This window comes from Phragmites australis, chromosome 4 (genome assembly GCF_958298935.1).
Source record: "Phragmites australis chromosome 4, lpPhrAust1.1, whole genome shotgun sequence".
Lineage (NCBI taxonomy): Eukaryota > Viridiplantae > Streptophyta > Magnoliopsida > Poales > Poaceae > Phragmites > Phragmites australis.
The window spans coordinates 17925245-18069423 of NC_084924.1; the positions used below are offsets into that span (position 1 = coordinate 17925245).

At 44.9% G+C, this 144179-nt stretch overlaps 2 protein-coding genes, 2 long non-coding RNA genes and 3 pseudogenes across 7 annotated transcripts; 5 read left to right on the plus strand and 2 right to left on the minus strand.

Moving 5' to 3' along the window:
* Positions 1 to 23055: 23055 nt before the first annotated feature.
* On the minus strand, positions 23056 to 26910 carry LOC133914252 (uncharacterized). Of its 2 annotated transcripts, none has more exons than XR_009909210.1 (5): positions 26730 to 26910; positions 26584 to 26643; positions 26435 to 26501; positions 26272 to 26353; positions 23056 to 23430 (listed from the first exon to the last, which is right to left on the minus strand). It is a non-coding gene; the product is annotated as an uncharacterized LOC133914252 (long non-coding RNA). The 2 variants fall into 2 exon arrangements; XR_009909209.1 differs by having other exon boundaries at positions 26584 to 26648.
* Positions 26911 to 28023: 1113 nt separating this feature from the next.
* On the plus strand, positions 28024 to 40586 carry LOC133914649 (metal transporter Nramp6-like; annotated as a pseudogene).
* Positions 37930 to 38731, minus strand: LOC133914931 (short-chain dehydrogenase reductase 4-like; annotated as a pseudogene).
* Positions 40587 to 53593: 13007 nt separating the features above from the next.
* Positions 53594 to 55379, plus strand: LOC133914253 (uncharacterized). The gene is made up of 3 exons (XR_009909211.1): positions 53594 to 53891; positions 54867 to 54952; positions 55126 to 55379. It is a non-coding gene; the product is annotated as an uncharacterized LOC133914253 (long non-coding RNA).
* A 955-nt stretch (positions 55380 to 56334) lies between these two features.
* LOC133914254 (peamaclein-like) lies at positions 56335 to 56934 on the plus strand. Its single transcript, XM_062357380.1, has 2 exons — positions 56335 to 56517; positions 56611 to 56934. Exons 1-2 carry the CDS (start codon positions 56415 to 56417, stop codon positions 56790 to 56792), a joined length of 285 nt encoding a protein of 94 aa, XP_062213364.1. The 5' UTR covers positions 56335 to 56414; the 3' UTR covers positions 56793 to 56934.
* An 18684-nt stretch (positions 56935 to 75618) lies between these two features.
* On the plus strand, positions 75619 to 92800 carry LOC133914650 (uncharacterized; annotated as a pseudogene).
* Positions 92801 to 99902: 7102 nt separating this feature from the next.
* Positions 99903 to 101868, plus strand: LOC133914255 (uncharacterized). 3 transcript variants are annotated; one of them, XM_062357381.1, is made up of 5 exons: positions 99903 to 100146; positions 100717 to 100778; positions 100869 to 100903; positions 101362 to 101500; positions 101578 to 101868. In XM_062357381.1, exons 1-5 carry the CDS (start codon positions 100090 to 100092, stop codon positions 101585 to 101587), a joined length of 303 nt encoding a protein of 100 aa, XP_062213365.1. In that variant the 5' UTR covers positions 99903 to 100089; the 3' UTR covers positions 101588 to 101868. The 3 variants fall into 3 exon arrangements, 2 of the variants coding, with proteins under 2 accessions (XP_062213365.1, XP_062213366.1); XM_062357382.1 differs by having other exon boundaries at positions 100728 to 100778; XR_009909214.1 differs by lacking the exons at positions 100717 to 100778; positions 100869 to 100903.
* The last annotated feature ends 42311 nt before the right edge of the window (positions 101869 to 144179 follow it).

Consider the following 144179-nt stretch of genomic DNA (forward strand, 5'->3'; position numbering starts at 1 on the left):
TTATTCCTGGTGGTGCTGCTATTTTTTATGATAAGGAAGACCCTCATGCAACTATGGAAGAATTCAGCTTGACGGTGAGGCAACAAGCTATAAAGGGACTGTTTGAGCAGGGAACAAAGAAATCTGAGTCAAATAGGTTCAGATGTAATTGCAACACTAAGGGTTGTCCATGAGCTATTGTGTAAAGGTTGATGCATGATGGAAAGTCTGTCGGGGTACTAACTGCTAACTTTGCATAATGATGTAATTTATCATCTTTATGTTCCTAACTAATGTCTCTTATTTTTTGAAACGAGCAGGAAGATGATATGTCTATTATATTAAAAAGGAGTTAAGTCCAGATGGATATTACATGGCTCCTGAAGGGGATAAGGACCACACACAACACCACCATAAGAAACACCTCTGAGGGCAAACATTGGACAACAACTAGACTACCAAAAGGACCAAAAACACAAAACTATGACACGCTACAACCACCAGACAATACAAACCACCTGAAAGAATCAGCGGCCTAAGAAATTGTCAAAGATAATAACCCAGCAACATGATCCCAAAAGATGCGACCATCCAAATGCACGAGGGACTCAAGGAGATTTTGCGGAAGTATCTACTTAAGGTTATCCGCGTAGCCCACTAATGTATCTTATTGTTGTAGGTTACATTGAATAAAATTAGACTACTTATGTGCATCAACTGGGAGAGTAAATACCAAGATGGAAACATTCCATTATATTGCAGAGAAGGCGATCGTATTATTAAAGAAGGATCCAAATATGGGTTCAAAGAAACTGAAAAAATACTGTCACACTACGATACTCAACAGTGTGGGCTAATAAGCAAAAGGGGTTTGATAAGATATTTGGGTCATGGGAAGAAAGTTTTGGATCCTTGTTCATGTTCAAGGCATATATTGACTTCAAAATGCCTTGAAGTATTGTAGAAATTGATGTAAAGGAGTTTGATGATTAGACTATGCATTCTCTAGTTTATCACTTCATGCATAGTGGTGGGCCCATATTGGGCTTTGGGTGTATATCTGTACACCCATTTTTTTTTCCAAAAAGTTGACTATATATCATATGTAATAGCTGTAGATATCAGTAATTATTAAAATTTTAGAATTACATGCTGTATTCTAACTCAACAAACTATCCATACTCTCATGTTTTGTAGTTCCTTGGTATTACTTGAGATGTTGTCATTGTTATGAATAATTTGTACTTTAAATCTTGTCATTGTGAAATATTTATGGTTATTAAAAAAAATTAGTCATGTACATCCATTGTTAAAATGTTGGGCCCACGCACTGTCATGTAGTGTGCTTTTCATGGGTACATGCTACCAATTTTTGTTTCTGAAACCATGGAAACAAAAGGAATGACATATATGAGGATGGTTCGTTAAAACAAACAAATGATACAACACTTCATTTTTCATTGTATAACTTGGCAAATGTAAGCCACATTCCATCTCAGCTTGCGTCGAGTAGCACAATGACACAAGAACCTTAGCTTACATCCAAGCATCCTACTACAACCACTTATATCATTCCACTTGACTAGAATCACAAGGATTGACAACAACACAAGAACAACATTCATGCAAGCCAAAAACAATATAGCTTTACCCCAACCATGCATTGGACCAACCATTGCTTCAACACCACTCACAACATGTGCTTTGTACATTATCGATAGGAACTCCTTCACTTCTTCCATTTCCATCTTTGGGCCAGTGATTGCTTCAAGGAGGTTAGGGACGACATCTCCAACGGAGGTTGAGTTCATGCCCAACATTCCAATCTTGCCAAGATACTCATACTCCGGTTGGAACATGTAAAACTTATAGCAATTTGGCAAGGTTGAAACATGTAAAACTTATAGAAATTTGGCAACTACATATGAAATTGACAAAAAATTTCATAAATTGAACAACCCTACACATGAATAGCACACAAACACACTCACTGCTGGTTGGTTATAGGGCACTTTAAGAACTTCTCAAAATTCGCCAAGGTTTTAGCGGTCAACTCCACCACCTTCTCTACCAAGTAATCTAGGCACTAGATCAATGGCAACCCAGTTAATGGCTCCAAGTGCGACCGCAATGATGAGCTAGGTCTCGACCCCCTCCTGCACGCGACAAACGATCGCAACATCTTGGGAGAGGGTAGGGTGACTTGAGGCATGTGGCATAGAGTGAGAGCGGGCAGTGGTGGCAAGCTTGGGGCGGGGTGCCTTGAGGCTTATAGCGGAGAGCAAGAGCGTGAGGTCGTGGCAGAGATCTTGGGCGACGCCAATGAGCAAAATAGAGTAGAATGGGGAGAGGATTAGCATATAAGTACTACAGATATCACTCAGAAACAGAATCCATATGGGAAAGAGAAGAAGATCTAAAGACAAAGTTTCCCTGTCTATTCTTCAATCTTTCCGAATCTCGAGAATGAGATTCATCCTAGGGGGTAGGTTTGTGATGCTCGTTCCTTGCTGCCAGCCCGGCCCATCTCCCTACGCTCGAAGCCTAGCCCACTCCCCAACTCACTCTCTCACCGGCAAGTCGGGCCCACCTATCAGCCTCAACCTCTCACTCCCTTCGCGCTCATTCTTGCTCCCACGCGCCGCGCCCGTAACCACCAACCGAAACCACCGTGCCCATGATCTGCCTTCGTGCCCCATGACAACGCAACGGCTCCGCTCTCTCTCCGCGCTATAAAATGGCCTCCGTGGCACCCCACCGCCCTCCCATTCCCCTAGCCCCACAACCTCGCCACCACCATTGTTGACACATAGAGCACCACTGCGTGTCGTCTGCCATGTCCAAGCTCTCCCCAGCGACTCCAAGCCCGCCATCAGCTTTGCAGGAGTACGGGGGATCTTCTCCGCCGCTCCTTGGCGACGTTCCATCATCGAAAGCCACCCTCCACCAAGCTCCGGTGAGTTTCGTCGCCACGCACCATCGCTTGCCTTCTTCGTTGCACCCCGAGGCCCACTGACTGGTTCTTCGGCACCACAGGACCCCGAGGAAGCTTCCCCGACCCTCATTTTCACTTCTTCGTCATCGCAGTTGAGCCCCCACCAAGATCTGACCTCATCATCGCCATCTCACTGTCGCTGGCCACCATCGAGCCACCTCTGATCACCTCGAAGCTCTTAGTGCCCACTGTCCCTCCTCTCTATTTTGCACTATTTCCTGTTGTGTTTGGTAGCTCGTAGCACTGAATCAAGCTTCTCTGGGGATGCTCCGGCCATGCCAGCAGCGGCGCCACCGTTTTTTTGTCATCATCGGCCACCAAACCCTCCCCAATCGCCATGGGCCGTCAGATCCCTCGTGTGTGGTCAAGATTAGAGGTTTAGATACCCCTTCGCCACTTTGAATTGTAGCCATCAGTTTTGATATCAACGGATTAAATTGAAACAGAGGTAGCCCAGTCGGTCATGCCACGTCAGCGCCACGTGTCGTAGCCACATCATTAGCCTTGTCCGACGTGGCAAGCCACATCAACACACCCTAGCCTGGTCAGAAGGCCTAGTTAGTGATGACATCATGCTTATGCATTAAATAGTTTTTTCAATACAAAAGTAAACCCTTTTATTCTTTGAAATTAGGTAATCTTACATTTAGATCCCTAAACTTTTCTATTTTCACAAAAATGCCCCTATTTGTACTGTTATTTTACTTTTAACCCCCTGTAGTTTTATTTATTTACATATAGGTCACTAAATTTTACAAATAAGTCTCTGAAACTTTTTGTTTTTACTAAATAGCTCTATTCTTTTACAGAAAGTCCCCTAAAGCTTCAAACCTTCATAACTTTTTTTTGTTATAGCTCCATTTTAGGCAATTCTTACGCTCACACGATCATGGCAGCGAGTACTCTCCGTTAGTATGCTTTTGATAGTTCTTTGCTACTATTTGGTGTATTGTTCTTAGATGTTTATGCTTGCTTATTTTTGGTGTATGCGATTGCAATAGGAGATGAGCAGTTTATGAACCTGTAGCACCAGACTTTTGAAGAGTTTGAGCAACCCGCTGTTGAAGGTAAGTGTCCTTGATCACATTGATCCTATTGTAGGAAAGTGTATGCTTGTCAATATGAATCCCATGTTTAGGGTTTATTAGTACTTTCCGTGATTATCCTTGTCACTTGTGTTGCAGTCTATGTGTCAGGGGTAGCAATGCTTAGTCATGCTGTTGAGTCAGGTGGGTTAAGTGTTAATTTGATTAATGGTCTATGCAACATGAATCAGGTTGGGTAATCTTTTGTGGCAACATAGATCATAGAGATCTAAGCATGTTGATTTGGCCGGTATGGCTGCTGTGTGCGCATTGGGAATGTGTGAGTATCTGCTTTAGATCCAAAGGACCGATTCTTGAAGCCTGTAACCCGATTGAACAAAGCAACCATGAGGCTTATATGGGTATAGCCTGGCTAATTAATTAGATATCCTCCTTATTCTGTATGTACCAGTGGACGGTTGAGTGACACAAGAAGGAGCCTCTGCAGTGGATGGAATCTTTGTTAGTGATGAAACCTTAGTGGGTGCATATGGATTTGGAAGCACTTTGTAAAGGCCTTGTAGTAAGACCCTGACTCTACACCTCGAAAGTGTGAAGCAAATAAAAATCACGACTCGTGGGTAAAGTGTGCAACCTCTGCAAAGTGTAAAACTGATATATCAGTCGTGCTCATGGTTAAGAGCGAACTTAGAGTTCTTTATGATTAGTGGGGATCTTGGATGGTTGGTTTTAGGTAGTCGGATGGTGGTACCCCGATGAGTTGGTAGCCGGGTATGGAATATCTGGTGAGTCTGGTAATCGGATGAAATCTGATGAGCTATTCTTTTAATGTTGGTGTCATCACACATGATAAATATGATTGCTATGTCTGTTTTGAGTCCTAGCAGTAAACCTGAGTTAAGCCTTTCTTACCTTAAACTTTCATGTCATATTTTTTCACAATTGCTGAATACTCCATGCATGCATCTGACAATTTTCTTTGTATTTGCAAACATGTGACATGTATGTATCCAATAGAGTCGCTATCGTTCGCTACAGTGATGCAGATGCCGATCAGATCGAGGAGCGGAATGGCAAATTTGTGGGAGGAGGGATGGCTGCATCACTATTTACAGGGGATGCTAATGGGTTCGAAGAGAGGATGAGTAGAATAATAGAAGATAGAAAATATGGTAGTTATTGAGATGAAAAAATAAGAGATTTATAATAGTGTTAGGATGTTGTAATAGTTTTAATTTTTCTAACAGCACATTTCAACGGTTTCTCGATCTTCCTTTAATAAGTGTATTGACAATCCTTAAAATATAAATATTTTAGTTAAAAAAATTAAAATAAGATAAAGCTCATTCATATCGCCACTCCTTTTACAAAGAAAAGAAAACAGTGCGTGGTGCCGATGCAAATGGGGGTGCCACCACAGATACTCCTAACCAGCGGTTGTGAACTTGTGATGATGAGAACTTGCTGTGATCGGTGAGGAGCTGTTGGTTTTTTACTGAGGTCGCCTGGGCTACGCAGGACAAATCTGTTCCAGCACCGAGCTTTAGTATAAAAGGCCACCATTTCTTAAATATAGCCTAGTATGTCGGTGTCATTCTCTGGTTGGAAATGAATAAGCAGTCAGTTTTCAGCAGCAGGAATGGTACGGTATGAAGGTGGTGTGTAGAACCCATAGAATGATAGAACCCTAGGGTCCACCGAGCCTGCATTTTTAGGCTTTTTCGGCCGGGTTTCGGGCTAAGACTAGGTCGGTTGTTACAGTAACTGGCATGCTCTATTACCTATATTTTATTAGTTGTACAGCTGGAATTTAAAAAAGACAAGCTCAAATTCGAGTAACTCGTGAGACTAGAGCTTTTTTCATGATAAAGTAGTTAGGAATTTAAAAAAGACAAGCTCGAATTCGAGTTACTTGTGAGACTAGAGCTTTTTTCATGATGAAGAAGTTAGGAATTTTTTCTAATATTTATTTTCCTCATTTATAATAATAATATAATAGTATCATTATATAATGATAAAATTCATTAAAAAATACTTGTAGGTCTTAAAAAATACTAAGATAACTTTCAGTGGTAGCGGATACTGTATCCATCCATCTGAAAGATTAGTCACCCACACACAATGAGACGCGTGATCCCATTTCTCTCTGTCGCTAAGTTTTAGGTGAAGAAGATTTTGACCTAAAACATCCTGTGATGGATGGAGGATCTGCTATCGCTAGAAGTTATTTTAGTGTTTTCTTTAAGACATATGAGTCATTTTGTAATGAATCTTATCGTTATATAATAACACTGTTATGTTATCACGTATGAAGTCACCGCATGTATAAAACTTGATCCTGACATGCATGTAGAATGTATCTGATTTGTTCTTTTGAAATCGGATGTGACATATGCTATGCTTGACATAAAAAACATTCACCTCTTTAAGAAAATCTTCACATCCACTATTGTCGGTGTATCAAGAACCGGGGATCCCTGAGTCCCGAGACCCGGCCAGCCATCCGCCACATGGCGCCATCCCACGAGGTCTCTCCTGAAGGATAAGAAAAGCTTGAGTCCCGGGAGAAGGTGCTCAGGGCCACAGTCAGTGGTCCCCAGGCACCCCAGTTCCCCGATGATCCACAGAGTCAAGTACCGGGAAGAAAGTGCTCGGGGAGGTGCCCGGTCACCCCCGAGCACCCTAGTCCCCCGATGATCAGAAGAGCTGAGTTCCGGGAGAGAGTGCTCTGGGCTGCGAGCGGCGGCCCCCGAGCACTCGGTTCCCCGAGGGTCTGTGCAAGAGTGCTCGGGAGAGAGTGCTCGGGGCTGCACGTGGCAGCCCCCGAGCACTCGGTTCCCCGAAAGTCCATGCAAGAGTGCTTGGGGAGGTGAACAGTACCCCCGAGCACCCGGTACCCCGAAGACAGAGATAGGCATTCTCGGGAGAGAGTGCTCTGGGAGGCGAGCGGTACCCCCGAGCACTCGGTTCCCCGACGACCCAGAAAGGCCCCCGAGGGGCCCACCGATGAGGTGTCCACCAGTCAGAGGTCCGAGGCCGTATTTAATGAGCGTGCGTGGCCTGACACATCCAACTGCTCCCGCCGCAGCGTCAGTTCCTGCCATGCTTTGGCAGAGAGGCGTGGGGCTATTAATTGCACGGGTCCCGTCCCGTATCACCCGTATCATCGCAAGAATCAAGGCGTTCCGTCTGCCGCCCTGCTGTGGCAGAGGAACAAGACAGGGCGGGCACGCTGGGTTGCTCTACGGCTGCCCGGAGGGCGCTCTCCATGGCGCCCGTGCCAGGGCGTTTATGGTGACAGGTGATCGGGCGTGCGGCGTTTTTCCACCCCCCGGTCACTTCACCCAGAAGAAAAGATGACACCTTTCCCAGTGATGGTGTCTTGGAACTTGTGCCCCCCTCCTTCCCGTTCGGGGCATGTCGCAGCCGGTGAGTGCATAAAAGAGCCGGTGGCACAGAGGAATCGAGAGCGGGATCGATAGATGAATCAAACAAAAGAGGAGACGAACAAGATATAAGCCAACAAGAGACCGCAAAGCACCCAAGCGTCAAGAACCGTACCACAGACGAACACAAAACACAAGACCAGAGCATAGTTCCAGCCGAAGAACAAGGAGCCTCAAGCTCTTAGTCAGACCACAATCCTTGTAACCAGCAACATCCTTCAGGGACTTCCTCAGGATAGTTATTGCATCTATACATGAGTAGGGTATTACGCCCCCGTGCGGCCCAAACCTGTCTAAATTCTGGTGCATTTACTTCTTTCTGCACTAGGTCATCTCCCCCACCACCGGCCGTTGCATTCATTCACATTTATTTCTCTGATGAACTTATTCAGGATCATCCTCCCGGCCGAATCTATAAAAAGGGGTCTCTCAGGATCCCTGCGACAGGAGTTAATCCTCCGACAGCTGGCGCGCCAGGTAGGGGGAACATCCCTGAATCTATTTGTTTGTTTTCTTCCACAGAAAAAATGGCCGGTGGACACCGCCTCCAGTGTTCTGGCCCCAGTTCCAGCGAGGAAATGCAGCCCATCGTGCAGGAGGCCCCAGTCGCTGCTGCGTCCCAGCAGCAGCCGCTATCTGCACGCTCGTCGTTCTCCTCCTAAGGGGACCAGGGTGCAGGGCCCAGCCAGGCCGCCGCCGCCGGTGCACCTTCCGACCCCCAGCTGGTGGTCAAAACTCCGGCCGCCAGGTTCGCCTCTGGACAGCGTCGGGTGCCCCTCTGGCGGAGGCTCGCCTTCAGCGAGGCCGGCCCCGGGAGCGCGCTGCTTGCGGCGCACGCTCTCCTCAGGCATCCGCCTGTCCAGGCGACGCCGGAAACCCCGGAGGGTCGCTGGATCCAAGAAGTCACCGCCCTGGTCGGCAAGGCTCGCCGCCAGGTGCTGGCCGAGAGTTCTCGCGCCACCACCCAGCGTGGCGCCGCCAGAATCGGCCCATCAACGGGCAACGTTCGCACAGGCTGGGGGGCCTCCAGGCGGAGCACCACCCCCCGGGCCGCGTCCGAAGCCCAGGACCTCCGCTTGCGTGTCAACGAGCGGAGGGGCCACGAAGATGCGCGTATCACTCTCGAGCGCCAGCGGGAGACCCGGCAGGAGGCCGAGGCTGAGGACCAGGCTTCCTCTTTTCCGACCCACGATCGCCAGGATTCCCCGGCTCGCCGGCGTTCACCGCCAAGGAATGCCACCCGCGCCATGGGGTACAGCACAGGCTGTCGTGCCTTCTCTAGTGAGCTTCGATGGATCAAATGGCCCTCCAAGTTCCGCCCTGAGCTGCCGGAGAAGTACGACGGGTCCATCGACCCCGTTGAGTTCCTCCAAATATACACTACGGCCGGTGGCAGTGAAAAGGTGATGGCAAATTATTTTCATGTTGCCTTGAGGGGCTCTGCCCGTTCTTGGCTCATGAACTTACCCCCAGGATCTATTAGCTCCTGGGATGACCTTTGCCACCAGTTTGTGGCTAATTTTCAGGGTACGTTCACGCGCCCCGGTTTGGAGTGCGACCTCCACGCCGTCAAGCAACAGGAGGGGGAGACGCTGCGGCGCTTTATTCAGCATTTCAGCCAGGTCCGCAACACCATCCCGCGGATTGCCCCCCACGCTATCATCGTCGCCTTCTGGCAGGGCGTCCGCGATGAGCGGATGCTTGAGAAGCTAGGTACGCACGAAATTGAAACCACTGCGGAGCTCTTCGCACTGGCCGACAAGTGCGCCAAGGTGGCGGAGGCACGGGCTTGGCATGCCCCACGCCCCGAGCGCCCCGCCGCCGACCAACCAAGTTTTTCCCGCTTCGACAGGCGGGAAAAGAAAAAGAGAAGAAAGCGCGAAGCCGCTCCTGTCGAACCGGCCCAGGGCCCCGCCCATAGGCCGGTCCAAGAGCCCGACCACCGGCAAGAACGCCGGGATGCCGCCGACAGACGACCCGCGCCCGCGAGAGCCCCGGCCAGGGCCCCTCCTAGGGCTCTGGCTCCCGCGAGGGCTCCGGCCCCCGCCCGGGCTCCCGCTCCAGCGAGGGCTCCCGCTCCTGCGGGGCCCGAGCCAGGCAAATGGTGTCCAATCCACCAGACCAGATGGCACGACCTTACGGAGTGTCGTACGGTCAAAGGCCTCGTTGAGCAGCGACAGAGGGAGCGCGACGAGTCCCACGAGGGAGGCGATGCTGAGGCCGCCCCCGGCAATGCAGAGCTCGGCTTTCAGGAGCCCGAGCACACCGTCACCTTCATCGACGGAGGCGCCTACACGCCTTCCTCACGGCATGGCATCAAGACCATACGGCTCGAGGTGTGCTCGGCAACCCCAAGCGAAGAGGCCACGAGGCCTCTGAGATGGTCGGACGCTCCGATCACGTTCAGTATGGCCGATCACCCCACTAGTACAACAGGCGTGGGGCGACTACCCTTGGTAGTGTCACCCACCATCTGCAACGTCAAGGTCGGCAGAGTGCTGATCGATGGGGGCGCAGGCCTCAACCTCCTCTCCAAGGAGGCCTTCGAGAAGCTGCAGGTTCCCTCCAGGATCCTAAAGCCGTCACTTCCATTATGTGGAGTGACACCCGGGCACTCCCTGCCCCTCGGGCAGGTCGAGCTACCCGTGACCTTCGGGAGCCGGGACAACTTCCGCACGGAGAACATTCTCTTCGACGTCGTGGAGCTCCCCCTGCCCTACAACGCCATCCTCGGGCGTCCGGCGCTTGCCAAATTCATGATGGCCGTGCATTATGCGTATCTCACGGTCAAGATGCCGGGCCCCGCAGGCCCCATCTCCGTGACTGCCGACTCCGGCGGCGCTGTTTCTTGCTGCGAGCAGTCATACATGGCCTTGGTCTCAGCTCAGGCTGAGGTCGAAGGCTGCCCAGGGGGCCCAGGACCCTCTTCATCCAAACCCTGACTCGCTGCCGACGCCTCTGTTCCTATGAAGGAGGTCGTGGTGGGCGAAGACGCTTCCCAGGTCGTCCGAATAGGCGGTGACCTGGGCAGCAAATAGGAAAGCGCGCTCGTCACCTTCCTCCGGGCTAATGCAGACGTGTTTGCATGGTAACCGTCCGACATGCCCGGGATCCCTAGGGAGGTGATCGAGCATCACTTAGCGGTGCGTCCGGACGCCCGCCCGGTGAAGCAGAAGGTCCGACGGCAGGCACCAGAGCGCTAGGAATTCATCCGGGAGCAGGTCAGCAAACTCCTTGACGCCGGATTCATCCGAGAGGTCCTCCACCCCGACTGGCTGGCAAATCCAGTTATCGTCCCGAAGGCCAACGGCAAGCTCCGCATGTGTGTGGATTACACCGAACTAAATAAGGCTTGCCCTAAAGATCCTTTTTCCTTGCCCCGCATAGATCAAATTGTAGATGCAACCGCGGGATGTGATCTTTTGTGTTTTTTAGATGCAAACTCTGGGTATCACCAGATCCGCATGGCCGTAGAGGATGAAGAAAAAACTGCTTTTACCACCTCGGTGGGGACTTATTGTTATATGTCAATGCCTTTTGGTTTGCGCAATGCTGGGTCTTCTTTCCAGCACGCCATTCGCATCACCCTTGACTCGCAGGTTGGCCGCAACGTCGAGGCCTACATCGACGATCTCGTGGTCAAGTCCCGAGACCGGCCACCTTGCTCGAAGACCTTGCCGAGACTTTCAATAGTCTCCGCACTACCCGCCTGAAGCTCAACCCCGAGAAGTGTGTCTTCTGGGTGCCCCCCGGCTTGACTCAAGGAGGTCCAGCGTCTCGCCGGGCGCTTCATCTCCAAGCTCGGGGAGCGGGGGCTCCCCCTCTTCAAGCTTCTGAAGAAGACCGGTCGTTTCGACTGGACGCCAGAGGCCGAGCAGGCCTTCTGCGATCTGAAGAAGTACCTCACCTCACCACCCGTGCTGGTGGATCCATCCGAAGGTGAGCCGCTACTACTCTACGTATCGGCCACCCCTCAGGTCGTAAGCATGGTGCTGGTGGTGGAACGCGATGAGTGCACGGGGCCAGGTGCTGGGTCCCAGCTCCCGGCCGCCCCCGAGCACTCCCCCGTCCTCGTGGCTCCCCCCGAGCAGGGGGTCGAGCCCGAGCACTTGGCTCCCCCCGAGCAGGGGGTCGAGCCCGAGCACTCGGCTCCTCCCGACCAGGGGGTCGAGCCCGAGCACTCGGTCAGCCCCGCCTGCGTCGCCAAGCCTGGGGGCTGTAACAGCCCCTCGGGTGAGGTCGGGCTCCGGGCCCGCCGGATGTAGCGACCGGTGTACTTCGTCAGTGAAGTCCTCCGGGAGGCCAAAATAAGGTACCCCCAGTCTCAGAAGCTGCTCTACGCCGTGCTCATCGCTTCCCGGAAGCTGCGCCACTACTTCCAAGTGCACAAGGTCTCGGTGGTTACCACGTATCCACTGGGACCTATCCTCCGGAACCGAGAAGGCACCGGGCGTGTTGTCAAGTGGGCGGTGGAGCTGGCGGAATTCGATCTGCACTTTGTCAGTCGCCAGGCGATCAAAAGCCAGGCGCTCTCTGACTTCGTGGCAGAATGGACACCCGACCCCGAGGTCATCCCAGAAGAGATTTCTGCGTATCCCGGGCACGATGCGCCCGGGTACTGGATCATGCATTTCGACGGTTCCCTCTCGCTGAAAGGCGCGGGGGCCAGAGTGGTTCTCACCTCCCCAATGGGTGAAGAACTCCGGTACGTTGTGCAGCTGCAGTTCCGCGCATCCAACAACATAGCGGAATATGAAGGTCTCATCGCTGGCCTCCGAGCCGCGGTGGGGCTCAGGATTCGTCGCCTCCTGGTCAAGGGAGACTCCCAGCTGGTGGTCAACCAGGTATCCAAAGAGTACCAGTGCACGGATCCTCAAATGGCGGCGTACGTGGCAGCAGTCAGGAAGCTGGAGAGGCGCTTCGACAGCCTTGAGCTGCGGTACATCCCTCGCCGCAACAACACTCTGGCCGACGAGCTCTCCCACCTGGCCTCCTCCCGTGCGCGCGTCCCTGCCGGAGTCTTTGAAGAAAGACTCAAAAGGCCCTTCCGTCCTGCCTGCCGAACAGGACGAAGGGGAAACCTCGAACTCAATTCAGGGGACCCCAGTGGCGCCCTCAGTGGGAAGCCCCGTCAGGGTGCCGCCGCCCGGCGAGTGCGCTGCGCTTGCTGAATGTTCTCAAGATGCCTCGTGGATGGATGACATCTGAGGGTACTTGAAGGAAACGTTCCTTCCCGGGGATGAGGCGTCTGCCGAAAGAGTTTCTCGGCAGTCCAAACACTATGCCATAGTAGATGGAGATCTCTACCGGCGTAGCACAGGAGGCATCCTCCTGAAATGCATCTCCCGGGCAGAAGGCGACGAGCTTCTCGCTGAGATCCACGAGGGCGAGTGCGGTGGCCATGCATTGTTCCGCACGCTGGTCGGGAAGGCCTTCCGGCAAGGTTTCTACTGGCCTACAGCCCTCCAGGATGCTTCCGAGCTGGTTCGGCACTGCAGAGCATGCCAATTCCATGCAAAGCAGATTCACCAGCCAGCTCAGGCTCTTCACACCATCCCCCTGTCATGGCCTTTTGCGGTCTGGGGGCTGGACATTCTGGGTCCATTCCCCCGAGCAATCGGGGGCTATGAGTACCTCTACGTCGCCATCGATAAGTTCACCAAGTGGCCGGAGGCGGTCCCAGTCATCAAGGTGACCAAGAACACGGCGCTCCAGTTTATCCGCGGCATCACCAATCGCTTTGGCGTTCCGAGCCGGATCATCACCGACAATGGCACCCAGTTCACGAGTGCCCTGTTCGGGGAGTACTACGAAGACCTCGGCATCAAGCTCTGCTTCGCCTCCGTCGCTCATCCTCGGAGCAATGGGCAGGTCGAGCGCGCCAACACGGAGATACTGAAAGGGCTCAAAACTCGGACCTATGACGTGCTCGCAAAGCACGGGAAGGGATGGGTTGACGAGTTGCCTGCCGTGCTATGGGCAAACCGGACCACGCCAAGCCGCGTTACTGGGGAGACTCCTTTCTTCCTCGTCTACGGTGCTGAGGCGGTCCTCCCCTCCGAGCTCACTCTAGGCTCCCCTCGGGTGCATGCCTATTCTAAAGGCGAACAGGAGCAGCAGAGGCGCGACGACGTCGACTATTTGGAAGAGCGCCGGCGCCGTGCCGCCGTCTGGGCAGCCCGCTACCAGCATAGTTTGCGGCGCTACCATCAGCGCCACGTCTGGGCCCGGTGTCTCGAGGTGGGGGACCTAGTTCTCCGACGCGTCCAGTCACGCGAAGGAAAGAATAAGCTATCCCCTATGTGGGAAGGTCCCTTCACCGTGATCGGGGTCCCGCGAGAATGTTCTTTCAGGCTGGCAGTAGAAGATGGGCAGCCGCTTCCCAACCTGTGGAACATCGAGCACCTGCGTAGGTTCTACCCGTAGATGGCCATGCTCGCGGCTCAGGTCAACCAGGCCAGGGGCTTCCCCCCCCCCCCCCCCCCGCCCAAGTTGACCGGGGGCTACCACTAACTGGGTAAGTCACCCAACCTTGTAAAAAATTGTCAATTCAGTATGAATGTTGAAATACAATCGTGTGTCAATTTCATTTTTCTGGATTCCATATGTTTAATCTGTCTGGTGAGATGCTCGACTGTGCGAGAAAAGTTCGCTCTCTCAATTTCCCCGCTGATAAAAGAATCCCGATCGGTATACGCGTGGGCAGTTGCCGCTGACTTACATCCGATGTGGTAGGCTGTGGTGTTCGGTGTCGTGGCAGACTCCCGGGCACTACCGAGTCCCTACCGCTTAAAATATGAGTGGTCGAGATCATCCGACCCCGGGCTCCTCGCACGCCCCTTGATGCTTGGGCGCCCCGGCTGAAGGAACCAAGTCCCCGGGCACCCCGAGCTCGGAGCGCACGCCCCTCCTGGATCGGTTGGCCAAAAGGCCGACAGCTGTCCAGTGAGTGGTTAAATTCAGACGAATTTACGTTCAATAATATTTTGTACCCGAGTCATCCTCGGGGGCCCTCGTATTCTAATCTGCCCAGTGAGACGGTCTCCTCGCGCACAAAACCCTACCGCGTGTCCACTTTTTCGTAGAACGACAGAACGGTTCATAGAAATGTGTACCGTACGTGCGGTAATGTCCGATCGAAGTCTTTCGTGGTGGTCGTGGTGTTCGGTCCGCTTTTAAGGGCCCCGAGCACTACCGAGTCCCTGAGCGCCCTGGGTAATCCTATCGCTTGAGCTGCTCGAGTAGTCTGGAGCCTAAGCCTCAGGGGCGGGCTGTCGGTGCTCGGTCCGGTCCGTCTTCAGCCCGAGCACCACCGAACCATGGGGACTCTTGGTCGCATTTCCGCTCGTGCGTGTCTCCGGTCTGCTGACTGAGTGGTCGCAAGATGGAAAAGTGTTCACCGGTCTTGGTGTGCTCCGTGCTGGATCGACCTATCTCCCGAGCAAGGAAGTTCATGTCTTTGTCTTTTTACTTAGCCGATGCGGACTCACGAGGGCTCGGGGGCTGAATGCACCGAGAAGGACGATCAGGACGACTTCGTTCTCGGGGAAGGAAAGGTCGGATCGGTCCGACTGAGTACTCCTCGGGCCATCAAGGCAAAACATCAGAAGAAGCATCAAGTACTCGAGAATACCGGAGTTGCGAGCCCAAAGAAAAGCTTCCTTTATATTTACAAAGGGAATACAAGCGTTTCTAAGGGATCACTCCCGTATTTACATCAAGTCAAAGAAAATTGAAAGAAGAAGAAACTACAAAAAGCCTAATCGGAGTCGGCGTCGGAGTCGGAATCGTCACGGCCACCCCCGGGGCTGGCGGCGGCGGCACTTCCCGCTTGAAGCCGGCCGCCACTTCGGCAGCGGTGCTCCGAACCGCTTCCCGGGCTTCGACTACTCCTTCCCGAGCTTCGACTACTCCTTCCCGAGCTGGCTCCAGCGGGAAGTTTGAGTCTCTGCTCTGGTAGCAGGCCAGGATGTGCTCGGCCACCGCTTGGGCCAAGCCGCGCCCTTCCCGGGCGGCAAGCTCCTGGATGGCCCAGGGCAACGCCTCGAGGCGCTCGCAGACCTGCTGGAATCCCAGGACGAATCGGCCGGGACCGTCGCCCTTCGTCTCCACGACGAGTCGTCCAAGGCCGGCCCTCGCCACGGACCGCCGCATCTGCCGGAGTGTGTCCTCCAACATCTGCTGCAGGCTGGTCTGCGCGACAAAGGTGGCCTCGAGCTTCTCCTTTGCGATCCGCAGCTGCTCCTCAAGTCCCTGGCCCCCGGTCGCGCCAGAAGAGCCGGTGTCGGGCGCATGGCCGGCGGCCTTCTTCGTCTGCGCCGCCAGCTCGGACAGAGCCCACTCGCGGGCGGTTAGCTCTGCCTCGTGCTTAGCGATCTGCTCCTCCCAGGCAGCGGCGGCCGTCGCCGCCTCGGCAGCCTCACCCTCCCGGCGGGTCAGCAAGTCCTCTTGGGCGCCCAGGTCCGCCGACATGATCTCGGCGTTGAACTCCCGGATGGCGACGTCCTCCTCCCAGCATCGGAGGTCCCCTTCGATGTCCTGGAGCTCCCCTGCCCAACGTTGGAAATTGGCACGCGTCCGGTCGACCTCGCCTTCTCAACGGGTTAGCTCAGCCTGGAGGTCCTCCGCCGCCCCCTCGCGGCTCGCGACCGCCTCCTCCCGCTCCTGCACCTGCCTCTCCCTGGCAAGGGCCTCGGCAGCCTGCTGCTGTGATGCCTCGGCCAGGCGGGCAGCGTCCTCCCACTCCCGCGCGGCTTCCGCGCGGGCGTTCTCCAAAACCTCCCGCTCCCGCGTGACTTCCGCGTGGGTATCCTCCAAAAACTTCCGCTCCCTCGCGGCCTCCGCGCGGGCCTCCTCCAAGGCGCTTAGTTCCTCCTCGTTGGTGGCGCGCACCACGACGAGGCGGGATTCGAAGGCGCGCCAAGAAGTCGTAAGCTGCGCCCTCTCCGTGGCTAGCGTGGCGCGCTCCGCCTCAAGCTGCACCACCTCCCCGTCCACCGATCGACCGCCACCCAGACGCCCTCGATCGCAAACGGGAGTGGGTTGGCAGGCTGGCCGGGCGTCGGTTGGGCGCTGGGTTCCCCGCGAGCCTCCTCCGAGGGGTTCGGGGTCTCCGAAGGTTGCAATGCCATCATCCACCCCGGGCTCGGCACAGCCGGGGTAGGTTCAACCGGCGCCGGGCGCTCGGGGGATGGTTGCGTCTCCGCCTCGGTCGCCACGTCTGCCGGCAGACTCTCGGCCGCCCCATCCGCCGGTCCCAACAAGGACGTCGCGCCCGCCGTTTCCGGCTCTGCCGCCGCGTCCGCCAGTTCCGGCACCGCCGCTGCCTCCGTCTGCCCCGTCTCCGCCGCCAGGTCCGCTGGCCTTGGCCCGGCCGCTGCGCTTGGCAGCCCTGGCTCCGCCGGCACGCTCGGCTCAGGGGCTGGCGCCAGCCTCGGCGCCTCCGGCCGCCCCTGACCCTCAGCGATGCCCGCTGGCGGCCTACAGGGGAAAGACAAAGATCAAAACCGAAGCTTAGTTTGGGCGGAGCACGCCCAAGAAGGAATAAAGAACAAAACTTACGCGGTCTCGGTCCCTCGGTATTGCCACTTGGCCACCGGGATCCTGAACTCCAGGCCCGATAGCGCCGGCCCAGAGTCCTCCCTCATCCTCTTCCGCCGGGGGCTCGGTGGGGCCGCCGCGCGGTCTCCGGGCGCTGGATCGGGCCCCATCCGAACGAGGTGCGGCTCCAGAACTGGGAACGCCGCCGCTGCCGATGGCGACGGCAGGGACTCCGGCGCGGGAATGTAAAGTCGGGGGCGCTTCCCCCGGTCCTCCGGCGCCGCCGCCGCTCCACTGCTGGCGGTGCCTCCTTCTCCGGTGCGATGGCTGCCGCTTGCAGCGGCCCCACCGCTGGCCTGCGGCTCGCCGCTCGCCGCGCCCGGGCCACCGGTCCGCACCGGACTGCTCGCGGCTCCCTCCCTGGCCGCCTCATCCAACCCAGGGAGCTCGGGGGCCTCGGGACTCCGGCTCCTCGGCCGGTCGACGAGCCCCTGGGCGTCGAATTCCGGCAGCTTCGCCTAGATCGCCACACGCTCGGGGTTGGCGCAGAGCGCCATTTCCTTCCATGGGAGCTCTGCCCAGCTCATGTCCTCCACGCCGGTCACCACCCGGACCATGCCCCTCAGCTCCGCTGGGCCTAAGTCCCAGCTTGCGCTGATTTGGGTCCGGGTGATGTCTTCGGGCTCGGTGTAGAGCCAGCAGGGCTGGGCCCGCTCCCGCAAAGGCGCCAGGCGGTGGCGCAAGAAGTCCGCCACCACCATCACCGAGGTCAGCCCGGAGTCGCGCAGGAGCCTGATGCGCTCGAAGACCGGCTCCAACCTCGCGTCCTCCGGCGGCGGTACCTCCCATGTCGATTTCTGGGGCTCCGCCGCCACCTCCGGCAGGGCAAGACGGTCGTGGGGGTCAACGTCGACATAGAACCAGTCCCGCCGCCACTCCTCCCATTTGCTTCGCAGCACCTGGGGGATGTACCGCTCCCCCATACCGTCCCGCAGCCGAAGGTTGCAGCAGCCCGCGACGTCCGCCGTGGAGTACCCTCTCTTCTTCCCGGCCGATCGCACGGCGAAGAAGTGCCGAAGAAGCATCACCGACGGTTCCACTCCCACGAATATCTCGCAGAAATGCGCGAACACCGCCAAGACGACGACTGAGTTGGGGCTCAGGTGCACCAACTGGACGCCGTAGGTGTCGAGGACTTGAAGAAAGAATGTGGAAAATGGCGGCACCAGCCCCGCCGCCATGAAGGACGTAAACAAGACGATACGCCCGGGGTGGGTCGTCGCCAGCGGGAAGCTCGCCAGCGTCACCTTCAGGGCCCCCTGCTGGCCCTCAGGGACCAGCAGCTTCCTGACCCTCTCCGCCGCCTCCTCGTTCCTCAAGCGAGACTCCGGCAGTACGCTGTCCGGAGTCCTATCACGGCGGCTTCCCCCAGCTCTCAGCATCTTGTCGGAGGGGGAGGTTGTCTGGGTGGTGGAGAGAATGAAAGAAGTGCTCCGATCTCCTAAGGGATTCTGAGGGCTCAGGAGCGCGAAGGAAGCAAGAGCAGGTTCGCGAGAAGGCGTAAAGAGGGGGGCGGATCGCTCCCCTCCCCCTTTTATATCTCAGAGAATTCAAACGTCTCCTGCCCCGGCACGCTCGGCGGGACGGTTTCCCCTACCGACGCAAATTGCCAGGCGAATCTCACACAGGTCGTGCGGTATCAGCGGTTGCCAGGCGCATTTTCCTCGATCTGCGCGGTAGCCGCGCGTGCCGCCCGTCCCGTTGTCATGCCCTTCGGGAGTTGTGTGGACGCGCGTCCATTCGTCTCCCCGTTGGGCCGTACCAGGGGCCCGGATCGGAGGGGCCACCTTCTGAAAGCTTGCCACATGGCGCCCGCGCCGGCCCCGGCCTCGTTCACGACGAAGGGCCTATCCGCAGTCTCCGTGCCATTGCCTGCCAATGGGCTCAGGGGACACTGTCGGTGTATCAAGAACCGGGGGTCCCTGAGTCCCGAGGCCCGGCCAGCCATCCGCCACATGGCGCCATCCCACGAGGTCTCTCCTGAAGGATAAGAAAAGCTTGAGTCCCAGGAGAAGGTGCTCAGGGCCACAGTCAGTGGTCCCCGGGCACCCCAGTTCCCCGATGATCCACAGAGTCAAGTACCAGGAAGAAAGTGCTCAGGGAGGTGCCCGGTCACCCCCGAGCACCCTAGTCCCCCGATGATCAGAAGAGCTGAGTTCCGGGAGAGAGTGCTCGGGGCTGCGAGCGGCGGCCCCCGAGCACTCGGTTCCCCGAGGGTCCGTGCAAGAGTGCTCGGGGCTGCACGTGGCAGCCCCCGAGCACTCGGTTCCCCGAAAGTCCATGCAAGAGTGCTCGGGAGAGAGTGCTCGGGGAGGTGAACAGTACCCCCGAGCACCCGGTACCCCGAAGACAGAGATAGGCATTCTCGGGAGAGAGTGCTCTGGGAGGCGAGCGGTACCCCCGAGCACTCGGTTCCCCGACGACCCAGAAAGGCCCCCGAGGGGCCCACCGATGAGGTGTCCACCAGTTAGAGGTCCGAGGCCGCATTTAATGAGCGTGCGTGGCCTGACACATCCAACTGCTCCCGCCGTAGCGTTAGTTCCTGCCATGCTTTGGCAGAGAGGCGTGGGGCTATTAATTGCACGGGTCTCGTCCCGTATCATCCGTATCATCGCAAGGATCAAGGCGTTCCGTCTGCTGCCCTGCTATGGCAGAGGAACAAGACAGGGCGGGCACACCAGGTTGCTCTGCGGCTGCCCGGTGGGCCCTCTCCACGGCGCCCGTGCCAGGGCGTTTATGGTGACAGGTGACCGGGCGTGCGGCGTTTTTCCACCCCCCGGTCACTTCACCCAGAAGAAAAGATGACGCCTTTCCCAGTGATGGCGTCTTGGAACTTGTGCCCCCCTCCTTCCCGTTCGGGGCATGTCGCAGCCGGCGAGTGCTTAAAAGAGCCGGTGGCACAGAGGAATCGAGAGCGGGATCGATAGATGAATCAAACAAAAGAGGAGACGAACAAGAGATAAGCCAACAAGAGACCGCAAGCACCCAAGCGTCAAGAACCGTACCACAGACGAACACAAAACACAAGACCAGAGCATAGTTCCAGCCGAAGAACAAGGAGCCTCAAGCTCTTAGTCAGACCACAATCCTTGTAACCAGCAACATCCTTCAGGGACTTCCTCAGGATAGTTATTGCATCCATACATGAGTAGGGTATTACGCCCCCGTGCGGCCCAAACCTGTCTAAATTCTGGTGCATTTACTTCTTTCTGCACTAGGTCATCTCCCCCACCACCGGCCGTTGCATTCATTCACATTTATTTCTCCGATGAACTTATTCAGGATCATCCTCCCGGCCGAATCTCTAAAAAGAGGTCTATCGGGATCCCTGCGACAGGAGTTAATCCTCCGACAACTATTTTCTCATAATACTTGCAATTGAGTCTTTGTCAAGTAAATGAAATCTGCTCCATTAACAATATATTGATCACTCTTTTGCAAAGCATGATTTAAATCATCTATATAGCCAAATATTGTTAGTAGCAAGTGTGTCATGAAAACGATCTCAAATAACTCAAATGTTATCAACATTGTTTGAGCTCCCTTGTTGGCCGCTCGCCGTAGGCTGTTCTTGTGCATATGCTCTATTGCTCCTGCCTGCTAGGGTTTTGTCAATTTAGGGGATTAGGAAGAGAGCCAGAGAATTAGACAGAGAAAGGTGAGAGATCGAGCAAGAGAGGTGTTGACTACTGAACTGGGCAATCACGATATAGAGATCATGTGCTCGTGATGCTTGTTGCTATGTTACGATAAGGTGGGCTTTTTCTGGTTAATCGGCCGAGTGGTGAATGGATGATAGCTTAGGCTCACGTTTTGCTGGATGATCTGATGGATTAAAGCAACAAACAAACAAGTTAGCTATATATATATATATATATATATATATATATATATATATATATATATATATATTACTATAGCTGTTATATACTTATTTTTGGAAAAAAAATGAATATTCAACTGAATACCCTGTATTCAGCTGAATACCCTTCATCATGGTGCTCCGCCCGTGAAGTGCATGAACCTGTACACGTGCATACTCGTCCACCAGCGACTCATCAACCATCAATGTTCCGACAGTGAACATGGACAAACCTTACCAATTTTAGCTGCGATTTTGTGTTGCAATTTGTTCCGATTTCTAGTGTGACATGTGTCCATATTTTATCCAATTTGCGTAGTATTTTGTGAGTTCCGTGATGCAGCAATGGATGGAGGTGCATTCGATGCTGCTACAATCATGCCTTCTCCCACTCGTGCGCTCTCTGCAAGTCTGCAGTGGATGAAGAGGCCATGTCTTGGTGAGGGCCCAGCCACGCGTCCCCACCACTGAATGTTGCTGCTGCTTGTAAGCATGGAGGATAGCATCGGCCATTCAAGTTTGGACGAAATCGGCGGCGGCCGGAGCAATAGATTCACGGCCGAGCTCCTTACGCATCAGGCAGAAGGAGAGGAAGAAGAGGAGGGTAAAAGAGACATTTCCCGCTGCTGCCACATCAGAAGTAAATAGAAATTTTATGGTGGTCTAAATTTAATATGAGCCATCTATTTTTAGAGTTCAACGGTTCAGATTAGTCAAGATAATCATTTTTCACTGGTAGTATATGTGAGTAGTATGGTAGTATTAGGGTTATTTGAGGAGAAAAATACGTGGTATGAAAGTAATTAACTGCAGTTATATATCACTAAATAGAATAATATTTCAATGTCATTTTAACATTCTAATCTGCATTCGGCATGAGAGTTTATTTGCTACCTATCGGCTAGGGTTAGCGATCCGACGTTTGCGGTGTCGATCAAAGACGGCACGGTGCCAATCGACACCGCGGTCGGCCCTCTGCTGACGGGGTACATCTCCGCCAAGAGCTGGAGCATCGTGTTCACAACGTTGATGGCGTCGGCGCTCGTCGCGGGGCTCCTGCTATCAAGGTTTGGTCGTTGCGGAGGTTGTCGCCAATGGAGCCCCGGAGGCCTGCTCCCTCTAGCGATCTGCCAGTGTCCTCCATGGATGAACCTTGGGCTGTGGAGATGGCAGAGCTTGGTGTGTTTTCGTAGTGAAGTGGAAGTGGCGGGAGAGCAAGCAGACCACCTCTGATTTTAGGCCTGAGGAGTAGGTGCCCTTCTATCCCAGAATTGTAGGATCTTGCTCTTGGTGTGTTGTGCTTGTTGCGCTTGTGTGCACCATGATATATGTATATGGAATGTCTGGTTGTGGTTGCCAACGAGGATGAATACGATCTGGCTACATTTCTGCTATTTGTTGGAGATACACATCACCGTTCAGTAGTTCCACAATATTTCTATAAGCAAAAATATGGTAGGTAATTTTAACAAAATTACCATAATTACCAAAATATCTAAATACGTGGATCGTCGAATTAGATTTATACTATCTCCTACCTCTAGGTAGTATGAACCACCGTAAAGAAAATGGAAAAAATACTACGTGGCAGGAAAAAAGAACTCATAGTGATAAACAGTATTCCATCCGTCTCATAATACATGATATTTTAGGCTCTTTAATTTTATTCAAAATATATGATGTTCTACAATTTTGAGGTAACTTTATCCCATGTTTTTCAGTTTTACTCCTCCATTAAGTCCATCCTTATCAATGCAAATCTCATTTTTTAGTCATGTTATATCATTATTACTCATAGATCAATATTCAATAAAGAAGGGTAAGATTGTTATTTTACCTTTTACTTTAATACTTATGTCTAAGTCTAAAACATCATGTACTGTGTAATTTTCAGTGGGAACTAGGTGTCATTTGAGAAAACCAGCCCGGTAGAATAGCACTAGAAAATGGCGCGCCTTTGGCACGCTCTGTTGACCCGTCACTGAAGAATTTGCAAAGTTAAAAGCTGTTTATGAAATATGAAAGCAGTTGATCAAAGTAAATGTTGCGAGGACAAATGAGCCTCAGGTAACCATAAAGAAGATGCTACAAACAAAGGCATCTACAAATAAATTGATAAAACTATATATAGATGAAAAGATGTGGATGAGTGCACTATATACAGCAAAATAAGAGCAGTTTTTGTTTGACAGTACATCAAGCAGGTGAAGCATGTTGCGCACCCAAAAGTTTGGGTGAGGAAACTGTATACATGAAAATGTTAAAAGTTCTTGTTTGCTACTTCATTGTGCAGTACTTGGTCATCCACGTTCAGGATGGTGTGTACCAAAAGGTGGGGATGAGTTAACTATATACAACAAAATATGAAGAGATATTGTTTGCCAGAACTGCATAAGTATTCATCATGTTGAGCACCAAAAAGTTTGGATGTGGTAACTGTACACTTCAAAATGCCAACTGGTTTTTGTGTTCCACTATGTTCTCATGCAGGTCCAACATGATCTGTAAGAAAACATAATAAAAAAATATGAAAATGATTAGCAGCTGTTTATTAATCATGTTCTGTATAAGTAGCGATGAACTGATATTACGAGGTAATTGAACATCAGTTGGTATATATTTGTGAACTGACTTTGTTTCCTGAACGAAGTAATGTCAGTTCAGTAAAAATAAGCAGAGCTCTCTGCATTTGGACACACCCAATAGATGGGAAGAAAAATTTTGAACTATTGGGAGTGGGCTAAATCACCTTAGATGTGCTGAAGCAAAAAGTGTTCAAAGTCATATAAATAGAGAAGCACAACATAGACCAGGCATAGCAAAATGTTAACAGCACTAATGAATTGAATGGTACATTTACAATTTATTCAAAAGCAGTGACCAGAGTGTAATGAATTGAATGGTAGAAATAAGTGCACATTACAGGATCAAATTCGTAAATATATAAATTTTAATGGAAAAGAATATTTAATGGAATAATCTGCTTGTAGATACACAATAATTGTATCCATGCAGCAGTGCACTGCATACGTTACTTTGAGTCGAACATTTGCAATTTAGCAAAGTTCATTAATTGAACAAGGAAAAGAATAGCTTACATGTTTTTGTTTTGCAATTAATATTGAAATAATACCTTTTGAGATGGTACGTTAAACAAACGCTTCGCAGAAAGGAACAACAATCGAAAGTCAACCAACGATCGGAGAATCTGTAGAGCAGTGCCTCTTCAAATCCTCTCGTAGCTCCATTGGGTACTAGCCGCCGCCGAGGTAACTCACCGCCAAAATCCTTTTCACGGGTAGGCTCCCCACCGTTCTCTTCTTCCTGCTAGCCGGCACCAGTTCCTTCTAATTTTGCTTCGCTCGATAGGATCTGAGCGGTATATTTCTTTTTATTTTCTGCCTGGAGTGATTTTGGTTCCTAAATTACCCCATCTATAGCAGCATGGGGGCCTGAGATACATCCAGTGTGATTGCTTTCATTTTCTGTTGATAAGGAACCGTAGCCTGGTTTTATTTCCTTCTATTTTTTGCTTCACTCGATTGGATCTGAGCGGGTATATTTCGTTTCATTTATTTGCCTGGTATGATGGTTGCTTTCCTTCTATTTTGTGATAAGGAAAACATTATGAAATATTGTTATTGGGGAAATTGCCCCAGCCCTTGAGTGTTTAAATGATGTATGGTAAAATGTTTAGATGGTCCTAATCCCTAGATTAATGTCGCTCAGGTAGAAGGGGAAAGGACTAAACTACCCTATATGATTGTATTGTGTCAAGATCCCGGGGGTAGGGAAAGAATTTCACCTGCCTCCTCTCTCTATTAAACAAGCCGTCAAGGGGCACAGTGAGGGGACGCCTCTGTTTTCCACAGACTCTCTCAATCTCTTCCCTTGTAGCTCATCCGCCATCTCTAAGCTTGAGCCATCTCCACACTGGGGGAGGCTCTCGTCGCGCTCTATCCGTGGCACGTTTTCATGTCCTAACAGTTGGCGTTGTTCGTGAGGATGAAGGACAAAAAGTGACTACAAGAAGACTGATGGGCTGAGGGAGTAACAGCGAGAATTCTCACCACCCGAAGGACACTTGACATGCGCGCAGGCTAGCGGCAGTCTTCGGCAGATTGGCCGTCCTATCGTGTGATGGGGACTCACTACCCGGTGGCTGCGAGCGTGCAGACTCGTAATCTTCTTCGGCGACCTCAACATTGCCATTGTGGATTGGCCGCACTGCTATGTGCGCACAGGCTTGTCCGCAGGCTTGACATAGCTATCACCGGCCTGAGGCAAGAGGGAAGGCCATCAACACGTTGCTCGACACACGTGGGCTCTATTGACAAACTTAGGAATCTTGTGCACAATAACATGATCTGTTAGTTTGTTAAATTTCTGTTTGATTCGATCGTGCACGGTTGTGCGTTGTGGCCATGTGCAGAGTCCATTTTCTTAGCTAGTTTAGAGTTTAGATAAGGATCAGTGCAACACGATCGCTAGTCGTTGGATGGCGCGGCAAAATGGGATCGTGGTGTGCTTAGTTTCCGGCTTCAATCAATCATGTAATCGTGTGTTTAGTTGCTTCTCTATTTATGTAATGAAAAGTCTCAGAAAATGCTACAACTTGCAGCACAAATACTCTACGTATCCTCTGTCCGGTCTATATTTTTTTGGCTTCAACGGAGCCTCCAGAGTTCGCCTGACGGAAACACAACTGCAGCATAGGTTGTGCTTGTCGTTAGGCTGATTTGCGTTTGACAAGCCACGAATAGAATTCCAGCGCGGCTAAAATTTGGCATCAAAGCTCCGGCGACGATTCGGGTAGTGTCATGTTGTCGTCACCACCACCGCACCGCTCGCACCACCGTGATGACGGTAGGCGCGACATCGTTCTGCAACGGATGGTGTGGGAGGTCGGCGGTTCTGTTTCGTACCCGGCATTGACGCGTACAAACTACGATGAATGGGCGCTGGTCATGAAGGTGATGCTCCAGGCGCGCGGGTTGTGGGACACGGTTGAGTACGGCAACGACGAGCTCCAGGAGGATCACATGGCGTAAAATATGTTGAACCTCAGGTGAAATGATTTGTTGTTTGAAAGACGAGGGTGACTTTTAAGATTGTAGGTAAACTACATGCAAGGCCACATCGTTATAAAGTGTGCACAAGTCAGCAGAATATAGATAATGTTGAGTATAAAAAGTATCTATTTTTTAATGAGCTGAATAGATAAGTGTAAAAAGCATGATCCAATTGCCAGACTTTTTCAAAGTACAAGATTATTTTGTATCAAAAAAATCTCTCTAAAGAAATATTGAGATAGAAAGGGTAAGAGATGGGTTTTTGTGATACCTTATTGTAGTCTTGGCTTTTTGGTGTGGCTCGAGCTTTTTTTGTTGAATTTATCTGCTGTAGTATCCTGAGGTTGGTCACTCTAGTACATAGTGATGCAATATGTGAGTAGTATGTTTTTGATAGGAAAATGTAAAATCATCTAGTAAAGAGACCAAATTACCTCTATGTCAGTTGTTGTAGATGTAAAAGATCTTTTACCTTTCTGTTCGTCTGGTAAAGATGGATCCCTTGTGCAATATGAGATAAGTGTTCAGTGATCATGCAAATTAAATTTGAAATAATGTTGCATATTGTAGAGAAAATTCTTACTGTGTTTGTTCCACTTCCATCCTGTCATCGTCAATATCGAAAGGAGTGGAGCTATGGGAACTTTCCTGTTTATAGTTACAGATGCGTGAGTGATATTTCTATTTTGTAAGGAAAATAGCAATATGCAACATGGAAGATAAACAAACCTGTATATCAGCATGTTTTGGTTTCATTGGTATTGTAGGAAGTTGACTTTTTTGAATAGATGAAGATGATGCTGATGGTAGTGATAAAGACCGTACATTTTCAATTTGTCGAACTGTTGGTATTGTTGATTGTTTTCCGAACTGTTGTTTGATATGTATGACTGACTTCAAAGGATAGCATTTAAGAGGGCCCACTATCGGTGGCACATGCAAGGCTATGAGCTATTTGGAAGGGTGTGTGCAGGAAGCTCGCTTCCATGGCTGCCATGGAGAGCAGTGAGGACTGAGGAAAGGTTATGAGGAGAGAGAGAGACAAGCAGAGAGGGAGGTCCGCCGGCAGGTTGCAGGAGCCGAGCACCGAGCACAGCAGGAGCGCCGAGTATAAGAGGGAGAAGACACAGCATTGGAAGAAAGGTAGAGAAAAAATTATGTCAATTTTTTTAAAAAAAAAGAGAAAGAACAGGAACATCAATGCACAAGGTAGAAAATTGATAACAAACAACACAAAGATGTATGAGCTCTCTGCCACCGGAGTTTGCGGTGTCTCCAGCTCCTACAAGATCGAACAGAGGAGGAACAAATCGATTTTCTAGATTGCAGGGGAGAAGACACAGCATTAGAAGAAAGGTAGAGAAAAAATTATGTCAATTTTTTTTTAGAAAAAGAGAAAGAACAGGAACATCAATGCACAAGGTAGAAAATTGATAACAAACAACAAAAAGATGTATGAGCTCTCTGCCACCGGAGTTCGCGGTGTCTCCAGCTCCTACAAGATCGAACAGAGGAGGAACAAATCGATTTTCTAGCTTCTGCAATCTCTTCATACTGGTTCAGATTCGGTATTTCTACTAAATAAAGTCACTCGAGGCAGCGAATTTTTTTTAAAAAAAAAAACCAAATCGGTGCTTAGAAAGAGACGCCGCTCGTGAGCATGAAGCAAATAAGGGCGGCGAGCCTACCTGTGAAATGGGTAGAAGACGTGTGGAGAGATTTGGGGTGACTGTAGGGAGATTTGGGATGGTCCTAAGTTACGGTTCCTTTAGTTGTTTCTGAGGAGATTTTTATTGCTCTAGGAAGAAACTGGCAAGGAGAGGTATGCAGAAGACTCTACCTTGTGGTATTTGTGAGGAGATTTTCGTCTGCTAGAGATTGCATGGTTTGCTATGTGAGAAGATAGTGAGAGAAGTCTCTAGGATATGTCTGTTCTATGTTTTTTATTTATTTATTTTATTACCCGGTGCAGTAGCACGATTTGCAATCTGGTAAGATAGTGAACCCGCGACGAGTACCCGACTGGACGCGCCGCGCGCTTTGGCTCATGGCCGAGGTCTCCATGGTCAGCGCCGACATTCAGAAGGTCATCGCCTCATCGGGAGCGTCATTGCCATCAAGATCGTTAGCCGTGGCTTCTTGCCGGTCTGGGCCGGCGTTGTCATCACCGCATTGGATTGGTAAGCTTCTTTGCTAGCCTTTTCTTGGGTTACGGGAATGTTATCAAATCTCGGTAGGCATTTCGCATAAATTTAAGTATTTTTGGGTGATTTTGGTGCTAGATCTCAAGCTGCTTCCAAAACTGGGGTAATTTTCTTTTTAGAATTGACAGTCATCAGCCAGATGATTTAAGCCGAAAAATCACCCTTCACGATTTCCAGCAGTTTTTTGGCCGGATCCACCCCTGCATCGCTCAGAATTTAAGTTAGTGCGCATTGAACTTTCTTACGGAGGGTAGCAGAGAGAATTTGCAACATTTCTCCCGTTCATACTAGAGTTGGCGCCGCAGATGTACCTTCAAACAATATAGGTGATTAGAACTCAGTATTTTCTCGTTGAAAATGTCAAAAATGTGATAAATACTTCTGTCATTTTCTTGTCTAATCGGCTGGTGGAGTGTTAGTGATTTGTTGCATGCTCATACTCCAACAAAGCATTTGGACACAAGTACATGAGATTGTATGCCTAACTTTTTATGCAAATACAGTAGTGAATTCTGTTTAGAATTTCTTTTACATGTCACCATTTGAACAAGAGTCCTAATCTAAGTATGGACTTATGGACCAATGGTGCACATGTCCAATGTGTCTCCAGCTATATGAGGGCTATACAGTAGCATATGAGTAGCATCGAAAATGAAGTTGATGTTATTTTATTTTATTGGAACTTGCAAATTTCTTGTCAATAGCATGATTCATGAGCTCTGATTTTTGTTCTCTATATTTTTTTAATAGCGGGAAGGTTGTACCCCACTTACTGCAATATTGTTTTCCATCAGCTTTATTTTTCGTTACCTCAAGAAATTTTGAAACGAACATAGCGAGCTAGAGCTCAAGCCGAGCATATATTAAAAAGAAGAAGAGAGTTGACTCAGTTTATAAGAAAAATTGGATCTGAAAACCTTAACAGGTGCATGGTTTTAAAGAGAAAAAAACCGGCACAAACCCTAAGACGATAATATGACATCAGCTCAACAGACGACGCTCACACCAAAAGACACAACCAGATAATAGACAAGACCAACCTAACTCAACTTGCACGTAACCAACTGGACAACTGACACCCCCACAAACTCGATCTGTGGAGTCCTGCTCCTACACCACACCTCTCTGTTCTCTCACAAACTCAATCAGCGGAGCCTTGCTGCCACGCCACACATCTTTGTCACGCAAGTTGATAGCACGACACTTCGAAGGAGCGTGCATTGGACCAAATCACTATCGCGAAGCGCCAGATTGGAAAGAAGAGTCGCCGTGAATGAGGATGCATGGTTCAACCTACAAAGAAACAGGTAGACACCGAAGAGCGTGGTGGATAACCGAGGCGACGCCTTAAGGAAGGGAGCAATGATGATGCTACAGTTGCTCGACTGGAGAGCTGGTCAGGGTTTTCGCCCGGAGGAGTCGCAAGGGAGGAGGAATCACCCCAATGACACCTTAAGAAAGGAGATGACGCCCAAGGACGCCAACGTCATCGGCATCGGCATGCAACCGAGCAAGGCTTTCGCCCGCGACTCCTAAGCCCCAAGAACTATGAAAGATGGCAGAAGCCAAGCAAGACCACGCGAGGGCCCAACAAATAGCAAACCTCATAGCCGCACCATTCTCAACACCTCCCCTGAGCCGAAGACCCCACAGCCCCACCAGGCGGCCTACGAAGGAGGGGAGAAGCCGAAAGCAGCCTAGGCCGAGGGGATGGGTAGGGGAGGTTGGAGTAGTGCAAATGCTAGGACGTCGGCGATGTTGGCCCACGACGTCGGCGATGTTGGCCTAGAGACGGCCGTGCACATGGCGAAGACCGACAGCAGCGGTGCAGCATAGGCAGTGGCGACACTACATTGTAGTTTGGTGGTGCACATGCACCAGGATGAATCTAAATTTTACTACTAACGAACACATATTTACCATATAACGCTTTGAAATTACATGTGTTGCTCAATGCATGATGAATTAGTGCACCACCATCGTTTTGTCACTAGCTTCGCCACTGAGCATAGGTATAGAGGAGAGCGGTGAACACCTGGAGCACGCAGCTCAAGGGTGTTGCCACGCCGCTCGAGGCATGCAGATGATGTTGGTGATATGCCCTAGAGGTGATCGAGTTTGCAGATTGGATCTGTTAATGGGCTTTAATGTTGATTAAAGGTCCATTAGGGTTTAGAGTCACAATGGGCTTTAATATTGATTAAAGACCCATTAGCGTGCTCTATATAAGAATAGGCAGGGGCCAAGGCGCATAGAGAGTTTTTTTTCTTTTTGAAAAACAGATCTTGCCACCAAAAACCCTGGCCGCCTCCTATTCCCGAACTCCCTTCGAAACCCTAGCCGGGCGCGCGGTGCTAGCACACCGGCGCACGGCGATTCCATCCTTGGACGTGTGGATACCGTAGAGGCGCTGCTACTATTGCGGTGCTGATCTACTCGGGGAGTACTCGGGACGTCCTCGGGGGTGCTCGGGACGTGCTCGGGGGTGCTCGGGACGTCTTCAGGGGTGCTCGGGACGTGCTCGGGGGTACTCGGGTCCTGCTCGGAGGTACTCGGGTTGTGCTCGGGAGCACTCGGGACGTACTCGGAAGGTGCTCGGGACGTGCTCGGGACCAGGTTGACGATCGACTGCTTGACGCGCACGACGTTGGATTGGTCTGCTCCAACTCTTCTTCCGCTGCACAGCTCGTCAAGTGGTAACGATTCATGATCCCCTACTCGCATGACTTCCTGGTTGAACGCGGTAGAGAAAATTTATTTTGTGCTAGCGTAGCCTACCCGTTCCCCTACAGTGGTATCAGAGCCATCCTGCGTAGTTTTCGATCTGGATCAGTCACATATAGAAGATATGTGATAGAAATAGATTAGATCTATTGTTTTTCTGATCAGTTCATATGATGGATTGATCAATGCACGGTTGGTTTGGTGAATTAGAAATCGGATGAGATGCCAGTCGATGGAACCACATAGCCAAAAAGATTAGCTCGATCTCCCACCTGGTTTTATGTGCGACTTGCCCCTACCGGCTGGAATCACCATCGGGGCTAACTGCGTGCATCGTGACATGGTCGGGAGAACAGCAGATCGAGGTTGTGTGTGCTGTCATCATTTCTGGAAAAACCTCACGCGATGATCAATGGGATTGATCTAATGGAAATTGAGGCATTATGAATGACTCAGAATTGGCTCGATACGATCGATCCGATGAGATTTTCATAGCGATTTCATAGATGCGATCTATGTATTTCCTAGATTGTTGTAATAACATGATCCCATCGGGACATTAGAATTCGATTCTACGCTTAACTCGTTTTTGCAGAGAATGTTGTGACTGGTATGGCCTTGTGATATGTGATGCATGCGTGTAATTTTCATGGCCTGCGTGTCATGGTTAATTGCAGCCCAAGGCTATCACGTTATTGTATAATGGCCTGCGTGTCGACTTGTGATGCTTCTTCTCATGTAATTTATCTAGTGCTATTAGGTGTAATAGACTAGAACAAGATCATGGAGATTTGAATCATGATGACCCGGAGGACAGGAACCGTGGCGATGGAGATCACCATGAGAATGGGGCCATACTATGTCACAGTTAATATGAATACTTGTGATGTTTTTGTGTTCCTGTCATACTATTCTTTCATATTTTATATGTGGTGGATATGATTTTCATGATAGAGTAGTTTCCCTCAGAAAAATCAAGAGTAATTGATGCCCTTCCAATAGCTGCACCTACAAAGGTTTTGATCATTGTGTGGTAGGTCTGCCAAAGTAGGGCCATCATTTATCTTAACCAGTTAGAGTGGATGTCGGACATCCACACACATAGTATTGGTTTACTTGATAAAGCTATCAAAACGGTTTTGGGCTTTAGGGCATGGTGTTGGGCGCCGGGGCATTCGATGCCACCCAACAAACAAGAGTCACATAGGGATGTGATTAGCAAGGCGTTGCTTACCTATGTCACTAAGTTTCTAGCAGTGATGCCAAAGCTCACTAGAACTTAGTTGAATATAGATCTTGATCCTCTATATGTTGTTAGAGGGAAAACACATATAGTGGAGTATCTTTTGTTAAATTGTTTAATAGAAGATTCACATAGGCATAGTGCTGAACCTGCATTTTCTGTTGTAGATTATGGCACCGGCCGCTAGTAACACTTCCAATTTTAATTTGCGATCGATTCTTGAAAAAGAGAAGCTTTCTGGAACAAACTTTATTGATTGGTATAGAAATCTGAGAATTGTTCTCAAACAAGAGAAAAAGGAATATGTTCTAGAGGTCCCCTATCCTGATGAACCAGCTGATAATGCACCTGCCGCGGATCGGAGGGCTTATGAGAAGCACACCAACGATTCACTGGATGTTAGCTGCCTCATGCTTGCCTGTATGTCCTCTGAGCTTCAGAAGCAATATGAGAACTGGGATGCCCATGATATGATTGTGGGACTCCGAGGCATGTTTGAGAACCAAGCTCAAGCTCGGGCTGAGAGGTACAACACCTCAAAGTCCTTGTTTGCGTGCAGGTTAATAGAAGGCAGTCCAGTCAGTCCTCATGTGATCAAAATGATTGGTTACATTGAGAGCTTGGAAAAACTTGGTTTTCCACTTAGCCCTGAGTTGGCTACGGATGTAATTCTCCAGTCACTCCCTGCGAGCTTCGAGCCGTTCATTTTGAACTTTCATATGAACAGCATGGAGAAAAGCATGGCTGAATTGCATGGGATGCTAAAAACTGCTGAGGAAAGCATTAAGAAGAGCCCTAGTCATGTGATGATGGTTCAAAAGGATAGCAAGAAGAGAAAGCGCAAGGGCAAGGCTAAAACTTCAGATGAGATCTCGAGTTCTAAGCCTAAACCTATTGGAAAGCCCAAGGCTAGCCCTGCCGCTTCTGACACTTGCCACCACTGCCATAAGACTGTTCATTGGCGAAGGAACTGCAAATTGTACTTGGAAGAACTCAAAAGGAAGAAGGGAAGTAAGACTTCCTCTTCAGGTATAAATGTTATTGAAATTAATCTTGCTACTCGTCCTAATGATTCATGGGTATTTGATACCAGATCAATGATTCATAGTTGCAAATCGTTGCAGGGACTGAAAAGGACTAGGAAGTGTGCAAGAGGCGAATTGGATGCTCGCGTCGGCAATGGTGCAAAAGTTGCTGCGTTGGCCGTTGGTGTTTACTCCTTATCGCTACCCTCAGGATTAATTTTGGAATTAAATAATTGTTATTATATTCCTGCCTTGGGCAAAAACATTATCTCTTCTTCATGTTTGGAAGAAGATGGTTATGAATTCATAATAAAGAACAAGTGTTGTTCGATATTTTTGAATGGTATGCTCTATGGTAATTGTCCATTAGTAAATGGATTATATATATTGGATCTTGAGGATATAACTATTTATAACATTGATACAAAGAAGCCTCGGCTTGATGATTTGAATCCCACTTTTGTTTGGCATTGTCGATTAGGTCATATAAACGAGAAGCGTATGCAGAAGCTCCATAAAGATGGTCTTCTACATTCATTTGATTTCGAATCATTTGATACATGCGAGTCTTGTTTACTTGGCAAGATGACTAAGACGCCTTTCACTGGTCAAAGTGAGAGGACAAATGAATTATTGGCCCTAGTACATATAGATGTATGTGGACCGATGAGTTCTACAGCTAGAGGTGGTTTTCAGTACTTCATTACTTTCACCGATGACTTTAGTAGATATGGTTACATCTACCTAACGAGGCACAAGTCTGAATCCTTTGAAAAGTTCAAGCAGTTCCAGAATGAAGTACAAAATCATATAGGCAATACAATTAAATTTCTGCGATCAGATCGTGGAGGTGAATATTTGAGCCATGAATTTGGTGATCATCTAAGGCAATGTGGAATCGTTCCACAATTGACTCCACCGGGTACGCCACAATGGAATGGGGTGTCCGAGCGGAGGAACCGAACTTTGTTAGACATGGTCCGGTCGATGATGAGCCAATCTGATCTTCCGTTGTCCTTCTGGGGATATGCTATAGAAACTGCTGCTTTCACGTTAAACAGGGTTCCATCTAAGGCTGTAGAGAGGACACCATATGAGATATGGACCGGGAAGCGTCCCAGATTGTCTTTCCTTAAGATATGGGGTTGTGAGGCTTATGTAAAACGTTTGTCGTCCGATAAGCTCACTCCCAAATCTGATAAATGCTTCTTTGTGGGGTATCCTAGGGAAACCAAAGGATATTATTTCTATAACCGGGAGGAAGGCAAAGTATTTGTCGCCCGGAATGGTGTCTTTCTTGAGAAAGAATTTCTCGCGAAGAGAGTTAGTGGGAGCACGGTGCAACTCGAAGAAATTCGGGAACCACGTGAAAGTGTTTCAACTAGTATTGAACCACAACTCGGTATGCAAGATGTTGCAGAACCTGTTGTCGAGACACCAGCTCCACGTCGGTCGGAAAGGTTCAGTCGTGCACCCGAGCGGTTTATGTTCCTAACCACGGAGCAGCGGGACATATCATTATTGGACAATGATGAACCTAAGACTTACTCGGAAGCAATGGTGGGACCAGACTCTGAAAAATGGCTTGGAGCCATGAGATCCGAGTTAGAATCCATGCGAGAAAACCAAGTTTGGAACTTGGTCGATCCACCTGATGGTGTGAAAACTATCGAGTGTAAATGGGTTTTTAAGAAAAAGATAGACATTGATGGAAATGTTCACATCTATAAGGCACGATTGGTGGCGAAAGGTTTCAGGCAAATTCAAGGTGTTGATTATGATGAAACGTTTTCGCCCGTCGCAATGCTAAAATCTATTCGGATTCTCCTAGCAATTGCTGCATATTTCGACTATGAGATATGGCAAATGGATATCAAAACGGCTTTCCTTAATGGAAACCTAAGTGAGGATGTGTACATGACACAGCTTGAAGGTTTTGTTGATTCGAAAAATGCTGGGAAGATTTGCAAGCTGCAAAAGTCCATCTATGGACTAAAGCAAGCTTCTCGGAGTTGGAATCTTCGTTTTGATGAAGTGATCAAAGGATTTGGTTTCATCAAGAATGAAGAAGAGCCTTGTGTTTACAAAAGGACTAGTGGGAGCGCACTTGTGTTTCTGGTCTTATATGTGGATGACATATTATTGATCGGAAATAATATTCCAATGCTCGATGCTGTCAAATCTTCATTGCAAAAGAGTTTTTCAATGAAAGATTTAGGAGAGGCAGCATATATATTGGGCATAAAGATCTATAGAGATAGGTCAAGAAGGCTAATCGAATTAAGCCAGAGCACATACATTGACAAGGTATTGAATCGGTTCAATATGCAGGATTCCAAGAAAGATTTCTTGCCAATGTCACATAGCATCACTCTCAGCAAGAATCAATGTTCTATGACATCTGATGAGCTCGAGAGGATGAGTGCGATCCCGTATGCTTCTGCTATCGGGTCCATCATGTATGCTATATTTTGTACACGTCCAGATGTCTCCTATGCTCTAAGTGTTACGAGCAGATATCAATCAAACCTAGGTGAATGTCACTGGGCTATAGTAAAGAGTATCCTCAAGTACATGAGAAGAACTAAGGATATGTTCCTAGTCTATGGAGGTGAGGAGGAGCTCGTTGTAAATGGTTACACCGATGCTAGCTTCCAAACCGACAAGGACGATTCGAGATCGCAGTCTGGTTTTGTGTTTTGCCTTAATGGAGGTGCGGTGAGTTGGAAGAGTTCCAAGCAAGGAACGGTTGCCGATTCCACAGCGGAGGCCGAGTATATCGCACCTTCGGAAGCTGCAAAAGAGGCTGTTTGGATCAAAAAATTTGTTTCTGAGTTGGGTGTGGTCCCTAGTGCGTCCAGTCCAATGGACCTCTATTGTGATAATAGTGGTGCCATTGCACAAGCCAAGGAGCCTAGGTCGCACCAGAAGTCCAAGCACATACTTCGGCGCTATCACCTCATTCGAGAGATTATTGATAGAGGTGATGTAAAGATATGCAAGGTGCACACGAATTCGAATATTGCTGATCCGTTGACGAAGCCTCTCCCACAGCCCAAGCATGAGGCACACTTGAGCTCTATGGGTATTAGATACTTGCGGGATAGACTCTAGTGCATGTGAGAGAATGTGTTCTGTCTATGCTAATGTACTTTTGGATAATTGTTATCTGGTTCCATGAATAATTATCATTTACATTGATCAGCAAGTATGTGACTTGTTTGTGAAACTCTTTGTTTTTATGATGTTGTTCTAAATAGTCCCTAATCTCATATCATTGTGTGGGACAATAATGATTTATAGATTAGCACATTTGACTGAATGATGATCATGTTTCACGGATCATAGATATGGAGATATCAAATCAGTAATGTGGACACATGTTAGAGAACATGATGTTGGATAGACCCACCCTGAGATACTGCTGGGATTGTTATTTTTAATGTGCCATCAGTTGTTATCTCAAATGGTGTACCTACAGAATCCTTTGACCTGAGATCATCATTGATTCCAGAATGTGTAGTAACACACTTAGGGGCTTCCAAACGCTATTCCGTAACTGGGTAGTTATAAATGTTGCTTTTGGGTGTGTTATGAAACATGTCGTGGGATGTGAGTGATGAAGATAGAATTTACCCCTCCTAAATAACGGGAGAGATATCTCTGGGCCCCTCGAGGTAGTTGGATTGGAAAGTGCATGGCCATGACAATGTGATTAAAGAGTTAATCATGGTGAATCCACTACTTGATCGAGTGAATGGTCGAGCTATCACAAGGGTGGCACGAATCTCGCCTTGAGCTTGACTGGTATCGTGTGGTAAAGGGATTGGTGCATGAATATATCAAGGTTCAGCTGATATGATCTTTGTGTGCATTCGGGAGTCAATATGTCCTGCTAGGTACCGCTATTGACTTGCAATTCGGAAAAGGGTTTCCGGATAGCGGCCGTTTACACATGAACCTAATGGGTCACACACTTAAGGGGATGGAATATAAAACTTGTACTGACTCTAGTGCAAGTGGGAGATTGTTGGTGATATGCCCTAGAGGTGATCGAGTTTGCAGATTGAATCTGCTAATGGGCTTTAATATTGATTAAAGGTCCATTAGGGTATAGAGTCATAATAGGCTTTAATGTTGATTAAAGGTCCATTAGCGTGCTCTATATAAGAATAGGTAGGGGCCAAGGTGCATAGAGAGTTTTTTTTCTTCGAAAAACAGATCTTGCCACCAAAAACCCTGGCCGCCTCCTATTCCCGAACTCCCTTCGAAACCCTAGCGGGGCGCGCGGTGCTAGCACACCGGCGCATGGCGATTCCATCCTTGTACGTGTGGATACCGTAGAGGCGCTGCTACTATTGCGGTGCTGATCTGCTCGGGAGTACTCAGGACGTCCTCGGGGGTGCTCTGGACGTGCTCGGGGGTGCTCGGGACGTCCTCAGGGGTGCTCGGGACGTGCTCGGGGGTGCTCGGGACGTGCTCGGGGGTACTCGGGTCCTGCTCGGAGGTACTCGGGTTGTGCTCGGGAGCACTCGGGACGTACTCGCGAGTACTCGGAAGGTGCTCGGGACGTGCTCGGGACGAGGTTGACGATCGACTGCTTGACGCGCACGACGTTGGATTGGTCTGCTCCAACTCTTCTTCCGCTACACTGCTCGTCAAGTGGTAATGATTCATGATCCCCTACTCGCATGGCTTCCTAGTTGAACGCGGTAGAGAAAATTTATTTTGTGCTAGTGTAGCCTACCCGTTCCCTTACAGATGACACGCACACCATGCCACCCGAGCACCCCCGCCATGGCACGCACCAGGCTTAGAAGCGTGTGTAAGGACGCCGAGCACGATGTCGGACTGAACTCGCCCTGCAGTGACACCACGCTCGCCGAGCACACGAAGGCACCACGGGTGCCACACGACGCCATGGTGCACGCCTCACGCACGCCACGACCCCGCGAAAGATGACAACCAACACGTGGACCAGCACGCAGAGGTCCATATCCATCATGGACCCCATCGGGAGCAGCAAGCTAGCGTTGTAGAGCATGATGACCAACCGCCCGCACGTAGCCACCACGGCGCCCACCGTCGCCTCCACCTGTGGCTCGACCATTACATTGCACTGCATGTACCGGCACCTGGTCGACGTGGCCACCGCCTCGCCCAGCTCGTCTTGCACATCCGCAAATAGCACTGAGGCCCCGCTCGACACGAACAACAGTGCGATCCAGGACCTATGGAGCCCGGATCCAGGCCCTAAAGGGTGGATCAACCACCCCGTCAGTAGATCAGTCCTTAGGAAGTCCGCATCCGCCCAGCCGAAGACATCTGGGGCCTAAAGGGTGGATCAACCACCGCCGTCAGCAGACCAGGCCTTAGGAAGTCTGGATCCACCTAGCCGGAGACGAGGACACCCGGATATTGCTGCGATGGAGTACTACCTGTGCACGAGGGGGCGGGGGAGGAAAGGAGGGAGCTCGAGGGAGATAAAGAACCACGGCCGCGATGCCCTGGCTTCGGAGCCGTCGCCACCGACATCCGCACGCTGGATCTAGCTTTGCTTCGGAGATGCTGGGCGGTGAGTGGAGTTGCCCACCGAGTCGCCAGACGCGGGTGACGCAAGGGCAGCTTGTGGTTCGATTGTGCATCTACCTCGAGAAATATGGGGTGAGAAAGTTGGAAGCTGTGTTTGCAGTTCTAATTACAACAATGGTCTCTTTCCTCACATGGATGTTTGCAGAAACCGTATCTATTTTGCTTGACTTCCTTTTTCTTTTTAAAACATGCGAAGGAGCTCCTGATTAAAAGGAGATGGTTACCAGGACCCAACCGAGGTTCGAGCCCTGGTGGACATCTGCGCAACAAGCGGTTCTACCACGCGGCCAGTGCATGTTCACCTTTGACAATGTATTTCATTTATCTGATATTATTTTTCTCCAGCTGACCACAGTGTAATTTCGGTACAATAGGTATTCTAATTCCAAAGCTGAGGTCAAGAACAATAAAATAAGCTGTTGGTCTTGTTGGATGTGTTATCACACCCCATAATGTGTTGCTCCATTCTGCTCTTGTGCAATCAAGAAAAATTGACCCAGACAAGGAATATGAAGTCCGTTGAGCATTGAGGTACTATTCCATTGAATCCACCATGGCATTGGTAGTGCCCTTCATGATAAATATCTACAACAGTTTTTGCAAAAGGATTTTATGGTACCAAAGAAGCAGATAATATTGGCCTTAGATAATGCTGGAAAATATCTACAAGAGAAGTTTGGGGGAGGTTTTTTCCATATCCTTTATATTTGGGGTGTTGGGCTGTTAGCAGGGCATTGATCACTAGAAGCTTTGCGATTGTGCCAACTATAATTGTTGCTCGATACTTCAACACATCCGACTCTGCACTAGATGTTCTCAATGAGTGGCTCAATGTGTTCCAATCAATTCAGATCCCGTTTGCACTCATCCCACTGATAACATTGGTTTCCAAGGAGCAAGTCATGGGGGTGTTCAAGATAGGTCCAAGAACAAAAGTAAGTAATGATGATTGATCCCAAGGTGTATTAGTTCTTTCTTTGCTTTTTCAGTATGATTGTTGCGTGTAGGGCTCTGACATAAGCTCAACTGAAGTAAGATTGGTAATATGAACTTCGTAAGCTATGCTCGGATCGACTAAAGTGAAGCCTACCCGAACTGCTGAGCTTGGCTCTTCAAGCTCGACATGCTTTGGTGCAGGTTTCAGTTCAGCACGTTTACCATTCCAGCTGAGCTTGAATAGCTTATCAAACAAAGTTTTATGACAAACCTAGTCGCGTGTGTTCCCTGCTTCACTTCACCTTCAAATATTATTTTGTCAAGATTACCAGTCATCAAGTATCATCAGGAACTAAGGTCTAGGAGCATTTTGATGCCGAATTGCTGATAGGGGATTTCTAACTTATCCAAAAATGATGAGTATTCCAGTGTCTTAGTTTTAGTTTTGCCAAATCGTTACATAGCATTATCAACTAACCTTGGCATCTTGATGCAGATTGCAACCTGGACTGTTGCATCCGTACCGATCATAATCAATAGCTATATGTTCTTGGATTTCTTCTCTTCAGAAATGGGAGGCGTGGTTGCTTATGCTATGTTCATACTGTATCTCTTTTTCCGGGGGACAGAATGGCCTAATCGTTTCGTTGCTGTGGTACACGAGCAGTTTCACGACGCAAAGAAAAGGATGACTGTTTTTCTTCATGATAGCTGGCTTATTCACATTTAGGACAATCAGAGATTGTGGATCACGTTTGTACAGAGGAACCAGACAGTTCAACGGCTGACAAGAACTGCAGCAATTGCTGTATCGGTTATACCTAGAACTCTGACGGTAGCAGGAAACAGACACTGGAGATGAACAACCGTCGTCGCTGTAGTTAGATATCCTGACATTTTCTAGTTTCATGGTCTGTAAAATGGCAAACAGTGAGAGAGAAAAACAGTAGTGCAACAAGGCACTCAATTTTCATCTGTGCCTTGATATTAGAAGTAGAGTGATGGAAACTTTTGTTCGTGTAACAATTTTCAAGCATTCGAGGTCAATGTTGATATGTAATTACAGTAGTAATTCTCATCAGTTATCTTCAGCAATACCGAGGTTCTGTTCTGATTTTGCAGACGTGAGACGATGAAAGATTGTATCATTCTGGACGTGTCGAATATCTAACTATGAGGTATATGTGTATAAGAAGTATATTATATATGGACAGGATATGTACAATACATATTAATGAGTTTTAGATATCACGGAACTGAATCAGCGGTATCTGATACACTGGAATCAAGGAAGTACATATCAGGAAAGTTTCGATTGGTTACCTAACTCGATACAATTAATACTCAAAATAGATTTATCTACTTAGATATCAAGAAAGACAACTCGCTATCGACCATGGCTGGATAGGAGTCGGTACCTCACCTCTATATAAAGCGAAAATGTTGAGGGCGGAGGAGTGGAGAACTCAAGGCAAGCATCAAGACCCTAGCAGAGAAGATATTCAACGACTTTAGCTTTAGGTTAGATTAGATCTGTTATACTCTCTGTAACAGATTTAGCCACATTGCTTGTACTCAAAATCATCAATATACAGCAGCAACACCCACACAGGACGTAGGGTATTACTCTAATCGGAGGCTCGAACCTGTATACATCGTTGTCTCGTCTCGTGATTAATCCCAGCACCCGAAGGTACCCAGTTAATTTACGGATACATTGTCAGGAACTAATCTTCGACAGTTGGCGCATCAGGTAGGGGCCTTCTTCTGTTCTGCAGGATTAATCATGTCTCTAGCTCACGTTTGCGTCGGATTCTCCAACAACGGCTTCTACGACCACTTTGAGTCAACGATGGATAGCTTCGAGTCCTCTCTCGTCGACTCGGAAATCATCTTCGGAACTATAGTTTTCCGTTGGGACGGCCAAGGTGGACTGATCCATACCGATACCCTCGAATCCAGACCAGTGGATGTGTACCGTGAGGTGGGACATCTCGAATGGGATCCCGCAGAGCCTAATGTTCTCCACTGCATGCACACTGACAGCGACGAGGGTGGCGACGATGATTCTAATGCTAACCAGAGCAGCCGAACATATCGATTCGTGTATATGGCTAGAAGCAATGACCCCCCATCGGTTGACCGAATGACGATAGATCCAAAGGCCATGGTCGACCACGGCCCGAAAATTCCTAAAGATCTGGCGATAGCTGTCACCACCAATGGTGCCGGCGCCGAGTTACCACCAGAAACATGCGCAGCTGGAGCCTTACGTGCACCCGACACGACCCTTCACCGGCAGACCACGGGAGAGTAGATGCCTCCTGGCCTCTCCCGGTGACTTCCGGTGGGTACGCCTTTGCCCGTGACGACTCACAGCTCAAGGAAGAAGCTCCCTCCGAATAGTCAACATGAAGCCTCATCGGCTCGACTGCCACAGAGCCTTGGTAACGACATATTCAATACTCTGGACGCTAACATATGAGGAGTGCATCTGATCCTTCGATCCCTTCTAGAGTTAGATCCGGCGAATCTGCTAACTCGTATGGTCAATCAAGTCAAGACCCTACTCGATGCAGCTCAGATCCAAGTTGCTCAAGCAAATAATCCCAGCAATTCCAGGCCCCCCAGTCGGTACGGTCTTGGCTCGAGGAGCCACGGGCTGGAACACTCTCGATTAGGGGAATCTCAGATGGGAAGCTCAAGTGGTCGAGCCCGAACACGACAATGTGGGCCAAACTGTAGCTGCCCTGTCCATAGGCGCGAAAATCAGGAAGACCTGAGGAATCATATTCCTCGCAATCAGCATGATCTTACGGACGGTGATCGAAAACAACTGTGAAGAACGCCGTGAAGATGATCGCCGCTACTATGACCATAGATCTACATGACGGGATGGTCGACACGACTCCCCTACTCGAAGAGGCAGGCATGATAGCCCCCCCTCCCCCACCTCCTGATGAATTTGACAGAGGCTGCGAGGCTTTTGTACATGAACTTCAGTCAATTCGATGGCCCAAGAAGTTCAAAGCGGGCCCGATCCAGAAATATGATGGGAAAATCAATCCCAATGAGGAGTTGCAGATCTACACCACTGTTATTCGAGCAGCCGATGGTGACAATCGAGTAATGACCAATTACCTGTTAACCGCCCTTGATAGACATGCAAGGTCTTGGTTGCTAAACTTGCTATCCAACTCGATTAGTTTGTGGGCAGAACTTAAGGCTCAATTCATAGCCAATTTCCAAGGCGCATTCGAGTGCCCATGAACGGACAATGACCTCTACCAACTACACCAAGGCGACAATGAATCTCTTCGAGATTTTATCCGCCAGTTCAGCGATAAGCGTAACAGGATCCCAAACATCTTCGATGAGTCCGTAATCATTGCCTTCAAACGAGGTGTTCACGACACAAATCAATGTGGAAAGATGGCTACTCGGAAGATCTGTACGGTCAAAGAGCTTTTTGTGTTAGCCAACAAGTGCGCAAAATGAGCAGAAGCGCAGGTGCACGCTAAAAACCTTCAATCTAGCAAGGACAAACCCGGTGACAAGCGCAAGGGTCCCGATACGACAGGAACAAACCGCGCAACACTGGGGACAACAAAGGCCTCAGTCGAGGTGGCGGAAAGCGGTGTCCCATCCATCGGAGCAACTAGCACGAGTTCGATGAGTGCTATGTGTTCAAGAAGAAGCTTGATGAAAAGGTCAAGGCGAACGCTGAGCGTGGCAATAAGCATGCTAAGTCAAATGTTGAGGGTAGCGAGCCCCAGTTCCATGAGGTAAACCACAGCTTGGCGTACATCTTTGGAGGATCCGCCACGTACGAGTCCAAAAGGAAGTACAAGGCGATTGAACGAGGAGTCAACTTGGCCCTAACTGGGCCCACTTGGTATTTCAGGTGGTCGGAACAGTCGATCACCTTTGGTCAAACCGACCATCTGGTCGCGATACCACATCCTGGTGGATACCCGGTCGTGGTTCAGCCGACCATACTCAACATCAAAGTTTTCAGAACTCTGGTCGATGGTGGTAGTTCACTCAACCTCATTTTCTCCAGAACCTTGGACAAGATGGGAATTCAGGGATCAGAGCTTAAAACAAGAGTCGAGCCTTTCCACAGCATAACTCCCAACTCATCAACCATGCCTCTCAGCCGGATCGAGCTACCGGTCACGTTTGGCACGCCCAACAATTTTTGCACAGAAAAGCTAATCTTTGATGTCGCAGACTTCGAGATGGCATACAATGTGATTCTAAGCCGCCCGATGCTGGACAAGTTCATGGCGGTGGGTCACTATGTTTACCAAATACTCAAGATCCCGGGTCCTAAGGGGGCCATTATAATCAATGGAGATTAGCGTGCAGCGGTCAAATGCGTCAAACAAATCCTAGATATGGTCGAACACTTCGGTCGAGTGGCTATCACCCCCAAGGACGCAAATTCTAAGCGTTAAAGGCACCAAGGTGTCATCGAGGCCAAAGACTCTAGGCTCATAAGTCTTGCTAGCACTTTTGAATCTGACGACGCCGAAGGCAAGATCAACGACGGTGTCAACAATAAGAAGACCGGTGGTTGCGTCAAGGTAGTGACTCTCAACCCGTCTGAACCATCCAAGACGGTTAAGATTGGGGCCAATCTTGACCCCAAATAGGAACTCGAGCTCATCACCTTCCTCCAAGCAAACCAAGATGTGTTCGCATGGCAAACGTTCGATATGCCTGGGGTCCCCAGGGAGGTGATCGAGCATCGACTAGCTGTTAAACCTGGCTCCGAACCTGTGGTGCAGAAGCAGCGAAGATTTGCGGAAGATATGAAGCGGGCCATCCAGGAGGAGGTCGATAAACTCGTAAAGGTGGGCTTCATTCGAGAAGTGCGTCATCCTACATGGTTCGCGAATCCCGTCCTCGTCAAGAAGGCAATGGCAGATGGAGAATGTGCATCGACTTCACCAACCTCAACAAGGCTTGCCCAAGGATCCTTTTCCCCTCCCACGCATCAACCAGATCATCGACTCTATGGTAGACTGCGAATTGCTATGTTTTCTAGATGCCTATTCAGGGTATCGCCAAATTAGCATGGAATTAGACGATGAGGAGAAAACAACTTTTACTACTCCCTTCGGTGTATTTTGCTATGTAAAGATGCCTTTTAGTGTATAAAAGGTGTATTCAAAACTATCTACAACCCCAAATTGGGCGCAATGTAGAAGCATACGTCGATGATGTTGTAGTCAAGTCGGAAACTAGAAACGCATTGGTTAACGATCTCATGGAAACATTCGACAACCTCAGGAAGTATCGCATGATGCTCAACCCCAAAAAGTGCACGTATGGTGTGCCGTCCGGTAAGCTTCTAGGCTTCCTGGTGTCAAGTCGCAACATTGAGGCCAACCCGCACAAAATGAGGCTCTCGACCAGATGCGGTCACCTCGAACATTGAAGGAGGTTCAGAAACTGACAGGTTGCATCGTTGCTCTTAGTTGATTCATTTGTAGGATAGGCGAGCGAGGAATGACTTTCTTCAAGTTGCTGAAGAAACAAGACTGATTCGAGTGGACAGAAGAAGTGGAACGCGCCTTCCAGGACTTATAAAGGTACTTATCTTCCCCATTGATTTTTACAATGCCTAACAAGAAAGATGAGCTCTTTTTGTATATTGCAGCTACCCCACAAGTTGTAAGCACGGTACTAGCGGTCGAACGGGAATGTCCCGAGAAAAAGGCCAAGGTCCAGAAACCTGTTTATTACGTGAGCGAGGTTCTACATGATGCTAAGCTACGATACCCGCAAGTACAGAAGCTGATATATGCAGTCTTGATGTCTTTTCAGAAATTACGACACCACTTTCAAGCGCACAGGATCACAGTCATAATGATGTATCCGCTGAAGGATGTAATACACAATCGGGAAGCTACTGGACGAATCACACAATGGGCAGTAGAACTAAATGAGTTTGACGTAAGCTACGCACCACGCACAAGCGTAAGATTCGGAGTGTTAGCAGATTTCATCGCCGAATGGGCAAGCGTTGAGGAAAAAAGGCCAAACACGGTCAAAGATCACTAGACACTCTTTTTTGATGGATCGCTCACACTCCTAGGCTCGGGGGCTAGCATTGTGCTCAAATCTCGAACGGGCGACGAACTCAGGTACGTTGTTCAGTTAGACTTTAAATCTTCCAATAATGTTGCATAATATGAAGGGCTGGTTAACGGGCTCCGCATAGCTGCATCGCTTGGAATTAGATGACTTCTTGTGAAAGGGGACTAACAGCTAGTCCTGAACTAAGTTCAAAAGGAGTACTAGTGCTCGGACGACAACATGGTGGCTTACTTACTCGAGGTATGAAAGCTCGAACAGAAGTTTGAAGGGCTAGAAGTAACGTACATCAGAAGGAGTGATAACTCTGGTGCGGATGAACTTGCTAGACTCGCTTCTTCTCGAGCACCGGTACCCATAGGGGCCTTCGTTGAGAAACACCTTAAGCCATCTATCCCGATAGTTCGGCGAACGGATGCTGCCCAACCCGACCAGTAGTCTGGTCAGGTCAGCGAGGCAAAACCCACAGACACGGATGTTGCACTACTCGAACGCAACCCAACTTGGATGACTTCGTACCAAGCCTATCTCGAGGGTCGAGACATCCCTGATGATGATGCGCCTGCAGAGAAAAAATTGCTCGTAAATCCAAGCTTTACGTTTTGGTAGACGGCAAGCTCTACTGAAAGGGGAGTAATGAAATCTTTGTGAAGTGCATCACTCAGGAAGAGGGTAATAAAATATTGCTCGATATCCATAGAGGCACGTGTGGTAATCATGCGTCTTGTTGCACCTTGGTCGGAAAAAATTTCCGTTAGGGATTCTATTGGCCGACTGCCCTCCAGGATGCTTCCGAGCTGGTCAAAAAGTGCGAAAGCTACCAATTTTTTAGAAGGCAGACCACTCAACCAGCCCAAGCTCTGTAAATAATTCCTCTTTCTTGGCCTTTTCTCTGTTTGGGGCTTGGATATCCTGGGACCATTCCCGAAGGCCCAAGGTGGTTACAAGTTCCTATTCGTGGCTATCGACATGTTCACCAAGTGGATAGAGGCCGAACCCATAGGAAAAATAACCGCAGAAGCGGCCAAGAAGTTCATGAGGAGCATAATTACTCGATTTGGCATTCCGCATCAGATAATTATGGATAACGGTAGACAGTTCAGAAGCGGTACCTTTATTGCATTCTGCGAAGAATTCGACATTAAGACTTGTTTCGCCTCAGTAGCTCACTCGTAGAGTAATCGTCAAGTTGAGCGTGCTAATGGTATAGTCTTGCAGGGTATCAAAAGTCGGGTCTTCGACAGGCTAAAAGCCTACTCGAAACGTTGGGTAAAAGAGCTTCCCTCGGTACTATGGGCCATTCATACATCGACTAATAGGGCCACCGGTGAAACTCCGTTCTTCTTGGTTTATGGAGCGGAAGCAGTGCTCCTGACTGAGTTGTAGTTCGGATCACCTCGAGTGAAAAGTTACTCCGAAGAAGGGCAAGAGCAATTACGAGTGGATGACATAAATTTACTCGAGGAGTACCAAGATCGAGCATCTATTCAAGCGGCTAAGTATCAGCAGGTGTTGCGTAGATATCAAAGCCAGAAAATTCAACCTAGGCAACTCATTGCTGGAGATCTTGTCCTACGGAAGGTGCAGAAACAGGCTCAATACCACAAGTTATCGCCTAAGTGGGAAGAAACTTACATAGTAGTCAAAGTCACTCGACCTGGGTCGGTACGGCTATCTACTCCAAATAGCGAGATACTCGAGTACTCGTGGAACATTGATCAACTCCGAAAGTTTTATTTATAGAAAAGGTAGGTTACAGGTAAGTCGATTACATTCGATTCGGTTGGCTACTCGATTACATAGTTTTTTCTTTTTCACTCTAATCTGTGTGGCTAGTGCAAAATTGAAAGAAAGTATCGGCTTAGATCTTGCAAAAAACCTCCAAAGTTTGGAAGCGTATGGACCCCTATTCGCTCTTAGACGAGTCGAGGAACCTTTTATGCTCCTCCCTCGAGTGGTAGCTGATCATTCCAAGAACCGACTGCCGACCAGCATAGGGACTAGGGAATGTGGCCGAGGCGAAGACCCTGCTAGAGCTGCTGGCTGGCGCTGCTGATGCCGAGTGGTCCTCTGCCTGGTGCAAAGGCGATCTGGCGGTTGTCGACAGAGAAGATGATCATGCATCCTTAGCCGATGATGACCTGAAGGCTCCACCGAAGACCTCGATGGCGGCTTGATCGATGATCCGGTAGAGATCACCACCATCCTCAATCCTCCCCCATGTGGAGCGCTGCACCATCTAGCTTGAAGCATAGGTCTTGATGTAATGGCGAATGTGCTGAATGAGGGAATGACGGTTATCCGCGGTGGGCGCTTCTTCCCTATCTTTCTTAGGGCTACCACTCGAGTCCTCGTCATCGGAGGAAACAATGATGATTTCAGGAGGGACCATGGCGAGAGGCCTAGGGGAAAGGACTTTTGCGATTAGTACACGAGGTGGAGATGGAGTGGAGGTCATGGCTTCAAGCTCTACAAGTCCTAGAAGGCAATGAGCAAAGGAAACAAAGGGGGCGATGTGAAGGACAGACGGCTTCGAGTCCCCTCTATTTATAGCGGGGGGAACGGGTCTTACTGTATAAACGTAATTGTCAAGATCCGAAATGATGGCGTCGCCTCGGGCGCGTAGCGCGTTCATTGAGACGTCATGATGGCATTATGGCTTGTCTCATCTCTGCAAAGAGGGATGGGCGGTCATTATGACACGTCAAATCAAGATTGTGTTGAAAACGAGCACAAATAGGAGTGGGTTTTTAATGCCCACCTACCCAGCGGTTTGAGCTCACTTGGTATCCACATCAAAGTTAAAACAATAATGCTCGGGGGCTTGCACTCTTGAGTATTCAGTCGAGGATGGTGTGTTGATGCATATGCTCTACTCTCCGTCTTGATTGCCACATCAAACAGAGAATCGGGGGCTATATCACATACTTTTGATGCTGGAACTTTACTCTTTGTTCGACTATATTATCAACCAATGCTACATGCATGTCCTTTTTTACTCTCCGATTGAGTAATTTCTACCTCGACCAAAGAGTCAGGGGCTACATCATGATACCATATTTTCTACTATATATTTTTTGCAAAACTTTATCTGGCTCTGCGTCGATCACATTGAATAGAACCAACGGAGACATGTGTTGGGTCGATGACAGACAATTACACCTCAGGAGGCATAACAGCACAGAGATTGTCAGACATATCATGCCTAACGGCCAAAAGGGTTCTGAAGTCCTAGTCTGAATCGTGTGTGCTCTCTATCGAGTTCATGTTTATATGCTGATTGAATGCGCAAGTTGATAAAATTTCGTAAAAAATTCGATATGCTCTGTATTAGTCTTTTTCCTTACTATTACGGTCTTCTTGAGTACTCGAGGGCCACGCATATAATAGCTTATCTAGTTAAAATTTTAGGTTAACAGATGCATAATCGTATGGTCTTGAGAACGATGACAACATGTACCTATTAGTTTTTGCATCTACTTATGCTAATCCTATTTCATCGATAAGGAAATAACAAACAAAAGCATAATAGAATGGAAAAGTGTAGCATTGTTGCGAGCATTCTCAGATCATAAAATATATCTTACAAGTGCCAAAATAGGATGCACCATCAGTCTGAGGGACTCTCCTCACTATCATCACTAGGCAAGCTAAGCCTCAAAGACTCGACAAAGGCTGAAACTACTAGCTGGACGCTTTCGACAAGTTTTGTGGCCTCCTCGCTAGTACAATTAAACCCGACTGTCACCAACGAGGTATCAAGCGTGGGATTGTAACTCTTGAGGATACCAACCAATGTAGCGGCGCTTGCAGAAGCTGATTGGGTTATGCAGTCGAATGTCTGCTCCTCCAGCTCTTGAAGAGCCAAGATAGCAGCATCTCGCTAAGCAATGGCAGCATCCCTTTTAGTCATCAACATAATAAGGGAATGGAAGGCAGTAGCATATTACATAGGCAAAATATTAGTAATGACTCCATTACATCAGTCAGAAATCCTAACAAGAAGCCTATTACTCGACTAAGGAAAAAGCTTCAGTGATATCCATTTACAAGAATGCCACTTGAAATTTCCTTCAAGGGACTTTATGGTTCTCGACACTCAGTCATAGGAAACTTCAAGCATGTTATAATCATCTCGGTCATAAGCTTAGTTCGACCGGCGGAAGCTCAGAATTCGGTTAGGATTGGTAATCCTGGGTACTGGAGGGACGGCTTCAGACGTCAGGCCCAACAGGATTGTTCTTTCCTTGGACCAGTGGACAGCTTCCCATTCTAGCGGCTCCCATATGTTATCATCAAATGTGTGAAGGGAAACCGACATTAGTGCGCAGTGCTCGGCTGGATCATCAATCTGCTCTCCAACTTTCAAGAAAAATGCATAAGTGTCGACCAGAAGCAGTTGAGAACCTCTCAGACTAGGTTGCCAGATCTCGAGCTCAGGGGTCGATTGTTCTAATGATGCCACCGCACCTGATGGATCTCCTGAAGCCACTCTATCCAAGAAATCCGCAATACGCCACCAAAACTTGCTACTGGAAACTCAGAACCATCGCAGTGGCTCGTCAATAAGATATATGTGCACTCCCTCTGTCATCTGAAGGTGAAAGCATGGCATCCTCGGGACAACGATGATGAACAATTTCCCGTTCCTCGGCACTTTGCATCCTTCTAGACTGACCCAGAATGTGTCATATGAAAGCGGAGGAAGGTCAGAAAACCATCCTGTTACCGGGTTGATCACCCTACCTTTGACTTGACACCTTCATTCGATGACAATTAGGAGCCCATTCGAAGCCCGGATTATCTCCCAGCTGTCACTGACCAAGCCTAAGAAACGAAGGTCGAAAACAACTTCGCTCCCCAGACGATGCACCTCCACCAAGCCGTCCTCATGTATGAACGCCCCTTTCAAAATCCATGGAGAAAATTCTGCTGTTCTATGCACTTCTCGCCACACGGTGCAGACATATCGAAAGAAGGTGAAATCCTTCTGATGAACCAACTTGTTGGAGATGATGTCGAGCACTCCCAAGGGAAGAGCTGCCCAATCAAAAGTCTCCGCCATGAGAGTTAAAGGGAAAAGATAAAGTTCTCCGAGTAGAACGCGAACAATGGTGGACGAGATCGAAGGACAAGGTTGCAATGGAGGTCACGAGAGTAGGACGATAGAGTTTTCTATTTAGATAAATAGGCCCCGCCTCAAGGCATGACACGAAAGTCGTTTCCGCTTCGGAAAGGGAAAATTTACCGTCTCTTCGATAACCACGCCTGTTTTTTTACCATGCTTTGACCGGCGTGAAAAGCAGTATGACGACGACGTGCGAATCTTTGCACACCCTTCTGCTCGCACTAAATGCGTCTACACCTGTCGTTTCAAATTTCGAAAGGTTTTTAACTCCTACTCGAAGTCGAGTGTCGATTAGTTGAGTTTCTTTAGCCTTTTCCTTCAAGTCTCGAGTGCGGTTAGCTGCAGGACGCTTGACCCGACTGAGCTTCCACTCGATACTCTAGGGAGGACCCGCCTATGCTCAATTCTTTCGACTATGAGACTGATCCTCTTTACTCAATCAAGCTTAAATTTTACGGTACTCGAGTGGGCGTTTATGGAAAACTTTTCTCCTGAGTAGAGTTAGGAGGCTATTGTCGAATATCTAACTATAAGGTATATGCGCATAAGGAGTATATCATATACGAACAGGGTATGTACAACACATATTAAGAAGTTTCAGATATCATAGAATCGAATCAGCGGTATCTGATACATCCGGAATCAAGGAAGTACATATCAGGAAAGTTTCGATTGGTTGCCTAACTCGATACAATTAGTACTTAAAATAGATTTATCTACTTAGACGTCAAGTAAGATAACTTCCTATCGACCATGCTGAATAGGAGTCGGTACCTTACCCCTATATAAGGTGAAAAGGTTGAGGGGGGAGGAGGGAAGAACTCGAGGTAAGCATTAAGACCCTAGCCGAAAAGATATTCGGCGACTTTAGTTTTAAGTTAGATTAGATCTGATATACTCCCTGTAATAGATTTAGCCACATTGCTTGTACTCAAGATCATCAATATACAGCAGCAACATCCCCACAGGACGTATGATATTACTCCAATCGAAGATCCAAATCTATATATATCGATTGTCTCGTCTCGTGATTAATCCCTGCACCCGAAATTACCAATTAATTTACGGACACATTATAAAAACTAATCTTCAACGACAGTCTGTGTCGGGTTGTGAGCCAGCGAGCGCGTCGGTGTTTTCTTCGGGAATCATGTGAACTGAAGAGCGGACCATGGTGATGATGGGGGACAAGGTGATGGTCACAGGCTCACAGACGGAGGATAGCCCCAGTGCCGGGGCACGCTATCACGAACGATTTCACGCTCGACTCGGGAGGCCGAGTGCGGTGCCCGGCTGCCGGCGTATCTGCATGGGCCAGCGACTCGCGACGCGACCGCCCCCGCGCGCCTATACCGCCCGTGCACCGCCGCTGTGCTTCCAGTACCGCGCACGCGCCGATGGATGCGTCACGCATGGCCATGCCGGGGTCCGGGGACCCCGAGAGTGGCGCAGCAACGTGACATGTAGCAATGTACGTAGCATCAAATACTGGTTGCTGCAGTGCTGGCGAGTCCCCTCGCCCGGCCCACACCGGCTCTGTCCTAGTAGGCACCCACTGCTCCTTTGCCTCTACTTACCCTTTTTCCCACTTTGCATGGTTGCCCTTGTCTTTTTAAACTGCAGGCTCTGTTTGCTCCTGTTTTGTGCCTGCCGTATTAAACGAGTAAAGAAAATAAAAAGGATGGAAAATAGAGTGAGCAGAGCAAAAGACTGAAATACCCTTTTTGTCTGTATTGAATCCCCCGCTCTCTTATGTTGTCTCGTTGATCTTTCCTCTTTTTTCTCTCCTCTCCAACCCTTAATCAAAGGCAAATGTGGCGGGCTGTGGGTGGCCGGCAGCTTAGGCGCAGGGTCGGTGAGGGCGCGGTGACATGCAGCGCGAGCATCAAGGAAGACCGCATCGTTCGACTGAGAGGAGGAGGGCATGCACGCGGCCGCAACTTAGCCAGGAGGAGCAACGTGCGAGAGGGCATGGCTTGGCTGAGAGGAGCAGGGCGGCATGCGGGCTGGAGGAGCTAAGCTTGGCCATGGAATGATTGGCGTCACCGTGGGGTCCACTTGCCACACTACTCTCCGTGAATGCGCTCCTTGCCGATCTCTCTGACCGTGCCTTCGTCGACCGTGGCCTGCAGGACTTCTTCTCCAGTGACACATCACCGATTTCTTTTTTTTTTAAACGGTACGATCACATCTACACGGTCTTCGTTAGAGACCAAAGTTAGAGGCCGTTTGGTAGAGCTCTGATTTTGTGGTGAGATTGATTCTGTGGTGGAAGTAGGGTAGAAGTGATTCTGTGGTGAAAGTGATTCTATTTGTAAAATTGTTTGGTATGCTAGTGGTGGAAGTGATTCATGAGATAATACACTACAATACCAACCCGCCTCTAGCAACGCATGCCTCGGAACGGATCTTGGATCCGCTGCTGCCCAGCCCACCTCCTCGCCTAATAACTACCCTCGGCCAGTCCACCCCTGCAAGGCCGGCGTCCAACTTCCCCACCCCCCTCCGCTGCGCACATAGGGTTTCGCCCCATGCGATTGCTCCTCTTCAGTTGGCGTCGGCCGTCGGCCTCCTCAACAACTGCCCCCCCAGGTTAGTCCTGCCCTACATAGATACCTGCTGTCAGTCGCCTACCACGACGCCCGCAGATCTCGAGCGTGCCGTCCACCCTCTACATCCTGTTTGCGCCCCCATCATCCTCCCATGGGCCGTGGGTGTTGTGCTCCCTAGCGTGCTCCGCTCCTCTGAAATCCCCTTCAGATCCAGCTGTAGTGAGGAGGGGGCAGGCGGTGGCCAGATCTGGAGGAGGTTGTCGCATTCTCATCGCGTCCGTGCAGCCATCCCCTCCACTCAACGGCGCCCTGCTGCCTGTCCTCCATCGCCCTCCCCTGGCCCCCGGCATGTACCTCCCCTCGCAATGCCTTCCTCCCTGAGGTATTTATCCCCTCCACTCCGCCCTATCTGTATACATGCGGATCAGTCTATGACATTTGGTGCATGATATGTGATGCTCTGTGGTAGTTATGGTTGATTTTGCTCTACAATATTTCCTTCCAATCAGTAAAAGTCGCTGTTCAAATCTGATGGACCCTGCTGCAGTAGGGAAACAAACCACCCTGATGAGTTTTCCATATCTCCAAGGTGTTCGATAAAATGCCATTAAGATGGATTTCTAGGATAATAAAGATGAGTTGTCTGTCTGTTCCTTTCAATAATATCGAATGGATCATTATCACTCTTAAAGGACTAAACCAATAGAATCGGTCTGCACTAAAAACAAATGGTGAAATTTGACATTAAATGTGCTTGCTGTTGGTGCATTTCGTTTTGTCTAGTTTGATTAAAGTGGAGACCAATAGTTGCTGATCTAAGGTAGAAACTTCAGGCCATTTTCGTTGCAGTGTCCATTATTGATAGTGTTAACATAAGGAAACCTGAATTTTATTAGTTCTCTTTGCTGCAGGGCTTGTCAGTGCGATTTCCGTACTCTTTTTTTTCCAGAGGTAGTAGTTCCATCTTGTGATGATACATCTTTGCATGAGCGTTATCAGTGGGCTCACTTGGTGCTCTTTCATGATTGAACAGGCCTTCATTGAGAATTTTTTCTGTACAGATTTGTTTCTCAATACGAATCTCGAGGAATAAAGTTAGCTGTTTGACATCCTTGCAGAAAATATAATGGTTTCCAATTAGTATATGAGATTGAGTTGTGTCAAATATGTTGTCTTTAGGATTCCCTTTTTCTCGGTTCAAGTAATAAAGGGAGCATACAGCATAGGATTTGAGATCGTCAGTATGTGTGTTGTCCTATTTCCCAAACTACCATCTTTAGTTGAATATTTACAACTATTATAACATTCACATATGATAGTTTGAGGGCGTGCATAATAACCATTTGTGTTTTTATAGCAAGGCACTAAACATATGGAAGCTACAGCCTGTACCATACTGCTTTTGGAAGAGTGGCCACGTATTGTAAACTACGGGGAACTCAGGTGCGGGAATTCTGTTCAGTTTGTATGGGTTAGAGTACAAATATTCTTTATGCACTTTTTCATCTAGATATGATTTTTTTTCTCAAGCTGACTTCCTATTTAGAATGTGTGTAGTATAAGATAGCATTCTTATTTCAGCTACCTTACTGAAATTGTGTACGTCTCATTTGCAGATAATTAGATGGATAATTCATGCACAGCTCAAGGAAGAGATGAAAATAGCAATATGAAGAAGTTACCAATCTGATGAAATGAGATGCATTCTGATTTGAGAGAGAAGCAGATCAAACATGTTAATTTGATTATACTACAGTTCAGTTGTGTAGTATTTGGTGCATAGTTCGAGCTGAAGTGTGTATTAAGAGGTTGCATATATGTACCATATACAATACTAAATTATTAATGAAAATCTTTTCAGCAGCTATTCTTGATTGTATGTCATATCTGTTCTGTTGCTCAATTGATGCTCCAGAAATTTAGAAAATGGTAGAAATATCAACATGTTTATTTCTCCCAGTGAGCTAGTTGTAATGTCAAAGAACATTGCTTATTCAAGCTTGCAACGCATATGCAGGTGTTGGTGAAACCAACTATATACGTTGCTAGCTTGCAACGCTTCTTTGCACTTGTTACCAACGCATATGTATGCGTCCCAGTAGACCATTGCAACGCCACCTCTTGCAACGCATGCTTAATCTGTTGGTATAGATGCTAGCAACGATTATTTAGACTTATAGCAACGCATATATACGTTGCTAAAGGGGTGTTCCTCTTGTAGTGATATTGTGTTGAAATCAAGGAGAATCAGTTGGAAATCAGGTGAAAGCTAGTTTTTCAGCTCCCACCTCGCTATAAAAACGGGAAGTGATTCTCGCGCGAAATCACTCTCCAATCAACCCGTTTGACAGCGTTGAGAGCGATTTCAGCACGAAATCAGTTACCAGAGCTCTACCAAACAAGACATTAATACTAAACACGCTCCATATGTGCTCACATAAATCAGAAAAAACCGGACGTATACTGTGCGCTCAGACGTGACTAGCTAGGGCGCTCGGACGTCGTCCTTGCCAACCAACCGAGCTAACGCTCGGATGCACGTCGCCGATTTCTCTTTACGATTCGGATAGGTTGATAGTTTTTGCGCTGTAATTACTGTTTCTTTCAACTGGGAAGTAGAAGCTGAAGTAAGTTTGGAAACCGAGGACGATGGTAAAAAATGAAAAAAAAAAAACAAGGACAAGATCGAAGTTAAGTTGCACCAGCACAGTACAGGACATCCCCGCGGATGCACGTGACCGCACGACACGTCGCTCACTCTCCAGAGGCTTCCTGCCCCCCGGGCGGTTCTTTCGAGTACAAAGGAGCCCGGACCTGATGAGCGGCACCTCATTCCTCAGTCGCGTCCGCTCAAGCTGACAAGAACATCCGCTTCGCTTCAGGTGCCGGCCAACAGCGCGAAAAGATGATCAAGCCCCCGCGCTACAGCCGGCTGCAGGCGGCCATGCTTCTGCTCCTTGTGCTAGTCGCGTCCGCTTCGTGGCTCCAGGCCTGCGATGCCGCTTCAGGTACGTATACTGTCGCTGTGGTTTGACTGACTTCTAGCTCAGCTCCATATATCATGCTGCGTGCTTACGGTTACGACGACGGCGCATGCGCAGGGTTCTGCGCGGGCAAGTGCAGCGTGCGGTGCGGGGGGGCGCGGGGCGCGTGCATGAGGTCCTGCGGGCTCTGCTGCGAGGAGTGCAACTGCGTGCCAACGGGGGCGCATGGCGGCAACGAGTGCCCCTGCTACCGCGATATGCTCACCGCCGGCCCCAGGAAGAGGCCCAAGTGCCCCTGAAATGTTGACGAAGACGCGACGATTGATCCATCGGAAAATGATGAGACGAGCGTACCTACGTGTATGTGCGTACGTATTTATGTTCCGTGTGATAATTTCCTACCTATGTTTGTGATGTTCTATTAAGAACCTATTATTAGTAGTGTAGTTACGCGCTAGGATCGAAAATAATTGAATCATCAGTAGAACGGATGTGTCCTGTGGACAATGGATGTATGTATGCCAAGCACTACCGGAGACAGCTTCTTTGCCGAGTGCCTTCGGCACTCGGCAAAGGACGATATACACTCGGCAAAGGCTTTGCCGAGTGCTACACTCGGCAAAGGGCGCTCGGTAAAAAATTTGTCGGCAAAGATCTCTTTGCCGAGTGCACTTTATCGGACACTCGGCAAAGGCTTTGCCGAGTGCTAAGCTGACACTCGGCAAAGGCCTCCGCTTTGCCGAGCGCCAGTGAATCAAACACTCGGTAAAGGTGGCGTCTGTGCCGAGTGCCACCTGGAGGACACTCGGCAAACAGGCTATCTTTGCCGAGTGCCTGGACCGTGGCTCTCGGCAAAGCATGTTGTCACTTTGCCGAGTGTCATGGCCATTGCACTCGGCAAAGTGACTGAAAACAGCCTTTTTTATTTGTTTTTGACATCCCATCCAAACAAACAGATATATATATATAACAAACATCACCAACATCACATATATATCATCAACAGCACATATATATCACCAACACCACATATATATCACAAACATCACATGTCTCACAATATATCACAAATAAGTTCACAAGTAATCCAAGTGCTTCATCATCTACAACCATAATTACAAATAGAAGTACCATTAACAACCACAAGTATCATCACCAAGATGGTCAATGAAACTGATTTGGTGAAGGATTCGCTGAAGCATGAGGATCGTTCGATGCCGCCGATTGATTCTGCACAAAGGAGAAGAGATTGCATGTGTGAGACAAGATAAATATATACCATACATGAATAAAACTTTCATACTCCACTAGGTTTGACCGTAAGCATGAACATACAAACTAAAACATTTATACTCACAGGAGTAGAATAGTGAGGAGGTGGAGGTGGAGCGAATAGCGAAGGTGGCAGAGCTACACCCGTAGCGGCGCCAATACTTTGCATGTACTGAAGAATCTCCACCATCCTCCGCTGCTCGGCCTCCCGCTCGGCCTCCACCCTCTCCATCGTCGCCTGCATTTGCTCCCGTATCCTCCTCTCTTGTTCCAGCTGGGCCTACAATATATTCACCCTAATGTTACAATAATGCAAAGGAAAGGTATGAAAAAACCAATGAACGACGAATAAACCAGGAATAACCTCGAGTGCCTCCACCCGGTGGTGTGAAGTGTCCTTCCGAGGTCGTATGGCCGGGCTCGTGCTCGTGCTGCTTGCTCGAATCTGGGAGAGACTGGGAGTAGCGGCCGAGTCGATTGCGCCGTCACCAATCCAGTATCGCCCATGCTTCTTGCCTCCTCCCACCCTCATGACGACTTCTCCATCAAGGTCCTCGGTGCTCAGATCGTACTCTGGCCCATGGACCTCCCTTGCCATCGATGTGTACTCACTAAGGCGGTTGTGGACGGTCGCATTGCTGTACGCCTCGGGCCCGTCCTCCGGGTTGTAGTCGACGTCGGACGTCGCCTTGCCCTTGTGGGCCATAGCAAATGCCTTGAAGATGGAGCAAGGCTGGCCACCATGTGACGCCGACTGCGAGAAAAAGAGCAAGATGATTAGAAATCATGCAGAATTGAGCGTTAGAATAAATAAATGAATTCGCGTACCCATATTTGTGCGTATCCGCTGAGGTTGCGGCTGCCTTGATGGTGTGCTACACCTGGCATCATCAAACGCCGCTCCCGGCACAAGTTGTGCGTCTCCTCCCACTTGCGTGAGCACCACTTGTCCACCATCTGTTCCCAGCACTGGGGATGCGCGGTGCACCAATAAGGAATCATCTACAGGCCATCAAGTACATGACATATAAGAAGATGAAATTAAGCCTACTTAATCTCAAAAGGAATCAGTATTAATGTTCTGTATTTACCTGCAGGTACTGGTCCCGGATCAGCGTCATGGTTCTTGCGTCCCTTTTGGTGACCTTCGTTCCAACGACGGTCCCGTGGTAAGTTACGACGGCCTGGATGCGCGCCTCGTAATGCATGTCCACGATGAGTTTTTTGCAGCATTTGGTAGCCACCGCATCCGCCCTGGCCTCATGTCCGTCCTGGCATCTAAAGAAATCCTGCATACAAACACGAGGTATCCATTCATTATTTCAAGAATGTCCAATAAATACGATGTATTGAGCAATGTAGTGCGAGGAAGACTTACCCACAGCTCTTGCTTCACCCGCTCCGCCTTGTTGTTGAATACCCTGCGGGCCCGATCTGCAGCATCGGGGGCGGCGGCGTAGTGGTCAAACGAGTAGGCCGGCCCCGTCACTCCGGCATACTCAACCAGGCCAGGGAAGTGCTCCTTGCACAGAAGACCGAGGATGCCATTGACTTGGCGTGTGTGAGCACCTCCACTCGCCACAATCGTCCAGTTCCTGCCCAAGTGATTAACAATCGTCCAATTTCTATTTTGATATTCAACATATCATATAAAGTAGTGATAACATCTAAAGTTACTTACTTTTCCCCCTCGGGTCAAATCAGCGGGCGTCTCTCACGAGGTATCGGTCGCTGAGGGAGGCTCGCGGGACCTCGCAAGTAGACGCTCGACGAACTAGAGGAAGCGGAACCCCCTGCTGTCGCCTCCTCCAGCGCGTCCTCCTGCGCCTCCTCCTGCGCGTCCTCCTGCGCCTCCTCGGCGTCCTCCTGGGGCACCTGCTCCTCCTCCTCCTCCTCACGCGACGGGGCGGCAGGCGACGACTCCCTCCTGCAGCTGCTCCTCCTTGTCCTTCGGTACAAGGACGTTAGCTTCCTCATCCCACCGCCCACCATCTTTGTTCAATCACCTGCAATTAAAAAGAGTAAACCAATAAGCACAGATAAACAAGAAGTACTTAGAAAGAGATGCAAAATAAACAAAACGTAATTACAAAATAACATAGTATTACATGTATTAGAAATAATCTTCATGATCGGGATTAGCTGGATCATAAGTCTCATCATCACTATCAATCATGTCGAAATAATCAACACTATCCGAATGAGCAATGTTGCCATTGTCATTGTCTAAATGTAATCGCTCAAGCATTTGTAAGTCCTTCACATTTTGCACCTCATCTCCAACGTCCTCTTCAATAACCGTTTCATTGTCTACTTCCATTCCGATCGCTTCGGTTAAGTCTATCTCAAACCTCCCTTCTAGTCCCTCTTCTTGAAAGAACTCTCCGTCATATGTGTTTGGGTCTAAGTTGTAATCTTCATCGTTTGGGACAGGCACTTTACCGTGTGGCGATACCCTGTGCACAATATCCCAACCCTTAAGATGCCTTATGGTTTGACACGCATATGGGAGATAATAAACTTGCGTGGCCTGTTGGGCCACAATATAGACATCGTCTCCTGGTAAGACGGAATCCTGTCGAATTTCGACTAGCCCAAGATTACAATATGTCCGTCTCGTTACTTCAGGATCAAACCAATGGCATTTAAATATGACGGGATTAAAAGGTTTGGAACCATGAAACTTGAGTTCGTATATTTCTTCAATTCTTCCATAATACTCGACCTCATCAACGCCGGGCGTAAAAACTCCGGAACTTGTGGTTCTTTGATTGGGCCGACTCTGCTCGTAGCTTGTTGTGCGAAAGCGATATCCATTCACGTCATAACCAGAAAATGACCTGACCCTATAGGCAAAGCCATCGGCAACCTGTCTCAACTCGGCACACATAGACGCATCCCTTTGGCCCTGCAAGCTCAAGCAGGATACATCGTTATATTATTCGCACGTACGAGTAACTTGGAATGTCAAACTACGTACGAGCTAAATTGGACGGTACCTTCCGTTTGAACCAAGAAATGAAATCGGGCATTCCATTTCCCGCACCCTGTCTAAGAAGGGTATCTACCTGCTGCGGGGTAGGATCCCTTGATTGACGCCAGAATTCATGAAGAAATTCCCTGTACCAATGAGAAACAAGGGGGTTGGATGCAGAATAGTGAGGCGTATTTAACAAGTTCGTTGAGAACTTACTGCATGTACGGTGCCACTTCGTCAAGGTTGGTCAACACGTATAGCATGATATGGCGCCACTCTTCATGATTCAAGGTCTTGGGGGTCGATGCACTTGCGCTTCCGAGTTGGCCTCGGAAAAGGCTGAGGTTCGATTCATTTTCGCCAGCATTGTAACGAGGGGGTGGATTATGCACGCTAGGGAGGTTGTCACCATAGTATGTTGTTGTGAAGTTCGCCACCTCCTCCAGAATGTATGCCTCTGCAATGGAAGCCTCGATTTTGCATTTATTTCTACATTTCTTTCGAAGAACCTTTAGACATCTCTCGATTGGATAGCACCAACGGCCCTGCACGGGCCCCCCCATTCGTGCCTCGTACGGGAGGTGCAAAATCAAATGCTGCATCGGATTGAAGAAGCCGGGTGGAAAGATCTTCTCCAACTTACAGGTGCCATTCTTTCCAAGTCAGCAATCACGGTCCGAGATAACTCCTTGGCACAAAGCTGGCGAAAGAAATAGCTCAACTCTGCCAGCACTAGCCAGACATGCTCAGGGACATAGCCTCGAACCATCGCCGGAAGAAGCCGCTCAATCCATATGTGGTAGTCATGACTCTTCATCCCTAAGACTCGCATAGTAGATAAGTTCACTCCCCTCCTCAGATTAGCTGCATACCCATCAGGGAACATTAACGTCTGGATCCATTCTAGTACTTCCCTCCTTTGGGGCTTGCTCAAGACAAAATCGGCCTTAGGCCTTCTCCATGTCTTGCCGCGACTAGGAGGCTTCATATGTTGGTTTGGTCTATCGCATATCGTTGCCAGATCCACTCTAGCCTTAACGTTGTCCTTTGACTTGTCAGGAATGTCCATGATTGTTGCCCAAAGTGCCTCGGCAACATTCTTTTCAGTGTGCATTACATCAATGTTGTGTGGAAGGAGAAGGTCATCAAAATAGGGGAGCCGAGTCAAGCCCGACTTATGAGTCCACATATGTTGCTCACCATATCCCACAAAACCACCTTCTGGATTGACCTCGAGACCATCTATCTGTTCACGAACCGTGGCACCAGTCATTATCGGTGGTGCAGGGTCTGTCACTACGACACCTTTCGTAAAGTTCTTGATGTCTCGTCTAAATGCATGGTCAAGAGGGAGGAATTGCCGATGTTTATCGAACGATGAATACTTGCCACCCTTCTGCAACCAAATGAACCTCAGACCTTCCTTGCATACTGGGCATGGGAACTTCCCGTGAACACACCAGGCGCAGAATATCCCATACGCCAGGAAGTCATGCAGGGAGTAGTGGTACCAAACATGCATTTTGAAGTTTTTCTTTGTAGCTCGGTCGTATGTCCATACCCCTTCCTCCCAAGCACGGACCAATTCATCAATCACAGGCTCCATGAACACACCCATATTATTCCCCGGGTGTCCAGGAATTATCAACGACAAGAATACGTTTTGTCGTTGAAAGCATATGCCGGGGGGGAGATTGAGGGGGATAACGAACACGGGCCAACATGTGTATGGGGCAGCCATCATTCCATAAGGATTGAACCCATCTGTTGCCAACGCAACACGTACATTACGAGCCTCTTTAGCTTTCTCATGATGAATGCCATCAAAGTGGGTCCATGCTTCACCATCGGATGCATGTACCATCCTGTCAGGATTGTATCGTTTGCCATTTTTGTGCCATGTCATCTGTTTCGCGGATTCCTCGGTCATGTATAGCCGTTGGATCCTCGGTACGAACGGAAGGTGCCGTAGGATTATCATGGGAATGTCAAGCTGCCTCTTCTGGCCATCACCAGAATCTACCTCCAGGAACCTAGATGATTTACACTTTGGACAGTACTTTGCTTCCACGTATTCTTTCCTAAATAGGACGCACCCCTTCGGGCAAGCATGTATCTGCTCATACGGCATCTTAAGTGCACGAAGGAGTTTCTGTGACTCGTGCATGCTCTTTGGCAGAAGGTGACCCTCCGGAAGCAGGCTGCCAATAACTGTCAACATACCATCGAAGGCGTCTCGACTCAGGCTATACTGGGACTTTAAAGCCATTATGCGTCCAATGGCATCCAGTTGAGAAACCTTTGTCTGGCCGTGAAGGGGTTTCTGTGCCGCGGTAAACATGTCGTAGAACGCCTTTGCGGTTGCCTCTGGCTCCTCCTCCGTACGTCCTTCAGCGAACTGTGCCTCGTGATAGTCATTTAACATGTTTGCTACCCCGGCATCAGCATCATAATCCTCGACGCGTGGTCTCACCACCTCCTCTCTCATACGATCGGCTTCACCATGGTAGACCCACCGGGTATAGTCCGCCGTAAATCCATTCTTCCAAAGATGTTCCCCCATGACCTTCTTCGTTTGTCTTTTCCTGTTTGCACATTTGCTGCAGGGACAGCAAATTTTACTCGCTCCTTTAGCAGCCACGCCAAATGCCCGTTCCAAGAAAGCATCGGTCTTGTCGATCCATTCATTGGTGACCTGACCCTGACTTGCGCGGCCCGTGTACATCCACTCACGATCCTCCATCCTCTAACATATATAGCGGCGAGTAATATAAACATCAATTGCATCTACACGACGTTCCTACTATCTAATAGGTGAGGATAGGTCCTAATCCCACGCGAGGATCCGTAGATGAGGTTAGTTTTCATGCTCTACTCCTATTCGAGACAGAATTTTGGCAGCACCTCCCCGCTGTTCTCCAAATACACGTCCTGCTAGGGAGAGTGTGTATCCGGAGAACAACAGGGAGATGATGCCGAAACTCTGTCTCGGATCGGAGCAGACCATGGAAACTAACCCCACCTACGCATCCGCGGGCTGTCCAAAAAACGTGGACAATTCGAAACAGATACGGTTTTAGATATGGAAATATCTGCATATTTCCAACCGTATCTCTTTCGAACGGGAGACGCCTAACTGGGTTACGTGATCTACGACCATGATACGGAAAGAGGGGTTATACCTAGGGTGGCGGTGGAGTCAGGCTAGCGGGGCCGTGGCGGGTCGGTGCAGTGGCGAGGCGACGCGGTGCAGGCAGACCCGCAGCGGCAAGGAAGGCGATCGGGGTCGCCGAGGTACTCCGGCGCCGCTCCGACTGGCTCTTCTCTGCAAAAAAAGAAACATAAAACTGTCAATACAAAATTTCGGCAGCACCTCCCCTGCACGGTGAGGTTTCCAAAACCTGCAAGAAAACCAACGGCACGATGGCCGACATGCACATATATATAAACGGCACGATGGCCGACATGCACAAGATTATATCCAAGCACATATATATAACAATGTCATCATTCTTTATACCTCTAACTATGGTTCTAGCTTTATCCACGATGTATTGCAAACTAGGAAGGTAATCACACTTCTTCCATGAGCAGTCTCCAACCAAAACTACCGACTACCAAGGTCTTTTTTTTATACAGCACCAAAGGTTTAAATTATGCATTAGGAAGCAAGTTTACTGTGCAGCATAATTCCTACTGCACAGAGCTACCAATCCTAAACAAAGCTAACAATAGCAGCTAACGAAGACAGACCAACTTTTATGATCGCAAAACGTGTGCTAGTTCGACCTAATTGGCTAATTTCTCAAGCAGTATTACCAACTAAAACTACATAGGTCCAATATTTAGCCAGGACAGCAGGACTCTATCGCCGTACCTGCGGCGGACGGAGGAGGCGGACGCCGAACCGGTCTAGGGCCCGAGCGGCAAGGCCTTCGGGCGATCCGTCGGCGTCGCCGGTGAAGACGGCGCAGGGGAGCCCCGGGCGGAGCACCTGCACGGTGCGCACGGCGCACCAGGGCGCGGGCGGGCGCGGGCGCGGGCGGCCCGGGCGAAGCACCTCCACGGGCGGCGCGGGCGGCGCGGGCGCGGGGCGGCGCTGGCGCGGGGTGGGCGGCGCGGGCGCGGGGGCGGCTGGCGCGGGCACGGGCGGCGGCGGGGCGTGTGTGCGTGTGTGCGGTGCGTGGGCCGGTCGGGGGTTAAATCCCCCCTTTGCCGAGTGCCCCCGATCTAGCACTCGGCAAAGAGGGGTGTTCTTAAAAAAAATTTAAAAATCTTTGCCGAGTGCCCCCGATCTGGCCCTCGGCAAAGAGGGGTTTTTTTAAAAAAAATTAAAATTCTTTGCCGAGTGCCAGACGTCCTGGCACTCGGCAAAGAGGCTCCTTTCCCGAGTGTCATTTTTTGACACTCGGCAAACCCTAATTATTTTTTCACTTTTGACCTCCAAACTTTTTCTGCAGTCCTCATACAATACCTGGTACTCCATGTTCCAATGTGGCACATTTCTCGGACTTTTTCTATATTTTTTTAATTTATTTCAATTAATTGAATTTTCTTGGATAATTCAAATTATAACTGCTAGTTATAATTTGAATGACTAGCAGTTATAATTTGAATTATCCAAGAAAATTCAATTAATTGAAATAAATTAAAGAAATATAGAAAAAGTCCGAGAAATGTGCCACATTGGAACATGGAGTACCAGGTATTGTATGAGGACTGCAGAAAAAGTTTGGAGGTCAAAAGTGAAAAAAAAATTAGGGTTTGCCGAGTGTCAAAAAATGACACTCGGGAAAGGAGCCTCTGCCGAGTTCTTTCTCTCTGGCACTCGGCAAATAGCCTCCACGAACTTGCTCAAAAGTGAAAAAAATAGGGTTTGCCGAGTGTCAAAAAATGACACTCGGGAAAGGAGCCTCTTTGCCGAGTGCCATATTTTTGCCGAGTTCTTTATCTCTGGCACTCGGCAAATTGCCTCTTTGCCGAGTTCTTTCTCTGTGGCACTCGGCAAAGAGCCTCTTTGCTGAGTGCCAGATGTTTGCCGAGTTCTTTCTCTCTGGCACTCAGTAAATAGCCTCTTTGCCGAGTGCCCGATAAAAAGCACGCGGCAAAGTCTGGGATACTCGGCAAAGAAGCCGTCTCCGGTAGTGAAGCGTCACTCATATCGATCAATCCACCGCGCCGTGGTGATAATTAGGCCGTGACTGTACGTATCTGTAATGTTCATGAGTAATGGATCTCTACTAGCAGCTAGCTTTTAGTTTTTATTACCGTGTCATATAGAACGAAGAGAAACGGGTAGGGTGGAGGCTATTACTGTAGCACGGAGAGAGAAGAAAAATAAGTGAAATAGAGATGAAGTTAATATGAGAAATTTTACTCACGTGAAAAATTGAAAATAGAATTTTTTAGAAGAATATTGAGAAAAATAAGAGAGTAGTTGAAGATAACATAGGGCCATATCTAACTATTTTTTTCTTTTATTTTTTATTCTTTTCTTCATTCTTATTTTTTTATTTTCTCTTATTTTTAATAGGTTTTCTTTAAAAAATTAAAGAAAAAATAATCCTGGCTTAAAAGTAACTCTCAGAAGTGAATTCGTTAGGCAGAGATGCCTTCCGTGACTGCGACCTTTGTCTGTGAGCTTGACAAGTTACGACGTGACATGACGACGCGCGCCTTTTCCCGTATCCCTCCTCAAAGTGCGCCATGCATGCAGATGCAGGAACTGGAATCCGAGGGAGACCAGCTCGAGACCGTGCACGTGAACCTTCACGCCACTCCAGGATCTTTGGTGCCCTGGGCATTCGAATGCCGGCGTGCCTGGTCACGTTTCTTTTTTCTTTTTTAAGGATGTATCGATTTGTTTGTTCATCATGGTTTCAAGTTTCGCCGGATTTGGTTACTGCGGACTGTGACTGGCTCGCAGGAGCCCCAAATGATGTTTAATCCAGCATGTGTAGCGTAGGCTTAACAGACGCACCTAGCGTTGCCTTGCAAACTGTTTTTCCCATGAAAAATATTAAAAGTACAAAATCAGGACCCCGTTTACAAAAAAACACAGAAATAGATCGAATCTTGTTGTTCAGTCAGTGGACCACAAGGATTAATCGCTTGTTGTCACCTTGTGATTGGGCAACATGAGCCATGTTTGCAAACGGACTGGGGCCTGATGATAGGAGCTGTATTTTGCCGCTAATTTTCTTGCAATCCCAAAAAACTGTAGTATTACTATCACTAACAAAGTGTTCGTATGTTGTAACAGTTTCTAAAGTTGACACACGATATCAATTTACTTCTCACACGAAGAAATTAAACCATTTGCTAAAGATAATATATTTAATTTTATAGATTGCAACAATATCTTGACTCTTGATTTGTAGTCACCAACTCTAGAAGAGGAATAGTGGCATGTAATTCCACAAAGAGGAATAGGGCCACTAAAAATAAAAGAGAAATAGTGAGCTAGTGGCAGAGAAGTGAACAAAAAAGAACAATGGACTGCCATTTGATATGTTGAAACTATTCGCAAATGAATTCAAGTTCAAATATAACTCTCTAAGGCCTATAGTGTTACAGCCAGCATGTCTCGAGATCAAGCAAATCGCATTTTCCTTCAAAAGCCCAAATCTACTAACATACCAATCTTAGTTGTAGAAGTGCAGAACACCACACCAATCGATGTGAGCACGCATGCACGTGGGGGCGTGGAGAGGAAGAGATGCAGTGAGTGGCAGGGAGATGGATGGATAACACAACGAATGGGTTGTGGAGGATGGGTGGTTGGAGAAGGAGGCCCTGGGCAGTTTTGCGCGCCGGGGGGGGGGGGGTCGAGTAGTTGGAAAAAGGAGTCATACACGGTTTTATGGGTTTTTTTTCTTAATTTTTTATTAGGTGGAGTTGGGAACGAGAGGTGGGAGGGTGTGACGCACGAATCAACTCTTGTTTTATACAGTAGAGATTAATAGTTAAAAGGCATGGGTTCTTCATGTGGATAGGTGGCCCACGTTGCCCGACATTCCGTGGGTCCTTGAACCGGTCTGCATGCGCATCCTTGGGCATTGGATCCTTGGCTGAGTCATGGCCTTGGTTCAAACCTGGGTGACCGTAGCTTAGTCACGACTCTAGACACATTTCTAGCCAGCTTGTGACTTGGGTTGGTGGCCCAAGCTAGTTTGGAGCCAGCCAGTCACCCGCAATAAAAAAGGTAGTCCACCTTGGGCCCCATGCCTACTCCCTCTTAAATTCTCACATGGCTCCGTTTGGATCATTTTCATCACTGGATCATGAACGGACAGATCTAAATGCAATTGACTAGATCACTGTTAGTATCGTGACACAAAACTCCAAGCAAGAGCCCTATCCAAATAGTCATTCAAAATCACTATACAATAACTGACTAGCCACCCATCTTAGTAGAGTGCCATGGATTCCTAAAGGAATAACCCCTTCCGAGTGCCATAATAGCATGAGCATCTGTTGTGCTCGTGTGGTCACCGAGCTCGGATGATGACGTTCTTCGATGTAGAAACCTTCGGTGGGAGGTTCTTCAAGTGTCCCACAATAGACCACGATTTCATGGTATGTTCCCATTTTCCACTCTTTTGCACCTTCTAATTCCATATTCTAAACTACACTCCTTGTGGCTTCAAGCAATGGATCGGCACAATGAGGCCATTGTACAATGGGGGATGAATCAAAGAGATCTAAACCAAACGAGAGTACATCTTTAGGATGGAGGAAGCATGCCGGAGGCAGGAGGCATGTTGGATGCAGTATGAGGAATGTCAGCAGTGAGAACAGGGATGCAAGCGGCAGGATGAGAACCTTCAAAGGGAAGTCGAGGAATGTTGTCTCCAGGAGGAGGAATTAAATGTGCAAGAGGATGAACTTAAAAAGCATGAGAAACTACTTCAGAGATGTGTAGGCTCTCTTGCATCGCTAAGAAGAGGAGGAGTACGAATCAATGCGTGCGAGAAGGAGAAATATCTTCGCTCTGTGCAGTAGATTCCCTATTCTATCCACAACATTTTAGTATCCTAAATCATGTACCGTGGTCTTTGTATTTACCCTAGACATCTTGTATCCACATCTATCTATTAATAAAAATGTTGGATTCTACTATCCAATTAAATTATTTCTGTAAATAAAAACTGTCATGTTTTATATAAAATACTTCTCACCCACCAGAGGGAAAGAAGAATCTTTGCACAGACACGTGGACTAGCACATCATTTCTCACATGTTTAGCGGGCGAGATTTAAAAAATACCCATTGAATTGGCGAGAAGCGCCTATATTTACAATTCTTTTTAAAATAGACGCATATTTCTAATATATTTGAAAATAAAAATAAAAAATTCAACACATCTGCACCCAGGAACAATGTTGTTGGCGGTTGGGTTGAAAAGCCCTTCAGTAATTCAAACAAAATCCCATTAATGATTCAACATATGTACCTATAAATCCGTGATCCGGGAGATTTTTTATTTTTATATTTTTAAAATGAAAAATATAAATATAGGTGGCCATTTTGAAAAATTACAAAACTAGGCTCATGTCGCCCATTTGAAGACATGTTTCTTTTTTTAAATGAAATAAGGATTGATTTAAGGGTTAGATTTTAGAATTGTTGCAGATTATTTGGATGTCGACAATTTGATTCGCAAAGTTAAATGTCTACGACGAAACGAAAAGTGTGTGGTACATGGTTGTAAATTTTACAATGCAAGTGATAAAACATAGGTTCTACTACATTGAGTGAGGATCCCCCCCCCCTTCTCTCACGTGCAACTTCGTGCTCCTCGTCTTTCTGGTGACGCAGGAGGGCTTGACGCATGTGAAGTAGCTCCTTATATCTTTGAAGTTTAGCCTCCTGCCTCATTAAAATGTCTTCCTAGGGGCAGTGTTCCTCCTCTTGCCTTTGAAGGCCCTCAACCTACCGCTCGAGTGCATGTTCTTGCCACTAATGTTCTTCTTGCCATGCATGTTGTGCCACATGCCTCTGTCGTTCTTCCTCCATCCTGATCTTGTACTCTCTTTTCGTTTTGGGCTCTCTGATCCATCCCCTATTGAACGGTGACCTAACCACGTCGATCCATTTCTTGAAGTGGCAAGACTGTTTAATAAGTAAATGTTACGTTATGAGTGTAGTTCGCAATATGGATTTGGCATGTTTGGAAGAGTGGGAAAGACGATCATACCTTGAAATCAGGGTTTAGTTCGGGACACATGAAGAATCTCCTACCAAAGGTCTCCACCTCGAAGTACGTTGACATGTGTGCTCGCTCACCATATAAGCACAATAGATGCTTATGCCAGTGTGGCACAATTTGTTACATAGTTAGTTATTACAATATGAAAATAACAAGTCTGACAACATGACCACAATCGGTCACATAACTCCATATTGTATGGATGAAGAAGTTGATCGATGAGGTCGGGAATGTCTCCCATTGGAAACCAAGCTAGAAAGACTTGCTTCACCGTCGTTGCCGCCTGCTTGACCTTGGGTGCACTTTTTGGAAGTGTATCTAGTTCCGCTACACTTGCTGCAATATTTGACACAACGCTCGGCTTTAGATTCGTCTATGTCATTACAAATCCTTGTGGCCTTGTGATGTCCCTTCTTCTACTTCATGTTGTTGGGATCTGGGACATACAATTTGTTCGGTCCAGGGTTTATTGTGAATGAACCCACAATCCCGAACCCATATTGCTCATGGTTCCACGTCTGGTAGACAACTTCCTTCATGAAGTAGCTGGAGACATACCTCCTAGTCCTCAAGTGATGCTCACCACAAGAAGCAATGACATGAGAGCAAGGCTTCTAGCAGGTGTAACTGCAATTTTCATTTGTGAGAACACACTCGTGAATAATTCTTTCACGGTTGGCCCCCTCCGACCTTTGTCCCTACATAGAATTCCATATCGGTGTTGCGTAATCACCATGGATTTCACCCGATGCATCTGTGTCTTCTTCGTCTTATTATCCTGTACTAAGTCAACTTTGTCCCATAGATCAACCAACTGTCATTCATTACCGCTGATGCTATTGCATACCGCTCCATGAAATATTTACATGTCCCCTGCAAAATGAATTCCATAATTCCAACTAGTGGCAGTCCCCTAGTACCTTTCATGATCTAGTTGTATACCTCAACTAAGTTTATGTTCATGATTACATACCTTGCTCCGTTGGTATTATAGAGCAGAGCCCACTTCTCATTCGACTCATTCCTGATCCACTCGGAGAACATCCTTATAGATGATCGGGTCACTACCACAAAATCTTTGAAAGCAGATGATATCTCACAAATGGTTTCTTAGGACCCGTCACAGATAAAATATTCTCATACGGTTGCTAAGACAGACGTGTCTATAATAAGCCAGGCATCTAGGTGTGAATGAACTCACATACAATTTTTATAAATCTGTTTGTTTCTATCATACAGACACAAACGTCTTTTAGAAAAATCTGTCTATGATATTGTTATAGACGGTTTCTTATAAGATCCGTTTGTATCTATTCGGTAGACACAGACATATTTTATAAACACCCGTATGTATTTAAAGACCCGTGAATGTATTCAAATTTGATTGCCTGTCTCCCTAACCCTTTTGGTTTCCAACACACACAAACCACTCATCTCCCCCAGCTCTTTTGTCTTCCCGAACACACAACCCCGCAATATAAAGCAACGAGGAGTGTTCCTCTTCCTCACTTGTCATATCCAATTGTGTAACTGCACTGATAAGTGAGGAGTGTTTTGCATCCTCACTTGCCATCAGTGTCAGAGAAGCGAGATCTCGACGGGGGCTGAATCTCTTTCACTGCACTGAGGTGAGTATCATATGGTTACCTTCGCGGTTTAGTTAGAATTTGTTAGGTTTTCATTGCTTTGATCTGTCCAACTGATGGCACAACCTTGTTTCCATCGTAGATTTGCAATGACGCAATTCACGACAATCAGGAGGTGGCTGGATGGGGTGTTCCCTATGACGGCTTTGATGGCATGGATGCTTAGCGTCGACTTCGACATGATGGAATTCATCTTCTTCGCTGCTATGAAGGCTCCCTCCGTTGACCCTGTGTACACCGTCAACCGTGTTCTCCATTCTATTCTATCGGATGGAAATTTCTTCATTGTTGTTCATCAGAATAGAGACATTTTCGTCAACTGCAAGATATGCTTGAATGCTCTGCTAAACCATGACTGTCGGTTTAGCTGTAATGCAGTCTGATTCTGGATGATGTGTGAGATAGTCAAGGTGCAGCTATATCTGGATGACTACGATATGCTAATTGAAGATGATGTTTGGATTGACATTGTGCTAAAACGCAGAGGCTAAGATGTTGTCTATCACCTCATCTGTTTGAAAGATGGTCGATCGACCCAATTTTGTCGATCACTTTTCATTTTTTGGAAGACGGCGTCACCATGATGTCAATCATTTCATCCTTTTGGAATACGGTGTCGATTGACCAATGATATATAACTAGTTAGGTTTATGTATTCTGAACAATATGTGATTTGCATATGTATGATATTCTTAACTTTTGTATATATATGTAAATGCATGTGTTTTATATTATGAACAATATGTGATCGATGTTCTGAACAATATATCAATGTGTTTGATTTGAGAATCATAAAGTGTGTATCTGCGTGACCCTTCCCCGTATAAGCAATTTTCCTTCCTGGCTGCTTATAGGGGGAAAGGGAGATACATACGGTTTATATAAAAATTTGTATGTGAACATTAACACAGACGAGTTTAAACAAAATCCGTATGTGACTATTAGTAATCGCAAATACCGTATGTGACTCTTACACGCACAAACAGTTTTTAGAAAATCCGTCTATATGTAAATGTATTACAGATGGTTCTGAAACCGTCTGTAATAAGCTCGATATTACAAATATTTTCGTATAGACGAAACCTATAACCATGTGTGATAGTGTTTAAAATCTATCTGTAAATACCCGTTCTAGGGTAGTTGGTCCTCGTCATCTTTGGAGTATCCAGAGGGGTGCTACAAAGAGCAATAGAGATGTCCTCCTCTCCCTTCATTGGTCTTCGTGTTTGCTCTGCTGTTTTTTTTGGGGTAAGCTCATCAAGAGTTTTCCATAAAGCATTGAACTTCCACTGCTGGTTCTGATTACACACCCTCTTAAAAAGGTTCATTAAGTTCTTGTTGTTGAACTGTTTGAAGAAGTTGGCACCTAAATATCTCATGCATTACATACTTGCTCTGCAAATCTTGTCGGATGGGTCCCACTCTCCAAACCCGACACATCTACCCCTTGTGTACCATAAACAATGTCTCATTCCCTATAAAAATTCTTAAGCTCCCATTTATTCGACATACCTTCCCATAAATGACACAAAACTATACTATTATTTCGACTAATAACAAGTATATGTGCTAGATCTACTAAAACAAAACATATTATATCAATCTGCTAGGGTTCATAAAAAATACTAGATCTAAGTTCTAACTTATGTCAGAAACTAGATCTGATGGTTAACCTAACTGGTTTGTAAACAAATAGCTAAATTAAGACTCTTTACCTTCACCACAAATGGATTCTAGCAGGACTTTGCCGCTCTCCTCTCCTCTCCTCTCCCGTTCTATTGCAGGCAAACCACTCAAATGAGCATTATGCTCGGTGGCAGATCCAGCATGTCCTTTAAATAGGGCAACCGTTCATCCGTTGTACGGGCGACAGGTCGACGTGGACTCTATGGTGACCAATGGACTGCGTCCATGTCGACCTATCGCATGTTGGAGGAGCGGAGTCTAGTTTTGCAAATTTTCAAAATGGTATCATAAATTTGTGAATTTTTCATTTAAAAATATAAAATACTTTTTTCTATGATCCTTATCTTTTTTTTTTGAGAAGGGATGGAATTATATTAAAACAGTAGCACATTATATCCCCATGTTACAACAAAGACCCTGTGAAAAGGAAATTTTACATCCAAGTCCCCAAGGGTCATCTTCAGGAGGGTCCACAAGGTCGTCGTCGCCGCCGCCGGTTGGAACCACCGTAGCTTGACGTCCCACAACATCGAAGATTGGTTGGAGCCTGAAGGCAAATCCTGCCCCGACGAAGAAGCATCAAAGTTTTTCGCCAACAAGTGCATCACGTCGAACAAGGCGACGCAATCTTGAAACGATGAACGCCCCGGCATCGCTACACGGTCGACGGCCTTAACTTCATTGTTGTGGATTGGATCTGGCACATCGAGATCCAACACAAATCCGCTGCGACTGCTAAAAGCACATGGCCGGAAGCAGGAACTGTGACTGTTGGTATAATCGACGACCTGGTAAGCAAGATCCACCGCCGTTGAAGAGCTCACCGATGAGGAAAAGGGACCCAGCACGGGGGCATCACAAATCTCCATCCCATCCACAAAAAGGAATAGAGAAACTAAGCTCATCCGACCTTCATCGGATCTAGCACCGCCAAGGACGCCGTCTCCGGAGGAGTTGATGATGAAAGAGACCGTGAGCGGCCGGGATCCGACGCCGTCGCCACCGCCAAAACCAGAGCCGGCACCACGGGACAAAAACCCCTCCATGTCTTTTCCAAGAATAGCACCACCGCCAGCGATACGCTCAGAGATGACCAAAGGAGAACAAAAGGGCCTAAGCGTGCTACACACGATGGCCAAACCTCGATCTAACCTAGCAAATTACCCTATACTAAGCTAGATATCTACAACTGGCACCAGTTCTTACTTCCCCTCCTCCTCCGTTGGCCGGAGAGGCCGCTTGAGGGGAGAGAGGAGCAGACGCCAGAGCGAAATTGCCTCCCGATCGCCTGCCTCTACTGTAGCAAGGGAAAAGAGGAGGAGAGTCGAGACTCCCTTCTGTGATCCTTATCTTGTTGACGCAGTATGCGTGTGTCACTGACCCTTTGCTCGATCTGCCCACTGGAGTAGGCTCCTTGGACAATTGGCCCATGAGTCCATGTGCGATTTTTGCTGCTAACGGACCTATGGGATGCACAAGGTGATTCATAACTAGGTCCGTAAAGTAATTCTGACAGGCCTAGTTTGGAGCCTGCCTGTTCAGCGTTCACAGCACAACAGAGAAACGGGATAGATTGGAGACCAAGGTGAAGCCATGCCAGGGACTTTCCACAGAGCTCTCGAGCGAAGGCGATCGAGGCAATTCCGAGGTGAACGGCTATCGACCGGCCCCTCCCTCGACGCAGGAGGGTGGCCTGGCCTTCTAGTGGTCATTACTAGTATAGGTAGTAGTTAGTTTACTTTTTAATCTAGTTGTTAGGTTAGTTTATAGTTTCTTCCGATGGAATTTGTTATAGAGGAGGATTCCGATAGGTTCTTTTGTTCTTCAAATTGCCTGCTTACTATGTTGGTTTCTGGTGGTTTTGTTGTCCTACTTCCTCCAAAAGGGAAAGATGTATCCTACCTCATTTGACAGGGTCGTCCGGTTTGTTCAACGGTCTAATGATGCTTTGCGCGGCTGATGGTGGCTCAAAAAACTTGATAGGCCTTTTCTGGCCCTATCTCGTCAGTGGTGGACGTATCGACGCCGGCTCCTTCGATTCAGCTTGACAGCGACAATTAGAGAAGCTTTTGGTATTACGGATTGAGACCTATGTGTGTTTTATTATGCAATCTTCAAGTTTCTAATTGTATTGATAATGATCGAATAAAGTTGTTCTGTTTTTTAAAAAAAAAAGCACATTAGAGAAACAAACAAAAGGTAGGATCCCCCTCTCTTCTCTCTAAAAAACAAAAGGGTGGATGATGGCGGACACTGTTCTTAGGCAGCAGTGACCGACTGACGGACCGATCGGGTTGGAGCACGGCGGGCGATCAGGCAGGCAGCCAAATCTGATGCCGGAGCAACCCAGATCCGACGCCCCGATGGAGTGGTCGACGGTGCAACACCTGGACCTCCGCCACTCCGACGGCAGCTGCAGCACCTCGGCCTGCCCGATGTAGCTGCACGCCGTCGCCTTTCGCGCCTCCCAGGCCATCGTCGCCGTTGCCATCGGCACCCACATCGTCGGTGCGTTCTCTCTTACGCTGCTTTGACTCAGTCACTGTAGCCTCATCCTAGGTACTTGGGTGGAGCACCAAGGGGGTGCTCGTGCAGTGTGTTGGTTGTCCCGGTGCTGATCTGAGGTGGGGGGACACTTGAATTGGGTTCGCTCGGGTGATGGAATGGAGGGAGTTGGAATTAGGGAGTCGGTCAGTTGACAGGTACGTTAAGAGATGATGATCTCTAGTGACTCAACTGTAGTCACCTCTGTTGGATCCCATTTTTAAACAATTCTATCGCTCAAGTAATGTTCACCCGTCATATGGAGTACCACGAACCTGCAGTAACGGATTGGTTAATTTATAGATCAGTTCCATAGCTTGATGTGTGCTTTCGGTGATGATTTTGGTAGTTAAACACCTGGGGTTTGGTACAAGGTACCATGTAACCGCATGAGGTGTAAACTTACATTTCACTAGGTTTTATAATTCAGTTTTTGTACCGTGTAGCCACGTCCATTATCTGTGGATAACTAGCATATTCTTGGCTTAGGATGCTGAAAAACATGGTATCATCAGAATAAGTTGGTCTTAACAACCTTAGTATCACACTCACGCATCTGGTGACCTCAAATTTTGGATGCTACAACAAGTAGTGTGTTGGTTCATTTCATCTTTATACTCTCTACGTTCTAGACATCTTGCGCCTTCGTTCTTCCACTAGCTCCACTACTCGTGTGTCATCTGCTGCATCGTCCTCCACTTCATCTTTTGCCAAGTGGCATCATCATCTTGGTCACTTGTGTGGATCGCGTCTGTCTACTTTAGTTCGTCAGGGTCATTTAGGTCCTACGTCCATTGAGCCCACTATTCATTGTAAGGGTTGCAAGCTTGGCAAACAGTTCCAACTCCTATATTCTCCTTTGATCTTATTCATTCCGATGTATGTGGTTCTTCACCTTTTGCTTCAAAAGGTGGTCATAGTTATTATGTCATTTTTATTGATGATCATTCTCGATATACGTGGATTTATTTTATGAGACATCGCTCCCAGTTGCGTTCTATATATCTATCTTTTGCTCGTATGGTTCATACTCAGTTCTCTATTGCCAATAAAGTCTTTCGCTCTGACTCTGGAGGAGAATATATCTCCTCTGTCTTCCGTCAATTTCTCACCTCTGAGGGTACTCTTGCTCAACTCTCATGCCCCGGGGCTTATGCTCAAAATGGTGTTTCTGAACGCAAACATCGCCATCTTATAGAGACTGCATGCACACTCCTCATTGCATCTTTTGTTCCTTCTTATTTCTAGGGTGAAGCTGTTTCTACAGCTGTATACCTTATCAATCGGCAATCATCTTCAAAGCTGCCCAAAAAATGCCCTAGTGAGGCTCTTTTTGGCACTCCTAACTATGATCATCTTTGGGTTTTTGGTTGTACTTGACATGTCCAGCTTGCACCTCGTGAGCAGACTAAGTTGTATGCCTAGTTAGTTGAGTGTCTTTCTTGGATATAGTCCTAAGCATAAGGGCTATCGTTGCTATGATCCTTCCTCTCGTCGTATGCGTATTTCTCGTGATGTGACTTTTGTTGAGGATTGTCCCTTCTTTTATAATTCTTTCACTCAGCCCACATCATCTCCCACAGAGTCCACTTTTTCCCTATGTCTTCCTCCTCCGTCTGCTGATCATGCCCTTGTTCCATCTCAACCCACCTCTGATTCGGCTTCTGCTACTCCACCCATCCCTGCTCTGGATTCAGCTCCACCATATGTTCCACCTATCATCCATGTGTATACTCGTTGGACCACAACTCCTTCTAATCATCTGTCCAATCCCACCTCTTCGGCCAATCCTAATGCTCCTGTCTTTACTGATTCTGATGTTGTTGATGAGTTGCCTACTGGTCCTCGTTATAATCTACGTGATCGTGCTACTATTGCGGCTCCTGACAGGTTGGGTTTTCCTCGTGTGAGTGCAGTTGTAGCTGCAGAGCCATCTACTTATCAGGAGACATCTGGTATTTCTGAGTGGCAGTCTGCTATGTCTGAGGAGTTTCCTGCACTTGAACATACATGTACTTGGGATCTTGTTCCCATACCATCTCATGCAGACCCTATCACATGTACTTGGGTGTTTAAGATTAAATTCAATTAGTCTTTGGATACTAATCGCGAGAATGTATATTCTTCCTCAATATGCTATTTAGAGGAAAAGGATTAAAAGAACGTTCTCCCGTGCTTCCAGACATGTTGAGCTCCCCAAATTTTTGTACATTCAAAAAAGGAATTGATTCTGTAAAAGATGGGATCAACCAATAAAGTCTAAAAATGAAACCCTTTATTTTGCAAGACAAATAAACAATTCAATGATCAAATAATAATACTAGTCTATTATGGTTCGAGAGGAGGTAAGAGGATCCACCCAAATGCTACAGTGGAAGTGTGTTGAATGATACATTTTGACTAGAAAAGGCTATGCTCGATTATTTCGAGCACAGGCTTCTTCGGTAAAGAGGAATCGTCACTCCATATTAGGTATTTCTGTCTACACTTCGCTCAAATGATAGGGTTGCCCCCTTGCATGTACTCTCATACACATACAAGATTTTTTATTTAAAGAAATAAAAATTGCTAAAAAAATGAGCTGATTACTCCTTTTTTCTTTCATTTTAAAGAGTGGCATCCTATGTCCACTATCTCGATCGAGATATGAAGGTCAGAATAAATAGAATAATGATGAATGAAAAAAAAGAGAAAATCCTTTAGTTGGATAACAATACCTCGCTCTTTATACGGGAGCAGCCCTAGCTGAGTATTTTATGTACCGCGAATGACGTACTTTAATAATTTATGATGATTTCTCCAAACAGGCACAAGCTTATCACCAAATGAGTGGGTATAAGTTAAATTTGTAGATACTATACGTATGCGAGACACGTTAGGAGTAGAAAAGGGATTTAATGAAAATTGATAAATCTTTTATTTTAATAAAATTGTCACCAGGAGAGGCAAATACAAGGGGTACACCTAATTACTAAGACTGAGGAAGTCGCAATTAATGCAAAAACAGCTAATAGGAAAGCAATAGTCATATTTAGAATCCTCAAAGCTACCATCAAATAAAGTTGACTACAAGGGATTTTTCAGGTTGATTCATTCAGCCGTGAAGTCCCCCGCATGGGTATCTAGGAAATAGTTACTTCCAAGTGAATCTTCCCTAGATACCTAAAATATATTTTATCATGATCCATTTCATGAAGACAAAGTCAGATGGTTCTATTGAGAGATACAAAGCTCGTCTTGTTGCTAGAGGTTTTCAACAGACCAAGGTCGTGATTATGATGAGACATTTGCTCCTGTTGCTTACATGACCACAGTTCACACCTTGATTGCAGTAGCTGCTACTCATTCCTGGACTATTTCTCAGATGGATATTAAGAATGCTTTTCTTCATGGTGATTTGAATGAGGAATTTTATATGCAGCCACCCCCAGGCGTTGATGCTCCTACAAGATATGTTTGTCGTCTTCGTCGAGTTTTATATGGCCTCAAACAAGCTCCTCGTGCTTAGTTTGAGCGGTTTGTTTCTGTTATACATGTTGTTGTTTTTTCCCCTAGTAATCATGATTCTCCTTTATTTATTCATCTATCTCCAAAAGTGCGTACTTTGCTTCTCCTTTATGTTGATGATATGTGATTACAGGAGATGATGTTGAACATGTTGCTCATGTGAAGAAGCAACTCAGTGAGCAGTTTCAGATGTCTGATTTAGGCCCTATTAGTTATTTATTGTGGATTGAAGTTATGAGTTTTGAAAAAGTTTTATATCTTTCTCAATATAAATGCATTCAGGATCTCATGGCTAGCTCTGACATTACTGATAATCAGACAATTGCTACACTTATGGAGCTTCATTTGCAACTTCATCCTACTGATGGTACACACCTTGAGGACCCCTCTCGATATCGTCGTATTGTGGTAGTCTTGTTTATCTCACTGTTACCAGACCTGATATTGCACATGCAGTTTATATTTTGAGTCAGTTTGTGAGTGCTCTTACTTTTGTGCATTTTGGTCATTTGCTTCGGGTATTACGTTAAGCTTTATGCTTACTCGAACTCCACTTGGGTGAGTGATCTGATGGATTGACGTTTTGTCACTGACTATTGTATTCTTCTTGGTACTTCTCTTATATGGAAGTCTTAAGAACGGGCTGTTGTATCACGATCCAGTACAGAGGCAGAACTTTGAGCTCTTTTCACTACCACTTCAGAGATTGTATGGCTTTGTTAGTTGTTGGTTGATTTTGGTCTCTTGTGAAGCACCTATACCTCTTCTCTGTGATAATACTGGTGCTATACACATTACAAATGATCCTGTGAAGCATGAACTCACAAAGCATATTGGTGTTGATGCTTCTTTTACTCGGTCTCATTGTCATCAGAAAATCATTACTCTTCGGTATGTGCCATTAGAGTCGCAAGTTGTAGACTTCTTCACCAAAGCACAAACTCAAACACATCATCGACTTCATCTACTCAAACTCAGTTTTTCTGAGGCTCTGATACCACTTGAGTTTGAGGGGGTATTAAGTATATATGATAACATATTATCTTGGTATGGTAACATATTATTCTGGCCCATGAGGACTGGCTCTATATATTGTCATCAAATCTATTGGACGGATATGCTCTTCTCTTCACAATTCCAGTCAAGGTAACAAGTGTTAAATACTGTTAACATAGAAGTACTGCTGTAGTTTGTTGTAGAACTCAATGGAGTGCTTTAATTAGTTGCTATTTGGCTTGTGTATGATGCATATGGATCTTCCGAGTTGTCTCAATTTTCTCATTTGCTTGCAGAATTCGATGATCTGATGGGAAGCAAGATAGCTTCGATTGACCTTAGCGCTCGTGCTGTTCGTATGGCGTATAGCCCTACCACTAGTCATGTTGTCATTGCTATTCTTGAGGTCTGTCTCAGTGCTTCACTTTTTTTCTTTCTGAAGAAGTCATTCCATCCATTGCTAGAACTGTGAAGCACTTTTTTGTCACTAACTCCACAAGAAGGCAAATGCTTGCGGTACTGTGCACAGAAAGTCAGAAAAGTGATGATGCTTCATTCTTGTTATTAGGCAACTAGGAATATTCTTGTGCCCTTTTTAACTAGTTATCTGCCATGTAGCATTAACAATATTATTCTCTAGCAAGTTCTGAGTGCATGCACTGCTATGATCTACTGGTTGTGAGTTTTGAACCTTCTATTAATAGCTTGTTCAACCTTTGACACCCCCCCCCCCCCCTTATCTCTTGTTCTGCAGGATGCTGCAATCAGATCCTGTGATTTCGCCACGGAGCAGACACTTGTGCTGCACTCGCCTGGGAAAAAAAACAGATCATGTTTCAATAGATACAGAAGTCCATCTTGCATTGACACAGGTTATTCTCTTAGCTTTGCAGGTTATTTTTTGTGTGTTAGGAGGCTTAAAGTGGTCCTCCATTTGATTTTGTTTTTAAAAGTTTCACTTCCATGTGTTAACCTTTTGGTTTCTTCTAGCTGTTGGGACTGTTGAAGGAGGGAGACCGCCAACAAAAATAAAGACTGATCTTAAAAAGCCTATTGTTAACCTGGCTTGTTAACCTGGCTTGCCATCCCCGCCTCCCTGTCTTGGTAAACAATCATATGTTTACTTGCTTCTTGTTGTTGATTGCACACAGCAATATTCTATGTTGTCTTGTATTCTGCCTTTTCCAATATCTGACATACAAGCTTATGATTTTAGTATGTAGCTTATGCTGAAGGCTTGATACGAGCCTACAACATCCAGACATATGTTGTACACTACACCTTGCAACGTAGGATGCTGTACTTTATATTCATATATTTTAGTATGATTATCCACCTGTTAGCTTCTTAATTTACACAATTTTTTCAGTTGCTGTTGACAGTACAATTAAGCTAATGGGAGCTGGTGCTTTTGGGTTTCATCCGACCATAGAGTGGATATTTGTTGGTGATAGAGGTGGTACTCTCCTGGCATGGGATGTATCAACTGAGAGGCCAATTATGATTGGCATGTAAGTATCCTTATATATCATTGTGAGCGGAAAAACATGGTTGTGTTGTTCATTGTTTCTCCCCTTTCCAATACAGGGTGCTACTTTGATCTCGGTGCTACTTTGATCTCAGTGCTAATGAAATGTTCATCATTTGTGAAGTCAAACATCGAGTTGCTTAAAGCACTTTGATCTTGACATACTATCAAGCAGCTCAACAAAATTTGATCGGGTCTCCCATCAATATCCTTTTGTACGAAGTCTTGCATCTACCTTCCCCCCACTCTTCCTTCTTATCTGTAATACAAAATTATGCTAGCATGTTTATTTTATGTTTTAAATTGCCACTTTACTTTGTTGAGCACTTAACCACTATGTACTTTCGTTCTATGTCGTGGGTTGGACCAGCACTTCAATAAGTATGCTTGGGTGGGACAACAAAGTCCGATCAATCCTCTCCACTAGCTTCCCTCGTTCAGGTAAGATCCAGTAGTTTCCATACAACTTTTTGGTTATAATATGAGAATTCGAAGTTCCATTTTTAATTTTAATGATCAACATAGATTCTTTGTGATGCTTCCAGTTCTGTTAGCATGCTATCAATATGTTACTATCTTTTTCCTCCTATCAATTTGTTAGATTATGACCCGAATTTTTATTAGGACATACAAAGGACATCTTCGGTCCATATTCCGAAACAGTCCGTATTAGACTCGAGTTATATGTGTCTATCCCTATAAATATATCTTGTAAGCTGCAAGGAGAGCTGAGACGTTTATTGTAATCCTCTGTATTGTACACATCCCTGATATAGTGAAGATTGTCGATTGACGCTTATGGTTTTTTCCTGTAAGGGTTTTTCACGTAAAAATTATGTCTCGTGTTTGATTCTGTCGTGCTTGTTTTATTATAAATAGTACTAGAGCCAGATTAAATCTACACGAGAAACATAAAAAAAGATGTTCTTTTTTCTACCGTCTCGGATTCTTCTCGGCGAATCGACCGAAGCCCTTCTCGTTGAATCGATCGAAGCCGTCGCGGCGCATGCATGTGCCGGTCGCGGTGAAAAGTAGTACCAGAAAGCATCGGTATCGCCCATCACGCAAAGCACCTGGAAAAAAGAATCCGATCAAGTCTTGAGGTGAGATCTCAGCCGAAACCCAACACCGAAGACGTGAAAAAAAAATCAAATTTTCTACATGCACCCAAGGAAAGGTACCAGGAGATTGGTTTCTGATTTGATTGCTGCACGTACACGAAGTGTATCAGGATTTCTGCAGTTTATTGCTTTGTTCACACATGGTTGTACCAGAGAGTTGCAACCTATTTTGTTGTTGATTATTCTTCTCTATGACTTCTTTGAAGTATGATATTCCGCTGTTAGACTGAGATACAAGGTTTTCTCTATGGCAAGTCAAGATGCGAGCTGTTTTGCACATACTGATCTGGATGATGCGCTTGATAATTTTGAAAACAAAGATCAAAAGTCTTGGTCTAATGAAGAAAAGAGAAAGGATCGTAAGGTTTTGTCACAAATTCATCTCCATTTATCAAATAATATTTTGCAGGAGGTTTTGCAGGAGAAAACCGCTGCTCTTCTATGGTTAAAACTGAAATCAATCTGCATGTCAAAGGATCTGACCAGCAAAATGCATCTGAAGATGAAGCTGTTCATGCACAAATTACAAGAGGGTGGTTCTGTGTTGAATCATCTTTCAGTCTTTAAGGAGATCATTGCTGACCTACAATCCATGAATCATCTTTCAGTCTTTAAGGAGATCATTGCTGACCTACAATCCATGGAGGATGATGAGGACTTGAGTCTTATTCTTTTGTGCTCATTGTCTAGTTCTTTTGCAAACTTTAGAGATACCATATTATACAGTCATGATACACTAACTTTGAAAGAAGTTTATGAGGCCTTGCATGCCAAGAAAAAGATGAAACAGATGGTGTCTTCTGATGGCTCTACTTCTAATGGAGAAAGTTTGATTGTACGTGGCAGGACAAAAGAAAAGAATTTGCATAATAGCCAAAGAGATAAAAGTTCAAACGGTTACAAGGGTCGTTCGAAGTCCAGAGGTAAAGAAAAATTCTACAAGTATTGTAAGAAAAATAATCATGACATATCTGAATATTACAAGTTGAAGAATGAAGAAAAGAGAAAAGGTAAATCTAATGAAGAAGGTAAAGCTTATGTTGCTGCTTCTGATAATAGTTCTGATGGATAGACTCTCGTTGCTTTTGCTGGATGTGCTAGTAGTGGTGATGAATGGATTATTGACTCTGCTGTGTCTTTCCATATATGCATACATAGAGATTGGTTCACCACTTATAATTCTGTTCAAGATGCTGGTTCTGTTAGGATGGGTGATGATAACCTATGTCCAATTGTTGGAATTGGATCAATTATGATAAAGATGCATGATGGCATTGTTAGAACTTTGACAGATGTGAGGCATGTTCCAGATATGAAAAGGAATCTTATATCTTTGAGTACTCTTGATAATAAAGGGTATGATTGGTCAGGTGGAGATGGTATTTTAAAGGTGAAAAAAAAGGTTCCCTTATTGTAATAAAAGGTGATTTAAAGTCTGCCAATTTATATCATCTTCGAGGCACTATGATCACAGGTGATGCCGTTGTAAGTTCACATTTATTATCATATTTTGATGCAATTAATCTATGGCATATGCGTCTTGGGCATATGAGTAAACTTGGTTTGGCAGAAATGAGTAAGAGAGGTCTTCTTGATGAACATAGCATCAGCAAGCTAAAATTTTGTGAGCATTGTATTTTTAGCAAGTATAAGAGGGTGAAATTTAACACGTCGGTTCATACAACAGAAGGTATTCTTGATTATGTGCATTCTGATTTATGGGGACCATCTCGTAGGCCTTCGCTAGGTGGTTCTCGTTATATGTTAACTATTATTGAAGATTACTCTAGGAGAGTTTGGCCTTATTTCTTGAAGCATAAATCAGAAGCATTTAAAGCATTTGAAAAGTGGAAGGTTATGGTTGAAAGGCAAACTGAAAAGAAGGTAAAGAAACTTCACACTGATAATGGGATGGAATTTTGTTCTGATGAATTTGATTCATATTGTAAGTCTGAAGGCATTGTGAGGCACTACACTATTCCTGGTACTCCACAAAAAAATGGTGTAGCTGAGCGTATGAACAGAACTATCATCTCGAAGGTCCGTTGTATGTTGTCTAATGCAAGTATGCATAGGCGTTTTTGGGCTGAAGCCATTTCCATTGCTTCCTATCTTATTAATCGATCACCAAACATTGTCATTGATAAGAAAACTCCAATTGAGGTATGGTCTGGTTCTCCATCTGATTATTAAGAATTGAGAGTTGCTTATGCTCACGTTGATAATGGTGAATTGGAGCCTAGAGTTATTAAGTGTATCTTTTTTGTTATAGATCTGATGTTAAAGGTTATAAATTGTGTAATCCTGCAACACCAAAGGTGGTGATTAGTAGGAATATGGTATTTAATGAATCTGCTATGTTGCCTAATACTCCTGTTCAGAGTCAGCAGAGTTCTAGCGTACAGGTGGAGCATTTTACTAATGCAGAAAGTACATCAGATGCTGCTGTCCAAGATGCACTTATTGCTGAAAATTTATTTACTGATCATGATTCGTCTAGTGTTCCACCTTCTCTTATTGTGCAGTCTACACAATATTTTATTGCAGTTGATAGGCCTAGAAGACAAATTAATCCACACAAGAGGTTAATTGAGGAGTGTAATATTGTTGCCTATGCTTTAAATTGTGCAGAAGAAGTTGAAGGTAATGCAGAACCTTCTAATTATAATGAAGCTATTACTTCTTCTGATTGCAATAATTGGATGATTGCAATGCAAGATGAAATGGAGTCACTTGAAAAGAATGGTATTTGGGATTTAATCAAATTGCCAAAAGAGAAGAAGCATGTTCGTTGCAAGTGAATTTTCAAAAGAAAGGAGTGTATTTCTCCTAATGAAGCAGCAAGATAGAAAGCAAAGGTTGGTTGCTAAAGGTTATAGTCAGATTCCAGGTATTGATTATAATGATGTCTTCTCCCCTGTTGTGAAGCATAGTTCTATTCGCACTTTACTCAGTATTGTTGCTATGCGTGATTATGATCTTGAGCAATTAGATGTTAAAACTGCATTTTTACATGGGGAGTTAGATGAAGATATTTATATGGATCAACCCGAAGGTTTTGTTATTTCTGGAAAAGAAGACATTGTTTGTAAATTAAAGAAATCTCTTTACGGTTTGAAGCAATCCCATAGACAGTGGTACAAGAGGTTTGACTCCTTTATGCTCTCTAATGGTTTTAAGCATTCTGATTATGATAGTTATGTCTATTTGAAGACTGTTAATGGTTTAACTATTTATTTGTTTCTCTATGTCGATGATATGTTGATTGCTGCAAAGGATAAATTAGAAATAGTCAAATTGAAATCACAATTGAGTAGTGAATTTGAAATGAAGGATTTAGGTGCAGCAAAGAAAATTCTTAGCATAGAGATCATTAGAGATAGGAAAGTTGGCAAATTATATCTTAGTTAACAAGGCTCTATTGAGAAGGTCCTTCGTCGTTTTAATATGCATGATGCAAAACCAGTGAGTACTCCATTAGCTGCACATTTTACATTATCTTCAGCGTTATGTTCTGAGTCAGATTATGATGTTGAGTACATGTCTAGAGTTCCATATTCAAGTGCAATTGGTTCACTTATGTATGACATGGTCTGTTCTCATCCTGATTTATCTTATGCACTAAGTGTTGTTAGTAGATTCATGGCTAATCCTGGCAAAGAGCATTGGAAAGCTGTTCAGTGGATTTTCATATATGTGCGTGGTAGTTCTAATGCTTGTTTGCAGTTTGGGAAATTTGGAGATGCACTTGTTGGTTATGTTAACTCAGATTATACTGGTGATTTGGACAAGAAGAGATCTCTCACATGTTATATTTTCACCATTGATGGTTGTGTTGTTAGTTGGAAAGCATGTTTGCAAGCTATTGTTGCTTTATCAACTACTGAAGCTGAATATATGGCTATTTCTGAAGCATGCCAAGAAGTTGTTTGGCTGAGAGGTTTATACACTGAGCTTTATGAAGATAATATATTATGTGATAGTCAGAGTGCTATTTGCCTTACAAAAGATCAGATGTTTCATGAAAGAACAAAGCATATTGATGTGAGGTATCATTATATTTGAGATGTTATTGCTCAAAGTGATATTAAAATATGCAAGATAAGCACTCATGATAATCCTGCTGATATGATGATAAAACCAGTTTCTGCTACTTAATTTGAGCTATGCTCAAGTTTAGTTGGTGTTACAGTTTGAGTCCTAAAGATTTTTGGCATCGATGATATTTATTATTGAAGGGAGTTCATTAATTATTCTTTATTTGCTACAATATAGAATTCGTCTCAAGGTGGAATTTATTGGATTATGATCCGAATTCTTGTTGGGACATACAAGGGACACATTCGGCCTATGTTCCAGAACAGTCTGTATTAGACTTGAGTCGTATGTGTCCACCCCTATAAATATATCTTGTAAGCTGCAAGGAGAGCTAAGACGCTCATTGTAATCCCCTACACTGTACACATCCTTGATATAGTGAAGATCACCGATTGGCACCTGTGGTTTTCTCCCGTAAGGATTTTCCCAGAAAAAATCGTGTCTCATATTCGATCCTGTCGTGCTTATTTTATTACACAGTTTGTGCTGTACTAAACCATATGCCCTTTATATCTGCAGTATTACTTGGTGCATTGAACGACCGGCTGCTGCTTGTAAATCCGACAGATATAAATCTAAGACAGAAAACGGGAGTGGAAATAAAGAGCTGTTTATTTGGGCTTCTTGAACCTCTTCTTATTGGATTTGCTACCGTGCAGCAACACTGTGAGCTAAAACTTGATGTTTCAGAAGTTCTGTACCAAATAACCTCAAGGTATTTTTTTTTTGCTTGATTCCGCTGTCCACTTTTTAATATGCTAGTTAATTACTCTTGTTGAATATAGCACAGTGGTAATGCTATGTGATTGTTAATGGTCTATGTACTTGTTCTGATTAGCAGAATCTTTCTCATAGTTTTTGTATTGGTTGGATCTCCATGTTCTCATTACATTGTATTTGTTGGTTCTCATTTCTTGCAGGTTTGATAGGTTACGCATTACTCCAAGGTCATTGGACATATTAGCTAACGGATCTCCTGTTTGTGGAGACCTTGCTGTATCATTATCTCAAGCAGGACCTCAGTTTACCCAAGTGAGCTTAATCTGTGCTCTTATTGACAGCATTTTCTCTTTTGCTCGTGATAAATTGCTAATATTCTTCCCGATTTGTTTTAGATCATGCGCTGCAATTATGCAATCAAAGCTCTCTGGTTCTCTATCGCTCTGTCAATTCTGAAAGATGAGTTCCTGCGTTCCAGAGATTATCCTCAATGCCCTCCCGCTTCCCATCTGTTCCAGCGTTTCTGAGAGTTGGGATACACATGTATAGAGTACGTTCTGCTGGCATCTCTACCTGATCTTAATAAGGATATTGTCCTCACTTGTATGGCTAAATTGCAAATATTCATAACTTTTGTCCAATATAACATTTTTGAATCAACCAAATACTGAAGTATTTTAGAGGTAGTTCAATCTTTGTTTTTGGTTACATTTTGTGACAACCAATTTCCTAATACTTTAGACATGAGACATGCCCTAAAATTTTCAACTTTCACAATGAGTGGCCAACAAACACTGTCAAAGTAGATTATGTTAGGAAAATAAACCTGACCGAGATATGTTCTGGTCAGTGCGTGTGTGTCGTGGAGAGCGCGGAGAGCGCGGTGCGTTCGCATCGGTGAGTCCGAGTCATCCGGGAACGAGCATGTGGTGCTCGGGACGTTGAAGACCGAATCGTGCGGATCATGGCGAGCTGGCCGGGCAGGGAGTTCGTGGCTCCGAGTTGTGCGTCCCCTGGCTGTTAAATAGCCCTTGTACTCCATCGTTTCCTGGTGCCAAAGTCCAAAGAATAATCTAGCTAAGAGACAGGCGAGTTCGTCACCGGAAAATCTACTGTGCTTCTTCTACCTCGCGTTCGCTTGCTTCTTCTACCTCGCGTTCGCTTGTGTGTGTGCGTTCCTTGGCATAGTCGACAATTGGTACCAGAGCAAGGAACGAAGATGTCCGGCACTCCGCAGAAGCCCGGCATCGCGGCGGAGCGCGTCGTCCCCAACACCGGCGCAGTTGAGCTGCCGCTGCTGACCAAGACCAACTATCATGAGTGGTCATTGGTCATGCAGGTCAGCCTAGAGGCGTTGGAGCTCTGGGATGCTGTGGAGGCCGTCAGCGCCGAGCGCGCCAAGGATCGGCGGGCGCTGGCCGCCATCTTGCGCGCGGTGCCGCCGGAGATGAAGGCCGGGCTCGCCGTGAAGAAGTCGGCGAAAGAAGCGTGAGAGGCGGTGAAGATGATGAGGGTCAGCAATGATCGCGTGAAGTCCGCGAACGTGCAACGTCTCTTGAAGGAGTTCGAGAACGTCACGTTCCACGACGGGGAGTCCGTCGACGACTTCCCGATGCGCATCAACGGGCTTGTCGCCAGCTTGCGCGAGCTTGGCGAGGCAATGGAGGACAGCCGTGTGGTGAAGAAGATCCTGCGTGTGGTCCCAAAGAAGATGAAGCAGGTCACGGTGGCGATCGAGATGCTTATGGACCTCAACACCATGTCCGTGGAGGAGCTCGTCGAACGGCTGCGCGTGGCGGAGGAGCCTCGCGACGTCGATGAGGAGACGGGGGGTGCTGGGCGTCTGCTGCTCACTGAGGAGCAGTGGGAAGCTCGCCGGCGCAGTGGCAAGGAGCGTGCGCACGGCGGCGATGCGAGGCGCGGCGGAAATGCGCGGCGCGGAGGCGGCGGCGACAAGGGCAGTGGCAGCCACGTCGACGACAACGGCGGCAGTAGCACGTGCTCGGGGACCAGCGGGCGTTCGGAGCGCCGCAACCGAGGGAGGTGCTTCAACTGCGGCGTTCGTGGCCACCTCGCCAGGGACTACCGGGAGCCGAAGAAGGAGAGGGCCCTCCTCGCGGACGCCGACGAGGAGCCATGCCTGCTATGAGTCAGCGCGTATGGTGATGTCAGGTTTAGGGGGGTGATTGTTAGGAAAATAAACCTGACCGAGATATGTTCTGGTCAGTGCGTGTGTGTCGTAGAGAGCGCGGTGCATTCGCATCGGTGAGTCCGAGTCATCCGGGAACGAGCGTGTGGTGCTCGGGACGTTGAAGACCGAATCGTGCGGATCATGGCGAGCTGGCCGGGCAGGGAGTTCGTGGCTCCGAGTTGTGCGTCCCCTGACTGTTAAATAGCCCTTGTACTCCATCGTTTCCTGGTGCCAAAGTCCAGAGAATAATCTAGCTAAGAGACAGGCGAGTTCGTCGCCGGAAAATCTACTGTGCTTCTTCTACCTCGCGTTCGCTTGTGTGTGTGGGTTCCTGGGCATAGCCGACAGATTAGAGGCACTAAAGATGCACTTTGAACTTTCAGAACCTTTCCTAAATTTGCTTTGTGATATTCCCATGTTGCTCTGCTACAGACAGAATCCATAATCCATGCTAGTCACTTTAGTAAAATGTTCCGTGATGGGCTAGGCGCTCATCTAGCAAATTACCTGGTTGTCAGAATGATTAGCAAACCAGTCATGTAGAATTTTTCTTTATTCAATATAAAGCAATCTGTTCTGTGTGCTTGTTTTAGATATCTATCTGACCATTATGCATGCCCGCTGCTGATGAATAATACTAATAATAATCTTTCTTGCTATTATTAACACCATTTTATACTTTTATATAAGTTATTCCTCTTTGTTGGGTTTCATCTCTAGGCTACCTAACTTGCTTGGAACTAAAAGGCTTGTCGTTGTTGTGTGGACCATGACTAAATGATTTCTTTTTTTCTTTAATATCATTCAACTCTTTACTGCTTTGTACAAGTTGCTTTGTTTTTGTTGCTTCTACTTTCTTCTGTGCTGATTTTGAAAAGAGACCTGCTCTCACAAGAATTACAGCATAACATTCACTACATATTTTCAGGTACGGTCAGTTTGACAGTGCAAAAGAAACATTTGAGGTTATTGCAGATCATGAGAGCATGCTGGATCTATTTATATGTCACCTGAACCCTAGTGCATTGCAACGCCTTGCACAAAAGTTGGAGGAATCTGCTACAGATTCTGAGCTGAGGCGATACCTTGAGAGAATATTAAGAGTTCGTTCGACTGGATGGACGCAGGATGTATTTGCCAACTTTGCCGCTGAAAGTATGGTCCCTAAAGGTCCTGAATGGGCAGGTGGAAACTGGGACATCAAAACACCTACCAACATTAAGAGTATACCTCAATGGGAGCTTGCTGGTATTCCATCCGTTATTGCAGATCATATTGGTATGTACCTGGGTGTGATGAAGGGTCAGGTTAATGTTGTGGAAGTAAGTCAAAAGAGTCTGGTTAAAGCTATAGCAGCAGCCAGTAGTGATAATGCACAGCTGGCGTCTTCCGAATCAGCAGAGAAAAACAAAGCAATTGCTGGTGGTGATTCGGTTGGTGATACTCTGGCCAGGCAGCTGGGAGTCCAAATTGCATCTGCTGATGAACAGGCAAAAGCTGCTGAGGAGTTTAAAAAGACTTTGTATGGTGTTGATGGTGGAAGTAGTGATGAAGATGAGTCAACCTCAAAGACTAAAAAGATACATCTAAGGATACGTGATAAGCCGGCTGCATCTACTGTTGATGGTAACAAATTGAAAGAAGCCACTAACAGCTAGGCTTGGGTCCTCCACTGAGTAGGACAAGATCATTATCAGGGTCACCACTACGCAGCCAGGAGGTCCAGCAGCAGCTGTTTCTCCAGCAGTGCCAATTGCTGCAATTGATTTGTTTGGAACAAATGCTTTAGTGCAACCACAAGCACCCTCTGGTACCACAGGTCCTGTTATCGCAGGCATGGGAATGACGGCTGGACCTATCGCTGAGGACTTCTTCCAGAACACTATACCATCACAGCAACTTGCGGCTCAACTACTCCCTCCTGGAATAATCCTGTCACTAATGGCTCAACCTGCTCCTGGAATGAATCAAGGCCGACCAGTACCTAATCAAAACATGATGGCTATCGTTGGCCTTTAAGATGGTAGGGTGCTGCCACAAGCACTGCCTCAACAGTCCCAGTTTCCTCCGCAACCAGGCATTCCTATGGACTCTATTGGCCTGCCCGATGGTGGTGTTCCCCCACAGCCACTTCCTTCACAACCCCAAGCTCTTCCTTCACAGCCACAGGGCTTTCAACCTGCCATTCCTGTTCCATCACAACCAATTGATCTGTGTTCTCGAGGGTCCTGGAGTGGCAAAGCAAGCTGCTCGCCCTCCAGCACCTACTGCTGTGCGCCCTGGCCAGGTACTGTGTTTTTCCTGAAAAGGAATCTGATGGGTTTGGATTGCCTTCCTTGACACCCTTATCCATGATTACAGGTACCGCGTGGTGCTCCTGCTGCAGAATGCTACAAGATGGCTCTTGCTCATCTTGAGCAGAATCAGCTTACCGACGCACTATCTTGTTTGGATGAAGCATTCTTAGCCCTTGCAAAGGACCAGTAACGTGAAGCCGATATCAAAGTGCAGGCCACCATTTGTGCTCAATATAAGATTGCAAGATTGGAATTTGGAATGTGAAAGTTGATAAGAACTTAGAGAGTAAATCATATAATTTAGTTTGCAAGATTTCTATCTCTCTATTACAAGGATAGAACAATTTAAGAGTAATATATTTAGTTATATTGCTTTTATGTAATATGTTTGTATTTGAGCCATGCATGTGGAATTATCTTCATAGATAATGGTTTTAATTCAATAGAATCAATACCACATGATTTTATGTGGTTGATCATTCTGCGAAACCATACACATATATAATGTTTTAGAATGATAGATGGAAGTAGTCATTGGAATTTATTTTGATGACTTCTATGAAAAGGCTATATCACCATAAAATCAGACTATGATCTGACGTTATGGTGACCAGTTATATAGCTAGAATCTGGATATCTCACTATGGTTATATCTTGATTTTTCTGATAAAAAAACCTAGATCTTTGGTGCTATAAAGATATCTATATATGAATATCCTCTTTAACTCTCACCTAATGGTGTTATTAGAGTTGTGCTATTTAAGCTAGTAAGTTATCTACAAATACAATATCAACCCTGTTGCGGTTTGCAAGATACATGAGTATTTTGATGATACTAAGATATAGAACTTTATGTTCAATATATTTTCATTGTCAACTAAATGTATGAATGGATCTTGATTCATATTTAGGGATTAAATGACCAAAAGTATTTTGATGGATATGATTGTCCAATACCGTTTGGATATTGGTGGGCTGATGGATATATATTTCTTAAGGAATATGCTCAAGTTGTAGACTTAATTGAAATTTGGTTTTATCCAAATCATTCATCTCAAATTCCGTCATAAAATGATTACATACTTTATCGTGTGTGGTTTGGAGATGATACAAAATCCAATTGGGATTCATTATGAACACACATATGTAATTATTGTGGTTGGAGTAACCCTTCTATAGAAGGAACTCATTTAGTCATTTGTACCATAATCAACTTAACTACTTGAATTCATGGAATACCTTACACAATATATATTGCGATTTGTATTTAGTTTCAGAATATAAAGTCTATTAGAGACTTATATGTTTGAATCTATCCAATTCATTTGATCTGCCAACGATATTGAATATGAGAACATAATTTTCACACATACCATGAGGTATGTAATATCGTAATTGATGCTGGGTGTCTGCATGAACCCTTGTGCTACTAGTCTCACTATTTAACTACCATATGGAATAAAAATCCATTTTGCTTCCGTAAGGAAGACATTAGAGGTGTAGGTATTATACTTTTTTTTAAAGCGAGTGCAATTCTACCTCAATTGCTTCCTTCTATTTGGTCCAGTCCGAGTGCTTGAGGTACCCTGCTATGACTATGGATTTTGGCCTGGATCCAATTGAAGATCTTCTGCAATTTTCGAAGAGAAATATTTGTCGATAATTTGTAGTCTTTGGTATTGATTGATTCTATAAAATTAATATAGTTTATAGAAATATTATCCCATTTAACTGCATGTATTTCCCAAAATAATGGAGTTACGGTGTTCCCATGGCCCAATGCCTAAATTTGTGTACACATTTGTGCTGGGTATTTGAATGTTAAACATTCATAGGCGTTTGGATAGTAAATATCCATAAGGCGTCTATCAACTTGATGTTAATTTGTATTTACTGTCTTGGAGGAGGGATTCCTCTGTTTTCACGTTAGCTTGCAAGAAGCCCTTTGTGACCGTACTTCTCCTTCTCTTATTTTTCTTTGAGAGTTGAGTGGTTTTGTTTGGTACTTTCACTCTTTTCGGCATATTCCTAGTAGAAATATAGGATTTCGTGACATATTTGTTATCAGTAAATGTATCTTGGCAGGTTATTTACAATATGTTGCAAATAAAAGATGTTCTAAATAAGGATTCAGATATCAGTTACATTGATATGAGGACTAAATATGAATGTGTATGACGTTCTCTTATGATTCCTAACATTCTTTGTGGTACTAATTTCCCCCTAATACCGGGAATCGTCCTTAAACTGTTATGAGTATACGGACAATGAATATGTCCTATGTGAGGGGCTCGAGGTATTATATGATTGACGGATAATTATACCTTATATGTATCCCCAATGCCCTTTGATGTATGTTATACGGTGGTAATATTGGTATGTGCAGAACGTAACCGATTCGTAGATGGAAAATACTTGGCTGAAGCTAAATTTCCATGTATTAACTGCAATGGAGAGAGCCGTAGATTGCACTTGAATGAATTTGGTTTAATAATGTGGTGTGTAAAGAAGTATGTCACTAATAAGATATTGGTAAATTGCAATTCTATGGTTGGTCATGCAAATGAATTGATTCTCTTGATTAGATATTCAGCTAGACCATTATGAATATGCACATAGGGTACTTAATGCAATAATGTTCAAAGCTAAATAATAATTGAATGCACATTAAGGAACAACATTATCCATGTGAATGGATTTGATCTTGCGTCCAGGATAATTTACTCTAATTTCAATTATGTGAGCAATGAGTTTGGAATAATTGTAGTGCCTTATGTATAAGGACGTATGAGTGAGACTATTTTTTAGATGCACCAATTAGCATTGTAGAATATCTGGATGTTCCATAATATTGCTGAATAGAGCCACAAATATGTTCTTGAAGGTGTTGAAGAAATTGGGTGGCGTAATTTGAATTTTAAGGTAAGAGGGTCTTAAAATTAAATTCCCTATGACACATGTGGTGCATATAAATCTAAAGATTTTAGGAATAATGTGATCAATATAATTGTTAATAATTTTTTTTATCATCTCTAAGGTAGAGTGACAAAGGCAATCATGCCAAGTCTTGATTTGATCAAGATAGAAAAATTATTTTTGTACGCAATGTGGTACATAATTTGATGTATATATAGTACAATCCAGATAGTATTTTGGGAAGGTTGCCATATCCATTATTTTGATTAAGATAAGAAATTCCTCTTTGTTGTCATCATGGGTTTCGATATGGAAACCATTCTGACAGATATCTTTATAACTTAGTAAGGTACAGGTTGAATTAGGATATAATAGAGCATCAACGATTATGACTTGTGTACCCATAGGGAGAGTAATTATTGCACGACCAGAGCCAACAATCACTATATCGCGTCCAACGATTATCAAAATATTTCATCATCTCTTAGTAAGAGTTTGAAAATATTTTGATTTCCTTAAGTATAGAATGTGTGGTATAGCTATCCACAAGTCACATTTTCTCCATCTGATTGACTCCCGTAGAAATCTATATATAGAATTGAAGAATTTGATATAAAATTCTTTATCAGATATATATAATACATACATACTTTATTGTAGTATCATAGAGCTGATACAATATTGTATTACAACATTTAATGGTATGTAGATAACATGGTATGTAAGGAATTGTGAGACTAGTTAAGATCTCCAAACATGTCGTGCGAAACAAATTTGATAAACATGTTTTCCGTACTCATGGATCTTCTAATTGCAGAAGAGTCTGTTTGTTACTTATTTTTTGGAGAATTTGTTGTGAACAACTAGCCTCCTTGACGGAGTCAGTTTGAAGATTGAAGTGTGCTTCAAATCTTTGTCCTTGAGCAGGTTGGATATGTCCCATGAATTGTAAATACAGATCAACTAAATGTCTCAGGTTACGATATTTCTTAGTAGAGTGCTTGTAGTATCTACACTTACGACAAACAATAGATTTGTCAAGTTTGGATCTAAAAATATCTTTTTCCTTATCCGATGCATAGCGCTTCTATTTTTTGTTGCATTTGTATTTACCATTAATGAAAGAGCCATCAAACTTCTTGTTATTCTGGATATTAGTATGTACTTCAGGTAAAGGAGCAATGTCAATTGGACACTAGTGATGATTTCTTAGAAGAAGTTCATCATGCTTTTCGGCCTGAAGTAATACATGACTTAAATCAGAATAAACTTGATATTCTTGCACGGTATTATTGTTGTAAGATCCTATATGCGGGAAGCATAGTAGATAAAGTTTTATCTAACTTTTCCGCATATGTAGGTTCTTGTTCGCAAAAATGCAATTTTGAGCAGATTTTATGAATAACATGATTGTATTCTCTGACAGACTTAAACTGCTAGAGTCGAAGATGTGTCCATGATTTACATCGGCCAGAATGACTACCTTCTGTTGTTCATATATGTTTTTGAGAGCTAGCCACAGAGTGCTCGGATTTTCTTCTATCAGATACTCAAACTTGAGATCCGGATGGATATGATGCCATATGTATAATGCACCATATTTAACATGATCTGGTAGCAGTGGATATCTCTCTTGGGGAGGTTGGTAGTGCCACTACTATTTTGCGGGGCACATGACTGACATTAACGTCCATTGCCCATGTTGGATAAATGTGACCATTGAGTGCGAGTTCATCGAACTCTTTGGCGGTCATTGTATCGTACATGGATTTTGACCACAGATTTGATTAATTTATAGTAGGTAAATTAAAAATCATCATGGCAATGTTGTGATAATGATGCAAAATTTGTAAAGTCAAGTTGAGACTTGAATTATATAGTGTAGACCTCAAATTATGTAGCTAACACATTGAGGATAATCACCAAATATGGTGTAGACCTCACAGTAGTAGGAGGTATAATTTGACATTTATCAGTAGATATCTATGTTCCTATTACCTTGTGTTATGCTCATTTAGAATATCAGGTAATCACATAGAATGTAATCATCAAAAGGATGTAGATCTCTAATGTAGTGATTTAACACGTTGACGGTAGTCACCAAAAGTGGTGTAGACCGTACAGTGGTGGTGGATAATGTGCCAAAATACAGTAGATGCTATAGTTCCACTACCTTGTGTTATGCAAAATTGAATATTAGGAAGGAAACTTTGAAGGTAGTCATAATGTCAAAATGACATTATGTGGACCTCATAGTGATGGAGCATAATCTGCAAAGGTGCAATAGATGCTTGATTCTATCACCTTGTGTTTCACAAATATTAAATTGAGGTAATTACTTAATTTGATTTTAAATTTTAATTCTGCTTGAATTAAGCATATTTAGGCGTAGGAGATCCTTGGGCTTAATTAAGGTGAATTAATGTATAATCTTGCAAGAAAATGAATCTTAATTGGATGTTATTGGGATTGCGAGAAACAAACACATTGAACATTGCATAATATTCCAGAAAACCAGGATCTAGAATATGAAGTTACACAGTAAACAACACAATGTGCAATTACTGTAAACATTGAGGACCTAAACATGAAAAGTACTAGTTACACAGTATTTGTAGTTGGACCATCTTGCAATATGCTAGAAACCCAAGGGTTTTTATGCAAAATGGACTTAGGTTGGTTGAAGGTGCTGGCATAAGGGGGCAAGGCAACCTGAGCCTAAGCCCAATTGGCCTTTCGGCCCATGGCCCATTCGAGCTCCACCCTCCCCGCTTCGTATAAAGGAGGAGGCAATCGACAGTTAGTGTTTAACCGTTCCCCATTGTGCCTCCGCTGCCGCTTTGGGCAATCGTGCCATCGCCTATAGAAGGGCTACCGGATTGGATCGGCAAGCCGCGAGAGGGGAGCGACCGGATCAGGCCAACCATCTTCAGGTCAGGCCGCCACATGGAGCACCCTGTCCGCTGGGTCGAGATGCCGCTGCCTCCTGGTGGCAATTGTGAGATGGGGTGAGGCGTTGGCCGAAGGCCAACGCGAGTGGAGGTGTGGATCTCGTGCGGAACATCCACGCCCATCGTGATGTGTGGTGCCATTGCGGGTGAGTCGCCACATCGCGATAAGCTCCACCAGATGTTGGAGGGCCATCGGCTATCATTGGGTTAAGAACCTTTGCATGCGGCATCAAAGTGGGCGTGTCACCACGCCATGTTGAGTGCCGTCACTTGGAGGCTGCTGGTTGGCGAAGGAGCGCGATGGGCGACGTCGATTGGTCGAGGTGCACCGCTGGAGTGCCACGCCCCAAAGAGATCTAGGCGGTTCTATCGTGGCCAGGTGCCTTAAGCGATGCTGATGGGCGCCGCCGTCGTATAGCAGGTGTGCAGATCCTCTATGGCCATGGGGGTGATGGTCCCCCTCCCCCTCTTGTGTGCGGTGGGTGGAGAAGGCACACGCTGAGGTGCATGTCGTTATTTGAAGTCGCTCGCGGAAGCACGTGGTGGCTGCGAAGGTCCGTGAAGAGGCCCACGTGGTGGCTGTCAGTAAAGATGTCCAAATGGGCCGTGCTTACTGGGTCGGCCCGAGGCACGGAACTATAGGCACGGCCCAGGCACGGCCCGTCCCGAGCCGAGATGGGCCGGGCCGGCACGGCACGAGGCCACGGGTCGTGCCTGGGCCGAGCGCGCGGCACAGCGGGCTGGCACGGCACGGCTCGGCCGAGTCGGGCTGGCACGGGCACGGCCCGGCCCACGACCGGCACGGGCACAGCACGGCCCGGCACGACCCGGCTCAGGCACGGGTGGCCCAGGAGGCATAGCCGGGCCGGGCCGGCACGGCACGGCCCGGGAACGCGGCGGCCCATCACGGCACGGCCGGCCCGGCCCGGCACGGCCCACCGTGCCGGTTCGGCACGCGGCGGCCCACGGCACGGCCCACCGCGGGGGGCACAGCCCGGCCGGCACGTGGGGGCACGATGGGTAGGTGGGGGCACGCGGGTTAACGGGTTAAACGGGCCGTTAACCCGTTAACCCGATATTTTTGAATTTTATAGCCGTTTTGTGACCGTTTGAGCTCCAAAAAATTCGAAAAAATTTGCAAAAATCACCATTTTTCACCTATAAATAGAGGAGCACCTTGCCCTTCCATTCCACACCAGCAATACCATTTTCTCTCTTGTTTCCTCCTCTCATTCTTGTCTCAAAGTTCGTGAGAATGAGCGATAATTTGGCAAAATTAGTTTGAATTGTTGCAAAAAAATCCGAGCAATTCCAAAATCGTCATCCTGCTGACTTGCTATCTTGAAGTTGAAGAAATCTTGGTGATTTTTTTTGCATCGTTGTTGAGTCTTATTTTATTATTAGTTTTATTACTTGATTATTTCTAACTCTGAATATTTGCAATTTTTGTAGTGTCATTCGACATTGATCATGGATGCCGGTGATCATGATACATCCATAGATCATGATTTTTTTCTCCAAGGACTCACAGGGGACTACAGCCCCTTTGATACCAGTGTTGCAGGTGATGATGGACCCGACGGTGAACCTCCGGTTGGTTCACATCCAGATCCAGGTGATGCAGCTGCAGTTCCATCGTCAGGCTCTACAAGTGCGCACACATTAGCAAGCAGCGGGTCTAAAAGATCAAGAGCCGGTACTTCCGAAGTTTGGCAAGACTTTGAAAGGATCTACAAAGAGGAGATGGGGTAAGTGTCAGGTATGCTAAGTGTTATATTTGTAAAAATGAATTATCTGCAAAGCCCTCGGGTGGAACGGGGCACTTGAAGAGGCACGCCATAAGTTGCAAGCGAAAGAGTGGAGCAGCCATGAAGCAGACGGTGTTGCAGTACAACCCCGACGGCTCTGTTCATCATTGGGAGTACGACTCTGCCAATGCTCGAAAAGAGCTATGTCGCTTCATTGCAAGAGCGGATCTACCACTCAATATCGGTGAGTCTGCTGCATTTGAAGATTACATTAAGCAAGCTCATAATCCTAGGTTCACGCATGTTTCTAGACAGACAACTAGTAGGGATATGGTAAAATACTACAATACGTGTCATAGCAAACTTAAAGAAATGTTGCAAACATGTACATTTTCAGTTGCTTTGACCTCAGACATATGGGCAGGTAGGGCTAGAGAGGATTATCTTAGTGTGGTTGCTCATTTTGTTAATAATGATTGGGAATTAGAAAAGAGAATAATAGGTTTTCGTTTGATTGACAACGCGCATACCGGTGAAAATATTGCTGAAAAAATATCTCAAGTAGTTGCAGACTTTAGCCTCACGAATAAAATATTTTCTATCACTTTAGATAATATCGGTGCAAATTCTAGAGCAATGGATATTCTTACTCCGTTGTTTAGTACTTATGCTGAATCTTTCTTGTTACATCAACGTTGTGCTTGTCATATTATCATTCTTATAGTAAAATCCGGTTTGAAGAGGTTATCGCGATACTTAGAAGATTTTCGTACTGCAATATCTTTTGTGAACTCCTCTAACCAACGAATTGCAGCATATAAACAGTATTGTGTTGCAATGGGTGTGCGTCCACGTAAGTTTGCTCTGGACATGCCGGTGAGATGGAACTCTACTTTCTTGATGCTTAAAAATATTATACCATATAAGAGTACATTTGGTGTGTTTATTCATACACATTACCATCAGCATGGGGGTCAAACTTTACTCACGGAAGCGCATTGGTATGTTGCTGAAAGGATAATGGAGTTTCTTGAATTTTTTTATGATTCAACTGTGAGTTTATTAGGAGTTTATTATCCAACATCTTGTTTAGTAGTGCATAATATTGTTGAAATTGCTACTCATTTAAACAACTATGAAAATGACAATCTTCTAAGAGATTGTGTAGTTCCTATGAAATCTAAATTCTTAAAGTATTGGAAAGAAATTCCTTTGTTATACGCCTTTGCCTTTATTTTAGATCCTAGAGCTAAAATTGCAGCTTTCTGTAGAGTTCTCGCAATTCTAGGTGATGCTCTTGGCCATGATTATTCTAATTATTATACTAATGTTCGTTCTAAGTTATTCGAAGTTTATAGTAAATATGAAATAAAGTATGGCGAAGTTCGCCTGCAACGACCTCCACTAGCACCCACAACAAGTAAGAAGACGACAACGTGGGGGAAAATATTTGGTGCAGGTTCTTCATCAAGAAGTTCAGACTCTTCGTCACGATCGTCTACGGGCACCGGAATTCCAACATCCGGAGGGGAGCTAACTACCTTCATCGACAGTGACGTTATCAGCCACGAACAAGAAAACTTCAACATACTGCAATGGTGGTATGAGCACAAGACGAATTATCCAGTGCTTTCACTGTTAGCGCGAGATTTGTTAACAGTTCCTGTATCTACAGTTTCTTCTGAGGCTGCCTTCAGTCTTACAGGAAGGATAATCGAAGAGAGAAAAATAAATCTGTCAAGTGAGATGGTTGAAATACTCACCATAGTAAAGGATTGGGAACAAGCTGAAGCACGAATGCAACACACTGCAGAAAATACTGAGCTTGAAGAATCATTCCAAAATTTGTATCTAGATGCTGATGAGAACGTGTAATTTTAAATTTTCTGAGCTAGGTTGTACTCTTTTTTCCTTTGCTAGAAAGGTTTTTAATGAGGCAACCTATCAATAAAGCTCATTTTTAGAATTAATCATGTGCCCCTATTATTTCTAAGTTTTTTTTATTCATGTTTTTTGTTTATTTTTTTAAAATACCCCCCGCGGCCCCACCCCCACCTACCTCTCCTCTCATCGTGGCCTATAAATACCATCTACTCCATCTCAAACTCCATGTATTCTCATTGCCCACCCTGCCCACCCATCTCTCTTTTCCTATTTGCTAGCCAAGTAGCCAGTAGTCACTTCACATTAAGAAACCAATTCCATATTTCAATTCATGGATCAAGACGCCGAGAACTCACGTGCATGGTCATGGGTGTGGCAACATTTTGAAAAGGTCTTCAAAGAAATTAACGGGGAACAGGTAAGATTTGCTAAGTGTAATATATGCAGCATAGAAATAGGTGCCAGATCTCCACATGGAACGGGACATTTGACGAAGCATATTAAAAATTGCAAGCAAAATTCTGGGGTTTCTAATGAAACCATGTAATTTTCGGAGCATAATCATTGGTTGTACTCTTTTTTCCTTCTAGTAGAAAGGTTTTTAACGAGGCAACCAATCAATAAAGATGTTATGTATTTATTTTCTATATTTTTTTATTGTTTTTTGGATTTTTTTAGCTATTATTTTTGATTTTTTCCTATTTTTTTAGTGCTGACGGGCCCAACGTGCCTCCACTGTGCCGGCCGGCCCGTCGTGCCTTCCCGTGCCGACCTGGCCCGTCGTGCCTCCACCGTGCCGGTCGGGCCCATCGTGCCAAACGGGCCTGTCGTGCCTCCACCGTGCCGAACGGGCTCATCGTGCCGAACGGGCCCATCGTGCCGAACGGGCCCATCGTGCCGGCTGGGCCCATCGTGCCGACCGTGCCGTGGGCCGGTCCGGCACGGCACGGTGACAGTTGGGCCGTGCCGTGGGCCGACGACTCGGCACGCGGGCCGGCACGGCACGGCCCGTAACAGTAAATGGGCCAATCGGGCCGTGCCGATTTCGGGCCGTGCCGAGATGGGCCCGTGCCGGGCCGGCCCGATTGGCCCATTTGGCCATCTTTGGCTGTCAGCAAGTCCTTCCACCAGGATGGACGCCATCGTCACCCCAGATAGCGAAGGGAGAGGTGCCATGGACTCCATCGAGAATGCCAATGGTGGACATTGGTGCTTTGGGTGTATACTGTGATGGTAGTGCCGTTGGTGAAAGTGTCATAGAGAGGTAAGATGGATCATGGATGCCATAAACTTACCTTTTCTCTTTCTGTTGTTACGGCTGACTGATTTGTTCTTGCTGAGGTTGCACAGGAGTAGAACGAGAGAGTACGCGGTCTCCAACACTATGAATGGGTTACACTGTTCTTGATGGCCTTCGTGCCTTTGTTCGTGATGCCGATGTGAACGTGTAGATCCTTGGTTGGATGTTGAGGCCGATTGTGGCGCTGCAGGAGTTGATGGAGTTCATGAGGAGAGTCGAATCACAGCCCAACTCGTTGTCCATCTCCGGCAGATTGCTCTTGCTGCTCTTGGATCGGTTGCCTCCTGCGATGTTGTTTATCTTGTTGCCCCTTTTCTTGGCAGTGTATTTGTGCTTCTGTTGGCAAGGAATAGACCTTGTGGCCGATTAACTCTAGCGCGTTGATAATGTGTTGCAGTATAGAATAGACACAACATAGAATAGGGTATAGAATGAGCTCTTGTATTGACATATGAGGTGTTTACGTATTTATACATGAAAATGACATGATAAAAATGATAAAAGGACACTACTCTTTGTAATTGATCATATGGTTACACTAAAAAATGTTTATTCATAACACTAGCTTAGCAAATTTCTGGTAACAAGCGTACTGCATTACCATTGAGGCTACTCATTATTGGGTGCCATATTAATGGGAGAGGGAAGTTGAATCTTATACTCGCTCTGGTCTACATCATTTGGTTCAAAATAAGTGTCGTTTTAGATATTGATATAGTCTCTAAAATACAATTTTGACTACTACTTTTTAATATAATATATTAATAAAATATAACAAAAGTATACTATTATAAAATTATTTTTGAGACAAATCTAGCCATGCCATTTTTAAGTATCCAAACTCAATACATAAAAGTAATTTGTAGCCAAAATTTAAAATAGTTGACTACACATAATCTAAAATGACATTTATTTTGGACCAGAGAGAATAAAATATACATAAGTCCTTTTCGATTTAGGCACAAGAATTAAGGAAGGAATAAGATGAGCATGCTAACCTTCAGTTAATGATATACTAGGTCTTTTAATGCAAGTCTCGTACATCCTTTCTCCCTCATTAACTAGGGCAATTAAGTAAAGATAAAATAGGAAAAATATGGTGAAAAAGTGTCTCAAAACTTTATAACGACTTATATTTTGTACATAATAGAAAAGTCTAAATGACATATTTTGGATCAAAGGAAGTACAAGATACTGCTTACGCACGAAATCCAGGACTAAAATCCGTATACAAATGCATTGTGTTTGTATCATAGGACTAAGTGCTGATAAGGTATGTCACAATTAATTGCTTTAGAGATAAAAAAACAATACTCCCCTATTCAAAAATAATATGTATATTTTAAAAAAATCAAACTTCGTATATTTTAACTAACATTTAATTAAATTATAAGAATACTTAGTGTATAAAAATTATATAATTAGTTTTACAATTCAAAATGATTACATACTATATAGGTTTTTAGCTATAAATATATTTTGAAGACCGAGAAAAAATATGTCTACTGTTTCTTAATGGAGAGAGTAGTACATACAATACATTGAGAACGTGTGTCCTTTTCATTCGGTACCCTCTCAGCATCCATACGCACACATAGAAAAACGATGCGTTTCTACCGTGTAGTGTCTTTAATATGAATGCAAATCCACTCCATCTGATCTGTTTCCATGGGTTCGTGAGTAACTTGGAACGTGCATAGCGTATGGCGTCATCAAAGACTAAATTGGGGAACAACGTCAAATTAATTAAAAGAAAAATTATAAAAACACATCTGGGATTTATAGAAATCCTCCTACAACATCTTTTTCTCTAGTCTCCCACAAGCTAACTTTGAGGGTTAGTCAAAAACAGCCCTACTATTGTTGACTGTGCGATATGGTGCTTGCATAGCTTTCCAGGGTAACTAGGGTGCCGAAGTGATATCTAGCATCGCTTCTGACATCTTGCGGACTATTTAAATCGGCATAACATTTCAACTTTTAGGATCCTGTTTAAATACTTATGAATGTTCATCATATTTAAGTGTGCAAAACTAGAGTGACAAATCTAATTTAATAGTTCAAGAGACTAAAAAAATATTTTTAGAAGTCAATGTATCATTTTGGAAGTCACACAAGCACTATATCATAAGATCAAACAATGCTAGGGGGTATTAATTTGATACCAAATAAGAGATGCAAGGGGTTGATGGACAAAACACAAGTTGCGAGGGTTTTTTGACAAACCCCAAAACTGCAGATGGGTTTTTGCCGTTTTCCCTTAATTAAATGACATCAATATACAAAGGTCAACACCATAATTAAGTCACATCTAAGCCTACTTAACTATCAGCAAAACCTGATTAATCATCTACTTCCTCGGTTTCGCAATATTTATCATTTTCGAGTGGAATACATATTAAGATCTACATCGATTTTACTATAGTGTATACAGTATGTTCTGAGTGGAATACTGATGTTAAATTAGATTTTTTATTAAGGTGAAATGTTAATTATTTAAATTTAAGTTTGACTTCTGCAATCATTCACCTGCCCTCTGATTGCCTTATTAGAGAGTAATCAATACTACACCTTGTCTTCCCCCTTGCCACGGCCACGGGAGGAGCCGTCTGAGGGAGTACAGGAGGCACCGACGCATGAGGAGTTGCCAACACAAGTTGTCACGGAGAGGAGCGCCAATGCCATGGCAACCTGTGCGTCGTTCGCCTCCTTCAGCTTGTGAAGAGGTAGCATGGACCGCGCCTTGGAGAACAATGGCAAGGGATCCTAAAAGGAGATGATGACGCTGGCATGCTTGAGGTGTTGGCTCAGACAGTGCAGGGCATTGAGGACCAACTCTGTGTCATCGATCGGACGATTGACATAGCGGAGGGCGGCGGCGGTGGTCTTAAGAAGTTGGAAGTAATCCGCCATGGAGAGGTCATCTTGCATCATGGAGTAAAACTGATGGTTGAGGTAGATGGCGTGGGTGTCCCGGTTGTCGCAGAAGAGGGCTTGGATGCGCTACCATAGGTCGTGTGTCATCTAGGTCGAGGGTGACATCGAGGATGTCCTTGTGGATGGAGCTATAGAGCCGGGTTAGGATAATGCAGTTTGCCTGAGCCCAAGCAGCATCATCAATGTTGGCCAGGGAGGAGCCGTCGATTTGGGAGAGGAGGCCGAACTTGCCAACCATGAACTTTAAGTAGGTCAACCACTTGGTGTAATTCAAGGACTAGCTGGAGAGAACGACATGAATATGTGTCTTGATGGAGGACACATTCACGATGTTCATCGCCAGTGAGGGAGGTGCGCAACACCTCATAATGCAGGGCATGCTGTCGAAGGTACCAGGGCTGGTGCTGTTCTGCGACATGAGGATGGCTGAGGTCCGCGCAGGCTCAAGAGGCTGGTGGCGGCAGTAGGGAGAAGAGTAACGGAATTAGGGTTTTAAGTAGGTAACCCGTTTGATACCATAAAAAGAAAGATTTTAGGGGAAGCACATCGTATAAATCGTGGCTTACCTCCTAAGAAGGAAACCCGTTTGATACATATATCTCAGCCGGCCGAAGCAAGATGCTTGCATTCTCAGCCAACAAACAAGCAGCACCCTCAAGCAAAGGGACGATGCAATGACAACTTACTATGATCTTCCAGTAGGAGAACCCGCAAGTCGTCGCACGACGAGGCATCGCATGACCTTGAGTCGTTAGACAACAACAGCTCGATCTCCAGCACAGTGCATCCGCGGTGCCCTTCGTTTCTCCGGACAGAGCAAACGGAAATACAGTTAGGTATAGCGTCCGCGACTCTCGTACGTGACGACTTGCTCCTACGTGAGCACACCTGTCTAGGTACACATGCTAGCGTTATTCGAGTCAGCTCAATTAATTATCATCCAGTACTGTAATAACCCATGCATAACGCAGCCTTTGGGTGGGCGTTGACACAGGGCCACACAAAAATTGGGAACCTTCGCGAATTTCATAATTATGTCCTAAGCATAAGAAAAACAAATTGAAATAAACAGTTTTTTATTAATCATATTGGTAATACAATTTTACCTAAGAACTGTAACTTGCCAAAAAGCAAATCTTGAAACTCTTAACCACTAAACCATCTTTTTAGCTTAAACGTGACATCCTTCTAGCATTCCTTGGTATAAAATATTTAATTAGATCTTCATAGAATCCTTCTCCAAAATATTATCTTCATAGAATCCTTCTCCAAAATATTATTTTTAAGTGTTCTTGTGGCCAATAAAGCAAGCCTTTCGTATGTCATCCTAGAACGCAAGTAGGACTTCAACGATTTTAATCTATATAATTTAAAAGATACAAGTTGGCTGGGGAACTTTTGATCTTGAGTGCCCATTGTTTCTGATCGAAGGGCTGAGATATAAAGTTGTCCTACACCCTCCCTTAAAATTCTGCTAATTAATTACGCTGATGGATTGTAGGATTGATGTCAATCATACCATAATTATGGATTTAACATTGATATAACCTGTCGTGCAATGCTCGAGCCCTAGCAGATATCCCGCGTAAATTCCCTGGAGACAATAAATTGCATTCTTTATTGCTAATGCAATAGATTACTTATTTAATTTGATGATCAAACTACTAAGTATATTACTAAAAAAGTTGGGGGTCCTAATCATTTGGAGGCCTGTGCACATGTCTCCCGCACGGCCCTGCGTTAACACTGGAGCCTCACCTCACACACTCCTGCGCTCCTGGTCCTCAACAGCCAACCAACCACTCTCCCTGGCCCCTGCAGGCGTGCAGAACCCACATTTCCGGTTCCTACCCCACACGCCCCTTTTCCTCGCGACACCGGTCACTCCACGGGCTCCTGCGGCCTGCGCCGCCACTACCGCTGGCTCTGCTCGCTCACTCTGACTCGCGTGCGGCCGCAGCCGACCAGACCAAACGCGGACACGCGGTAGGTACCACTCGAAAATGAATCGGCGCGCGCAACAGAGGCCAGCTGGACCTGGTGCCGGCCGGTTGGTAGAGCGCGGCTCGGTCGCACGGACGTTGACAGCGCAGAGCAGCCTCGAACAGTCACCGACCGACTCCGGGTCGCCTCCACGGCGCGTGGGGGGGTCCTTTGAACGGTGCAGCGCGGGCGGTACGCGATTGTGTGCAGCAGCACGGGTGGTGTGGTGGGTTAATTCTGCTTGCTGGAAAATAGAGATGTGCCTACATGCATGTGAGCCTGGCTCTAAGAGTAGGAGCGGAGCCGGGCATCGGCTAATCTGGGCTCCGTCCCTTTTATCGTGCAACAATTTTTGAAGAGTGAAAAGGCGGTTTGTTTGGTTCATAATCTGCATAAGAAATTAGTACGTGGGTCACGGCTTTTGGTTGCGATCTCGGCTAACTGCTACCGACAAGAACGAGACCACAGTTGATTGAGAGAGTGGCTATGATTGATCAGTCAATAACCGACTCAACGGTTTGGTCCTAAGTTGCACGAGCCTATAAGAAAGGATCCTGACGCTGCAGAAAGATAATAGGTTTTTGAGTTAGTACGTTCAAGTTAGCTAGCCCTAACTAAACCCTATCAATCAAGGGGTGGCTCAGAGTGACTTGAAGGCCAAGCATATCGCTGGCTGTCTGTGCCAGTGACCTCTCTGTCCATGGCGCTACAAGAAGGATAAGCTCGACAATGATCCCACACCGACAACACACGCCTGCATCAAGCAGATACAAGGTCTTCACGGCCCATTAGGGCATCTTTTAATTGGGTCAGTAATGATCTCTAGATGTTCATGTTATTAGGCTCCTATCGATTTAAGCCCTAAGAGTTATAACAATGGCATCAGAGCCTAATGGCCTAATACATGAACCCTAAGTCTCAGATTAGTCCATGATTAGACCCATTTGTTGTTAATTTATCATGGTTAGCACTCAATGATGATGCTAAGTAGTCAAATGCTCTTGGATTATTATTGTTTATTCACATTTAGCCCTTACCGATCTCAATTACCTCTTCTTATTACGCTTAATGAACCCTAATGCCCCTATCAATAATGGTTCTACCCTAATCATGCCGCTTTTAGTAGTAATTAGTTAAGTTTAAGTCTTTATTTCTGTCAATTCCATGTTTATGCACCTAAGGCTCTTGGTTAGCTCATGCTTTAACGACAATTGGGCTCGGTTAGCAGTTTAGAAGGAGGGGATCAAGTGCTTTTGCAAACCCTAAGAAGAAAATCCCCAAAATCCGAAGATCCCTAGTCCCTATTTTCTCCAAAATCCTTAACCCTAGACCGGATGTGGTGATTTTGACTTATCTTTGATGTTTACTGCCAAGTAGTCATCGCCACATCGTGGATCTCACCGTCGGGTGAGTCCCTTCGCTCCAACCGCGCGTGATTAACCGCTCCACCGCACGTGACCTCCGCTCGTTGCCTCCCGCGCTGCATCAACTGCAACGGTAGATTGTCTCGATGGAGCCGCGCGTGGGATCTTCGCCGCATGTGTGCGCCAGCGAGAAGATCCACCGCACCGCCATTAGACCACCATGAACAAGCCTCTCTCCAGTGACCGCGTCCCGCACCGCTGCTCTCTCTTTCTCTCTCTCTCTCTCTCTCTCTCTCTCTCTCTCTCTCTCTCTCTCATGCGTGAAACTCAAGAGGCCGGTGCACGAATGCGTTAGGGTTAGGGTTCACTCGTGTTTTTGTTTTGAGAGCAAACGTCCTCAGCCACTCAATTTGATCCAATGGCTCACGTCGATCCAGAGACCGACTTGGGCCTACGGGAAAATTTGGGCCACACATAGAATAAAGTTGGGCTGGGCCAGATGCTACCCATTGTGGGTAGTTGTATCGGTCCATTAAGTCAAGGCTGCAGAAGTGAATTTCAGGCATGCCAGGATTCATGGGCCGTTCTAAAGTTTTATGGCTGGTTCTTACTTCGGATTGTACTACAATTTTATGGGTTGGTTCTTCCTTCGGATTGAATTATGATGTTAATTAATTTTTGGGCCCAAATTTAGTTATGTGTTTTTAAATAATTTCAATGCATTTTCTGATATCTATCTCTTTTGCTATATTTATGCACTGGCTTAATAATATCTATTACCCAATATGATGAAATTACTCATGATAATCGGGAATGCACAAACTTAGTTAATGCTGGTTGACTTTAAGTGATATTTTGTGGCCTGTTATGATTAAGTTTGTCTCAAATCAAAATGGAACCAACGGAAAATTTTGATTTGGGACTATAACCAAGTTTGGGCATTAATATATTTAATGTTGATTTTTCATAGTTGTATTCCAACCAAAGTTATTTATAGTCATGAATTATCAGAATTCATTGCCCACTAATGAAGAATTTATGTCCCTAAGCCATGCATATTTAATGGGCCCAATTTTGAGCATAAGATTTAGAATGACCTTTTGAATATTTTTCAGCTGGGCCACAAATAATATTCAAGTGCATTCCATGAATAAGCTAAGATGGGATTAGTTAAGTATTGTGTTTCCACCTGAGTTGTTTAATTATTTTCACATACATTATATTTTCTTATGCCCTAAATTATGAGATTAAGTTTTTCCCTTATTTTCAATTTAGCATTTATTTACTGCTCATTAATATTGTTTAATGTTTACACTTCCGTAATTAATATTGTTTACTTGTTTAATGTTTACGCTTCCGCAATTAACCTATTGTTTAATGTTTACGCTTCCGCAATTAACTAAATATTTCTCCTTCTTCTCCCAATTCACAAACCCATTTATTAGACCTAATTTCAGAATTCATAGATGATACATGACTGAGTTCATGTGATTTGTTTCTTTAGCAGTTAATGACTAGTTCATAATTTATTTTATTTAGGTGGCAATGGTTACTCGGAAACCCATTTATTCATTCTTCAAAAGAAAAAGAGATGAACCTATGGAGCAACCTTCAGTGCCTACCCCCTTGACTAAATTGGAATGTCAATGGGTTTGTGACCGCGTCCCGCACCGCTGCTCTCTCTCTCTCTCTCTCTCTCTCTCTCTCTCTCTCTCTCTCTCATGCGTGAAACTCAAGAGGCCGGTGCACGAATGCGTTAGGGTTAGGGTTCACTCGTGTTTTTGTTTTGAGAGCAAACGTCCTCAGCCACTCAATTTGATCCAATGGCTCACGTCGATCCAGAGACCGACTTGGGCCTACGGGAAAATTTGGGCCACACATAGAATAAAGTTGGGCTGGGCCAGATGCTACCCATTGTGGGTAGTTGTATCGGTCCATTAAGTCAAGGCTGCAGAAGTGAATTTCAGGCATGCCAGGATTCATGGGCCGTTCTAAAGTTTTATGGCTGGTTCTTACTTCGGATTGTACTACAATTTTATGGGTTGGTTCTTCCTTCGGATTGAATTATGATGTTAATTAATTTTTGGGCCCAAATTTAGTTATGTGTTTTTAAATAATTTCAATGCATTTTCTGATATCTATCTCTTTTGCTATATTTATGCACTGGCTTAATAATATCTATTACCCAATATGATGAAATTACTCATGATAATCGGGAATGCACAAACTTAGTTAATGCTGGTTGACTTTAAGTGATATTTTGTGGCCTGTTATGATTAAGTTTGTCTCAAATCAAAATGGAACCAACGGAAAATTTTGATTTGGGACTATAACCAAGTTTGGGCATTAATATATTTAATGTTGATTTTTCATAGTTGTATTCCAACCAAAGTTATTTATAGTCATGAATTATCAGAATTCATTGCCCACTAATGAAGAATTTATGTCCCTAAGCCATGCATATTTAATGGGCCCAATTTTGAGCATAAGATTTAGAATGACCTTTTGAATATTTTTCAGCTGGGCCACAAATAATATTCAAGTGCATTCCATGAATAAGCTAAGATGGGATTAGTTAAGTATTGTGTTTCCACCTGAGTTGTTTAATTATTTTCACATACATTATATTTTCTTATGCCCTAAATTATGAGATTAAGTTTTTCCCTTATTTTCAATTTAGCATTTATTTACTGCTCATTAATATTGTTTAATGTTTACACTTCCGTAATTAATATTGTTTACTTGTTTAATGTTTACGCTTCCGCAATTAACCTATTGTTTAATGTTTACGCTTCCGCAATTAACTAAATATTTCTCCTTCTTCTCCCAATTCACAAACCCATTTATTAGACCTAATTTCAGAATTCATAGATGATACATGACTGAGTTCATGTGATTTGTTTCTTTAGCAGTTAATGACTAGTTCATAATTTATTTTATTTAGGTGGCAATGGTTACTCGGAAACCCATTTATTCATTCTTCAAAAGAAAAAGAGATGAACCTATGGAGCAACCTTCAGTGCCTACCCCCTTGACTAAATTGGAATGTCAAAGGCAAGATGAAGAACAACCAGCAGATGAACCCGTTGTATTTCGAGGCATTGAATTGTTAAAGCGGGATCCAGCAAAATGTCCATAAATTTGGGAGTATCCAAGCAACCAGCATATGAAGTGTGACGGGCATACTTGAAGTTGGTTCCAATGCAACCCAAATTGAGGAACTATAAGCCTTTAGGACCACAAGGGCATCAACGCTGTTTCCAGTGCAATTGTTTCAGTGAATTTCCATCTTGATTGGAGTACTCGGAGAGCAGTGGATGTGCATATTGTATTTTTTTGCTTTGTTTCTAGCAAAAACTAAAGAAAAGAGGTGGTTTTGACATCTTCACAACACAAGGTTTTGACAGCTGGAAGAAAGTTCAAGATGGCAAAAATTGTGCATTTTTGGTTCATATAGGATCTAATCTTTGTTCACAACACAACAATGCAGTGAAAGAATGCCATACTTTGTTGAATCGACCGAATCATATAGAAAATATCATGGAAGTGACAAGCGATTGGGAGAAAGAAAGAAACCGTCTACAGCTGAAAACATCAATTGCAGCTGTTAAGTGGCTAACACTTTAGTCTTGTGCTTTTAGAAATCATGATGAGACGCCTGATTCAAAAAATAGAGGAAACTATGTTGAAATGATAAAGCTTCTTGCATAATTTAATCCTAAAATTGCAGGTGTTGTTTTAGAGAATGCTTCACTAAATGCCAAGTACATGTCATGATGAGAACAGCGGCCCGATCTTCCGATAGGTTCGATTGATTTCGTTGTGAGGACGTTGACGCTTGGAGGCTTTCAACCCGCAGATTGTCACCTCGCAATTCGTTACACCCGCACGACTATCGTTATCAACCACGCTCGCACGCGATCAACCTTACCACGAGGGTTATTGTTCCTACAAGCAATTGAAGCAACTCACAAGAACAAGGAAGATGCAATCTGAATTGCTAATAAAGATGAAACACACGAGTTGGGGTTCCACAAACCGATGAACGGCGAAAAATTAACAAATTGTCTATTTGTAATCTAAGCAAAACCCAAAATCTAAAAGAGGGGGCGGCTATCTATTTATAAGCTAGGAGGAGAAAGGATTCGGCCACAACTGATGGAGCTCGAATACAACTCAATTACAAGGCCCAAGGCCCAAACTGATTCGGACTGGAAGAGCGACACGACTTGTTTTGCCGATTTTGGATAGCACAGAAGGTATTTGGAGATGAGGTCGGATCCGTATGAAAGTACACTCCGCAACCTTTCCAACAAGTACTTATGGGCCTTGACCACCTTTCGGAATCAAGAGTTATGGTCGTTTGAATTTGGTGCTGTCTGTAATTCCGATTCCGAATTGATCTTGTGGATAGGACTGGATTTATACGCGGTAGCCCTCCAGTTACACTTGTGCTTATATGGATCTTCTCTCAGGTTCCTAAGGATAATAAAATCATCGCAATAAGTTAGTAGCATCCAATCCTTAGAAACATTTGTATGGACAGCGAGGAACGAATTCACCTGATAATTAAGTTCTCGTGCACGAGCTCTTGTCAAAGGACCTTGAATTACAGCAGCAGGAGGAGGAATATTTGTGGTGCATGTAACCGAAGGAGTGATGTCCTTATCATCCTCCCCCTCTTGAATTGGAGTCATCCTCGACTCAATCTCATCTTCTTCTCCCACATACGGCTTTAAGTCTGAAACGTTAAATGTGGGACTAACCTCGAAATCTGCAGGTAACTCAAGCTTATATGCATTATCATTAATCTTCTCGAGTATTTTAAAAGGACCATCAGATCGAGGCATCAATTTAGATTTCCTCAACTCGGGAAAAAGATCTTTACGCAAGTGTAACCAAACAAGATCACCCGGTTCAAAAGTTAAATGTTTCCTACCCTGGCTACCATAAGCACGATATTTTTCATTCATCTTCTCAATATTTTCTTTAGTTAATTCATGCATTTTAAGAATCAGTTCAGCACGTGTCTTAGCATCAAAATTCAATTTTTCAGAAGTAGGCAAAGGTAGAAAATCAATAGGAGCATGTGGATTAAAACCATATATAACCTGAAACGGACTTACCTTGGTGGTGGAGTGGACGGACCTGTTGTAAGCAAACTCTATATGAGGTAAACACTCTTCCCACAGCTTCAAATTTTTCTTCAAATAGCCCGCAACATGGTAGATAACGTGCGGTTAACGACCTCCGTTTGTCCATCGGTTTGGGGATGACATGTAGTAGAAATCAGTAACTTCGTTCCCAATTTATTCCAAAGTGACCTCCAAAAGTGACTCAAAAATTTCGCATCGCGATCTGAGATAATGGTATTGGGCACTCCATGTAGGCGAATAATTTCTCTGAAAAATAAATCAGCTATATTTGTAGTATCATCGCTCTTGTGACAAGGTATAAAATGTGTCATTTTAAAAAAACGATCCACAACCACAAAAATACTATCCCTCCCCCTCTTTGTTCTAGGCAACCTAAAACAAAGTTCATAGAAATATCCTCCTAAGGTACACTAGGAACAGGAAGAGGCATATAAAGACCATGTAGATTTAAGCAAGACTTAGCTTTATTGCAAGTAGTGCAGCGTGACACGTAGCGCTCGACGTCACGTCTCATCTTTGGCCAAAAGAAGTGGGCGGCCAGCACATCTTCGGTCTTCTTTGCTCCAAAATGCACCATCAAACCTCCTCCATATGCCTCCTGCAACAACAAAAGACGAACGGAGCTAGCTGGAATGCATAGCTTGTTAGCACGATAGAGCAAGCCATCATTCAACACATATTTATTCCATTATCTTCCTTCTTTACAATGTTCTATCACTTCTTTAAAGTCCAAATCAGTAGCATACAAATCTTTTATTGTCTCCAAACCGAAAATTATATGATCCAATTGGCACAACATGGTATATCATCTAGATAAGGCATCAGCAATGACATTTTCTCTACCTTTCTTGTGTTTAATCACATAAGGAAATGACTCAACAAATTCTACCCATTTAGCATGATGTCTATTCAATTTTGCTTGACTTCTAATATGTTTAAGTGATTCATGATCCGAATGTATAACAAATTCCTTAGGCCATAAATAATGTTGCCATGTTTTAAGAACACGAACTAAAGCATATAATTCCTTATCATAAGTAGAATAATTAAGACTAGGCCCATTTAATTTCTCACTAAAATATGCAACAGGCTTACCTTCTTGAATCAATACACCACCTATCCCAATTCCGCTAGCATCACACTCAATTTCAAAAGTCTTACCAAAATCAGGGAGTTGGAGTAGTGGTGCTTGAGTGAGCTTCTCTTTCAAAAGGTTGAATGCCTTCACTTGCGTAGGACCCCATTGGAAAGGCACTCCTTTCTTTGTTAATTCATTCAATGGTGCGGCAATGGTACTGAAATCTCATACAAAACGACGATAAAATCCAGCAAGGTCATGGAAGCTCCGCACCTGTGACACAGTAGTAGGTGTCGGCCAGCTTTGGATGGCTTCAATCTTTGCCTCATCCACCTCAATTCCCTGTGGTGTCACAACATAACCAAGAAACACAACTCGATCGGTGCAAAAGGTGCACTTCTCAAGGTTACCAAACAAACGTGCATCTCTTAAAGCATTAAAAACAGCACGTATGTGATCAAAATGTAGATCATGTGACTTGCTATAAATCAAGATATCATCAAAATAAACCACCACAAATTTTCCAATAAAAGCACGTAAAACTTCGTTCATTAATCGCATGAAGGTACTAGGTGCATTAGTTAACCCAAAAGGCATCACAAACCACTCATACAACCCAAACTTAGTCTTAAATGCGGTCTTCCATTCATCTCCAAGTTTTATTCTAATTTGGTGGTATCCACTCCGCAAGTCAATTTTAGTGAAAATTATAGCACCACTCAACTTATCAAGCATGTCATCTAGCCTATGAATAGGATGACGATACCTAATTGTGATATTATTAATGGCTCTACAATCAACACACATTCGCCAACTACCATCTTTCTTAGGAACCAAAATAACAGGAACGGCACATGGACTAAGACTTTCTCGTACGTACCCTCGGTCCAATAAATCTTGGACTTGTCGTTAAATCTCCTTAGTCTCTTCTGGGTTGGTCCTATATGCAGCTCGGTTTGGCAAAGTAGCTCCCAGAATCAAGTCAATTTGATGCTCAATTCCTCTCAAAGGTGGCAGTCCCATGGGTATTTCACTTGGAAACACATCAGCATACTCCTGCAAAAGGTTAGCAACAGCAGAAGGCAAAGAGGGAGGCATATCCTCAAGTGTAAACAAGGCCTCTTTGCAAATCAAAGCATAGCAAAATGAATTATGTGCTAATAAATTAGAAATTTCAGATTTAGTAGCTAACATGGCAGCACCCTTCAACTTAATGTTGTCTTTCCTAGCATGTGTATTTTTGTTCTCATGTTGAAGTGGAAAAACATTTTTAGCTACAACCTGATTTTCGGATTTGTTATCATTGCATTTTCTTTCATTTTTAGCATGTTCTACTTCATCTTTCAAAATTTCAGCAGGTGTCATAGGCAACAACTTAATCTTCTTACCCTTATGTGATAATGAGTAGGTATTAGCTCTACCATGGTGCAAAACATCATTATCATATATCCAAGGCCTACCTAGCAACAAAGAGCATGTTGCATAGGCACTACATCAAAGTCTGCACTGTCTTTATAATTACCAGCCGAAAATTGTACTCTCACAACTTTGTTTACCTTCAACTTACCACACGAATTAAACCATTGGATGTAGTAGGGGCGTGGGTGTGGCTGTGTGGTCAAGCCAAGCTTCTCGACCATCTCGGAACTGGCAAGGTTGTTGCAGCTACCTCCATCAATGATGACTCTGCAAGCTCTCTCCTTCACAAGAAATCTGGATTGAAACAAGTTGTGCCGCTGATTTTGCTCTGCTTTCCCCATTTGTGCACTTAGAACTCGTTGTACAACAATGCTCACGTATCTCCCTGTATCAACAACAGCTACTTGTTCCTCTCCATCATCAGCATCATTTTCTGTCTCGTCTCCTTCACCTGTAATGTTAGTAGCCAGTACATATTCATCCTTAATATCACTAGCACTTACATAACCACCATCTTCTGTTGCAATGTACGCGCGCTGACTTGGACAGTCCTTCATGACATAGCCCATTCTCTTGCATCGGTGGCAAACAATCCCAGTTGTATGACCTGTGGAAGCAACCGAAGAAGAACTCTTAGCGGGGGCCTGCACACTAGTAGATTTACTTACCTCAGTTGCATGTGACGGTGTAGTAGGTCCTGCTGAACGCGCCCTACTCGAGGAGGGGGCAGCAGACCGTGTAGCAGAAGGTGGAATGGTTTTAACTTGCCCCGGCGTTGATCTTGGTGTAGACGTTCTTCCAAAATTGTTCTTTGGCCTCTGTTGTCGTCCCTGCAATTCTTTTTCTGTCAAACATGCAAGTTGGAACAATCTAGGAATATTATCATATTCTTTGTAATCTACTATGTCCTGAATTTCACATCTCACCCCTCCATAAAAGCGTGCCAAAGCAGCCTCTTCATCCTCAATATCACAACGTAACATACCAATTTGTAGCTCCTGATAATATTCTTCTACTGACCTATTGCCTTGGTTTAAGCACTGTAATTTCTTACGCAAATCACGTCTAAAAGATGGTGGAACAAATCTATTGCGCATAGCCACCTTTAAAGCATCTCATGTAGTAGGCGATAACCCATCATTGCATATCCTATTCCACCAAATGATAGCAAAGTCTTTAAACTCACTAGTGGCTTGCCTAACTCTATGCACTTCAGGAACTAGGTGAGAATTAAATTTTTGTTCCACCGTCATCTCCCAATCTAGATATATTTCAGCATCATAAGTACCCGAAAAAGATGGTATGGTAAACTTAACTTTAGCAAATGGATCATCATTACCACGTGTATTATGTTGCTAAAAATTGTTACCTCTCATACCTTGACGGTTGAAGTTCAATCGGTTCCTTTGTCGTGCATCAAAGGCGTCATGCTCTTGCCTCAAAATTTCATCATCAGCGGCGGACTCTTCATGTTCATGGGCTGCACCTTGAAGATGGCCATTGTCGCCATGAATACCATGTTGCATTGTGGGCTGCTCTGGAATGCGCGTCTCCATCCTGTTCAACCTATCAGTGAAATTAACAATAATACGGTTAGCAGAACCTAATGCTTCATCCACATGTTGAAGTTGGGTCTCATGGCTCCGAAGTAATTTTTGCATCTCGTCCATCTTCTCAGTTTGATTGTTCGCACTCTCAACCAGTTCATCGATCTTACATCCATAACTCCTCATGAATTCCCGCATCTCCTCCTCGAACATTTTACCTGCCATGGTTAGTAGCAAACAAGAGACAAAAAAAAAAATATTATCCCTATCGACTACTGGGTTGTGGAGGTGACGGTGGAATCACACACTCTCAAACGTCTTACCAAGCTCTTATGAATTTCTTACCAAATTGCAGCAGGTGGTATGACCGGAGAAGGTGGGATGTATGACCGAGACGGAGGCGAATGTGAGGATCCAAATCTGAGGGCCAAAAGTATGTGGAGCTTGGATAGGCACAATATATGGTAGCAAGGATTAGCAATAGTTCAATTCAGAAATTGCAAGACTGAAAAGTAGTCCCAAGCATAATCTATGCCGCCGGCCTAAACTCGTCTCTAACCTAGTTCAAGCAAGCAGAAATCCAACTCAGCTCAAGAACTTAGAGGATGCAAGCACTTTTGTTTCTGTTTTTTTTTATCTTCTTTTAGTTTGGTGCGGATTTTTTTTCACTTTTTCTCCACCTCTTTGCCTTTTGCTCTTTTCCTTTTCCTTTTTTTATATGACAGAAAGTGCCGCAAGAGATAAATTACAACCTAAGATCGAACTACAAAGCTTCTGCACCGGAAACTGTTGCACTAGACAAATAAACACTCTCCAATACGCAAATAGATTTTCTGCACTAAGCATACTCACCGCTGGCAATAACTAGTAGCCGCGCTATAGAACAAATATCTTTCGGCTTTGGAATTTATAATGCTTGAAAGCTACAGCTTAGCAGAACCGAGCCAGCGTAGCAAAATGGTCTTGGCACTTGCTGCTCAAAATCAGCAATAAAAAAAAGACAAAATTTCCTTTCTGTTCAGTGCTATTGACTAGACAAGACAAACTAGCCTGCTATGATTCATCTTTCCTCTGTCTCCGTATAAACAATAAGTCGCACAAACATGAAGCACTTATCAGAGGCAGAAGTTAATGGCAGCAAAACTCGAAACTAGATACCAAGAACAAGACCTAGACATGACGAACACAACGACACAGTGAGGGACTAAAATTTAGAAAAGCAAACCAAACTGAAAATTGCACGGCACAAAGGGGTTGTAGGACAGCGGAAGACGATGAATAATTTTTTTTGGGGGGCTAATTTTCTGGATTCTAGGACGATAGCAAATTTAATCTAACAAAAGGGGATACAAAGTTACCTATAGGGCAACTGAGGCTCTGGTACCACGTGATGAGAACAGCGGCCCGATCTTCCGATAGGTTCGATTGATTTCGTTGTGAGGACGTTGATGCTTGCAAGCTTTCAACCCGTAGATTGTCACCTCGCAATTCGTTACACCCGCACGACTATCGTAATCAATCACGCTTGCATGCGATCGACCTTACCACGAGGGTTATTGTTCCTGCAAGCAATCGAAGCAACTCACAAGAACAAGGAAGATGCAATCTGAATTGCTAATAAAGATGAAACACATGAGTTGGGGTTTCACAAATCGATGAACGGCGAAAAACTGACAAATTGTCTAGTTGTAATCTAAGCAAAACCCAAAATCAAGAAGAGGGGGCGGCTATCTATTTATAAGCTAGGAGGAGAAAGGATTCGGCCACAACTGATGGAGCTCGAATACAACTCAATTACAAGGCCCAAGGCCCGAACTGATTCGGACTGGACGAGCGACGCGACTTGTTTTGCCGATTCTGGACAGCACAGAAGGTGTTTGGAGATGAGGTCGGATCCGTATGAAAGTAGACTCCGCGACCTTTCGAACAAGTACTCACGGGCCTCGACCACCTTTCGGAATCAAGAGGTATGGTCGTTTGAATTTGGTGCTGTCTGTAATTCCGATTCCGAATTAATCTTGGGGACAGGACTGGATTTATACGCGGTAGCCTTCCGATTACACTTGTGCTTATATGGATCTTCTCTCAGGTTCCTAAGGATAATAAAATCATCGCAATAAGTTAGTAGCATCCAATCCTTAGAAACATTTGTATGGATAGCGAGGAACGAGTTCACCTGATAATTGTTCTCGGGCACGAGCTCTTGTCAAAGGACCTTGAATTACAGCAGCGAGAGGAGGAATATTTGTGGTGCGTGTAACCGAAGGAGTGATGTCCTCATCACGTCACCTGATATTCAAAAGGAGATCTTGAGTATCTTTGCAATGAAAGCAGAAAGCATATCCATGAAGAAATCGGGGATGCAAAGTTCTCTATTCTAGTGGATGAAACATGTGATGTTGCAAAAAGAGAGCAAATGACACTTGTTTTCAGATTTGTTGATGCAAAAAGAGAGCAACGTGGACTAGAGGTGGCTTGTGTGCCACCGATACCACGGGATAAAAATCTCTCGTACCGAGTTTGTCTCTTTACCTCATTTGCGTTTCAGCATTTACTTGCTTGCATTTTACATTACAATTCTCTTAATCGGTAGAGTAGACACACTAAATAAACTTAGAAAATATTTAGATAGAAATTGAGATAAACTTATCTTGTGAAAATTTTGGAGCCAATAGTTTTAATTGTCCTAACTCACCTCCCCTCTTAGGCCATCCTCGATTCCCTACACATGGTTATTGAATTAACTAACTCGACTTCATTTATTAAAATATGAAACTAATTCTAGTTAAACGTCGCGATACAAAATAAATACCTAACGAGAAAATTAAATGAACTACAAAAATTACAAGATTTAACAGGAAGATAGATTATGATTTTAGAGGAATATTAGCGAAAGAATTATCAAAATCAGAATTAAAAAGGAGATCTGACTCCTTAAAGATTTACCGGAAAGGATAATCTTTGTAAAAAGAAAAATGGGCACTGTTTCATGGACTTGGTCCACGAGACTTGTGAACTGAGGGAGTTTGTGAGTGGAGTCCATGGGGCACCGAACTAGTGGGCTCGGTCTTCACTGTGTGGTGGTCACGGTCTATGCTTTGGTGGACTGGGGCCAGTGGTAGAGGGCAGTCTACGGTGGACTGGGCTTGTGGACACACTGCCCTAAGCATAGGGATAAGGACGGCCGGGCTTTTACGTGCACGTGAGGCTCGGAGAGAGAGGGTGGCCCCAAAAGAGAGAGAGGGAGTGAAGGAAGGGGAAGGTGCGCCAGAGAAGTGGAGGCCAGAGTGGCGACTGGGAGATGGAGGAGGCCAAAGAGAGGTGGAGAAGATGGCTGGGTTCGCTAGCGGTGGGAGCAGGACCAGGGCGACCAAGCACGATGTGCGGGGGTGGGGCCACAGGAAGAGTGGCACACGGGTGGCGGTACCGGATTGCATGCGGCCGAGCAGGAGATGACGAGACAACGAGATGGCTGGGAGGTGGTGCGGACTAGCGGTGTGACACTGGTGGACCAGCATTTGTGCAATTGCATGCACGACGAGATATCGACAAGGTTTGGGATGGCGCAGCATGGTGGCTTGAGGCGTGACTGAGCACAACGAGGCTTGGGTGAAGCTTGTCGGCGATGGGTGTGGCCGAGCAGCGTGACGGAGGATGCACAAGCTACTGAGCACGGGACGGCGCAGCGCGGCGTGGGCCAGTGGCTGCGCACAGGCGGAGCAGCAGCACAGTGGTAGCGACCGGTGGGTTGGGGGGTGAGTAGGAGACCATTGTGGGGAAGAACAGAGAGGGAGAAGGGAGCAGAGGACAGTGCATGCTCACCGAGGGCTATCAGCGACTGGTAGCAGCGCCAGTGAACGGCGTGTAGGCGAAGGTGGCGTGGGTGTATGCTTGTGTATGTGCAGGTGAAGGAAGGGGAACAGAGGAGGTGCTGCTGCTATGTTTGTATGCTACGATTTTGTGTATACTGGTACTTGTGCAGGCGAATGAAGAGGAGAAGAGGGAGACAAAGTTGGCTTTTGCCGTCGGTGAAAAGATCGGAGGCAATGTGAACAGGATAGGAAAGTGGCAGTGCGGTGGCGTGATGGGGTTTGGCTGCTCTGGTGAGAGAGAGAGAGGGAGAAAGAACAGAGAGAGTTGAGAGGGAGGGAAAACATCTGACGAGAAAGAGAGAGAGATGAGAAAGATCTTGAGAGAGAGCGCTTTTGAATGTTAAATTCAATTGATGTATTTGAATTGTGACCAGAAGTACGATGACTCAAAACAAAAGTATTCAAATCATGATTTGGTGGCAGTTCAAATTGGATTTGAATTGAAATGGGATTCATGATAATTCAAATTGAATAACTTGAATTGAATTGGATTGGAGTAAATCAAAATGAGTTTGAATCGAGATGATTTTGGAACGAGGATTTAAATATGAGATTCGAACTTGAATCAGGATTTAGATCAAAGTGAAATGAATCACGTGGCGATTGTATTGGAAATCATTTGAATACATTTTGAATGATTCAAATTGCATTTGAATATGAAATCGACAATGATTTGAATAAAACGGGGTTTGGATAGGATTTGAGATTGATTCAAAAAGATAATTGAAGTTGGATTTGAAATGGAGTTTAGCATTAATTCAAATAAGGGTAATTGAATTAGGAAAAAGATTTGAACTTGAAGCTCCAGAATTTTAGAGAGGTTTGATTTCAAAAGAATTGAATTAAATTGGATTTCAATTGAATTGAATCAAGGGAATAGATTAGAACTTGAGAATCGGCAGTGAAAAAATATTATCATTGCCGGTTCATATCAAGAAGCAGTAGTGATAATAGAGTGAGTATTACTGTCGGTTCGTGTTATGAACTGACAATGATAATGATTTGTGGTTTGTTTTTAAAATTCATAACTTTTTCATACAGAGTCGGATGAATATAATTTTTATATAAAAACTATAGCTCTGAACGAGATCTACAACTTTGTAGTTGATAATCTTTTTATTTGATACCATCTAGATGCATAAACCTAGTCTACAATCATTTCGGCATCAGTAACGTATCGAGCTTGACTCCTTTCGTCTTGGTTCACTCATGTGAGTAATTATCATTTCTAAACTATATGAAAAATAATTAAAATTAGTAATAACATTATAAAATGATAATATATGTAATGCTTATCCACTAAAAAATGTATTAACTTATTGTATATGCAATATTCTTCTCTGACTTTCTTGTAGGCCAACTCAGTTCCAAGTTGGATCATATATGGAATGATAAAAAATATAACTTAGACAAATTATCATCTCTAACGGTAGCAATTACAAGGTGAGAGGACAATATATGCAATGCTTAAATTGGTTTATATTGAAACAGGAGAAACAAGTATAGGTTTACATGTTTTTAGAGATATTGGAAAATTCATAAAATATTTGTATAAAATTGGATGGAAAAATTATTTATACAAAAATTATACCTCTCGACGAGATCTACAGCTTTATAGGTGACAACATTTTCATTTAAATTTATTTGATAGCCAAACAATCATTAAAAGTTTTAGATAACTAGGGTCAAAAGGGGAAAAAATCATATTGCTCTTAGCAATCGGTGATAGATGAGATGGTAAAAAAGTTTTGCACAAAGGAAGAGATTGTGAGTTTGACTCCCATGAACCGCACATGTGCGAAAAATTACGTAACTTGCGCCCCACGACAATGTACATAGCTAGTTGGGATTTTTTTTATTTTTTTAGCGCTAAAAATATGGGATTTGAGGATCAATTATCACCGAACTAACAATAATAATTAATAACTATCTCTATTAATTTCGTAGTGCCAATTCAAAAATGGGTACTGACACCAGTTATAAACTGACACTGAAAAAATTGTCTATAGTAAAGGATTTTTCCTATAGCGGAAGCCGGTGCTAGTGGGCACCGACCAGACCACGCCATGGACACGGCCCTCGCGTTCTCCCTCTTCCTCTCCAGCAACAACCCAGAGATCCGGGACTGCAAGCCTCCCCGCTCCATCGTGGCTGCTCACTTCTTCGAGGACGCCGCGTCGATGGCCAGATGGCCTCATAGCAGCAGCAGAAGATGGCTGCCATGGAAGGGCTCTAGTGGTAGGAAGCCCGCCTGCAACAGCCTCCTTTGGCAAATCAGTTTCCCCGCCGGTTTCCTCAACAATTTGAACAAGGACAACCACAAAAGAATGTCATAATCAAGAAGCCCATAGCTGGCCTGGATTTTTGGATTAGGCCCTTAGCTAAGACCTTCCTCAGTCTTACCCATTTCGTAACTTGGCCAGTCCGCTTTTTTGAAAAAAGCTCTGTCCTTACAAGTCGTAGGGCATCTTTAATAGTTAAAGTTAGTGTTAATCTAACTGTTAGATAAGAGAATATATTTCTCAAAATTTATATGGATCTTGTCATTCACAATTTTTAATATATCACATGCTGACACAGAATTTATCAGAGAAAATTTTTCATCACCTCAGCATATAAGGTATGAGCATACTTTTTAAAATTTATACGGGTCTCATCGTTCATAATTTTACATACCTCACATACTAAAATGATAAAGAACTGGTACTTACTCCTCTAACACGCTCACCTCAATATATGAGATATGAGAAATTATAAACGACAAGATGTATATAAATTTTAAAAAATATGCTCTCTTATATTAGAGTTAGCACTAGCTGAAATGGTTAGAAATGTTTTTATCATTTTCCTCCGGACGTGTGGTCAGTCTGCTCGACCGATCGTGGGGTCGAGCCGCGTGTTGGGGCCGAACGGCCGGGGTCACAGGCTCGCACACACAGCTAGGCAGCAGTCCATAGCTGGGGGTGGGGCTCTCGTTTCATGCATGCACTGAATTCAATTCTGCTTCCGCGCTTGCCGGACGTGCTCGCGGGACAAGCAGCAGTCCATCAGCAATTCAGCCAGCATGTGTGCATGCCGGGTGAAAAAGAGGAGCAGAGGAGATCGATCGAAATATAGGTGTGGCGACGGGTTGTGAAGGTTCTGGCAACTAAAGGCATATTTACAGACTATTTGGTATAGTTTTAGATCCAACATCTATGTTAAATTTGAAGTTTATATAATAAAATAAACTGGTTTAAATATTTATTTTTTATTTAAAATTTAAATCAAATGACTTAACTAAATACCTTTAATCTATCCACAGTTTCAGATTCTGAATTTTTTAAGCTAGATATAACTGGCTCTAAGAAATTCAGGATCTAGGTCCTTGCCAAATAAGGCCTTAGGTCACGTCTAAGGGGCTTGTGAAGGTTTCAACGACTAAGAGCATGTTTAGTTCGTGTCTAATTTATCACGCTTAAGGTTAGATACGTTATAAATTTTTGACATCTGCTCGGTAGACTTTCATAACTATGCTAAGTCGTACTTTGTTAGCATCCTGGCCCACATATCATACATTTAGTTTTTTTACTAACTTTATCATACTTGTAGCTAAGAATTTATTAGCCATACTTTTGTGATAAGCCACACTGAACTAAACGTGGTAAACTTAAGCGCAAACCAAATATACCCTAAGTTCCCCGCTACCACCCATCGGTCCCCCTTGGCATCTAGATGAGGGGCGGTCCTGATGTTTTGGTGGCATGGGGTAACACTTAAAAACAAGACCCATTAAATTGAAATTAAAAAAAATCAATATATAAAATATAAAAGTAATATTTTGTGTATTAAAAAATTATTTCCGATAAACACTTAAAGTATATAAAAAATAATACTCACCTCAAACAATTTCTAAGATCATCTTAAACAATTTTTTTTCTAATATTTATAGATACGAAATCATTGATGATAGTATCAATATCAATCTTATTCACCAATTAGCATATGGTGATGTGAAACTCACAATAATTACCAAACCGTGTCGTCAATTGATGGCTTACAACTTACTGCAAAAATACAAATCTTACCTATTAGGCTAAGTCGCCGGTAGAGATAATCTAATTGCTTCAAAAGTGCGATCGATCAAGTCATCACGTACTAAGTGCTAACATGCTAATTGTTAAATTGTACCAGTGATCAAATGCAATCTCAGGACCGACCTTGCTTGCATAACCTGCTTCAAAGGTGCTACAAATATGGGTCTCTGACTAAGGTATTGAGTATGATAGAGGAATAGAGCATGGTACCTGGGAGAGCATCAAGTTTTGTGTATGAAAGTAGTAGCACACAAAAAGCACAAGGTGAAAAATACACACATGAACAGAGGAGAATAAATCCGTGTTTTGAAAAATCACGAGTTGCACATAATGCCAATATGCCATACAGAATTATCTACCTTAATTTGAAGAAAGAAATCATGAGTATAGATTAATATGCCATACGGACACATGATAGAGTGACATGATCGCTGATCGGTACCTTGAGAGTTGAAACTTCAGTCATTAGACTTCAGGCCTTCAGGTTATCGCTGTCAGCTGTCAGCAGCCTGACACCAGATGCACAGACGATGGGACGAGGAATCGAGGAGATGAGAAGACACACTATCAGATCATGATATTGGCACTTCGGCTAATCGGCATACATGTGCGGCATGCTATTGACTAATGGCTATTGCTAACCGCAAGCGCAATATATGGGCTGCTGAAATGAACTGCACAATATGGGCCATATGACCTCTAAGCTATGGCCTGATGGGCATATGGGGCTCCTGGACAGCCGCCACGCTTGCTCCCCAGGCCAGCCCTGATCTAGATACCATCTAGGTACCATCTACGACGCCAAAGGTAATACTGGTCTTTCTCGTTGGTGCCATATAGGTACTATTCTTGCAAATTTTGGCATGAGTATAACATATTCCTTAATTGTGATTGCGTGTAAATTGGCATGTCTCACTCGTGTAAAACGGCATGAATGTAATCCTTACGCTCTTTTGCCCTTGGTTTTTTTTTCTCTTTGCCCTTTGATTTGGGTGAGGTCTCACTGTATGATCAGGTCCTCGAGGATCCCTTGTGTGCTACATGTCAGGCCTTATCAGAGGAGGTTATGAATCTGTCCCATCTCTCTTATATAGTTCTCATGCTAGCCGTTTGCTATATAAGTATCATAGTCGATTCTAACTACGAATCGACTAGGATATAGTCTAGCCAACTTGAATCCACCGTGAAATTGGTTTTAAAACTGATTGCAATTCTGAGTCGCTTGTGGAGCAAAGAACGTATGGGACAAACCCTTTACATAGTCAGTTCTTTGAAACCGATCGGGATGAGTTTTTTAACTGACTATTTTTGCAGTTTTTGTAGTAGTGTATACACACATACACATCCATGTCAATTCTAAGTTTCTAGTGTTTTTCAAAATTGTATTTATGTTTTAACTAATATTTAGCGCATATTTGATAGAGCTCTAACTCCAGGATTCATACTGGATTTAGAGTTTCTAAGTTAAAATAAAATAATTTATATATTTATTTTTAATATAAAATACGAACAAGATGTTTCACTCAAACATTCCAGTTTGTTCCCAGCTCCAGATCTATGAACTTTTAGAGCTAAAAATAACTAGCTTCAAAAATTATTGATTGAGATAGGATCAGGAACGCATGGTCACGCGTGCTACATTTCTAATCCCTTGTAATTGATTTCTGGATCCGCCACCACCTAGCGGTCTAATGCATGAGATCGATTTGTTGGTCAATTTGAATACATTTACTACGAGACTATGCTATGGCTGTCCATAGGGTTTGAATTTGGATTGTTGAATCTTCTGATATTATCTTTATTTGTTTCTTTTTTATTACTTTGATGCCTTGTTATTTTGTACTGTATGACAAGGATGAAAAAAATGCTTTGGGCAAAAGTGATGAATTGAGAACTTAATTAACCGCGTAATATTGAGAAAATTTGTGCAAGCCTTTTGAGGTATTGCCTTTTTTCCCTTTCTTAAAAGATAATTTTGGTACGCTATTGTAGAGTATTAAAAATTTGTAGGGAATCTTTAGTTACATGTACATTTACTGTCATTTTAGACAGATACACACTGGATTGCATTCAGTTTGGAGCATTCAGATATGTGGATATGCAGATCGTTTAATTCTTGTTAGGCCCATACTGATAATGTACACGAAATTCCCAGAAAATTAATTGACAACTAAATCAAGTATATAAAAACAAGTCACTGTCAAGAATTTATGTTCTGCGTTTATTTAGTGACAGACATATCGAAGATACGTACCAATATTAATTCAACGGGTGACGTCGATATAAAACCATATCCATCAGAAACTTATGCGAAAAGATGCTGCAAGACAATGAACAAACTAGGCGGAATTGGCGCGTCTACGCCGCGCCCTTTTTTTTTACACAAAACATAACAAAAGAAGCCAAAAAAAATTATGTTCACCAATTTTGAACATCTCAATATTTATTTATAAATTTATTAATATTAACACATTCATTTAATTATGAAAAAAATAATATAATTTTTATGCATCCAAATAATTTTAATATGTCGACGACAGTAATACGAACCTAACAAAATTTGTTTTATATTTTTTTGAGTTTTAGATATTTTTCTGTACACTTGGATTATTTCAACCGATTTATCAATATAACTATTATACCTTTTGCTATTTTTCTAAAATTTTCCAAAAAATTATATTATACATGTACATATATAGATACTTATATACATATATATACGTATATATACACACATATATACGTATATATACGTATCAGTATTAATATAGATAGAACCCACATGGACAGTAGCTACAGTGCATACGATACAGTAACTACAGTGCCTTAGCCACTGAGAGGCCTCTAAATCTTGGCCGGTTAATATATAAGTATAGATGTGGGTTGGTGGGGTGGGCCAACCAGGCTGAGGTGGTGTGAGCCAGCTGTCTTCTTGCGACCTTATCTCCATATAAGGTTATTGCGTGAATTCGAATTTGTTTCAGTCCCTTCTCCATTTATTGTAGGATGTATATTAAATTTTCGTGAATTTGTTTCCTGGCTATTGCAACTTTGGTTGTAATTACTATTTTTGAATGATGCATGCTGTAAATAAATGATTTTTTATTTGGTTTTTCTATCTACTTTGAAGCTTATTATGTACGGGTCACGTGTTATCATTTTGTCAATGCTGAAAAGACTTTCTTAAGAACTTTTTGTTGTATCCAATGTTAAACTGTTGCAAAAGTTGTTGAAAATGTCATAAGCAGTGTTGTGAATTGTTGGGGTGTCAAGTAGGCCCAAGATTATGCCATTGGGAATATGTATGACCCTACCTCATCATGTCCAACATATGGGAGGATTACAATAGTTATACACCAACCAACAGCTGATTAAATAACAACGCGCCAACCCACATGATGGTGCTGCTGAGCAAATCCTACTCACGCTCGTATTATACGCTTTTATCTAATCCTATGCAAATCTGAGTATGAATTAATAAAAGAAATCGGCACAGGTTCGTCCTTAAAAAATCATTAGCGATGACCATAATCTAAAGCAAATTCCAGCTAGGTGTACGAATCTGCACCCACTTTCTTGTACGAATACTAACAAGCTAGGTGTGCCATTCGTGTGCAAGGTAGAAATGGGTTGTATCCTTGTAGGCGAGTTCGCAGCTCATGTGTTGTGGACATCGCATCTACTGGTTGTAGATGACTCGAGTGCCACGCATAGCAATACACTTAGCTAAGAACTCAATGCCACGCAATCGCTTATCTATAAGCAATGCGCAATGGCCGGCGGAGAAAGCAACAGCTGTTCTGCTGCATATGCTCTCAACGCTCACCTCCTGCGAACGCTAGCACACACCGTTCCAACAACGGACGTGGCAACGCTAGAACCCAACACCCACTGTCCACACCAACCAAACTGGGCTCAGAGAGTATCAAACGGAAACAGGGTGAGCCAGCTGGCCTGGCTTGGTCCCCTCTGGCCCTCGGGTGCCACGGCTCAATGCCTGTCCGGCTTGGGGTGGGCGCGGGATTCATTACGTTCCTGGTTGGTTTGGTGAATCCGCGTCATGGGCTGCATGCAGCCCACATGATAAAATCGTGAGGCTCACCACGATGCGAACCCACTGAGATGGTGGGCTCTTTCTTCCCCTCCAAGCCGGACAGGCATTGAGCCGTGGCACCCGAGGCCCAGAGGGGACCAAGCGGTAATTTGAGAGGATCGAACTAGTGAGGTCCAAGGCTCCTCTCTGCTTTCCGTTTGTCTCGTGCGCACGTCCTCCCAACACGGTTCAGCTTACCGACCGTTACCGAGCTCCGACCGTAATTAAAAAGTTGCGGTTATCGTGGTAACCGATTGAAATTTTAAAAAAAAGGATAAAATTTATTTGAGAAAATTTGAAATTTTAAAAAAAAATCGTGATTTTAGCCGCTTGAGAACCGGTCGAATTGGACCGGTTATCAAGCGGCTTTTGCGATTTATCGAGCAGTTTTCTCGAATTTTTCATATTATTGGTAACCATTTGGTTTTATCGGTAACCACTCAGTTTTCTCGATTTATCGAGCAGTTTTCTCGATTTTTAGTGAAGTTCAACAAAAAAAAACAAAAAAAATCTCGATCTTGTAAAATCAATAACTAATTCATCTGAGCTTTAAATGAAGTGAAACAAATTTTGTTGGTTTTTTTTAACATGATCAAGTATTTATACTCATAAAAAAGTTCAAAATTTTCTGTGAGAAAATGTATTTGTTAAACCAAGTTAAATGCATAGTTTACTCTTTGCTAATCAAAAATCATGAAACTAATTTTGTTAGTCTTCTTACAAGATCCTATGTCTTTTAAAAATATATGAACTCATGAATTAGTTACCGTAACATGTAAAATTGTGTAAATGTGTTGCGACTAGATTAATTCATAACTGACCCATCACACCTCAAAAATTAGTGAAACCACTTTTATTAGTTTATTTATACTATGATTTACGTAGGAAAAATAATAATAGACATGAAAAAGTTAATTACAGTGTTGTTTTTTAATATATTCACTTTATGCTTGTGAACTTTGTAAAAATTATAGAGAAATTAATAAAACTCTAAATAAAGTGAAATCAATTTTAAAGATCCTCTTAAGATACGTTCAAAAAAAAATATTTTTGCATGTTAAACTTTTCCTTAACATGAGTTAATAGCTGAGCTGCACACTTCAATTTTTTCAATTTTTTTAAACTTCCTCCCTATAGAATATGATGCAAATGACATTATTTTTGAAATTTTTTTTCACAGAAGATCTTAGAATTGTGTCTAGTTTGTTTTAAGATTTTTGTTGAATTTTTTATTTTTTTGAATTTTTTGAATTCAAATTCGGTTTCTGAAACCGAGCCGGATTGAGATGGCTGGTTATAACGATTTTTGCTCGGTTACCGTCGGTTTTGGAACCCTGCCTCCCAATAGTGCGTAGTTGTAGCGCATCGGGCCGATCGACCCCCACAGCGCGGCGGAGTAGGCAACCCGCGAGTTTTTTTCTTTTTATATTTTTATAATTAATATTTAAATAAATAGGCTTCTGATGGTAAGATTTGCACAAATAGACGTCTATCGCTTTCTGAAAGAGCTGCATCGACCCCCAGCGCGCCACGGAGTAGACAAGCCGTGAGTTTTTTTTCTTTTTATATTTTTTATAACTAATATTTTAAATAAATAGACTTCTGATGGCAAGATTTGCACAAATAGGTCTCTACCGCTCCCAGCCCTTTCAAAGGGCGGTAAGGATGCCACGGTGACAGCGCCACCTCTTACCACCCTCTCAGAGGGCGGGTAGGACCCACCCCCTGCACCTGCGGCTGTACCACCCCTTATTGCCCTCTAAGAGAGCGGTTAGCCTCCTTGCCACCCTCTCAAGGGGCGGTTAGTCTCCGACCCATACCCTCCTCTACCAGTAAAAAAGGTTGAAAATCAGCCAACATAGACATTTAAATCTAAAAAAAAGAAAGAGAGGGAGAGGGAGAGGAGAGGAGAGGAGAGGAGAGAAAAGGAGAGGGAGGAAGCGAGGCGAAGCTCTACTATTTTTGATTTGCAGATTTTGGATTTAAGCTTCCGGTAATATTTTTTAGACTTATGTTTTTATTAGTAATTAAAGTACCACTAGATTTAGGGTTTAGCGATATAACGGTAGTTAAATTATACGAAACTTAGGGTTTAGAAAGGTAGGATATACTGTCTTTTGTAGTGTGTTGTAAAGATCAATTTTGATATGGTAGGATAGCCATCAGATGTATAGTAATATTTAGAGTATGGTAGTTTCGATTATCTCAATTTTATAGAATAATGATGTAATTAATAATTATAACTAATTAGAAACTTTAATAAATAGATGGATAGTTAATTGGTTTAAATTGGTTAGTTTGCTTAGGAGCAATATTAAATAAATGTATTGTTAGGTGATCATCGGTGTCAGTAATTTTGTTAGAGTTTCGATAATTAGAAGTATAGTTTTCCGGTATTAACATTGAATATATTTTCGGATGTTTCCAGGGATGTCCAATAAATTATATTTTCAGATATATTATGATGACGATCAAATTAGTTATGATCCTAGCGGTGTAGATCTCTCTAGATTTCAGCATGTTGTCAAGGGACTTAGTAGAGTCAATAAGAGGACCATAGTGGGTGTGTGCAAGTAACTGATACGCTATTTTCAACTGGATCCCCAGCAACATGAGCTTAAGCTGAGAGCTGTGCTAAGCCGTGCTACTCAGGGGTACTTTGGGGAGCTTGTCCCAATTAATACGACATCTACTTGTAGGCAGTATGTAGATATATCATGTGAACGTAATCTCCCTTTTGTGCTGCTAGCTGAGGCATATCGAAAGGATCCAATAAAGATAAACTTTGCAGAAGCAGTAGCAGGAACAAGTCAGGTAGTGGTGGATGAAGCAGACCTGGCAACTGTGGAGGACGAGCAAGATGTTGATGATGTGCATGAGATGCACCCGAGGGGTGTAGCCAATGAGCGGGAGCACATCACTAGCATAATTGAAGAGATGGAGATGGAGAATCAAGAGCTGGAGGAAGCCATTGCCAATGAGGATTCATCCGACGAGGAGGGAAATGCTCATGTTCCTACAGAGTGGAGGAATTAGGAATTTTCAAAGCTAGTGGTGATTGAAGGTCATCAGACACATTGGAAATATCATGAAAATGAGGTGTCTCATGGTGCTATGTACCATAGTAAGGAGGCTATTATTGATGCAGTAAAATTCTGGTCGCTGTCTCTTCAGAGGCAGTTCAAGGTTGTGAAGTCGAGAAAAAGGGAGTATGACGTCAAGTGTTTGGTGCCTGATTGTCCATAGCGGGTGCATGCATTCAGCGGAAAGTTGGTTGACTACTGGGAGTGCTCAATATTTAGGGAGCATAATTGTCACATTAAGGAAATAGAGTTCTCCCATCGGAACCTATCATCTGCTTTTGTTGCCAATGTTATGTATGGAGAGATTGTAGGCAACCTAAAATATGAGCCATGATCAATAATCTGTGCTATTGAGGAAATATTTCAGTACACAATAAACTACGTCAAGGTATAGAGGGCGAAACAAAAGGCTATTGAGATGAGGTTTGGGACATACGAAGATTCATATAACAACCTACCATGTCAACTAGCCACAATATGTGTGAGAAACCCTGAAAGTTACTTTGACATCAAGCAATACCCCTCGATTGATGTGAAGTATAGCGGGAAGCGAGTATTGCAGCGTGCTTTCTTTGCATTTGCAGCAACCATCAAGGCATTTAAGAACAGTCGACCCATCATTTGCTTGGACAGGACGTTCCTCACTGGGAATATAAAGGACATATATTGTCTGCTATTGAGGTAGATGGGAACAACCAAGTCATGCCACTGGGGTTTTCCTTCGTGGAGAGTGAGAACGAGGAGAGCTGGTATTGGTTCCTTGAGCGGGTGAAGCATGCTATTGTTCTGGACCGGTCTGATGTATGTTTAATTCATGATAGACATGCAGGGTTGTTGCAGGCTTTGCTAGATATGCAATACGACAGTGTTCGACGGTGTGTAAGAGCAAAGTGGTCCGACTTGAAGAGCAGGTAGTGCATGAGGCATATGGGTGCAAACTTTTACAGATAATTCAAAACAAGGACTTGATGAATCTTTTCAAAAAATTATGCAGCCAAAACCAGTAGAGAAAGTTCAACACCCTATGTGCAAGACTAGACGAACTAACCACGAAGGAGATAGCTAAGCTAGGAGACACAAGAGATGACCCGATTACTCTTGGACCCATCCCAACAGATACTCCCCAGATAGTAAGGAGGTTAGGGTCAGCTGTTAGAAACTTTTTGCAGTGGATATAAAATGAGCTAAAAGAGAAATAGACTTTGATGTACGACATTGGAGGGGCAAGGTATGGGATAATGACAACTAATCTTGCTGAGATCTATAATTGGGTCATGTGGGGTATGAGGTCCCTCACACTTGTTGGAATTGTTGAAGGTATTATCCATGGGACTTGCATATATTTCATTGATCGCGACACAGCTGCTTCAAAGGCAATGGAAGATAACCGTATGTTGTATGGATCGATGCTATATGAGTACATAGAGAAGGCACAAAGAAGGTACACATGCACCATGCCAATCAGGTGGGAACTGCGGAGCACAAGTTCAATGTCTTATGCCGTGATAAGGGTCGTAGGGGTGGCAGACGTGAGCGTCATGTGCAAGAGTGCGTGCTTAGGATTGAAACATGAATCTGTACATACCAGAAGCCACAATTGCTACACAGGTTGTGTACACACGTCATAGTTGCATGTTGGGAGCACAATATGCTACCCAGACAATATGTTTCTCACTACTTTATGAAGGATCAGATACAGAACATATGGAACCATGAGTTTTATGGCTACGACATTGTTGACACATTTACAAGTAATCCAGATCCCTCACGAATCTATGTGCCAGACTTTAAGAGGATGAAATACACACCGGGACATCGACAAACTCGACAAATTCAAAACGATATGGATGAATCCAAGGCGGGTCCAAGGGTGAAGCGATGCAGCAAGTGCGGTGAAACAGGTCACACATACAAGTACTGTTCGAAAAATGCACCCGGTGTGTAGATGGGGTCATGACAACGGTCAAGTATGAATGTATTTAGCGTATCTCGATGTTATATTTGTAAGGTTTTCGCCTTACATATGTACATTGTATTTGGACCTTACATTTGTATTTGATTGTGTACCTATATATTGTAATATATTGATGTAACTTTGTGTACGTGTATGTTATATGCTGTTCACGTAACTGTGTGTATATTTTCATGTAACAGACTGTTTATATTTGGTTTAAATGCAGATATGACGCACCCACCGACCCCTGAGCTTCTTGACCCTGCAGTGGACAAGAAGCACCGTATCTTCTTGTCTGCCATTCACCAGACGGAGTTAGGAGTTTTCCAATCACGTGGCCCTGAGGAGCTACTTACGATCGATGATCGTTGGAAGCACCGGTATGTCACTAATTAGCTACGTATGTGCCTATTTATTTATTTGTTGCATGCTCTACATTCACTTTATATTCCAAATAGTTCAGGTTGGCAGCATCTGGACTCCTACCGCTGTGTCATTTGGTGGAGGCCTGAGCAACAGAACCCTAAGGCAGCGGCGATGCAATTCTATTTTGACCACTCACTGATCGCTGCACTGGTAGACCGGTGGAGGCCCGAGACCCACACCTTCCTCCTCCCCTGCAGCGAGATGGCTCGGATGTTGCAGGACGTAGCCTACCTGTTAGGCTTACGTTGCGCTGGAGCCGCCATTGGAATCGTCAATGTCGATGCAGACTGGATGAACGTCATGCACTAGCGGTTCGCCCATGTTTAGCGGACGGACAACGTACCCGCCTACATGCCCGAGTTCCTATCGGATCCGCGAGGGCCCACAAAGAAGTGGATCCTCCAGTTCCAGGTACCTTGCAATTTACCTTCCCATTTACTTTACGATTTCAAAGATATTTTACTCATCATCATTTGCATTACTTCAAGCCTACATACATCAGACCCCAGTGTGTACTCGGTCTCGAGGCACTCGGAGGCCTACCTCCTTCGGTTGTTTGGTTGGGTTTTATGTTCACCAGTGGCCAAGGTCACCTGTTGTCGAGGACCCTTGTTCCGTATGCGAGGTGGAACACAGATGCAGAGCCTGCTGATGTCCCCCAGTTGAGCTGGGCCATTTACATTACTTCAAGCCTGCATACATCAGACCCCAGTGTGTACTCGGTCTCGAGGCACTTGGAGGCCTACCTCCTTTGGTTGTTTGGTTGGGTTTTATGTTCACCAGTGGCCAAGGTCACCTGTTGTCGAGGACCCTTGTTCCGTATGCGAGGTGGAACACAGATGCAGAGCCTGCTGATGTCCCCCAGTTGAGCTGGGCCTCCGCTGTCCTAGCGGCAACGTATCGAGCCTTGTGTGACACGTGCACAAAGAAGGAGCTACAACCCACATTTGTTGGGTGCCCACTATTGCTACAGTTGTAGTCGTATGAGTGGTTCGTGATTGGCCAGCCCGTTGTGGACCAGTCCCCGTACCCTGAGGAATGGTACGAGGAACACGAGGAGGATGAGCCCACCATGGGCTCTTGTGGTGTCGATGTCGGCTACGTATGAATATAGTTATGCTTCACTTGCCACATTTTTTAATTCTAGTTTCTTACTATTTTTCTCCATAGCCGCATTGGGCGCACGAGTAGGCCCACAGCGCGTACAAGCTTTTTAGGTTGTAGTTCGACCATCTACGTCCAAAGGACGTGATCTGGACCCCCTATAACCACTTGATACAAGCCTGTGCACCTTTCGGTCTGTCTCCATTGTGCAGCCGCAACGAGGACTACTGGCTTACGAAGAAGCCACTCATCTTCGACATCTACGTCGAGTAGTACTCACCCCACCGCGTGATGAGGCAGTTCGGATGCTTCCAGGTGTTCCCCCTCATCAACGTTCGCACGGTTCCGGGCCATGTTCACAAGTAATTAAAATCAAATATATAATCCATAGCATTCATCTCATTTATAGTCTATGTAACGTGGTTGACTTGCAGGTATACATGAAAGGGCCAACCAGATGGCAACCTCTGGGCAGATCGCTTGGCACCACACGTCTCGGCGTGGGCTCATGGCCTTGAGGAGTTGTCGAGGAGCCTCGTCCTTTCACCGACCCGAGCTTTGAGGAGTATCTACGGTGGTACATCCCGCATACATGTACACGGGTCACCTACACCCAAGATACTATCCAGCAGCACGTCGCTTCAACTATGGAGGCCTACACGGGCCATTGGGACGAGGACACTGTATTAGCAGTATGTGTAATTAATGTCTCGTTTATTTATCATATAATCCCATAAGAACCACTATAAACTAAAATTTCCATTTCATGTTTGTTTCAACAGGCCGATACGATATCCATAGGGACATGGCTGAAACCATGGAGCGCCTCAGGCAAGGGATGCAGTTTAGTGTAGTAGATGTAGCGGGATTTGTCAAGCAGGTTTTTGACAAGACCGCACAGGCCCTGAAGCTTACCTCATGCCGATCCACTGCAAACGTGGCCGATGCTCCTTCCAGGTCGAGTGGGGTCCACAAAGAGTAGTCCAGGAGGTCTGATGTGCAACGACCTCCACCGGGACCGACATCCACACTGCCACTTGGACCACGCCCTCCAGGCCCGGGAACAACAGGTACACATTTTGCATACGCACGGTGGTTAGCAATATTATTTTGTTACTGATGCATTAATTTCAAAAATATATTAGGTGCACCTACATACTTATCGACGCTGACATCTAGACCATGCTTAGTGCCGACACCTTCACCGCTCGTAGGCCTCTAAGGTAATGGGCGCCAATATACTACCACATTCAATATATTCAATAGTATATCTAATATATTCCACAGGTTACTACAGTGATGAAACGGGGACGTCTTCATCTGCACCTCGACCGTTCGCACGTCTACTGTTCGGACCTCCACCGTTCGCACCCTACTTCGACACTCATGTCTGGCCATCTACTGCTGCATCTGCATACCATACAGGTACAACATTACATTTTATACTAATACATCATTATACATTTACTGTATCTAATAAATTCATCCGTTCGCAGGCCCCTTGAGTGATTATACATGGATGACAGCAGCACCATCGCAGTCGTCATACCCGAGTCAGGAGGATGAGTCTGGGCCTGACCCCCCGTTTGACCTCGTGAGGGACTTCTTCAGGGCGACACCGGACTACGACATCATCACGAGGTCCCAGTTGCCCAATGCTGCACTTTCGACACATCAGACCCAGGAGGAGGCCTCGACATCTGTGATCGCTACTAGGCCTACCAGGCATGTTGGTCCACCGGACGCCCTGACCTACTCTAGGGCCACGTGAGGGCGATCTAGCGGCAGCGGCTTTGGGACCATGATGGTGGGAACGACCGACGGCAGGGGGAGACAATAGTAGGATTTTACCTTTGCTATTGTAACTTACATGTTTGTTTTATGATGCATTTTTGATTCTCAAACTAGTCTTACATATTCGGACGTGTCTACTTTCTATGGTCTACTTACCATGTCATTACTACATATCTTAATCCCACGTGACCGCACGCTAGTTGCATTTCTTCAATAGGTTGACTCATTCCTCGTCCTCAGCTTTGTATGAATAGTTCACGACAGAGCTAGAAAAACATTTCTTACAAAGCTACCTATACATGAAGTGACCACACAACATCTCTGTCGTGAGTCTGGCTTTAGACATGAAGTGATCACACGACTCAGCTTTAACTATGAAATGACAGCACCTCTGTCCTGACACAGGCTGTAGACATGAAATGACCACATGACAGTAGGAGGAACTACAACTGAAGCGGCAGGAGGAGGAGCGTATGAGGAAGGTAGCAGAGGAGCTCGCTGCGGCTCAAGCACGCGAAGTAGAGAGGGCCTGTCGCGCTAAGACGTGTGGCCCTGATGCCCTGAGAAGGGGCAAATATCCTAGATGCACTTAGTAGAGAGCATCTACTATAACCCGATATATTTTCACTCACTACAGCATGTTAGGATTAGCAGCGACACGCTATTAGGTTGGTCTTTAGGCGTACTGTACATGTCAACATTTGTTGTTATCATGTCTTTATGGTTAGGATCCATTCGTGCAACAAAGATAATCCCCATGTCCCATGTATTGCTTGTTAGCGTATATAACCTCCGTACGGGTATTATGCTAATAGTGCTTCACAACTACAATTGTTTAAAAAATTAGATTTTGTATCCTCCCAACATTACATTACTAGAAAATTACTCATACAATTTTACATCAAATAAATAGACAAATATCGACAAATTTACATCGATTCAAAATTTCCTAAAAGTACCTACTCCATGATACAGTTTTGACCACTTTTTGCACTACTAACATTTTTAACCGAATGAATGTGCACTATTTTTCAAATTAACGTATACAAAAGTCAAATTAAAAAAATAATTTCCAAGCGGTGGGGGCTAGCCGCCCCCTGAGATGGTGGCAAGGGGGCTAACCGCTCTCTCATAGGGTGGTAAGGGGCGGTACGGCCGTGGGCGTGGAGGGTGGGCCCTACCCGATCTCTGAGAGGGCGGTAAGGGGTGGCGCTGCTACCGTGACATCCTTACCACCCTCCACGCTAATTTATGTAAATTTTGCTATCAGGAGTGTATTTATTTAAATAGTAGTTATAAAAAAAAATAAAAAAACTCGACAACCCGGACTGCAAGTCACAAGAGTTGACGCCACATGTACGCTGGGCTTCTCACTGCGCACCCGGTCCTGTTGATGCGTTCGTTTCCCGGCCCCGGGTCACAACTCAGAAATTACAAGCTGCTTCTATGGCCCGTCGGGCGAAACGCTTCAGCGCTGCATGACTGACATACACCACCGCCTGGCCGAACATTCACTTAACTAGCGCCGTCGTGGGTTGGGTGCGGCCGTCGCCTGGCTGCCAGGGCCAGCTACGCTCGCAGCCTAGGGACATGGGTGATGAATAACTCTCAATTTTAAACCCATCAGCTTTGTTTTTGACGAGGATTGGATTATTCTTGGGACTACAATTTGATCGGAGATCATTCAAACAAAAATAAGCCTGGGTGTCACACTAAAAACCCTAATCTAGTCATTAACCATGTATAATCATCATGACATCATGTTTCATATGGATGACTTTAATTTAAGTAATGAAATATGTTTCGAAAATATTACGTTATTGACCAATACACGTTTCCACTATGTATATACATATGATATGAATATAAATTATTAAAGATAGTTAGGAAGACCTCAAAGTCATTTAAGAAGGAGAAGAAAAAGAAAAAGAAAGTAATGAAGAAAAGAACAAAGACTTTCAGCCCATGGGCCCTTCCTGTGACCTGATCGGGAACCCCTGCGGTCTGACCGCCAGAGCACAGAGGCTCCACTTAACACCATCGAATAACTCTCACTCGCTCTCTCTCATCCATTCACTCCCTCCCCTTCACCAAACCAAGAGAGAGCGAGAGGATCACCTCGACCACCTCGATGACCGGAGATCGATGAAGAGGACTTCCCCTAGCTCCCTAAAGGCTTCCTGAGCTACTTCCCACTGTCTCCTTCGCTAGAGATGCTTCCACATGACTTCTTCCACCTCAAGACCAAACCCCACCCCGAAGCCCGATCTTCGACTCGAAGCTTCTCCGGAGTTGGCCAACCCACTAGAAAGCTTCCCCACACCAATGTGAGACTTACCCTACCATTTTCCCGTCATTCCCGAGCTCTAATCGGTCCCCATTTCATTTAGACCCGAGCTCCACCCTAGCCATAGACTTCATCCATGGGGTTTTCGAGTTTGGCTTCGTGCATGTTGCCCAAATCACCCAATAAACATCTCTCTAGTCTTGTAGAGTGTTTCGGTACTCTCCATGGTCGAAGGTATCACCGGAGCCTTCATCGGCGATCTCACCGAGGTGTCGTCGGCCAGGCCAGCTGTTTGACCGCTCCTAAGGCTATTTGACTGCCAAGCTGTGACTTGGCTTGTCAAACTTTTAGTCAAACTCTATAGTCAGGAGTCAGACCACCGCCTAGGCCAGTCTGACTGCCAGCTACTCAGTACACTGTAACCTTAGGTTGTCTTATACGAGGTTCAAACCTCTTTTAACCCAATCGCTTAGGCATTCATTTGCAAATGTTTTCAAAACATGGCACATTTTATCTCGTTCATGATCATGCATCATAAGCATACATTTCCGTTCATTTGTTTGTTTATTTGATGTGTTCTTAAATGGTTTAGAGAGTGACGCGTCGACTGTTCAAGCGGTCGAGGTCGACACCGAACTGGATCCATACGTGAGCGAAGCGCTAGAGCACCAAGACAAGCATCTAAGCATATTTTACTTTGGATCTTGTGGTGTCTAATTTGATAAATTATCGTTTTATATATGTTATGCATGCTAGCTAGTTGATGTCGGGAATTATGGGTAGAACTTATATTGATGCATCATTTCTACCTTGAACTATTGATAATCCCTATCCTTGTAACTTGGGTATAACAATGTTGTTATCTAACTTAAAAGTTATCCGAGATGCTTAGCAATGCATAGGTCCTCGATAGAAGTTGAGTGGTGGTTCGACCATCGTTCGTGAGCTATATGGCTTAATTATTGCTTCACAATAAAAATGATGTTAGGATATATGAGTTGTGAGAATGAGATAAGAAGTGAGTGGTGCCAGAGGTAGTTTGGGAGAGGAACCCAAATACCATAGACTGTTTGCATCAATTAAGCACCGATTGTTGTTTGCCCTTGGCTTAAGTACTTTCCGTACTTCCACATATTCAATAAATGTATGAGTGAGTCGATTATCATATACTATGCCAACTCTTGACTTGCGACCCTATAACGTGTTAGAAAAAAGGATGAGGAGAAGCAAGGTGACGGGGAGCCAGAGGTGTCTGAGATACACTCGCGGTAACCCCGGTGCTATAGGGGCATGCACAAGTGGGTAGTTTCGGGTATGAGAAAGGTTATCTCAGGGGCCAAGAGGATGGACTCGAGTCATGTGGGTAAAGATGTACCCTTGCAGAGTGAAAGATCAATTCAAATTGCCATGCTCTCGGCTATGAGCATACTTATGTCCATCCGCATGAATCGTAGAGTTTTCGATTTTGGGATGTTTGTGGTATGTTAGGAAGTGGCTAGTGTTGGTTATGTTGGAGAGAATATGATCAAGTGACGGATATTATTATGGTTATGATCTCATGTTTGGAAGGTACGAGTTGTTCAGTTATAGATGCTATCACACTTGAGTCGATAAAATACTTTTGCATATAAATTCATTTAACTTGTGACTGATTCCTTGCTACGTATCCTCAAATGCATAATCCTTAGAGTCGGGTGATTATATGTACCCAATATGGATTAAGTCTTGTGAGTACCTTCATACTCACTTTACTTTTATTGAGTTTTTGCAGGTGAGGAACAAGTACTGTACGTTTACTTCATGCCTACCGATGTTGGTGACAGACAAGAGTTGTGCGAGCTACATGTGTTGTTTTGAGGTGGCACCTCAGGGCAAATGGTGCCACCTATCCTTTGCTATTATGAACTTTAATTCCGCCACGTAGTAATTGTAATCGGTTAGGAGATGAAATTGTGTATTTTGTCCTCCTAACGTTCATTGTTCCGTAAATTATCAAATATGTAATAACTTAAGGACTTGTAATATATTTACATTTCTCACTCTTTATTATGCCTTGATGTGATGAAGCTTGTTGTAAATGCATGTATTACGATCTTGGGTATAAAACACATACTGGGACTACTAGAATTAGATTCGGGTCAATCATTGTTGGTCGCGATCGTTGCGGTGAGATGTGGGTTAGCACGTGGTATGTCAAAAAACGGGTGTGTACTAGCTCTCATTTTATTAATTGATCGTCCTAATGATTAATTTGAATATAATTTGGATGATTCCTCACAAGCAAATACTTAGCTTTCAATCATGCTACCAGCAAACTTGGTTTAACTGAAATTCCTCTCAAAGGCCGAGCTTTTACATGGTCCAATATGCAACACAACCCCCTTCTTGAACATTTAGATTGGTTTTTCATATCCGATGTTTGGACCACCCATTACCCAGGAACTACAGAACTTGTTCTTTCCAAAGATAACTTAGACCATGTAACCTACTTGATTTCCATTGCTACTAACAAGCCAACAGCTAAGATTTTCATATTTGAGAATTATCTAATGGAGAATACCTATTTTTTGCAATCATTCAGCAGAGCAGGGCCATTCCTACTTATTAGCACGATAAAGCTAAAGATCTCATAGCTAAATTCAAGAATCTCAGGAAAACCATCAAAATTTGGCAAGCTCAACTTGCAAGCCTAACAACAACAATTTCTTATACTGAATCAGTTATTCTTATGCTCAACGCTATTGGGGAAATAAGGGATCTCACTCTTGAAGAATGAAATTTCATGAAAATCCTTCAAGATCATTTGGACTCCTTGTTAAATTAACAAAAAATTTAGTAGAAACAAAGAAGTGATCTCAAAGCTAGATTTGGGGATGCCTGCACTAAGTTCTTCCATGCCAATGCAACTATCAAATATAGG

Coding starts and splice junctions, on each gene's coding strand:
- LOC133914254 (XM_062357380.1), top strand. CDS start 56,415: ATGATCAAGCCCCCGCGCTACAGCCGGCTGCAGGCGGCCATGCTTCTG. Junction 56,518..56,610: donor GGCCTGCGATGCCGCTTCAG/GTACGTATACTG, acceptor GCGCATGCGCAG/GGTTCTGCGCGGGCAAGTGC.
- LOC133914255 (XM_062357381.1), top strand. CDS start 100,090: ATGCTCGAAAAGAGCTATGTCGCTTCATTGCAAGAGCGGATCTACCAC. Junction 100,147..100,716: donor GGATCTACCACTCAATATCG/GTGAGTCTGCTG, acceptor AACGAATTGCAG/CATATAAACAGTATTGTGTT. Junction 100,779..100,868: donor AGTTTGCTCTGGACATGCCG/GTGAGATGGAAC, acceptor CATTACCATCAG/CATGGGGGTCAAACTTTACT.